The sequence below is a fragment of the Chenopodium album genome, chromosome 8 (assembly GCF_948465745.1).
Source record: "Chenopodium album chromosome 8, dcCheAlbu1.1, whole genome shotgun sequence".
Taxonomy (NCBI): Eukaryota; Viridiplantae; Streptophyta; class Magnoliopsida; order Caryophyllales; family Amaranthaceae; genus Chenopodium; species Chenopodium album.
In genome coordinates this window covers 55725392-55869570 of record NC_137841.1, presented here as the reverse complement: position 1 = coordinate 55869570, position 144179 = coordinate 55725392, and the positions used below count along the sequence as shown (strand labels likewise).

Genomic DNA, 144179 nt, shown 5'->3' with positions numbered 1-144179 from the left:
TCCATAAGTATTCTTCACTTCGATCCAACACAAAGATGGTTTTATTTATCGTCATTGCATTTCCTGTCGGCACAGGAGGTCAAAAGTAGATGTCTAAAGTTAGCCCCCACTTTGATCGAACTAGAATAGACGATAATCAAAGTAGTCAAGGAAATAAATCCGAGACTCATTCTGCAAAGTTCTCTAAGGATAGAGAATCTTTCAGTAATGTTTAAGGATGTCGAAACAATCCTTGGTTCGTTAAGTGTTTGAAACAAGTAGCTATTAAGGCTAGAAAACTTTTTCCCTAGTCTTAACGCGCTAAAGAATCTGGATTGATCCTTTGCAATTGTAGAACGCTTTTACAAGTAAAGGTGTTCTGGGTGATGTCAAGTCATGAGAAGAGATCGGCTTTAAAAGGATTAAAGGGGAAGATTTCCTCTCAATCATGTCATCGTTGGTCTAAAGTCCCTCGATATGTCATTGAAACTTTAGCCTGACTTTAACAAAGTAAAAAGATGAAAAAGGGGTTTTGGTATTAGAGCCGAAATGGTCCGGTATTCGAGCCAGAAGTCCACAAGATAGAAATACATGTCTCAGGACTGGAGGCATATATCCAAATTTAGTGAGGGTGAAGAAAGTCAGCAACTCTCTCATCAGTTTTGTCCACAAGAGGAGTACACGTGTCTTAGGACTGGGGGCACGTGACTACATAGGCGCAACATTGTCTCGTCACTTCTTTATACAGGGGATGATTTAGACACCCTAACTGTCTGGTAAGTTAGTAAGCGCACTAACTACCGTATTTTCTTCCATTCAAGAAGTGCCTATTCCTATAGTAATTCTCTACCTTTAAGTCCCGAGAGGTAGATCTCGCAAAGCTTGGGCTGAGTGAAATTTTACGCAACACCTACGCCGTACAATTTTGCGCATACGATACGCCATTTGCATTTTTACGCTGCATGAAAACGCCTTCCTTTTTGCTTCGGACATGAAAAAAGAAGAAAACTCGGACATTTGTAACGTCAGTACAGTAAAATGACAAACCTGTCTATGGGTGCTTTTACGTAAAGCACCACCACAGAACGTCTTAAGGCACTCTTACGAAAAACGTTCAAAATGTATGCTTGGGGAAGGCACAAAGCATGGTGTGCATGCAATATGATGCAAAAAACTAACAAAAAAAGAAAACAAACTACAATATGAAAAGAAATTTTAAAAAAAGATTTTGATAATTTGCGCGCCATTACGTCTAATAACGAGCAAAAACCGTTAAAAAAGATCAAACAAATCAAAATCCCGGTCTTTTAGTGACCATTATCCGCGCGTAACTCAGAGGGTCGCTTGGCTAGACGCGCGCATCGTACTGAGTTGCGCTGGTATGTCACGTGCAATAAATTCTGTTGCGCGCAACATTTATGTCAGTAAAGTGAAAATCGAAAATGCGATTTTTCACTTCACTCTTTCTTTCTCCTTCCTTCGCCATTTTCAACCCTTTCTCTCTTTAGGAAGCTCCGTTTTTTGAGATTTTTAAAGCTAAAGGAAGCAAATTTTGTCCTTAATTCATATTTGCCGTAATCCAATATAAGTTTTTTTTTCTAGAATTTGTTCTTTTCGGCTGAATTTGAACGATTTTCGAATCATTAAACCCCAAATTTCGAATTTGGGGGTTTTCGATTGGGTTCATTTTTCTTGAAATTGTTTGTTCTATGTTGTCATGCTATGTTTAAGGAGTGTTTTGCAACAAATTTCATGAAAAATGGTTAAGTATTAAACCTTGTATGAGCATTTTTTTGTTCAAGTTCGTTCTTTGCAATTCTACTCGAATTTGGCTTGATTTTCTGTTATTTTGTTTGCCCATTTTGGTTATACTTGTAAATTATGCAACAATTGTAGTATTGACACTAGTTTTGCTTCCATAATTAATATTTTGAAAATTTTGAATCCCAAAAATTGGCGCGAAGTGTATACTTAGCCTATTTTTTCCATATTCGAACTTCAAGATTGTTTGGTAGACGATAATTATGTTTATATTACTGTTATTCGTCTAAAAGTAGTTGATTCTTTGAGATTTTGGAATACAATCCCTTGAATACTTAGTTGAAACTGGTATAGGATGGCTTTTGTGGGTGTTAGAAGCCCCCATTTACTGAGTTTAACTGCAGGTATCGTAGCCCCCAAGCATGGGTGGCATTTGATTTTCGTGTTTTGCCCTATCGACAGCCGTTATGCTGCCAAAATGGGTCTAGAATACATATGTTAGTTTAGTTTAGGAAATAAAGTAAACTAATTAAGGAAACTTTATCCCTCATAGCATGGACTCGCCTCCATTTGTCAATGTTAAGGAAGTTCTTGGTGGTCCGGACGAGGCGGTTCGCCCTCGGAAGAGGGTGACCCGTCCTCGGGAGGAGGTTCGAGAGCGACGCGTCGCGGCCGATCGACATCGCCAGGAGGATGTGGTTTGGGAGGCTCCTCCAAACTGGGACCCTAGGGTCCTTAAGTGGGACCCAGACCATCACATTTCGACCAGAGGGTGGCGCGGCATCGTGAGTTTTTTTGCGCTTTCGTTTCTTTCTCTTTTCCTTTGTTTCTCCTTTTAAAACCATAACCGTTTTTTTTTATTCTTTTATTTAGAGTGAGCCTAACATGTGTTTGTACGGATTTAGTGACCTGCAAGCCCGTTTTGAGAGTTTGCTCGAGGTGGCAAAGGAGATTATAGCACTTTCTGGGATTGACCCCCAGCTGGCGGCTCTTCGGGATGTATCTAGTTAGCCTGCATCGTCAGCTTTCCTCCGTGGATTGTTGGAGTTTTGGTGGGATTCCATCAACACTTTCCTTTCGACTTCTCTATGATTACGGGTTTTCCTTTCGGAGGCGAGCCTGTAGTCCGAGAGTTCGTTAAGGGGTCAGACGAGAGATTGCGCGACCTTGTGGGGGACCGTCTTGCGTCGGCCCTTCACGTGTACGCGCAGTCTTGTCCGTACTTGGTTCTTGCCGTCGATTTGTCGGCTGACGAGCTTGACCGGTAGTGTACACCTGAGTAGCTGGCTCGGATATACATTGCTCACGTTCTTTCCGTCACTATTTTGAGTGATCGAGGAGAGCGTTTTGCCATTGGGTTACTTATTTGCCTCAGTGATTTGGGGCAAGTCGGTGACCTGAGTTTGGCGGAGGTGTCGTACACCCGTATGCTTACAGCTATGGGCAAGGCGACCCGGGTGATGGATTCCGCGACATCTACTGAGGTGCCATGAATCTCGCTTACGTGGCATGGTCGTATCCTTGAGGTACGTGTTTTAAGCTTCTTTCGGTTTTTACTTTCGTTTTTTCCTTTAGGCTTATCTTTTCTCAGTTTCAGGCTTGGGGATTCTCGTACCTGCCTTTCTTAGCTCCCACGGTGCTTGGGGCTGCTCGTTTTCCTATCGGCTATCGATTGGTCGCGATTAAGAAGAGACGAGCTACTTTTGCCGGCGACTTTTGCTAGAGGATCCTTTCGGCGACTCGTGCGTCGGTGAGTATTCCAACTACATGTGCTCTTTATTGATTTTATTCATTTTCTAACGATTTTTCATGTGGTTGTGTTTTATAGATCGATCTTCGTCCTTGGAGTTTGATAGTCGGAGTCCCTAAGGCTATCCGGTCTGGCATGGTTCGTTGCCGTTTCCGGGCCCTCTATACGGGACTCTCGGTGTTCCAGAGGACACACGCTTGGTTTTTAGGTGAGCGTGTTCTCTGGCAGCTTTCGTTCGAGGAGCCTTTGGTTCCTGCGGATCCCCCGATCCGGATGCTACGTCCGGACTTGCTGTCTACCAAGGATCGAGCTCATGCAATCCTTGGTTACCCAGCAGAGCAGATGGTGCTGCCGGAGGTTTCTTATCCGGCTTTTATAGCATCCAGACTGACTCCTTTTCCGGCTTTTGTTCCGGTTAGTACTCTAACACTCTTTTTTCTGTGTTTCTATTTATTTTTCGGAACTTTGACCCTTTTATCGTTTTTTGTCGTATATATTTTAGTGAGTTGAGCTAAGTTGTTGGGTGTCTCCTACAGCGGAGATCACGTATATCGATGCTGTCAGATCGGTAATTCGTGAGACCTTTCCAGCAGCAGAGGATGACGAGGGTGTACCGTTTGTACCTGAGACGGTTGAGTCGGTATGTCTTTTATGTATATGTACTTAAATATTTCTATTTATTTTTTGTTTCAAATACATTTGTTTACTAACTGTCCTTGTATTCTTGGAACAGGTTCCACGGGAAACCGTGAACGGCACGGTGAGGACTTTACGTGCTTTCCGAGCTGCTTATCGGAGAGCCCTCATGACTTTATCATGCCGTGATCATCGGATGATCGCGGTTAATTTTATTTCTTTTCTTTTCAACGAAGTTACTACATTTTATGTATTAATCTACGTTTTGGATTTTGCAGGATGTGCAGCAACCGTCTAGTAGTCGCCGAGCACCCTGATTCCTCTTGTACACATTTTTTTATATTTTTTTTAGGAAACCGATGTATATAAATTTTTTTTTTGCATTTTTTTTGTACATATGACACTTTTGTACATATGACACATTTGTATATATGTCAACATTATTTTTTGTTTTCATGTGTACATAATTATTAATGCCAAAAAATTTCGAGGGAGGGAAAGGGTTCTCGACTTACCCCCCTTGAAAAAATAACCAAACTCGTAAAAGAAGGCGAAAAGAAAAAAAAGAGAAAAAAGAAAATAAGAAAATAATAATGATGTGAATTATTGATCCGAAAAATCAACAAAACACAAGGGATATGTTTAAGTCTAATTCTATACAGGAAATCCACCAAGAATTAAACAAAAACTAAGATTAATCAATTAAGAATCCACCTAATTAATCAATCCAAACGAATGTTTTAACTAAAACAAGCAAAACAGCAATTGATCACAATCAACAAAAACTCAAGTATGCAACTTATGAAATAAAATCTGAATATTAATCTCTGTATGTTTATTCGTGTGTTTACAGCCCTATTTATAAGACTTAGTTTACCTAGGAAGATTAGGACAAGTCCCTAATTCAATCCTAATTAAACTAGAATTCTAACTTGCTTGAAGAGTAAGCACCTTGGAGCACAAGTATATGCCAATCTCCTTGGAGAACAAGCACACGCCTAAACTGATTTATTTTGCTAACTAACTGATTTTAAAAGCAACTAAATAAAGATTAAAGATCCTAACGCTTGAACCAAGAAAAACCCTTTCAAGTGAAAGGTAAAAACTTGTAAGCAAAATATAAGTAAAGAAAATTCAAGAAAGTTCAAGAAAGTGAACTAGACTCCAAGAAAAGTCACTAAGCAAACCGTGGCTTTGCTTTGATATCCAAGAAAGTGTCCATGCAATGCTTGGCTTGAATCAATGTTTAGGGACAAGCTATCTTGATGCATGATAAGCAAATCTTCGAAGTTCTCCATGCTTAGACTTGCATCAAATAATAAAAAAAAGAAAATAAGGAAGTAGGATAATTATAAAGAAAAAAAAAAAGAAAAAGAAAGTAGAAAAATAAAAAGAAAAAAGAAAATAAAAAGAAAATAAGAAAGAAGGCAAGAAAAAGGACACAAAATGTTAGAAGGCAAGCGTATGATTCGTCTTAAGATTCCGTGAAGATTCCGTCATTATATGAGCCAAAATACGGAAATAAACCTAACTCACATGCCGCGTCAGGGGAGACGCGCGCAACTGCGTGAGTTGCGCGCAGCTGTCGCGCGCATGTGAATTAGTTGCGTGCAAATGTCGCGCGCAACTCATGAGTTGCGCGCGCCACCTATTAGTGAACTTTCCTTTAAGCCAAATTTGCCGAAAATTTGCCCCTCTTGGGTCAATTTAAACGTGGTTTCGTGTAGGCTTTTGATCATCTCGCATTCATTTGCTTAGTAATATAAGAAACTAAAAAGAATTCATCTCTCTAAATTCTCATTCTCTCTCTCTTTTTTTTGTGAACAATGGTGAAGACCTTTGAAAAACGTTTGAAGCAATGGGTCACTTCCCTTTCAACCAAGGACAAACTAGCTTTCAAAATTTACCACTTAGACCCTTTATTGAATTATATGCAACTAGTGGTTAACTTTGATTTTCTTCATGCCGCAGTCAACCATTGGGACTCTAATCACTATATTTTATTGTTTAAAGGGGACGAAATTGTCCCCCTTCCTGGTGAGTTTGAGGCCTTGCTAGGTTTCCCTACAAATACTCTCCATGTGACTTATTCACCTCCCTTGTCGGATCCCAAACCTATATTCCAACGATTTTTTGGCTTGTCCGACAATGATATGACTAATATTGGAACTGAAGAAGGCGTGAACTTGATTCAATTTATTGAACATTTTGTCGCCCCTCGTGACAACATGACTAAACAACGCTTTAAAATTCGTGCTTTATGTTATTGTCTTGTTGTTAATTGTATACTTAGGACAGGCAAAGAATATGGAGATTATTCCATGGTGTCCATAGTAGAGCAAATAGAGGGATGTCATTCACCTGCTCCTTTGATTTTGGCGGAAACCGTTCTATGCTTGAATCGCCTTAGAAGATATCCTAACGAAAACGGTTTCACGGGAAGTCCACTCCTATTACACGTATGTTGTTGTTTTTTTTTCCCAACGTTTATCAGCGCAAGTCACGAAGTTGCACTGGCATGACTAGCGCAATCTTCTTCGCTGCGCGCAGAGGGTGCGCGCAACTGGTTTGGTTGCGCGCACCACCTGCTTGTGTAAAAAATCGCAAACTGATTTTTTTTTTTCTTTTTTTTCAAATTTGGCTCATGGACCGCTTGCGAATTGTTGATCAGCCAGAAAACCTTGAGGCTAATGGAGTTAAGACATTCCCTGGACGTTAAATCCTTTATAAGCATAAGAACGAAGAGGAATGGACGCCGTTTTTCTGTCATGGGGTTCCTAACATACGTTTTGTGATTCCTTGGTGGAACATAAATAGTATGATTGGGAATAGTCTCAATTGCCCTTACATTAGGCTTTTAGGCTATCTAGTACTAATATTTTCCCTTGTAGGGTAATGAGACAATACGGGATGAGACAATTTATTCCCTCGTAAGATTGTGATGCCCCTAAAGATGTGTTCTTTAAACCCGAAAGAATTCCTCGTTGGATGGAATATTGGTCAATTCTTCCTAAGTGGGTAATACAAAATCCTACCGCGAGTATTACATTATCTTCCTTTTACAAAGCTTGGATGAATGCGGAGGATAAGGGTGAATTAAACAAGACTCGATCTAAACTTCAAGCCGCCACCGCTCGCAATCCACCTGAGCCTTTAATGCATTCAACCACTACTACTCCTCCTAGTGGCCAAAACAAAGGAGTGAGAAGAAAATTAAACTTCTCATCCCCTAAGGCTCGTTCAAAGGAAATAAAAAGGAAAGCTCCCTCCAAACCAGTGCAACAAGGTGTGAAGATCAAGGAACCGTCACCAAATACTCGCAAGAAAGCTCCAATAGTCAAAGGGAAAGGAAAACAGGTTGCAAAGGTCCCAATCCCTAAATTGAAAAACAAAGTTTGGGTGAAGAAGAAGAGTGTAGGGGAAAGCTCCAAGGTTTCTGAAAATACTGCGATGGAAACTACTCCTCCATCATCTGTGACAATCGAGGACATAGTAAAACCTTAGAGTGTTACACAATTTTATCATTAGTTTATTTCGAATAAAGTGTAATCACTACTATTTTTTTTTTCATTTACTATCTAGTTCAATAATATATCTCTTTTGAAATTTTGATGAAATAAAAATGAGCTTTATATTTTTTTTTATTTTGATATGACAGAATCATAAAGATTGCCTACGTATTCACATTACGAAATCAGGTCTTTGCATAGTTCTAATGTTTTTTTTATTATATATTTTTTTTATTTTTTCTTTAATCGCTTAGATAGAAATTAAATGAAAAATTAATCAAACCTTGTTTACAAGAATTAAATCAAAGTTTAATTTTATTTTCCGAGTATATGTTATATTTAAGAAACACCCTCCTTTTGCCGCAAGTAGAAATCGCAACTTCAATCAAACGCAAAAAAATTCGGGTTCGCAGTTCATCATCAGGCGGCGCGCGCGACGTCTGCAGTTGCACGAGCCTGTCGCGCGCAACGAAATAAGTTGCGCATGACATCCGAGCGCAACTCTTTCAATTACGCGCGGCACCTGTGCTACGAATGTCTCGAATTTTTTTTTAATTCTGTATTATTACCCCCCCGCCCAAGTGTGAAGATTTTTTCGTGATGTTCGAAAAAATTTGAACACTTAGAACGGTTTATTATTTCTAAATTACCCCCCCAAGTGTTATGTAATTTACCGTGTTATTCGGTAAAATGCGTAACACTTAGAATCTTTCAATTGAATGCTAATTAAAAATTGGTTGTATGAGTGAACGAGTTTATCCGGATTTCATATGTAGTATTTCTTAAGTCGATCAGTGTTTATTAATTGGCGAATTTCTTCTCCTCCAATATCCATTAATCTAACGACTCCTCCTGATAGGATTTCAATTACGTGGTAGGGACCTATCCAATTAGATTTGAATTTCCCTCTTGGATCGTTTGGTGGACCCCTAACCTCCTTTAGTACAAAGTCACCTTATTTTATATTTCTAGGTTTGACTCTTATTGAAATGACGCGCAATGCGCCTTTGGTAGACTTGTACATGATGCAAAGCTCTTAATCGTCGTTCATCGAGGAATAAAAGCTCTTCATACCTCGCTCTTACCCATTCAGCTTCCGGTAGCTTACTTTCCAGTACGATGCGTAGGGATGGTATTTCCAGTTCGACTGGTTGAACTGCGTCCATTCCAAAAACTAAGGAGTATGGAGTTACTCCTATTGATGTTCGTATATACGTTCTATAACCCCATAATGCAAAGTGTTGTTTATTCGACCAGTCTTTATAATTTTCTGCCATTTTCTTAATGATGACTGTTATATTTTTATTTGCCGACTCTACAGCTCCATTCATTTGAGGTCTGTATGGGGATGAATGATGATGTTTTACTTTATAACGATTTAAGAGGGTCTCGACTTCAGCTTTGAATTAAGATCCCTGATCACTAATTAGTTCATGTGGAAATCCATATCTACAAAATATGTTTCGTTTGAGAAACTTTGTGACATGTTTAGAAGTGATATTCACATAAGAAGCAGCCTCAATCCACTTAGTGAAGTAATCGATGACTACTAATACGTACTCGTGCCCTCCTGTTCCTGTTGGAGAGACTTTTCCAATTATGTCAATTCCCCAAGTCGAAAAAGGCCAAGGGTAAGTGAGATTGTATAGTTCGGATGGTGGAAGGTGTTGTAAATTAGCGAAAATTTGGCACTCTGGACATTTTTTAACATATTGTATGCAATCATGTTCCATAGTGGACCAATAGTACCCTTGTCGTGAAATAATTTTTGAAAGCATTTTACCATTCATGTGAGGTCCACAAACACCTTTGTGAGCATTTTCCATAAGGCGTGTGGCTTCCGGTTGGCCTATACATAATAAACTTTGACCATTAGGTCCTTTTTTGCATAATTGACCATTTACTAGACCATATTGGACCGCAAGTGTTCGTAAGGCTCGTTGGTCTGTCGATAAAGTATTTTCAGGATACGTGCCATGAGTAATATATTGGAGGATATGATCATACCAAGGATTTTCTCTTTCAATGTCATTTATTTCCTCTATTGCGTTGCAATACGCTGGTTCTTCTCTTCTATCAACGCATAATGGCATCATATTTAAGTGATCTGGAATATTGATCATTGAGGCTAATTTTCCTAGCGCATCTGCAAATTGATTGTCATCCCTTGGGAGATATTTAAAATCAATATGTTCAAAATACTCGATGAGTTGCTCTAGGTGTGCTTGGTATAATATCATTGTGGAGTTCTTTATTTTCCATTTTTTTAGTATATGATTTATAATCAAACTGGAGTCTCCATATACCTCTAATTTTTGCGCACCTATGCTAGCTGCTGCTTCTAATCCAATAATGCACACTTCACATTCTACGATATTATTAGTAACCTCAAAATCTAGTTTAACAGAGATTGGAGTATGTGCTCCTTCTGAACTTATGATTAACACTCCTACGCCACATCCTGTTTTATTGGACGCACTGTCGAAGTACATTACCCATTTGTCATCTTGTTTCATGAGAATCTCTTCATCCGGAAGATAAGTAGTTTCTGCACGACTTGTTTGAATTGGATGTTGTGATAGAAAGTCGGAAATTACTTTCCCTTTCATTGATTTTTCAGGAATATATTTTAGCTCAAATTCAGCCAACATCACCAAACCAGTTAGATATCCTTCCTTGTATGGGTGGTTGTTCAAACAAATACTTTATCTGATTTTGTTGAGAAATCACATGAGTAGTGTGTGGTAACATATAATGTCGTAATTTTTTGGTTTCCCACACTAATGCTAGGCTTGTCTTTTCCAAGGTGCTATATTTTGTTTCATATTGGATGAATTTTTTTACTTATGTAGTATATTGCACGCTCGACTTTTTCTACCTCTTGTGCTAACACGGCGCCTGTGGCTGTTTCTGTAACTGTAATGTATAGCCTAAGAGGTAGTTTGGGTACTGGTGGTGCTAAAATTAGTGGACTTTTGAGATAATCTTTGATTTTCTCAAAAGCCTTTTGGCATTGATCGTCTCATTCATGTTTCTCCTCTTTTTTTAATTTTTTAAATATTGGCTAACAAGTCATAGTCAATTTGTTGATAAATCGACTAATGTATTGTAGTTTGCCAAGGAATCCCCTAATTTCTTTTTCTATTTGAGGGGGAGGCATGTCAACAATTGCCTTTATTTTAGAGGGATCGATCTCGAAGCCAAGTGTGCTTACTACGTATCCGAGTAACTTGCCAGAAGTTACTCCGAAGGCGCATTTTTGTGGATTCAATCGCATTTTGTATTCTTTTATGCGAGTGAAAAATTAGCGTAAAGCTTTTATATGTCTCATTCTATATTTGGACTTTATGATCATATCATCCACATACACTTCTATTTCTTTATGCATCATATCATGCAAGAGAGTCGTAGCCATTCTTTGGTACGTAGCTCTTGCATTTTTTAAACCGAATGACATGACTATGTAGCAATACGTACCCCAAGGGGTAATAAAGCATGTATTTTCTTCGTCTTATTTTGCCATTAAAATTTGGTTGTAACCTGCGTATCCATCCATAAAGGATAACATCGCATGTTCAGCCGTGTTATCTACCAATATATCAATATGTGGTAGAGGAAAATCGTCTTTAGGGCTAGCTTTATTAAGATCCCTAAATTCGACACACATGCGAACTCGTCCATCCTTTTTAGGGACTGGGACGATGTTCGCTACCCATTCTGGGTAATTACATACGCGAAAAAACCGGCGTCCAACTGCTTTTGTACTTCTTCTTTTATTTTTAATGCAACATTAGGTTTCATTCGTCGAAGTTTTTGTTTTACTGGTTTAGAGGTAGGGTTCAAGGGAATGGTATGTTTAGTAATTTCCCTATCTATTCCAGGCATGTCCTTGTATGACCAAGAAAACACGTCTTCGAATTCTTTGAGCGTTGATATGTGGGTCGATCGCTCTTCCGGATTTAGAGTTAAGCCAATTTTGACTTCTCTTTTAGTTTCATTAGTTCCTATATTAACTATTTCAGTTTCTTCAACGATAGGGTTCTTTTGTTCTCGTTCATTCATTAGTTCAACCAATTTATTAATGTTATCATCTTCATTAGATTGATTGTTATAGCATTCGAAAGATTCAAGAGAAGGCATATACTCGGAAATAGAGCTCATATTATTAAAATCAAAAGAGAATACATCAAGAGAAGAATCCTTTTTGGGATCTTCGTCCTTAGAACTAGAAAATAAAGACTCAGTAATGGCCAAAAGGCCTAAATTTTCAGCTTCCCTAGAGTCTATAATAGATTCATTGTCTGATTCTTCAAACATCTTCCCTTCGCCTGTGACGATTTCCAATTTATCGCCTTTGTGATTGGTCCATTTGAAAGATTTCCTTCATCCATGCTCGAAAGTTTCATTTGAAAGGGTGATCAACGAGGTTGGGTCAAAAGCTTCATCTTGAATGGCGTTTTGATTGGTGATTGTAGCGACATGATTTTGCTCTAGTCTAAATAGCAAGTTAAATGCTTGCCCATCATAGCACCCTGGAGTTGGGTGTTTTGATTTAACGATACTAAGATCGTCATCCAAGAAGTAGCAATCATGAAATATTTCAAATCCAGGCTTCTTGATTCCTTCCAAAACTAAGGGTTCCGGAAAGTCGTAGCATAGGTAATCTTCTCCCTCCCTAATGAATTTCCCATTAAGGGTTTGTTGATAGGGTGGGAGTAAGGTAATTATCCCCTTTCTTATTATTGTCTCTACGTGCTTTGTTTTTTGCATCGTGAGACTCCAATTCTTCTCTGGTTGGTTTATATCCCAATCCAAAGGAGAAGCTTTTCTTTGGGATAGGAAGTAAGAGAGATTTCTTCATTCCTATTCCCAAAGGCATCCTAGGAAAGTAACTACTCTTGAGTAAGATGTTGTTTACTATCCGAGTGGAATATGGATCAAGCTTGAATGGTTCTTCAAAGTCTTCTTCCATTTCAATTGTGAAGATTGGCTCCTCAGCGAATCCCCACATGTCCTCTTCATCATTATCATGGTTTATTTCTAAGAGTGATTGATAATTTATTGCTATTTTGAGTGGAGAAGCATGTATAGTCATAGGAAGCCCTTGATAGTTCAACCTAATCATTTGATGAAGTGAGGATGGTATTGCACCAAGCTCATGTATCCAAGGACGTCCAAGTAAAAGGTTGAATGTAGGTTTTATGTCTATAACATGGAATTTAACCATCTTTTGAATTGGGCCTGTGGTAATTGGTAGCTTAACAGTTCCACACACCGATCTTCTCGAATTATCATAGGCCCTAATGCTTTGTTTTGTTGATTGAAAATCATTTTTTGGATATAGGCCTAAGTATTTTTCCGTTCGTAATGGGCATACGTTTACAGCTGACCCATTGTCTACCAAAGTTAGAGGGATATTGTATCCCTTGTATCCCACAGTTAAGTATAATGCATTGTTGTGGGTAGTGTCTTTTGAAGGCAAATCATCATTGGTGAAAATGATTGATTTGTCGGATTTCTTGCTAGTAAGCAAGCTAACGAGATCCTGAGGAGTTGTGTCTGTGCTTACAGACAAAGCCGTTAGAGCGTTCATGAGAGAATTCCTATGTTCTTTAGAAGTACTTAGGAGTTCCCAAATGCTAACATTCGGCTTGGATTGACGAAGTTGTTTGACCAATGGATCTTCCACCTCAAGTGGAGGAGGTATTGGATTTTGTACTTGACCTTGAGTTTGATTTTGTGTGGTCGAAGATCCGTTTGGTGGTGGTGCTTGGTAGACTCGCCCAGAATGAGTTAAATGATCTATCTCATTTGGGTTAGTCGTAGGACTCATAAACCAAATTTCTTCTAGAGGCTTTGGATGTGCCTCCATTTCAAGATGTTCCATGAGTTGTGCTTGATGCCATTGTTCTTCCAAAGGAGAGATTCGATAAATCTTGTGATTTCCCTAAGAAATGATTCCAATCAAGCGCTCCATTTGTTTCATTTTGTAAACAAGATGGAGGTGGGACGGCGGCATACTTAGAGACATATAAGTCTTGAAAGTCGTCGTCCCATAGTCCACATACTTCATTAGTTGCCCCTATGAGTATTGTGGATAGAGGTTCTCCTATAGGTGTGATATAGTCCAAAGGATTGAACATATCACTTCCCATATAGTCGTCATCGATGTAAAACACCCCTAAGGGGGATACATTATTGTTAGGTTTAGGCGTGGGAATTCTCCCATCGTTTACTAAATCTTGTATTTTATGCTTTAAAACATAGCAACGTTCAATATCATGTCCAACGCCTCTATGATAAGCACAATAAGCACTACCATTCCATTGAGGAAATCTTCTTTCTGGTGGAGTGGTGTTGGCCCTGTTGGCGCAAGTAAGCCTTTTTCATTTAATTTTTCTAACAATTCTTTATAGCTTACAGGAAATGGAGTAAATTTTCTTTCTTTTGTCCATATTTTTCTAGGATCATCATATCGAGTTGTGTCATTGTATTGCGTGGAAGTCGCAAATACGTCAATAAAGGATGATGCATTATCATTCCCCTTCTTGTAGTTATTCTTAGGTTAATGATGATGATGAGGTTTGTTTGTTTTTTCTTTGGCAATATCATCTTCAATCCTAGTAGCCACAGAATAGACCTTTTGAAAAGTGTCTAGACCAAGGTTACGTAGATGTTTGTTGTACTTTTCATGACAGTTGTCAATGAATTTTTGTACTATCTCGAGTTCAGGAGGTCTTTGGGCAAGGTGGGCCGCCTTTTCTCGCCATTTTCCATAGAAAGCAAGGAAACCTTCATCGTCGCCTTGCTTAAGCATCTCGAGTTCACGTAAAGTTGACTTGAACTCTACGTTACTCTCATATTGGGTAATGAAAGCCGAAACTACATCTTCCCATGTTGCTTTGAATTTTGGATCTAGCCCATAATACAACTCTCTCACGGTTGGGTCTAGGGATAAAGGAAAAGTCAAAGCATAAAGCTTAGGATCAACTCCCTTTAGTGCCATAGTGCCAGTAAAACACATTAAATGATTTTGTGGATTATTGGTCACCTTAAATATTGGCAAGTCCGTAGCTACGAACTTTTCCGGTAAAACAAGTCCTGGAGGAGGAGCAAACTTTTCTGCGTCAAAGTACTTGTTCCCCATCGTAGAACGAAGAACTAGCTTCTCCAATGACTTTTCTATAATGGATAATTGTTCCATCTTTTCTTGCAAGGCTAAAGCTTCAGCATTTTTCTTTTCAATTTTTTCCATTTTCTTAATTCTTCTCTCCTCGGCCTCTTGAGCCTTTTCTTCCCTCAAACGAAGAATATCCTGTAGAAGTTCTTCGATGGTTGGCATTGTTGTTGGAATAGGATTAGTTGTCGAAGAAAAGTGGCTTGAAAGGGGTTGATCTTTGGGTGGTAAACGTAGAATGCTAGTGCCCGGGGGTCCTCTTTCCCAAGCTTGAAAACCGGCCCTAAAGGAGTACGAGAGGATAAGTAAATCGATATGCTTGTTTAAAAAGGAAAAAAAAGACGCAAAATATATTCAAACGAATAACATCGCCCTTAACAATTCTTCAATGAAGATATTTTTCGGACGAGTCAATTTGTTTTTTAAGAAATCAAAATTGACTCGTCCAGTGGGCGCGCGCAAGTGACTCAGTTGCGCGCGGCTGTCGCACGCAACGAAATCACTTGCGCTGGGAAGGGTCGCGCAACTAATTGAGTTGCGCGCGCCACCTGCTCGTAGATTTTTTTAAATTCGAGCGTTTTTTTTATCTGATTTTTTTTTACTTTTTTTTAATACGCTATCTTTTGAATATGACGCTAAATCACGAAGAGACAACTTCGTAATTGGGAACCTAGACCAAACTAAAAAGAGAAAAAAGAAGACTATCCTAACACGTTGCACATAGTCACATAATCACATAAGCATGCCATAAGTCAAGATTCACGCAATGCCGTTCTAAGGTAAAAAAGGCTTGGGTGTCTGATGGGCGTTAGAACGGTCGCACATTCCACACTCGATCAAACACATTTATTAACAAACACCTTACAAACCAAGCATAATGACAAGTAAGAGTTCGGTCCACAAGGAACGGGATATGGTTGCCAAAGATCTTAACACTTAAGCTAATTCGAAGTCAATGGTGAATTGGGGTTTGTCAAGTAGACAAACAAACTATGGTTCTAAATCAATGAGTTAAAGATAATAGGGAATGGGATCCACTCAACCAAGGAAATTAGGCAAACGGGGAGTAAAATAGACAAGATATAGCAAGGACTATATGTAAAATCAACATCAATGCTTCTCCCACATTTGCATAGTTAACCCAAAAGGTCGAGCTTCACCTAACCCCTAGCAAGAAGACTACTCACAACTCATGTTTATCAACATGCAATCAAGAATTAGGGTTCTAACTACTTCAATAATTTGGGAAAAGTGGTTAACAATTGAAATAACTATCATCCAATAACAAATTACCAAGAACTAAGAAGATTTAAATAACATGCAAATACCAAATAAAATCTGAAATTAAGTAGAAAAAGGTTGGAGAAATTACTAATTGAAGCTTCAAATGTTGAATACAAATTGCCAAACTTTGAGAGTAATTCTTGAATTTCACTAATACAATGATTTGATTTGATGAAAACTAAGCTAAATTAATTTAAAGGAATGTTTCAAACTAAGAGAGGTTTCTGAAAACTAGGCTACTGTACTCTCTCTCTAAATGAGCTAAAAGGGGAAGTATTTATACTCCCCGAAACACATAGGGAAAACCGTCAAAAGAAAACGGATTCCCAGCGAGGAGCGCCCGCTCCTAAGCTAGGAGCGCCCGCTCCTTTCGGCTGCACGCCCTCTCCAGATGCTTCAATGAAAAGTCAGATTTGAAAGTGTCAGGGAGGAGCGCCCGCTCCACACATGGTGCACGCCCGCTCCCCTGCTCCACAGCATAGGCAGAATTCAACTTCAAAGGGAGGAGCGCCCGCTCCTGGTCAGGAGCACACCTGCTCCTAAAAGACTCTGAATTTGGGCAGATTGTTGCTAAAGTCGAGGAGCGCCCGCTCCAGGAGAGGTGCACGCCCACTCCCCTGGAGCGCCCTCTCCATTCTTTAATTCTCTTGCCTTAAACACAAACCATGCACCGAAAGCTTGCCAAATTGAGTCCATAAACCTGCAAAACATGGACAAACACAAACCAAGAGGGGGAAAGCCGAGACAAAACATTTTCATTCAAAATTGGGTTAGAAAGAGGGGAAATGATCGCAAAATCGGGTTTAAATTAACACAATAAGTGGTCAAATAAAACCACTTATCAAATCCCCCCAAGCTAGCCAAATGCTTGTCCTCAAGCAATTCACATTGCCCAAAAACAAACCCAAAGATCAATTTGCTCAAAGAAAATCACATGCATAGATATGAGAATCCTTAAGCAATAAAACTCGAGCATGAGGTATATGCCTAAGATCAACCACGGTCATGACTAGCCAAAGCCTAGCTAACCTTCCCGAAAATACTCAACTCAAGCCTATTCAACATATCTTACCGCGTCCCTATCAAAAAGTTCAAATCCCCCCTAATGGTAGTGTCTCGTGACTCCACGAAGGAGCCGGAAAAACATAGATAAAGCGGGTTTCGAACGCTCGACACCTCAATGAAAGAGTACCCTCTCCATATGCTTGCGAATCAACTCCCTCCACCGACAAAGGCATCCGCTACTCTCCTAATCATTACAAGACTCAAGGACTACGACACAAAGTTAAGGCATATATATAAAACTAGAAGTGTTTTGCAATATGAACCAACTAAATTGTATCATTTATAGCAAACCCAAAAAGGCTTCTAACCTTGACCCAAGTTGCAACTATGAATGAACTTTTTAGAGTACACCCCCAAGCTTATTTGGTTGCTAGGGCGGTGACAATACATTCCTTCTTCGCATTATTTCCCTTTTCTTTATATTCTTCATTCATTCCCCTTTTTTTTTTTTTTTTTTTTTTTTTTAGAGAATACATCACTAACTACTAATTATAGAGAACTAAAAATTAAACTATGGAAATGGTAATAATAGAAATAAGGAAAATAATATGCCTTGACCCTTTGTGAATAAACATTACATGACACCTTTTATCAATACTAAGAGTAGTTTAGGCCACGGCCTTGGGAGTTGAGACTCAAGTTCTCGATCTAGGTACCAAATCAAAGAGGATCCTTGCCACTCATGCAAAATGTAGTAGGCTTGAAAAATAATAAAACCTCACCTTTTTGGAACAATGTGGGATCAAATACTACCATCCGGGGATCAAATTCCTTTGAGATAGGCGACTCCATCTTACCACAAACCTAGACTTTAAGTCTCGTACATTCGGGAAAGTTATTCTCACACTAGCCTAAACTAACCAATTCTATGTTCAACCAAGGGCATCTAAACCATGCTCGAAATTTTATTACGAAAAGAAAACAAACATCCACCACATACAATTCAATATCATCATTGCAAACCGATCAAAGGCAAACAAAATCTCTTCTCTGTTTTTTTTTTTTTTTTAAAGTAGAAAACTGAAAATGGGGGAAAGGAAAACTAATTAAAGAATTTGGATATTAGGGTTTTGGATATTAGAGGGGTTAGAGGATAAGAAAAAGAAATTTGGATATTAGGGGAAACCATCATCATAAATCCACACAAATCATCATCAAAATTCATCATCAAGCGAGACCAAGGACAATGCCAATTAACCCATGATACCGACCAACAAGCAAACCAACCAAAGCATAATCATATCAAAGCCATAGATAAGATGCTCCAAATAGCACACACATAAAGAGAAGTGAGACAAAAACATCAATATGCAATTGTTCTAGCCTAGGCATGCCATAAAAACGTGAAAAGGGCAACAACCAACCTAAAATAGGCATGCAAACTATTACATAATACCTTATGAATCCTACCACAAGTCTCAAAGGCTAGACTAAGCCTTTCATGCCAAACATTCCACATACAATCTCAAACTTCTCCATACATAGCACAAAAAGCATCACAAGAAAGCACATTTCCTATCAAAACCGAAAGCTACCCTAGACACAAAGACCCCAAGACTTCCCCCAAGCTAGACATTTGATTACCGTTCCCACGATAGATGGACACAATGAGAAACATCTCCCCCCCCCAAGCTAGAACTCGACACCGGCCTCGGTGTTACACATGATGGGAAAAGAAGAGAAGGGAACGGTAAAAACAAATGTCTAAAGGCTACTCCCGATCATCCTCCCTAGGCGGTGATGGCATGTAGTTATAGTTGAGGTCTACATCGCCGGAAAAGGAAGGTTGATCCACGTATGGAGGAAGATCATAGTTGGGGCTACTACGATAGTGACCGTAGTCCGGTGCATTACTAGTGCCCCACCCACCATCATACCCGGGTGGAAACCCGAAGTATCCCCTTAAGGGGTGGTTATCGATTTCCTCGGGAGTCATATTACCACATGTCTCGGGGACGTGGTAATAAGAAGGGTCCCCCCTAAAATCACAACCCCTGGGTTGTGTATAATCGTAGGGAGGGAAGGATCGTAGCTCCGAAACGGAGCTACGAGGTCCTTGCCAATAAGAGTAGGTGGGTTGGTTGTTGTTCCAACCCGCAACCGGCCCCTCTTGGACGGGGCGGTTAAGATAGTTGACATAGGGGAGAAAGTCTCCCCTCTCAACTTGGTTTTGATAGGACATTTGAGACACATAACTTTGATATTCATTTTCTTGAAGAATTCTTTGGTTGGAAAGATTTAGGTGGTGAGAGGCCGATTCAAGGTCGAAGGAGGAAGAAGAAGAAGAGGAGCCGCCCAAAAACCTAGGAACGGTAGAAATACTATGGCGGCGAGGTTGAGATGGTTGGTCAAGGTTGGGAACATTCGCGGGGAGTGGCTCAATAGGCACTTGCCAAGTGTTCCCCACAGTGTTCATTACCGTCGCATTAGGGAGAATGCAACGGTGCTTACCCTTGACCAACCAAGAGTATGTGGTGACATTACCACGGAGTTCCACAAGCATTTGCATTGAGGCAAGTCCGGGAATGCCAAGGGCATTGGACCCGTTCACCGGGGTTAATTGCTCAACCCAATTAGTGAAACCCAAAGCCTTGGCAATTATTGTGATCATGCCACCACATTTTATCTCCCCTCTCAACTCCGTACTCCTCTTAATCTCAAGGCACCTTTGGATAAACAAGTATCCCATATTCACATTACCCTCAAGGTCTCCCTCAAATCGGGAAGCTATAAAGAGGCATTTGATCTCCTCTTTTGTTAACTTCCCGAGATCTTGTTTCAAGAAACAAGCGTACCCCATAATTCTCATGAATATACGGAGTACTGGGTGGACAATGTGGCTAGCATTCCTAGACCGGGTGGTGAAATTAGGATACCCCGCAATAGTATTCCACCAATTTTGCTCTTCGTAGCTAGAAAGGTAGAAACTATCGGGGTTGTCTATTTGATTATATACGGGCCACTCAAATATTTCATTGAGGCGAGTTAAGGTTAAAGTTTTTTCTTGATTGAAAAGTTTAAACTTAATTTCACACTCAAGAGGCTCTCCCTCACCATTGATTCGGCGCATGGTTAGGGTTGAAAGGAACTCGAGAGTGATCGATTCGTAGGTTAGCTCCCTCTTCTTGAGGAAGTTTAACCATCCGAAATTATCGGCCACTCGCCAAATTCCTTCATCTATACCTAAGAGATGGCAAGCTGTTTGGTCATAAAATCTCGTAGGAAGGATTTTTCGTTTTGAAAGCTCGGAGTGATACTTTTTGAATTTTTCGGGAATTCTAATGGGAGGAGGACCATTGTCTTGGTTTTGTGTTTGGCTTTGGTTTAGGTTTTCGGGTATTTGGATGTCGGAAGTCTTTCTCTTCTTTCCTCCCACACCTCTAAATAATCTTAGTACCATTTTGACAAATGCAGAATAAGGAATAAAAAGGGGGTCACTCAATACACCTCACACAAACACCAAAATGCACCAAACACAACCTCCTTAACTTCAAACCCCCAAATTAATCCAAGTACCTGTTTCAAGAACTCAATATATATACCAACACAACCAACAAGGATTTTCCAACACACAATTTCACAATCAACAATGAACTTCAAGTTCACACCAATCACATGCAAAAATTCACCACAATTTCACTACTCCAACAATCAATCACAATTTTCCATCAACCATTTTCAATTAGCAACCATCTTTGTTTGAAATCATCTAATCATGCAACTAATTACACAATGTTTATGAAATAAACAAATTTGAAAAACTTGAAGAGGGAAAGTGAAGTAGGGAAGTAGAATTTACCAACTAGAGTATGAAAATACTCTAGAACTTCCAAGTTTTGCTCGATTCTTGCTTCCTTTGCTCCAATTCCTTGAAAAGATCCAAATTTTCCTTCGATTTTCAATGGTGGTGCTATAGGGTTTGAAATTTTCGTGCTCAAATTTGTGTAAATTTTGTGTTGTTGGATAGAGAATTTAGTGGAGAAAAGGATTTTGTGAATTTTTAGTGAAAAATATTGAGATTTGATGATGAAATTGAAGAGAGAAGTTGGAGAATATGAGGTTTTTAGAGAGAGAAGTAGATGGGAAGGAGGAGAGAGAGTATGAATGTTTGAATGAGTGGTGAAGAATGAGGGGAAAAGTGAGGTTTTTTTTTTTTTTACCCGGACAGATAGGAGCGGGCGTGAAGAGAGGATGGAGCACCCGCTCCTAACCGAAGTTAAGATTCTGCCCTTTTCTGACCCAGCTAGGAGCGGGCGTGCAGAGATCATGGAGCGCCCGCTCCAAACCAAAGTAGTGAATCTGCCTTTTCTGACCCAGCTAGGAGCGGGCGTGCAGGTGTCATGGAGCGCCCGCTCCTTTAAACAATTTTGGCTACGGCATTGGCCAGGAGCGGGCGTGTAATGATTGTGGAACGCCCGCTCCAATGTTGATGATTGAAATCTGTTTGCTAACCCAGACAGGAACGGGCGTGTAGTAGTGTTGGAGCGCCCGCTCCTCATGCAGTTCTTTGATTCTGATTTCTAATCCAGCGTGGAGCGGGCGTGCAGTTTCCCAGGAGCGCCCACTCCTACCAGTATTGAAGCTCACTGTTTCTTTCAATAAGCTTGGAGCGGGCGTGCTTAGTGATAGGAGCGCCCGCTCCTACCTGATAACAGCTTCCTGTTTTGTTTTCTTCGGCTCTTTTTGCTTCAAGTTCCTATATCAAAACCACAAGAACATAAATTCAACAATATTGGCCAAAATCAGATATTCCCAACACTCTTATTCTTTTCTTCTCTCATTCATTGTTTTATTTTTCACTCCTTTTATTTTCTTGACTCTCTCTTCTCTCTCCTTCTTTCTCCCCCTTTTTTTTTTTTTACTCGGGTTGCCTCCCGGAAGCGCTTCTTTAACGTCAATAGCTTGACGACCTCCACACTCAGGAGGTAAGATTACATTGAGTTGATTCTAAAACACCTACATGAGCACCCTCGTAGTAAAGCTTGAGGCGATGCCCATTCCCCTTGAAAGATCTCTTGCCGTCCATATCCCATACTTCCACGGCTCCATGAGGAAACACTTCCTTGACAACAAAAGGTCCACTCCACCTTGATAAAAGTTTCCCGGGAAACAATTTCATCCTAGAGTTGTAGAGGAGTACCTTATCGCCTTTTAGAAATGCTTTCTTTTCAATGTTCCGGTCGTGGCAATCCTTAGTGCGATTCTTATAGTTTCTAGCACACTCATAGGCTTCCAACCTTAGCTCTTCAAGCTCATGCAAATCAAGCCATCTTTGCTCTCCCGCGCTAGCCAAGTCAAAATTAATCTTCTTGATCGCCCATTGGGTTCGGTGCTCAAGCTCCACCGGTAGATGACAAGATTTTCTATACACTAGACGGTATGGAGTTGTGCCTATTGGGGTCTTGTACGCCGTTCTATATGCCCATAGAGCGTCATCAAGCTTCTCCGACCAATCCTTCCTATTCTTAGCAACCGTCTTCTCGAGGATTAGCTTTATTTGACGGTTAGACACTTCCGCTTGTCCACTTGTTTGTGGATGATAGGTAAGGCCGAATATTTGGTGGACCTCGCGCTTTCTTAGCATCTTTTGAAAAGCACTATGAACAAAATGTGAACCTTTGTCACTCACCACCGCCCTTGGAATACCGAATCTTGGAAATATGACTTTTTTGAACATCTTCATGACAACCTTGTGGTCATTAGTTGGGGAGGCAATGGCTTCCACCCATTTTGATACATAGTCGACCGCCACAAGTATGTATTGATTTCCATGAGAATTTGGGAATGGCCCCATGAAATCCATACCCCATACATCAAATACCTCAAGCTCAAGAATCGGTTGTTGAGGCATCTCATTGCGCTTGGATATGTTGCCGGTTCGTTGACACCGGTCACAAGTCTTCACAAATCCCCAAGCGTCCTTGAAGATGTGAGGCCACCACAAACCGCTATGCAAGATTTTCAATGCTGTTTTGTTGGCTCCCATATGCCCTCCACATGGATCGGAATGGCACATCTTGAGCACTCCTTGCACTTGTTCATCCGGGACACACCTACGGAGCAAACCATCTACTCCTCGTTTGTAGAGAATGGGATCATCCCATACAAAATGTCTTGCTTCTCTTTTTAGCTTCTTCCTTTGATTCTTGGAGAAATCGGGTGGTGTAGGGAATAATTTCAAGCCTTTAAAATCCCACTAGCTTGAACCCCACTGTGATCATACACTAAAGTACGGTGGCGTCCAAAAGGGAAGAAGATAGAGCAAAAGAGTCGCCAACAAGTTTTTAAGGAACTTGTAAACCGTTCACGAGGTGAAGGTTACACCCCTTAACGATCCAAGAGATTGTCAACTCCATAAGGTCATGAACCAAATAAGGGTTCGGGGATGAAGGTACAAATCCAACCTAAAAGAGATTGAACCTGCCCTAATAATAGGCCTCTACTTTATTCTGATCGTATTCATGTGCGCTTTCTGATTAACATGCAATCAATAGGATTAACCCTAAACCTGTTTAATCTATGTTGGTTGAACATTAATGCACAAACAAACTATTATTGGCGATCACTTGAATTTATAATCAAAGTTAACCTAACAAGATTATTAATTATCTTATTAAGCGTGATTGCAAATACCAAATTCCCTTTAACATGCATCAAAGGTGATCAAGCGATAACAATAAATAATAAGCATCAAGCAACATAATAAATAATCATCATGAATAATAATAATAATCATCATAATAATAATAATAATAATAATAATAATAATAATATTCACAATCATCATAAATTATAACAATTATAATCATAATCATGTTCATGTTAATATTAGAGCATAATAATAGCAAGATCCTAGGCATGATACTAACAAGATTAATAAAAAACCCTAGCATGTCACTAAGCAATAAAAATAAAATCTTTAACCCTAACATGATACTAACATGAATTAATATTAGGAAGAGAATAAAAGGCATCATAGCAATCATATTTAATATTAAAATTACCCTAGACATGATACTAGGAATATCATAATAACAATAAACATGATATCTACATCATAAATCAATTAAACCATTAAAGTACTTACTTGGATGCCTCGTACCTCTTTCTAATAACAAAATACACACGTTAGAAACTTCAAGGAAAAATAATAATCAAAACAATTAAATTAAATAATTGAAAGAGAGATTTGGGACCAAACCCTCAGAAATTAAACCTTTCACGTCTAGGGCGAAGGCAACTTCGAATATGGCTAAGTGTTTCTAGATCTTGTGAATGCGGAATTTTGTATTAAAAAGCAAGAAAGAATTAAGAAAGAATGCCAATGAATTAATATTATTGAAAATTGATGAATGAATGAAAAGAATTGAAAAGAATTGATGAATGATTTATGAATAAAGAGAATTGATGAATGAATTGTAGATTAAAGTTGGTGAATAAAGAGAGTTGATGAGAATTGATGAGAGTTGATGAATGAAAACGGAGTTTTTGATACGATATTTATAGAGAAAATCATCCAAAAAAGATAATTTAACAAAACAGAGTCTGAAGATCGAAAATCAACATTGGCGTCAGCCCTGGCTAGTTGGCGCCAGCACCAGTGGCTAGCGCCAGGCGCCAATGGCTAGCGCCTGGCGCCAATCCTGGTTCCAAGCGCCAAGGCCTGGGGTTGGACGCCAAAGTGGTTTTCAACGCGTTTTCGAAAATCTGATAAATTTCCTGTACTGGAAGATAAAATAATATAATTCCAATCGAAAATGCTATTTGATCTTGATTAAAACTCTGAAGAGTCCTAATTGAATTAAGAATGATAAGAACCCTCTAGAATGTTCTAGAAGACTAAAACCATTCCTAATTGCATTAGGAATGATAAATTATATTAGGCCCTCCCCTAGATCATTAGGCCGTACTTAAAGCTCAAACCGGGCCCAGTTTAGTAAATTGGCCATAATCTCCTCAATATTCATCGGAATTGGGCTTATAATATATCGTTGGAAAGGTCTTTGCAAGCCCCATCCAAATACACCACTATTGGACCCATATCATGGACCAACCAAACTGGATTGGCTATTTTCTTAAAATAAAGTTTTCAAAATTAGGGAGAAGAGAAAAGAAATAAAACTTTCCGCAACACTAGACCTTTCCACACTTTCGTTTCATTCTATTATGATTCGACGTGAAAGGCACTCATCACTGGGTTTGGTTTTGGGGAGACACAAATGGGTGTCTACAGGTTGGCATTCTCCACAAGCCAAGTAGTTCACCAAGTCGGCGAACCAAGGAAGCTCCTTTTCATTCAAGATGTAAAGCACATCATCTCTCAATTCATCACATATAGGGATTTCATCATCGTTAGCTTGCACATTCTCTAGTCGGGAAAGATGGTCCGCAACCACATTCTCGGCCCCCTTTTTATCACGGATTTCAACATCAAATTGTTGGAGGGATAGGACCCACCGAAGAAGACGTGGCTTGGATTCTTTCTTTGCAATAAGGTACCTAATGGCTGTGTGATCGGTATAAACAATAGTTTTGGAACTAATGAGGTAGTTCCAAAACTTCTCAAAAGCATGAACCACGGCAAGAAACTCTTTCTCCGTTGTGGTGTAATTCCGTTGAGCTTCATTCAAGGTCTTAGACATGTAGTAAATCACGTGAAGCTTCTTCTCTACCCTTTTCCCCAATACTCCTCCAATCGCAACATCACTTGCATCGCACATAAGTTCAAATGGCAAATCCCATCTTGGCCCTTGCACAATTGGAGTTGAGATTAAAGCCTCCTTTAATTTTTTGAAATCTTGGAGACACTTTTCATCAAAAATAAAGATGGCATCCTTTTGAAGAAGAGCATTTAGGGGTCTAGCAATTTGTGAGAAATCCTTGATGAATCTCCTATAGAACCCGGCATGCCCCAAAAATGACCTTACTCCTCTCACATTGATTGGTGGCGGAAGCTTTTCTATCACTTCAACTTTGGCCTTGTCGACGTCAATCCCTTTGCTTGAAATCTTGTGACCAATGACAATTCCCTCTTCCACCATAAAGTGGCATTTCTCCCAATTCAAAACCAAATTGACCTTCTCACATCTTGTCAAGCACTTGCCCAAGTTGGACAAACAATCCTCGAATGAAAGGCCCCCTACCGAGAAATCATCCATGAAAACTTCCATTTCGGCTTCAAGCATGTCCCCAAAAATACTCATCATGCATCTTTGGAAGGTTGTCGGTGCGTTGCAAAGCCCGAAGGGCATCCTCCTATATGCAAAAGTTCCATAAGGACAAGTAAAAGTTGTTTTCTCTTGGTCATCCGGGTTTATAGGGATTTGAAAGAAACCCGAATAACCATCAAGAAAGTAATAATACTTGTGCTTGGTTAGTCTTTCAAGCATTTGGTCGATAAAAGGGAGAGGAAAATGATCCTTGTTGGTGGATGCATTTAGACGTCTATAGTCTATGCACATCCTCCAACCGGTCACCGTTCTAGTTGAAATGAGATCACCATTCTCATTTTCAACTACGGTCATTCCTCCCTTTTTAGGGACCACATGAACGGGGGAAACCCATCTAGAACTCGAAATGGGGAAGATGATGCCGGCATCAAGGAGTTTGGTGATTTCTTTCTTCACCACCTCCCCCATTTGAGGATTGAGTTTCCTTTGCCTCTCAATGGAAGGCTTAGCACCCTCCTCAAGTGTTATGTGGTGCATACATAAATTGGGACTAATACCTTTGAGGTTATCTATGGTATAGCCTAAAGCACCTTGGTGGTCTCTCAAAATACCACATAACATTTGAGTTTGGCACTCGTTCAAAGAAGAATTCACAATAACTGGAAAAGTTGAATTGGGGCCCAAAAACTCATACCTTAGGTGTGATGGTAGAGGTTTCAACTCTACCATTGGAACACCCTTACCTTCTCTTGAGGTAGCTACTTCTAATGCATCATGTGTTGTGATTCCCATGCACACTTGCTCATCGCTTGATTCCGTACTTCCTTCAAGCATCTCTTCATACAATGCCATCTCTTTGCTTTGGTCACCTATCTTTTCCTTGTTCAAAAGGACATTCTCAAGGGCATCGTTAGTAGTGAGCAAGTGCTCATGCATAGAAGTTACAATAGAATCAATAGTATCAATCATCATGCAATTATCAAGACTAGAGCTTGGATATTTCATGCTCTCATTCAAATCAAATTCTATCACCTCATCTCCTACTTTTAGTGAAATTTTATCACTTTTAACATCTATTAAAGCACCCGAAGTAGCAAGAAAAGGTCTTCCAAGAATTATTGGAATGTTAACATCTTCATCCATTTCTAACACAACAAAATCCACCAGGATTACAAAATTCCCCACCCTTAGAGGAACATCCTCTACCTTACCCTTTGTGAATTTAATAGAGCGATCGGCCAATTGTAGGGTGATGTTGGTGGGTAGAAGTTCCCCCATCCCAAGTCTTTGGTATACCGAGTATGGCATTAGGCTAACACTAGCCCCTAGGTCACACAAAGCATTATCAATTTGCATCTTGTATATTGCACATGGGATAGAAAAGTTACCGGGGTCTTTCAATTTGGGTGGCATCTTGTTCATGATAATTGCACTACAATTCTCGGTGAGACTTACCGTTTCAACCAATTCACACTTTCTCCTTCCACTCAAAATATCTTTCAAAAACCTAGCATAGTTAGGCATTTGCTTGATAGCATCGGTAAAAGGAATTGAAAGGTGAATTTGTTTCAATGTTTCAAGAAATTTTTAAAATTGCACATCTAATTTGTTTCTAACAAATTTGTGAGGATATGGTAGCTTTTGCAATTGTTTTGTTTCTCTCTCTTTTTCTCTTCTCTCTTCACTCTCTTTTTCAAAATCTTTCTCTTTCTCAAATTCTTTTTCTTTCTCACATTCTTTCTCCTTTTCATTCTCATGGTTTTGCTCTCTCTCTTGTTCAAAATCACTTTTAAGGGGAGGCTCACTCATGTTCATTCTCTCATTGCCTTTTTTAGGAACACTTTCTTCTAACACTTTACCACTCCTTGTTGATATAACATTTACGGGACTCTTAGGATCTAGTCCTTGGGGTGGTAGTTTTGAAGTGCTAGTCCCTTCCTTCAAATCATTGGCCAATTGAGAAATTTGTGTCTCTAGCATTTTATTATAGGTCATCACTTCACTAAATTTCTTTTCACTAGAGGCCATGAAAGTATTGAACATTTTGGTTTGATTTTCCATCATTTCCTCCAAGCTAGACCTACTATGTGGTGCTTGTGCATAGTAGTTGTCTTGGGAAGCCCTATTACCTCTAACATTCAAATTGGACGCATTTTGATTAGAAGAACCTCTATTATTATTGTTGTTCCAATTGTTCCGATTACTAGAGTTTCCCCCTTGGTGAAATTGCCCTTGATTCCCATAGTTTCCTTGATTATTATGATTATGGTTACCATAACCACCTTGTTGGTTATAGTTACCTTGGGGATTTTGGTCCCTTTGGTTCCTATTTCCCCATTGATTTTGGTTATGGTAATTGTAATCATTTCCTCTTTGGTTATAGGAATTCCCCCCTTGTTCTCTTCTATTTGGTGGTAAGTATCTTTGATTGTCATTCCTATGTCTATTATCATAAGACAAGGAATTGACTTGTTCATTTTCATTACCATCTTCGTATTGGGGTTGGGGTTGGGAATCATAATTACAAGAAGAGGTATCATGGTCATATGACCCACAATTTTCACAAAACAAACATCCATGAGGCATGTTATTAGAAGTAGAGGGAGAAGAGTTAGAATTCATACCTCTCCCCTTAGATTGGGAGGGATGCTCTTGTGTTGAACTAGAGGTCTCTAGTTTTGCCTTAATGGACGTCATCTCCTTTCCAAGGTTGGCGATTTGGGAAGTCAAATTGTTAATGGCATTAAGGTGATCAACGGAGTAAACCGCATTTCCTCCCTTGTTTAGAGAATCTCTCTCTCCTTCTTGCCAATCCATGTGGTGCCTCACCTCATCCTCAATTATCTCTATGACTTGCTCCTCCGTCTTGTTCATAATTGGGCCACCCGCTCCCGCATCCAAGCTAGTCTTTCCTTGTGGGCTCAAGCCCCCATAGAAAATTTGAAGCACTTGATATGACGGAATTCCGTGATGAGGGCACTCCCTTTGATATTCCTTGTATCGTTCCCATGCCTCATATATGGTTTCACTAGCCTTTTGACGGAAGCCTTGGATCAAAGCCCTTGCCTCAGCCGTCTTATTTTGAGAATAGAATCTCCCTAAGAAAGTCGTGGTGACCTCGTCCCAAGTTCTCAAGGAGTTAGGCCTCACCTCCTTCTCAAGCCATTCAAGAGCCCTTCCTATCAAATAAAAAGGAAATAGCTTTAGTCTCACAAACTCTTGAGTTACCCCATTTACCTTGATTGTGTTGCAATATTTTTCGAACTCGTTCAAGTGTGAAAGAGGGCTCTCATGTTTTGCTCCACTATATTGCCTTCTTTCAATCAAATTTATCATCGCGGGCTGAATCTCGAAGTCATTGGCTTGAGTGACGGGTGGAGCAATGCCACTTGAAGCTCTATAAGCTCCCGGGGTTCCCAACTCCTTTAAAGGTCTTTGAGGTGGTGGTTCCGCGTCACCCATTTGATCTCGATCCTCCTCGAAATTGGTCTCTCTAGTTGGGGGAGTAGTAAACGGCCTAGAACCGGCTCTTTTTCTCCTTCTATAAGTTTGCTCAATCTCGGGATCGTAAGGTACCAAGATCCTATTATGAGTTCTGCGCATACACTCTCAACAAACGCAATTAGTACCAAGGCTACAAGTGTAGCCAAAAAGAAACAATCTTTTTGAAATTTTTTTTTTGTTGTTTTATGGTGAACTAGACTCAAGTAATCAATTAGCAATCAACAACACCGTTCCCCGGCAACGGCGCCATTTTGATGGGCGTTATAACGGTCTCACATTCCACACTCGATCAAACACATTTATTAACAAACACCTTACAAACCAAGCATAATGACAAGTAAGAGTTCGGTCCACAAGGAACGGGATATGGTTGCCAAAGATCTTAACACTTAAGCTAATTCGAAGTCAATGGTGAATTGGGGTTTGTCAAGTAGACAAACAAACTATGGTTCTAAATCAATGAGTTAAAGATACTAGGGAATGGGATCCACTCAACCAAGGAAATTAGGCAAACGGGTAAAATAGACAAGATATAGCAAGGACTATATGTAAAATCAACCTCATGCAATTAGAAATGAACTCACACTACTAAACTTAGATTCCTCATTAGTTTAGCAATAGATGCTACATAATCAAATTACAATAAGAAATGACATACTCAATTTACACTTCCATGTCAAATTAGGCATATCATACTATCAAGCTCCTAAGTCAAGGGTAGCTAATCCTATCATGAGGAACTAACAAGCAATCTCATATAATCAAATTAATTGCAATACAAACATCAATGCTTCTCCCACATTTGCATAGTTAACCCAAAAGGTCGAGCTTCACCTAACCCCTAGCAAGAAGACTACTCACAACTCATGTTTATCAACATGCAATCAAGAATTAGGGTTCTAACTACTTCAATAATTTGGGAAAAGTGGTTAACAATTGAAATAACTATCATCCAATAACAAATTACCAAGAACTAAGAAGATTTAAATAACATGCAAATACCAAATAAAATCTGAAATTAAGTAGAAAAAGGTTGGAGAAATTACTAATTGAAGCTTCAAATGTTGAATACAAATTGCCAAACTTTGAGAGTAATTCTTGAATTTCACTAATACAATGATTTGATTTGATGAAAACTAAGCTAAATTAATTTAAAGGAATGTTTCAAACTAAGAGAGGTTTCTGAAAACTAGGCTACTGTACTCTCTCTCTCTAAATGAGCTAAAAGGGGAAGTATTTATACTCCCCGAAACACATAGGGAAAACCGTCAAAAGAAAATGGATTCCCAGCGAGGAGCGCCCGCTCCTTTCGGCTGCACGCCCTCTCCAGATGCTTCAATGAAAAGTCAGATTTGAAAGTGTCGGGGAGGAGCGCCCGCTCCACACATGGTGCACGCCCGCTCCCCTGCTCCACAGCATAGGCAGAATTCAACTTCAAAGGGAGGAGCGCCCGCTCCTAAAAGACTCTGAATTTGGGCAGATTGTTGCTAAAGTCGAGGAGTGCCCGCTCCAGGAGAGGTGCACGCCCGCTCCCCTGGAGCGCCCTCTCCATTCTTTAATTATCTTGCCTTAAACACAAACCATGCACCGAAAGCTTGCCAAATTGAGTTCATAGACCTGCAAAACATGGACAAACACAAACCAAGATGGGGAAAGCCGAGACAAAACATTTTCATTCAAAATTGGGTTAGAAAGAGGGGAAATGATCGCAAAATCGGGTTTAAATTAACACAATAAGTGGTCAAATAAAACCACTTATCATTGTCCAAAGGTACCATATCTTAAGAAACGACGCACAAATCAATCACTTAACGTGTTGACTCATGACATCGCCCTCCCAACATTTTGTTGGTGATATGGGTGGGATAATTGTTATTTATTTCGGGATAGAAGCCTAGTATTGGCGACCCCTAGTCAATGAGCCAATCCCCAATGGTTTAAGTGTGCTATGCTTATGCATGATGCAATGTTTCTTGTTTGGTTTTTACTCTTGTGCAAAAGGCAGATATTATGCGTTCAAGTCTCGCTCTCTAACTACATATTATTCAAGATAATTCTCATTACGACCCATAGGCAACCTAGTGTTGGAGACCTTGGACCATAACTACGAATTAATCATGTAACCTCTAAGTCCCAAGTGGAGTCGCCACTGTAAGGAGGGTGATCCCATCGTAAGGGGTACTCTCCTTAAATGCCCTTGGCCACTTAAAAGCCTAAGACTTTACACTTGTTAGGGTGTAGTAGGATTTGAATTCCTAACTGTTTGGGGGACCTTGAATTAGAATTGATTTTATCGTTACGCTTTTTTGTAAGAAACAAGTAGGAGTCGCCAATAAGTTTTAGAAAAAACTCATAAACCTCGTTCATGCCTTTCTTCCATGTGGAGTTCATGGAATAATTAGCATGAATCAAAGTTTACCCATGCCCAAATTGGTCTATAAACCAGAAGTGAGTTCGGGAGCAAGGTACTAAAATAACGTTCCTTTTAGAGGGGAATCATTATCCTAGCCCTAGTGCGGCCTCTACTAGCTCTTCCATTTTTACAATTTCATCACCAAACAATATATGCAACGCGATACCTAAAACTATATAGTTGATTTTAATTACAAGCATTAATTCACGTAGGAATTACATCGTAATGTCGTTATTCTTATTTAATCTAATTCGTGAAAAGGACAAGAAAATAAACAAGATTCGCCTTGGCTTAAGTGATCAACCAACAATTATTTAATTTAATTCTAATCTTTATTTAACGCAAAATACTATGTGGAATTGATTAATTAATTATTTTAAAGGTGATCAAACAACACTAATTAATTAGTTAAAGTCCTTTTAAACAAGAAAATAAATGTGATTTAAATAAGTGCTCGGGAATTTACCACTTCTCTTTGCTAGATCTCCGTTTAGAACACTTATGGACTCCTTCTTGTTGGGGAACCTCCACCGTAGTAACAAAGTATTGAAAGGGTGAGTGTTTAGGACAAGAAGGGCTAGGTTTCACAAGTTCACAAGTATTTCGCCAGAGTTTTGGTTAATTTCTGTCAGTTTAAGCCTCGGTCTAAGCTCGTATTTATAGGGAATGATTAGGTTTAGGGTTTCAAGCATTTTGCCGCAGCAGGTGTCGCGCGCAACAGAATGAGTTGCACGCTGCATCCCAGCGCAAGTGATTAAGTTGCGCTGCTAGGGGCATCGCAACTAATTGTCTTGCTCGCGGCTTTATGGTAAGATTTGATTTTATATTTTCCATATAATTCTGAATCTTCCGCATCGCAACTCTGCGCGCAACTGAATTAGTTGCGCGCGGCAGCCCAGCGCGACTCTTTAAGATGTGCGCGGCTTTTTCTACGGCAGCACTAAGATTTAACCTAAGAGCTCCTAAATCCATCATCATTAGGGTTTAAGCATGGGCTTAAGCCTAATTATGATCGGGTTTAGTTAATTGGACCTTTGTTTTGGCTTTTTCTTTAATTTGGGCTAGTCTTTTGTGTTTTGAGGCTTAACCAGTTATCCATAAGTATTCTTCACTTCGATCCAACACGAAGATGGTTTTATTTATCGTCATTGCACTTCCTCTCAGAATAGGAGGCCAAAAGTAGATGTCTACACACGCGTCAATCACGTAGGAATTACATTGCAAAAGTCGTTATTCTTATTTAATCAATATTCGTTAAAAGAACAAAAATATACAAGATTCGACTTGGCTTAAGTGATCAACAATTAATTATTCAATTCTATTCTTTATATAACGTAATATACTATGTGAAATTAATTAATTAATTAATTAAAAGTTCGTTTAAAGGGATCAAACAACACTAATTAATTAAAGTTTATTTTAAACAAGAAAATAAGGTGATTGATCTAAGTGCTCGGGAATTTACCACTTCTTTTTGCTAAATCTTCATTTAGAAAAATTATGGATTCCTTCTTGTTCGGGAACCTCAACCGTAGTAACAAATATTGAGGGGGGTAAGTGTTTAGGACAAGAGGGTTTGATAGTTCATAAGTTCACAAAATTTTTGCTAGAGTTTTAGGTTAATTTTTGTCTGTTTGAGCCTCGTATTAAGCCCCTATTTATAGGGAATGGGTACATTTAGGGTTTTGAATATACTCATGCAACAGGTGTCGCGCGCATCTAGATGGGTTGAGCGTGACATCCCAGCGCAAGTAATTTTGTTGCGCTGCTATTGGCAGCGCAACTGAACGTCTTGCGCGTAGTATTATGGTAAGATTCGATATATTTTTATGAAATTCAGAATCTTCCGCAAGCGCATCACTAACAGTAGCATTGGGTGTTGCGCGTAACTGAATAAGTTGCGCGTGCCAGACCAACGCGACTCATTTAGAAGCGCGCAGATTTCTCTACAGCAGCATTATTTTTAACCTGGGCGCCTCTAAATCCGTCATTTTTAGGTTTTAAGCTCGGGCTTAGTTGGTCGGACCTTATTGCATTTGTTTTTGGGTTACGCTAGTCATTTTTGTGTTCTTGTTATTCAATCAGTTATCCATAAGTATTCTCCACGTCGATCCAACACGAAGATGGTTTTATTTATCGTCATAGCACTTCCTGTCGGGACAAGAGGCCAAAAGTAGATGGCTACATCATGCTTCAACGTTGTGTTAAGATTTCATGACAAAGGGTTCCTATGTGAAGGATTATTTGGTCATGTATCTGTGATGTGTATGAAAGTGACACTACAGTTAGGCCGCAAGAGCTAAGTGTGTGGAAAAGTATTTCGAAAAGAGTCAAATAATGGTGACTCTTAGGCTGGGTAGGCTAATGAAGTAAGGATCAAGCCCCAAAGTCTAGCTTTAAATGGATAGGGATGAACATTGGAGATCCCTTGATATGATCATGCATGAATGTAAATATGAATGTGAATGCTTTTTTATTACGGTCGCACCTCGATGTGAGGTTGCCTCATATCCGTTAGGAATCAGGCCGAACCTAGCTCTAGCCTAACCTCGCACAAGTGTTTCTATACCTCAAATAGGTCTTTTAAGGGTTGTAACGTGGTTAGGCTAAAGGTCAAAGAAAAAAGGGATAAAGGATCAAGAACCTAGATAAGCCCCCAAGGTGTGCAACCCTGCTTTTCAATCTTTGTATTTGTATACATGAGATTTCTCTCTTTTGAAATCTTTTTTGTTTATATTTTACTTTCTCTTTTTTGCTTTTGCATTTTTTATTTTGATAAGTATGGGCGACCCCGATCATGCGATCTATCACTCACTTGGCATTCATGTTTCTGAGCACGGTACTGAGCACTCGATAAGAGACGCAATTTGAGACGTGTTCATATCAAAGATATGTTCATATCAAAGATATATATGTTCATATCAAAGACATTAGAACATTTTCCCTTTTGCACACTCAAGCTTTTGTCTTTTTGAAAATTACATAAATTGCACACCATCCCATCCTAAGGTTACGTGTCTATCGTTAGACTAGGCTCAAAGTGTTTTATCAAAAAAGGAATTATATTTTTTAAGGGTGAAAGGTGATACAATATGGCTACAAGGGGTTACAAGAGGCGCCTCAAATCATTGGTATACCTTGTGCTTAGTTCAGCATGGATTTTTTTTTATTATTATTATTTTTTTTAATGATGCAATGCAATGATCATATGCAAGAAAAGAAATGTTCATTTTATAAAAAATGAAAAGGATAAACAACAAACTCTTAATAAATCTAATGAGGGTGATGAGGAATGCCTATGCTAGACTTATTGGGGAAAAAAGGAATAAAAAAAAAAGGTCATGAAGTCTTGTCGTTGAAGCCCGCCTTGTGTCTTGTGCTCTATCACCATTCGGCCTTCTTGCCAGCTAGAGGTATGGGAAGCTTGTTATTATTGATCAAATATTGGATGGCCTCTTTTAGCTTCCAACAACTCTCAGTAGTATGCCCTCTACCTAAATGGTACTTGCAATGAGCGTTAGAATCGCAATTGGATGACCTGTTTTCGGGTGCCGGATCTTAAAGAGGTTTAATAGGAGTGAAGAGTCCTTTGGCATGGAGTCAATCAAAAGCGGTATCGTAGTTCATCCCAATAGGGGGGAACTCTTTCCTTAGTTTCTTTTTAGGTCTTTGGTTATCCATGGCTAAGACTTTGTTAAGGTCAAAGGTACTAACATTGTTACTAGAGTGGGTGTTTGCGGAAGAAGAATGGATTGTTGTTCTTCTTTCCTTTCCATCCACTATTGTTACTATGGTTAGTAGCTTTTTGTTTTGCAATATTGTCTTCAATATCAATACCTATGTCATAGACAGCTTTGAAAGTGTTTAAATTGCATTGATATTTCAGGTGCCTTTGGTCCTTGTCCTGAAGGTTCTTGATGAACATCCTCATAGATTCCTTTTCAGTAGGAACTTCTACCATTTTAGCAGAAGTTTCCCTTCACTTTTTTGAAGAAAGAGGTGAACCATTCATTTTCTTTTTGCTTTAGCATCTCAAGTTCTCTATGAAAGGAATGGTGTCCTTCGAACAAGTGTATTATTCCGATAAGGTGTTCGGAATTATTAGAAAGCTAATAATTCATTAAAGTCAAGTGATCAGAATGCCTGGGTGGAGGCCGTTTCCGATCAGTAATATTAATGTATAATTAATATTACAGCTTAATCTTGACTGAACCCTTCGGGTCACACCCAAACAACTAACGAACCGAAGCAACAAATTAATTCGGAAGGAATTAATGAGTCACCTGAGTAATTAATATTTAGACGTCGGGAATTCGAGCTTGGAGCGTCGAAACCGAGCTTCGGAAGTTGAGTCCAAAAAGATAAAAATATGAAACGAGAAAACTAATAGATTAACGTAATGACCAAAATACCCCTAGCATCGGAAAGCCGAGTGCTAGGGGCATGGAAAAGCTAGCAGCCCGCACCAAGTGCGAGGCTTGCTAGCAAGCTGCGTCTAGTAGCCCGCACTTGGTGCGAGGGCTTGCTAGCAGCAGCCCACGGATACAGCAGCCCGCACGCAAGTGCTAGGCCTGCTGGCCGTGGGTCGCAGCAGCCATGGAAGCCCACTTGGGGTGCCTTGGTGCCCAAGTGGGGCTGCCATAGGCGTAATCCAAGAGGGGAATAAGATGGTGTGTTGGCCGATTTTTAGAAGAGGAGTGGGGAGCAAGTTTGGTCCCCCCCCCCCCTCTCCAAATGGTCATCACCTAACATCTCATGTGAGCTTGACACTTATTGATTTATTAGTAGCTTGATTATTTATTTTATTTTAGATTTAAAATATAATGGAAAAATCAAATCTCCCACATGGAAAGATGATGGGAATTTTTGTAAGCCTTTGTCTATAAATACCAACCTTGGGTGTTGGGATTCTTCACTTAAGTAAGTGTTGAAAAAGGCATCACAGTGTGAAAACCTTTGAACACAAATTAATCGGGTTTAGGTCGGGCCTTGCTAACTCCAAGGTAATAGACCGAGTTCGGTGATCGCGTTGTGGGTGGACTTCGTAGGAGGTCCCCGTGTGAGTGGGGCCAAGGGGCTTTCGAAGTAAGAGCTCAATTAAGTGAGCGAAGCATGCGATAAAGGTAATAATCTCTTACTTAGTCTTGTGTTTATTTTAATTATGCATTATGGTTATAATTATTATGAGTTTGGTTTTGGTTTTACCCTTTTAGGATTGTGTTTTTAGCCAAAAAAAAAATGACCATAAATGCACTTTTAGAGGGATATTTCGTTTTGACAAAAAGTTTTAAGTCTTTTAACCTTGAAAATTCATTGCATATTTATGGTGGTTATGTATTTGGTTCATTCCTTAAATTATATGCAATTTTAAACCTCTTTAAGCATGGTCATGGGCGGACCCACGTGAGGACAAGGGGAGACCATTGTCCCCTACTTTTTAAAAAAAAAACAATCAGAGAAATTTTTTTTAAAAAAAAATAAAGAAGAAAAAGAAAAAAGAAAAGAAATAAATCAACAAGACAGTAGACATCACGTGGGTTAAGAAAGAAGGAAAGAAAAAAATTTCAGAAAAAAAGGGAGGAAAAAGAAAAGTTTGAAAATTGAAAAACCTAAGAGAGAGAAAGTAGATCTTGCACCACCGAGGCACCGACCACCGCATCACCGAGGCAGTGACTGCCAGACTTCTCGCCGTCACCGCGCCACTACAACCCGGCCCAACCCCGCCACTCCAACAGCCCACACAGCCACAGGTCATTTTTTTTTATTTCCTAATTTTTATCTTAGATTATAAAAAAAATTAAAGAATTAGTTTATGAGTAATTGTGTTTATGTAATCATGTTTTTGAATTAATTTGTGATTTAGTTTATCTGTTATTAGTTTGTGAATTGAATTGTGAATTTTTTATTTAGTGAATTATTTGGTGAATATGGTGAATGGAAGATTGAAACTTTGAAAGTAGACAAGTAGTTTGTGAATTTAATTAATATGTATATTAGTTTGTAACTTTGTGTATTGAATTAGTTTGTGATTTGGTTTTTTAGATTTTGGATGCTTATTGTTAAAAAAATGATTATTGAATATTGAAGCTTAATTTTTAAATGAATTAGGATATGTCAAGTTCTTCAAGCAAGTCTAGGACAATGGGAAAACAAGCGAATATTCGTCAAATGTTGTTTAAAAAATTGAAATCACAGATAATTCTTGTTCTTCACCCACACAAAGTGAGACATCTCCTAATCATAATATGAAAAATGAAACTATTAGTACTGAACCAATTGATGTGGATGAACCAATTGATGTGAATGATGTGGATGAACCAATTGATGTGGATGATGTGGATGAAGAATTTGATGTGGATATAGAAATGGGAGATTCAAGTACTAGTAATGAATCGTTTGAGGTAGAGGAAGAGGAGGAAGAAGAGGAATTAGCTTATGATGTTGAACTTCTTCCTCATGATCCGGGACTAAGAATGGACATAATGGACTATCCCCCTAATCGAAGAAATCCGGTGAGGAGAGCCTACATTCTTAAAAAAAAAAACCTTGTCAACCAAAAACTCATAATTTCCCGTAAAGATAATGCTCCGAAAAACGTCGTTTTAGTGTGAAGTGGTTTAATAAAAGAGATAGGCTTGAATATAGTATTTCAAAAGATGCCGCATTTTGTTTTTTTATGTTACTTATTCAAGCATGAAGTTGAAAATAATTGTGGCAGTGACGAATTTGTTAATGGAGGATTTAGGGCATGGAATAAACCGGATAGGTTTGATAAGCATGTTGGTGGAGTGAATAGTGTTCATAATGTTGCTTATGAGAAGTATGTGAATCTAAGAGATGGAAAAAAAATCAATTGTCAAAATATTTGACAATGCAAGTGAGGCACAAATTCAAAAATATCATATTCATTTGAAAGCATCATTAACATGTTTGAGATTTTTTTGGGGGCAAGGTTTGGCACTTCGTGGGCATCTTGAAAGTCAAGAGTCATACAATCGGGGTAATTTCCTAGAACTTTTGAAATGGCTAAGGGGAAAAGTGGAGGAAGTTAAAAATCATACTCTAGAAAATGATCCTAAAAATTGTGTATTGACTTCTCCTAAGATTCAAAAGGACATTATAACTTGTTGTGCAAAAGAAACAACTAGGCGTGTAGTAGAAGAGGTTGGTGATGATTACTTTGCAATTTTGGCAGATGAGTCAAGTGATGTGTCCCAAAAAGAACAATTAGCTCTTGTTTTGCGTTTTGTTGATAGAAAGAGTGGAGCGGTAATGGAAAGATTTTTAGGCATTGTTTATGTTGGTGATACTACCACTTTATCTTTAAAAAATGCAATAATCTCTTTGCTTATGGAGCACAACTTGAGTCCATCAATGATTAGAGGGCAATGATATGATGGGGCTAGTAACATGAAAGGTGAAATAAATGGGCTTAAGACTTTGATTATGAATGACACTCCTAGAGCTTATTACATTCATTGTTTTGCACATCAATTTCAATTGACTCTTGTTGTCATTGCTAAAAAAATTATAATTGTGGTTGGGGGTTTGAAATTACTACAAACTTGTTGAATGTAATTGGGGCTTCTTGTAAAAGAAGAGAAATGATTCGAAAAAGTTAAGCTTAAAAGGTTGCTCAAGCATTAGAAATGGGGGAAATTGATAGTGGTTTGGGATTGAATCAAGAAGTTGGTTTGAAAAGACCCGAAGATACACGTTGGGATCATATTACAAATGTGTTCTAAACATTATCTCCTTGTTTCCTACAATTGTTGAGGTACTTGTGCACACTGGCAAACATGGTTCATCGGAGGATAAGTTTAAAACTCAAATTGTTGGTTTCGTTAGAATCATTTGATTTTATTTTCATGTCTCACTTGAGGTTGACTATTTTTTGATACACTAATGATTTGTGTATTTCTTTGCAAAGAAAAGAACAAGATATTGTTAATGTCATGATACTTGTTTCTTCTACAACGAAAGTGTTACAAAAAATGAGGGAACAAGGTTAGGATATTCTCTTGAAAAAAGTAACTTCATTTTCCAATAAACACAAAATTGATGTTCCCAATATGGAGGCTAATTATGTTCCACATGGAACATCAAGGCGTTTTGTTGAGAAAGCTACAAATGAACATCATTTTTGTGTTGGAACTTTCTTGGAAGTGATTGATTTGCATCTTCAAGAACTTGATAATCGGTTTAATGAGAAGAACATGGAGCTACTTACTTGCATAGTTAGCTTAAGTCCTAAGGATAATTTTTCATCCTTTGACAAAGAAATGGTACAAAAGCTAACCTCATATATAAAAGAAGCTTGTCTTATTGTTATTCTATATTTATACTTGTCTTATTGTTATTATATATTAATACTTGTTCATTTTTTTATAAGGTGCTTAAACTTGCTTCTTTGTACCCTGAAGACTTTTCATATAATGTGTTGTTGAGTCTTAATGATCAACTTGAAGTGTTCAAGCAAATCATGTTAGATGATGAAAATTTTTGAGATTTGCATGACATTAATTCTCTTTCAAAGATTCTTGTCAAAATCAAGTTGCATGAGACTTATCCTCTTATCCATTTGCTTATCAAGTTAATGTTGATTCTTCTCGTTGCTACGGAAAGTGTTGAAAGATTCTTTTCGGCAATGACAAATATCAACAATAAATTGAGAAATAGTATGGGTGATCAACTTATGAATGATTGTTTTGTTACTTTCATTAAGAAAGAAGTGTTTTACAAGTCCCCGATGAAGATATCATGATCGATTTCAACGAATGAAGACTCGGAGGATATTTTAGTAGTATGTAACCAAATTGTATTATTCAATGGATTCTGGGGCTGTAACTTTTTAGTATTAAACAAGTATGTACCCGAATTATTTGTATTATGTACCTTTTTAAAAAAAAAAAAACATGTTAATGTTAGTTGAATTATCAAAATTGTCCCCCCATTGTCAAATTTCTAGGTCCGCCACTGAGCATGGTTACTTGATAGTAATTGGTGCTTGAAAGTTTGGTTTTATTTTTCACATAATTGCAAATTAGTTGCATTAAGTATGAAAAGTTTGTTCTTTGTTTCTTCCAAGTACTAAAGATTCAGTCTTTAATTGTTTTAAGTGATTGAAACTTTGAGTTACTAAATTCCATGAATATTTGGTTAAACTTTTGATTAAATCATGTATTAAGTTGATTATTGGAATTATAAAGTTTGAATCTTGTGATAGAAATTTCATTTATCTTCATATTGGAATATATAATTTTTCAAGGATTCACAAGTGTTAAAGTTGGAATTTTTATTGAACTAGTGTTCATGTTTCCAACTCCCTTTTAATTTGTCAAAATCTCACGATTAATTTTAATCAATTACATTAATAGTGAGTTATTGCCCTTATTATTTTATTGCACCAAGTTAAACCAACTTTATTAAAGAATGGTTCTTGGAAATAATTTTGGTTATATGTACCTTTTATGAATTTTAATTAAAGTTGAACTTTTAAAAAATTTCATTTTGGCTAAATTATATTAATTCCAAAATTAATTTGAAAACTAATTAATAGTCACGCAAAAATGGGGTTAAAAACATGTGGTTTTGCACGCAAATCAAGGGCAACATGCCCCTTGGCGAGCCGGGCTGCATAGCAGCCCGCATGTGGCTACTAAGGGCAGGCCTCGGCGTTGGTGCAGCCATGCGTGGCTTCTGCCACAGCCAGCAAGCACGGCTTCCAAGCCATGGCAGCAGCAGCACCATGGTGCGGCAGGAAGCCGACCATGTGTGGGTTGTTGTGCTATGGCTCAGCTGCCCGTGGTTGCTTTCCTGTGGTCGAACCTTGTGGTGCGGGGCGTACTACGTATGTGTATGTACGTTGGTGCTTAATAGGGGTTAGTAAGCGTAGGCATTACTTGCGAAGTAATGCGGTAAGCACTCCAAGTCTTGGTGCTAGACATTTTTACTATGCTTTTTTTTTTTTTTTGCTTAATTTGTCGTTTTAATTATTTTATTAATTTAATTTGGTTTTAATTATTTTAATAAATGTTGGAGGCTAGGCCTCGGTTTTTTTAGCGGCATTTGCAAAATTTAATTTTGGCAAAGAATTGGGTTTATCGGCTTAATTGATTGGATTAATTAAGATAGATGCGGAATTGTGGTTCGACCCTTCTTCCATATCTACATAGTTAGAGGACTTAGGAATTATTTTTAACTAGATGATACGACTTTATCCTGTCAAAATTTGGCGTTGCTGGGGAAAGGGTTTTATTTTTATTTCTGATTGTTTTTGTAGTCTAGATTATTCTCTCTAGTCATAGAGAACGCAAATTTTTTTAGACAAATTTCTCATATTTGTTTGTTTAGTTCTGTGTTTATGCCATGGGGTTCTAGGTCAGGTTACATTCCATTCGATCCTGAAATCGCGACTTCTCTCTCATGGATAATTCATCCATCTTCTGTTGCAAAGCCAAAGCTTCAGCATTTTTCTTTTCAGTTTTTCGAGTTTCTTAATTCTTCTCTCTTCGGCCTCTTAGGCCTTTTCTTATCTTAAGCGAACAATCTCTTCTTGGATTTGCTCTATTGGTGACATCGTTATTGGACTAGAGTGAGTTGTCAAAGCAAGATGGTTTAAAAGAGGTGAATTGTTTGATGGTAAACGTAGAATGGGAGCGCCCGGGAGTCTTGCGCTGGGTGTGGTCGTACAACTTAATAAGTTTCGCGCGCCACCTGTTCGTGCGAATTTTATTTGAACATTGTTTTTTTAATTTTTCTTTGTGCCTCTTTTTTTTTTACGACTTTTGATTTTTTTTTTTTTTTTTATGATACCCTTCGAATGTGACTCAAAATTACGAAGGGACAACATTGTAATTGGGAGCCTAAACCAAAACCAAAAAAGGCTATCCTAAAACAAGTCGCAAATAGTCATGTAATCACGTAAGCATACCATAAGCCAAGATTCACATAATGCCTTTCTAATGGTCAAAAACTTGGGTGTCCAAAGGTACCATATTTTATGAAACGATGCACAAATCAATCACTCAATGTGTTGACTCATGACATAGTCCTCCCAACATTTTGTTGGCGATATGGGTGGGACGATTGTTATTGATTTCGGGATGGCCTAGTGTTGGCTACCCCTAATCAATGAGCCAATCCCAATGGGTTATAGTGTGTTATGATTATGCATGATGCAATACTGCTTGTTTGGCTTTTACTTTTGCGAAAAAGGAAGATATCATGCGTTTAAGTCTCGCTTTCTAACTAGAGGTTATCCAAGTTAATTATTCTCCTTACAATCCATAGTTAACCTAGTGTTGGAAACCTTGGACTATAACTAAAAACTAATCTTGTAAGCTCTAAGTCCCCAGTTGAGTCGCCACTGTAAGGAGGGTGTGCCTATAAGCGTCGTTTAAAAAGCGTCTACGTTAAACATGTGTGAATATGCTTGGCACTCATAGGAAGTGGGAATTGACGTATGTATACGATTAGGGACAAATAAAGTAGGGAGCCGCCAACAAGTTTTTAAGGAACTTGTAAACCGTTCACGGATCATAAAAGACAACCACGATTAAGGGGCAATGAAAGGCAACAACAATTGACCCGTATAGGTTACACCCCATTCATAATCCATGAGATTACTAACTCTATATGGTTCGGAACCACGAAAGGAGGATCGGGGATGATGGTACGAAGTGAGTCATGGAGTCACATTCGCCCGTATTGGCCTCTACTCGATTCTTATAGTGAAAAGTGATTCCTGCGATCTCAAAAGCATACAAACAAAGATTCAATTTGCTCCAAACTATTATTATGCTAAATTGGTTGAATATTAATGCAACATATAATTCTAAAATTTGTGATCACTTTAATTTATCAACAAGAATAAAAAGGAACCTAAATCGGTCGTCCAAATTATCTTATTAAGCGTGGTATTCAATTACATATTCCCTTTAACATGCAATATCGTGATTATAATAACAATAGAATAAACATTAATATTGAAAGAAATTTAACCATAATAGTCAGTCAAATCAAATAATAATAATAACTCTAATCATGATACTAGCAATAATAAAGAATAAAATAAGAGTAATTAAATGATTAATTACTCACTTTCCGTGTTTCCTTGAATTACTACATCATGAATAAACTGTTAATTATTTCAATAAAAATATAAAAAAAAATTAAATTAATAAAAACTAGAGTTAATTTGGTCCAAACCCTCATTTAATTATACTTCCCTTAACCACTCCAAGGAGTCCATACAATACCCGAAGTTCTATACTTAAACCAAGGCATGAAAGGTATACTCATTTTTTTTTTTTGTGCTGGTTCACTGTGCACCTTAATAGATCCGCCCCTGGATCTGCCTAAGACAGTTTAGGGAAAGGAAAAACAAAGAATTTGATTTGCCTAAGACAATTTAGTAGGAATTTGATCTCAACATGTTGCCCAGGGCATTGAGTTAAAGTTGACAAAAAAAATACTAGTATTATGAAATGTACGAGTGGTGATATAAATTTTTATTAGGGGCCCACTATATTGACAAAAAAAAAATTAGGGGCCCACTAAATATACGAGTAGTATAATAGTGTAGTTACAAAAAATATACGAGTAGTATTATGAAATAAAGTAAGATGTCCTAAATTCCTATTTTGGTCATTTTTTTTAACTGAGGGGCCCACTTTTTTTTTTTTTAATTTCCCTCTTCTTTTCTTGTATTACACAAATTTCCTCTTACTATTCTATCTCTACTCTATTCTACTTTCATTTAATTCCTTCATCTTCCAACATTAAATCATTGTCAATCCTTTAACCTCCCCCTATTACAGATAGGCGGTCTCTTTGTTGCTTCTATTTGAGATTAGCCCACTGTTAGTTTTTTAAATATCAAAGAGACCGCCTATTAAAATATCAAATAGGTGGTCTCTTTGTTGCTGCTATTGCCACCACGTCATTAGAGACCTATTATCTAGATAACAGGTCTCTTTTTGTCAGCCATTGAATTAGAAGAATTTTTTGCGCTGCTTTCATATTTCATTAACGAGACCTGTTATATTTGATAACCGATCTCTTAAGTTATTTAACTTTTTTTTTTTTAATAATTCTTGTTTTTTATGTAAAAAAATCATAAAGTTAGTTTAATGTAATAATTTTATAGTATGTATTTTTATATCCTGTTTTTGGCTTGAAATCATATTTGTGAAATATAATTTTTTTATATAATTTTTGGATTGAAACAAGTGATCAATTATTGATGGTGACTCATAAGTTCGAAAATCCTGGATCCGCCACTGGCAGATCCTGGGCAACAATGTGCTACCCTGCCAGGCATAAACTGCTTGATAAGAACCACAAACGCTGGCCTTTACAAAAGAATATGTTACCACTAAAAAAATGAGTACATGAAACGAGTACCAACACCAACACCCTAAAATATAATCCACAAAAAATAAACTACATCATTTACATACGATCAGTGCAGTGCTTTGGAACACACACACTGACACACACAAAATCCATGTAATTACAGTCAACTAGGTATTCTATATACAAGCTGCAGCTACACAGAACAACTTTTAAGCCACACCCCACCCTCGCCCTCACCAGCTCGCCTGCTTTAGCTAGTATGATAAGGGTATCTGCATCATCAGCTAAATTTCAGGCAAGCTTGGAACATTAAAACTTGTGAAGGGAAGTTGGCATGTTGCGCAACTTCTACCTTTGACAGGCAGTACACAGAACAAAATTGTTCTGATACAAATGGGAAATAAAAAAATGTGGGGATTCCAATCACCCAGGTCTGCTTGGAAAGGCCTTTCCCGTCTTCACTGATTCAGATCCAGGGGCTGTCATCATATTTCCATTATCAGACATGTAGTAGTAGTTGTAATTTATTCTAGTCACCAAATCTGCCAAATGTGGAAAGTGTCCAACATTGATCTTGAAGGACAATACCTGTAAAGCCACACATTGAGAAAAATAACACTATCATTACATCCTTCTTAACCTGCAAGACAGAAAATGCTATATGTAGCTAAAAAGAAAAGCTGAGAAAACCAAGCAGTAATTACACTGATTTATGAGTATTTTTGTCATAATTTCCCAAATTTATACCATTTTAGGACAAGTAATTAAAAATATTAATGCAACCCTTAGGGCTGCTTATACCCTATCACTATTTAGGACATCTTACTTTACCCTCATTAATTAATATCTTTCTAACTACTCCCGCCCTCACCCACCTCACCACACCCCCCCCCCCCCCCCAAAAAAAAAAAAAAAAAAAAAAAAAAACAACCAATACTGTCTACCTAGCATTGTATGGTAGCCAAATGTGGTGAAATTAAGAACATTAACCTGCCCAAAACCACCATTTCTTACTTCCAACATTTTACTTCATTTATCTTAGTTTCTTTTCACTATGTACCCTCCCAGTTTCCACTAATACTTTCTCACTGCAGAATAAAAATCCCTTCACTTCCTTGTGACTTTAGACAGATTTATCTAAGATGTGGAGAGAAAGAATACTCTGAGAAGAAAGGCAATGCAATCATCGAACTGCTTCTCAATACGTTCCACTTCCATTTCACATCTCGTTTTAATAGCAGAAATAGCTCCACCACTATTAAGTGTCTGCTGTATCGAGTAGAAGTCCAGAGCCAATCCAAGGATAGTGTTTATCCTGCTGGCTATTAGTGCCCCCTGTAGTTAAAACAATTTCACCGTAGTATGAACTAAGAATGGGTGGACACTATAAAATCATAACATATATAAATGAGAAGATACATACCAGCTTATCAGGAACAACAAAGCATTGTCTTTGTATTGATAGCAAGTAGGCTTCATGTACTTCAATTACTTCGTCTAAAGAACATGCTGCTGCAATACCTTGGCACATCTCACGCCAGGCACTATGATAGACCTGCATCACCAAACGGATATGAAATTGACATTTTGTGAAACTCGTGTAAACACTGACTAGATGATTACATTGTTTGCTACTATTAAACATCAAGAGCCAGTCTTTTCCTCTAGATATTATAAGTTGAGGCACTTAGAAGAATTAGGTATAAGGTGGGACGTTTGCATGCTAATGTCAGCAAAGAACATCACTCAACCCCACACCAAACTAGACGAGTATCCAGACCTAACTAACTAACCACCCATAATTTTAGTCTTCACACTTCTCGCCAAGTAACCAAGCTTTTATGAACAAGACACCAGCTGATAGTACAGCTCCTGAACTACCCTGAAAACTATTTCAATAATGCTATTTTGAGGTTTATATATTGCTTACCAATTACCCCAAACAAAATTTAGCTTCTACCAAGGCTAGCACAATAGATCATGTATCTTCTAGCCCTTTGTATGGATTTAAGGAAATGGAGGGAAATGAACGGAAGGGAAATCGAGATATGGTATCTTTCATTTGAATAACAAATGAGGAAGGAAGGGAACCGGAGGGGAGAGAAATGGAGGAAAATATTATAAGATAATGATCTCTCCAAAAATGGAGAGATTTGGAAGAGCTCATCATTTTTCCCTCCCCTCCCTTTCCCTTCCCTCCCCTTCACCTCCCTCCCCTTCTTTTCCTTCCCCTTTCTTTATCCAAACACATTGTAAAATCTAAACGGTCTATTCATGTCATCAAAAAAAATCTGGAGCAATGAGATAAAAGTGTTTTAATATTGGAGGCAAGGTATACATCAAACTACACCTTAATCTTCAATCATGGAACATGCATATCACACATGTACAAAAGAACTTGACAAAATCTTGTCAAGCCAAAATTCCAATGGGCTTTAATTGTGTGGGTGAGGTGTGTACCTAAAGAAGGAAGTGCTTTCCATTGCCAACGACAACTATTGACGGGAAAAATCAGAAGAAACGGAGACTTCTAATGACAGTTCCCTTTTTTCCCAAATTCACCTCTTCTCTTTGTTTTCTTTTAGTTTTCAATTTATAAAAAGTTGGAAAAGTTGTTTGTGGAGATTTTCAGCTTAAAAAAATTGAAATCAATGCCACAAGCCAAACTTTACTTAATTGTCCGGAAATAGTAAGGCCGAATATATATCCATTACGATTTCCCCTGAAAATGGAAAGAGGGACAGTGCTAAGGAACATATAAGTAGCATAGAAAAATTAACAAGTCTGCTTGAAGCAGGCTTTTATAAGGAGAAATATCTTACTCTATCCATCACATATTGGTGAAAAGCATCCACAAAATGCAATAGTTTCTGTTCTACTAACCAATGGTGCTTGAAGTTGACTGTCACCAAACCTTTTTTCTGTAAATAATTGCCAATGAGAATGGAGCAGTGACGCTGATAAGTACTGTGATAAAAAAAATTTCTCATAAAAAAAAAAGAAAGAAGATTAAAGTTGATTTTTCTAAACTAGGTAAAACAACAAGATGAAGGAAAAGTGTAACCTTCCATATCCATCTCCGAACTTTGTCAAGTACAAACTTTGCACGCTTAACTTTCAATAGGAAATGCATCACCTACGTGTAATGTTTTTCAGAATTTAGCAATTACTGATGTCAATTTGAATAAAGAAATAAAACTATATGAGCAAAGTTTTACCTGGTTATACTTTCTAATTGCCTCAGTGTTAGCAATAAGTTCAAGTGGCCAAGAAACCTATGACATTAAAATATGCACACTTTGTAAATTCACTGAAAACAAATGAGCACCCTGCAAATTTTGGATGGGACAAAAAAAGGAGCTAAATTGCCTACTTGCGCGCAACTTAAGAAGCAATTCAAACAAACAATAAGACAAATTGACTTAAGGACAAAGGTAATTTTATGTTTTAGGGAATCTTTTTTATGGAGCTCTAGGAATGTCTATTAGTTGAAGGGTGCCTGGCAACAATGTTTAGAGTAAAAGCGACAAGTCAGACGCCTACTCTTTCCAACTTCATGTAGGCTATCCGTTTTTGTAGAGGTTAGTTGTAGAGGAAGGGATTGAGCCGAGTTTTCCAAACATCAATAAATTATAGGCCTCATGTGTAACAAATATAAAAGCTAATTTAGTTAACCTTTAATCTGATCCATTATATAACAAAGTTGATAATTTTTCATAATAGATTAAAGTTTTTGTGAAGATGGTCACTTCATTCTCAGTATTTAAAAAATAAATAAATAAATAAATAAAAAAACAAATTGTGAAACCGACCTTGTAGGTGAAGTTGAGTACATCAAGACCATTAACGCCCGAGATATTATCATGACCTCTACGAGGAGTAGATGGAATAGCATTTGCATTCTGATGATCACTACCATCAAGACCATGAGGTTTTATGATAGAGACAACCAATGAGTCAGGCGCAGTCAATAGCATGGCATCTGCAGAATTTCTGATGGACTCCTAAAATAGACAACAAAAAAATGCTAAGAAAGCAAGCAAGTTCAGTCATCAAAGAAAACAAGTTTAATTAATTTGCCAGAAACCAAGACCAAGTTCCAATAAAGCTGATGGAAATAAATCACAGCCTTGTTTGGTGATTTCCGCAGGGAATAACATGTTAAAAAAGCTCCATTAATATAGAATTCTGATAAAATTTCCATGGAAATGAATTTCATATCATATAAGGTTTAATGAATGCATGTAAAACACAATAATTTGAACCAACAATTATATACTCATTTAAAAAACAAAATATGTACTTTGGGTGACGGATGAAAGATGGAAGTGCAACATACCCAAACCCCCCGCTTCCAAACTATCATAGGAGCCAAGTGATAAAAGGAACTTCAAGTTTCATGATAGGTGGTCAATCAAACAAAGTAACGTTTTCCATGGAACTTGAAGTTACCATAACAAACTATGTCTAACCAAATAAAGCCCGAGAAACATATTAATAAGCACACAAAAAAGGGGACAAATAAATAATATTAATCATACACATCTCCACATTTTCAACTTCTCTCAAAATTTCCTTGCCTTAGGTTCAACAGATAGTAGATTAAAAAAGATTGAATCAGTTGATATTCAAACACTCCCTCCGTTTCTAAATACCCGTAACAGTTTGATCTAGACACTATTCATATACTTCCTCTATTTTATCAAATTGCACCTTTTTGGGCACAAGAGTCAAGAAAGGGAGTAAAAGGTGAAGATACCAAAAATGCCCATGTGACTACAAACAAAGGAAAGAGAAAAAAGGTGGGGATAATTTTGGTTTTAATCAAATGTAGATAAAGGTATAATGGCTATTTGGTATGTGAACACATGATAGAAATTTATGAAAGCATACCATACAGGGAATGGTGCAAAGAAAAAAATGGAGGAAATATTATTTTACCTACTCGTACATGTTTTACTAAGATGTAAAACTCACATGTTAATATGTTATTGTGTAATGCTGTTCGATTAGTCTCAATATATATTTTCAAACATTTTTTCCATGACGTTTTATTAATACACATTATTACAAATATCTAAGTCAACCTTGTATGATCAACGTATCCAAATCCAAAGGAGATCTACATCAGGGAGTTTTCAATATTGCAGAAAAACCAGGAAGCCAAAGCCATGAAGGGGAGCAATCAATATAAAGAGACATCCTTATATATTTAAGAGGAAATGTGGGAATATTTTTCTATTGCTTATTTTACTTGAAGCAAGTTGATTATATATTAAAGGCCAACATAGTGTCTCAAGATATCATATTTAGATAAAAAGATGTGATTCAAAGTTGGAGGGGAAATTAAGAGCATTTTACAATTCTTATTTCTACTATCATATTAACCTTCCACCCAATCTTTTGTGGATTCCTAGAAGCCATAGCCTCATAAACTAGAGTAAAAATATGTATAACTTCAGAATCAAATTTGTCAAGGAAAGTTCTCTCTAGGATTCTCAAAACCCTCACCTGCAGTATTAGATTCAGCTCAAAATCATCATCCCATGATTCTCCTTTATCCATTTTATTGAAAATCACTAACAAGAAGTGCTGGAGAAGATCCCCTGAGATCAGCATCCACATCAACCATAAATCAAATTCTAATCAGCATGGTCATAATACTCAAATAAATGATTGGAAATGGTAAAAAGTACCTGAACCTAACAAGTATATAGCACGCAACACTTCAAGCTCATCCATCAGTCTCCAGTCCTGGAGTAACTTTGACAGCATGTGACTTCCAATAATATCCACCTAAAGTATGCAAGGAAAAAAATTGAATAAGAACCTGTTCAGTTGCTACTGATATTTATTTCTCTAAATAAATAGGAAGCAAGAACCTGCTTATTAATGTACACTTTCAGACATTCATGCAATATAACCGTAGGAAGGGGTGAACCCTTTGGTTCAGCAATTTGAATCCAGCGAAGAATTCTGGAGGGCAAAGTACTATTTTTCTGGAGAGGTAACAATTCTGACATCTGAAGGTCCACCTGACAACAAATAACAAATCATTTATGGAGAGGTGATCCGAAAAAATAGCACATATAATATCATTAAACAAGTATTTGAATAACACACCTGGTATGAAGGGAGAATTGTAGGAAAGGGAAACATAGCTTCTAAAACTTTTGTCTCTTCTATTGAACGAAGCAATTGAGACTCACTATGTTGAAAACCAAAAGTGAAATTGGTTTGCTTGGTCAATAAAGACCCTTCGTTCTCAATATTGAAAACAGCCTCCCATAAATCCTCATCATTTAATGGGGGAAGATTTGCATTTTTTGACAGGGTCGAAGTTCCTAAGGCATCTTTATTCTTGTTCAGTAATTTTTTACAAACAGTAATAACTGGGTTTTCAGGACAGAAAGATTTCAGAAGTAGGAATTCATTTACCAAACCAGTCTCAACATCGCTTTTACAATGAGGCAACGTAATTTCAACTTGACGAGAAGCTTCTCTTTCCTGTAATGTACTATCCAAAAACTCAACCCAAGCCTTTCTTGGGCATTTCATATTAGAACTCTCACTCTCTATTCCTCTAAGATTTTGCTTCTCCACTTCACATTGAAATAAACAAGGAATCATAGAGGCTAAATCATTTTGCATAAAGTACTTGTACACATGATCACCATGACCTATCATACCAGCCACAGACACAAAAAATAGCTCTACCAATGTCAACCCTGCTGTACTGTACCCTCTATGGGATTCACTAAGATCATTAACACCGCAAGTACTTCTAAAACCCCCCAAGTCCTGATATCTCCCTCCTGAAGGTGATGTCATACTTGAAGACATTGGAACATGCCTGATCAACTGCAGAGACTTTCCAGCAGAAATAATTTCCTTAGCTATGTCCTTAATAAACAATGGGCATGCTTGGTGCTTAAGAGCCATGCTTGAGATCTCAGAGTCAACTTTTTGATGTGTTAGGGATCTCCAAAGATATCTTTTCTCCCAAAATTCAGTGTCATTAATTGACACAGATTTATTTTCATAGAAGAACAACTGTTAGAAAAAACAAAGAAATGAATATCAAAAGTGAAAAACAACAACAAATAAAGGATTAAAGAAAGAGAAATTGTTAGACAAATTATTCATCCTCGTTGAGCAGGGACAAGTGCTAACAAAATGGGGAAAAATAAACTCCATGTGTGAAGGTATCTAGATGTCTGATAAAAAAAATTAAAAAAGGGCAAATTGGAAATTTCATAATGTTCTTATACACCTATAAACATCTAAATATATAACACCGCAATAGCAAGAAAACATAGCAATAAGCCAATAACCAATCCATAAATTTTTTTTGCAGCCACTAAATGTAGCATAAAATTTTCTTCACTGGGAGCATTTGCAACAAAATGAACCACTCTGGATCTGACAGTTACCACAAACATCTTACAACAAATAAAGGCTTAACCCAAAAGGATTTGGGATCAGCCAACATGAAATGTCATTCAACCCATCAGTGAAAACACTGAAAAGCGGAGCAGGACAAATCAATTAAGAAAGTAAAATAAGGCAAGTGAAACTAGAGAAAACATGGGTAGTAAAAAGAAACCCAGGGTGACAAACTAACACTCAAAATTTAGGCAAAAAATTAAAATTTGAATAATTATTATAAATTGAAAATAATTATAATACACTTTACAAGTTTACACAGATTATGGTTGAAATATACTTTACAGTTTTACATAACCTTGTCTTTCTATTTTGTGCAGAAGTTAGAGGTCCTAAGAATTTACTAATGTGTGTAATATTATTGTATACTCTAATATGTTACTTCAGTTGCATTAAACTATCAATATGCTAAATTAAAGACAGATAAGCTGCTATTTACAAGCTACTTTGGGATATCTCTTGCAAGAAAGATAAGCTGTGGGTTAGATGGATTGATAATTATTATATGAAACGTAGGTCCCTGAGTGAGTTTCAATGCCCTATTGATATGTCTTGGCCTTTGGGGAAAATTTTAGCTTACCAGCAGATAATTGACAATATTGGAGGGTGGTCTGCTATTGTGAAGAATGGGAAGTTCTCAATCAAAAGTGCTTATCAGAAACTTAGTGGAATTTTCCCTGAGTTCCAGTGGAGAAGGGTCATCTGCAACAACAGTGCTACTCTTAGAAGCATATTTATTGTTTGGTTACCTATTTGGAGAAGATTATCAACTCTGGACAGGCTTGTGTCTTGAAATGTCATAACAGATGCAACGTGTAAACTTTGTGGTCAGGGCTTGGAGTCCACTGAACATTTGTTCTTTAACTGTTCTTTTTCTGCTCAAGTTTGGCAGAAACTGTTACATATCTTCAGTTTTTCCAGGAAGTCAGAGGGGTTTGCTAAAGATTTGGAGTGGGCTATTAAGTGCAGTAAGCGAGTTACAGTCAAGCATAAACTTTTTTTGATGCTTTTTGTGGAAAGCATTAATGCTATTTGGTTGTGTAGGAATAATTTCATTTTAAGTAAGCTGAGTAAATCGACAGCTACTATTTTTCGTGATATTAGTTTCAAGGTTGCTTGTAGGTGTTCGCATGAGCAACACAATTTTTTGTTAGACTTGTATTAGGTTAATTGGGTGGGGTTCTGGCGGTTTGTGCCAGCCTCTGTGGTGTTGTGGTCTTTGTTCTATCCTTGGTGATTAATAAAATCTTTAATTAATTGCCAAAAAAAACAGACAGATCAAAATGATAAGGTAATATAACGATCTATAACAGATGTCTCAGCATGATATTATTAGAAAAGTAACGTAATGATATTACGGAAGATGAATATCCATACAGAATAGCCTTTATTTCAAACAACAGAATAGATTCTGAGAAATCTCATCATCCCACAACACGTATACCATATCTCCACCTTAAACTCAGACATGATTTAAAAGGCAGCATCAAAGAACGTACAAGATACAACCCCTGGGTATATCCATTCACCCATCCCGAGCTAAATCCTAAGAGCAACAATTCCCCAAGAATCATTCTTTAGTGCCTACAAAATCCTGAGATTACATTTGATAAAAAAAAAAAAAATCTAAAATCATTTTCTCAAGAGATTACCTCATTATAAGGATCATCGAGGATTCCTTCGAAAATCCAGGAATCAAGGATCTCAATATATGGCAATAGACTTCCAAGAAATAAATATAGAAGCATCTTGTACGCGTCCTCCTAAAAATTGCATGGTTTGTCATTAAAAACGAAAAAATAAATTAAAACACAAGCATTAAAATAAGAAAAAAAAAAAAACTATGGTACTTTAATACAACCTCACCACCCTGCACAAGACAAGTTTTATTTAGCTTCTTGTAAAGCTGATCAAGGATATGGACGGCCACTTCAGCAGCAGGGGCAGAATGCTGAGAATCAAGCCAGAATTTTGGGACAGCTTCACGAACCATTTGTAACAAAAATTCAGCCCCTGAACAAAGGCTAAGATAAATTAAGCATAGTCAGATAATCCCTATGCAAAAGCAAAGATATAATTGTACCCAACTCCAAACTAAAAACCATATACACATCAGCTCATACAAGGATAAAATAAGATCTCTACTGCCAATAAAGGGTATAGGAGATCCAGATTCTGGAATTTTTACAACAATGAAGCATATAAACCCACTCCTACAGGCATGAACACCATCAAAACGAGACTGGAGGCAAAAGATGAGCAACAAAACAAAGCCGAACATAACACAATATCTGCAATTCCTAGAACAAACAAAATGAATTCTTGGGGTACATTGCAATGTTTCTCTGCCATGATATATATATATATATATATATATATATATATATATATATATAATGTTTTACTTTTATTTAAATATCATAGAATAATTTTTTTTTTTACTTTTTTTACAAAATTTAGTGTTGGAAGTATATATTGAGCAGCCATTAGGCAATAACACGTCAATCGCTACAGATGCCTCTTGTTAAGTATCCATTAATCTAAGTAGTACATTAGTACATTTACAATACCAACAACAAACAACAAATGCACACAGCTAGGAACATAACAAAGTTTACCATGAAACTAGAATTGCATTTAAGATAGTATAGGGGCAATATACATAGATAGAATGCCAACCTGGACAAAGAGTTGGCCATCCCCAAAAGTGTTGGAACAGTCCTTGGATCAGAGTCATTTATCTTTACATCTTCCTTCAAAGCAATGTCTCGCAGCCTCTGTTCCAAACACAAGCTAACTAAGCCAATATAGTAAGCACCAAACAAGAACTCTATACTAGTTACATCTTACGGAGTACTAAGTTAATTGGTTTGTCCCAAAAAATTGGTTTATACACAGATAGTATAATGCATTTCCCAATATAAACATTAATTTGTACAATTACAAGTTTAGAACTACCAATTTGAGTTGTGTTGCCACTAACTATTCAAAACAAGGGTAGATGGGAATCCAATATTATTATTTATTCATATAAGTTCACAATGTGACAATTTAGTTTACAAAAATCAGAGCATTTTAAACTTTAACAATAACAATGCAACTGAGAAAATACAAGCAGATAAACAAAACAACAAATGAACCTTGAGCCAAGATGAAACTGAGCTCCCGAATGCCCTCAACGTAGGAAAGTATTTCCCCTCTTTCTCAATTCGTTCTACAACAAGCTCTACTAGCCTCAAACAAGTTGCAGCGTACAAAAACTGATGGAGAACATCATGTAAACTCGTCTGAGAGAGGTGAGTAACATACATCCTAGTTTTGACATAAAATCGACATTGATTATCGTCCCAAGCAAACAAGGGGCTAGAATTACCCTGCAAAATATGCAATACACCTTGAACCTACAAAATGAAAAACAACATAAATAAACGAGCTTTCAAATGGGCAAAAAAATTTACTCCGTATATCATAAAGAGAAAATTAATAAACCTAGAACTAAGTTTTATCATTTTTATGGATGCTGATAGATTGAAACCGTACCAATTCAAATTCACTGGTCTTGTGGGAAGTAATTGATGTTGCAAAGTATACGCAGGCCCGTCCCTGATCCGGGGCAGAAGGAGCGGCTGCAGGCCCGTCCTTGAGGCAGGGCAGGAGGGGCGGCAGGGAAAAGAGCTCTGATTTCATATTTATATCCTAACATTAAAATGTTGTGCAATACATTAGCAACCAAATTTGATTCATAATTATAGGGATATTTGATTCAATTATCGATCTCAAAATTTTAGGGATATTTGATATGATGATAACAATTACAAACAACTTACCTCAGAATTTGCTTCAATGGGGGATACATGAACTAGATTCACGCCAACTGCGCTTCAATGGATATCTCACTAATCTTTTTTTTTTTTTTTTTTTTTGAAAGGTATCTCACTAATATGAAGAGAGAGCAATTCTATAAATCCCTATGACCCGTCACAATTATTAAAGGAATAGTTCCGTCTAATCTATATACTATATACTAAAGTAATCACCAGAGTTATCCCTTAAGTACACATGTCACATTCACAACAAAAATTTTCCCGCCCAAATATTTTTTAGCTTTTTTTTTAAATTTCTTTTTTTCCCTTAAAAAATAACATGATAAAAAAAATTTAATGAAAAAAAACTTACAATAATTTATAAAATATTTTAAATAATGTATCTAACAAGAGAATTTTAAGGATAGACATGATATGAATTCAAATTCAAAAATAAAAAATGTTACATATAAGCCATTTCATTTAAACTAACTCCATTTTAATTGAATTTTATTCATTTATTTATTTATTTTTATTTTCAAGTCTTATTATTATAAATCCGTGCATTTGCACGGGGATAAAACTAGTAAAGTAATAAAATACTCCTCCGTTTTTAAGTCCTTGCTCCATTTTTTTTTCCGGTCGTTTTTAAATATTTGCTCCATTTCCTTTTATTGAAAGCTTTTACAATATTTAATTCATTTCTCTAGTGAACCCAACATAATACTCTCTCTCCTCCTATTCTTCCACTACTTTTGTTTTTTACAATTTTTTATTTTCTCAACTACCTCACTACCTCCATATTTTATTACTTTCTCTAATTTCTCCTAAAACTCCGCGCATGAAGAAATTGAACAAGTATTTAAAAATGAAGGGAGTAAATGGGCTGATTCTTTATACGATCATTCCATTATAAGGCAGCGCGGACCTTTTAAAGGTTTAGAGTAAACCTGTTTTAAAAAGTACGGAATAATAGTTTTTTTAAAAAAAAAAAATACTCCGTAGTATAGTATTACTGTATTAGTTTAAATTTACACTTTCTTTCCCCACATATTATTTTCACACACCAAACCTTGTATTATTTGTCTCGTATATGAAAAAAAAAAAAAAAAAAAAAAAAAAAAAAAAAAAACCTTGTATAAATTGTTTGTAAGTTTTTTTGTTTTTTTTTTGTTTTTATTTTGAAAACGATTAAAATTACATTAATTAAACTGAGCTTACAACAAACGAAAGGAAAGTAGGGTAACATAAGCCAATGACAATCTATCATGTGTTTAGCATGAGTTTTCCTAAAAAAAATTTCTCAAAAAAAATGTGGTTAGATGACTCTTTTGTCATGGCCATTATGGCAAACTAATAGTGTCGTGTGAAGTGTGAATTATGCAGTTGTATAGGTAGTGTTACCTTTGCGATTTTAATATCAGGTGACGGTCACCTACATTTTATTATAAATGCAGTTGCAGACTACAAGTGTAAAATTCACTTAGTTAATTGTATGAGTTGGTTAGTGTTCTGTGTAAAACGGAAATTGTTAGTGAATAACTTTGGAAGTGACAGCTTTAATACTTATTAAAAAAAAAATTTTAAAAAAAAAATCATCTAAATCATAAAATTAACCGAAGAAATTTCCAAAATGCAAGAAGAGATTACATCACTCCACACCCGTTGGTCAAAGTACCATGGTTGAAAGTGAATCAATTTGTGTACTACATTATTACCCCCTCGCTTTACAACAGACCATGAAACACTAGTAAAATTAGAAGAAAAAAATCTAGAATATCCTTTTATAATCAAATGAAAGGAACTAAGGTCATACAAACGCTTCCTCATTGCCTCAATCACCACCAGATTATCACTCTCGATCTCAATACAATTATACCCTATGGAAGAGGACTCTATGGAAGGGTATTTGTGTCATTGCCCATTTAATTGAAGAGAAAGAGACAAAGGCCTACTCCTGAATATTGTCGGCTATAATTCAACGGTAAAAAAAAAAAAAAAAAAAAAAAAAAAAAAAGTCATTCAAAAGTTAAAAAAAAAAAAAAAAAAACTTGCGAGAGGAGAGAGAAAAAGAAAAGATAAGGTTTGAAGAGAGTTTCTCAGTGGAAGCTGCGAGAGGAGTGAGAAAAAGAAATAGTTCAAAGAAGAATGTGTTTTGGATCTTGGTAGTTGAAGGTTTGCGATTTGAAGCTTGTGAATCCATTTGACTTAATAGAAGAAGAAGAGAGAGAAAGCGAGAAGACAACCATAAATCCCTCAAAAGCGATAGTCGAAGGCAAATTACTTGAGTTATAGGTTTGCATTAGTAATTTAGGTCTCATTTCGAAGGAAGTCAACGCCAATAATTACTCTACTTGTCATGAATGACACTAACAAGTGTTTGTTGGTACATTTACACCCCATGTTGGTATAGAATTTGTACCAACATAAAGTCTAAAAATACCAACAATCTTGTTGCTATTTTAAGATCTCATGTTAGTATAATTACTATACCAATATGAGATGTAATTATACCAACGAGACCTTGTTATTGTCATTTTTTTTTTTTTTTTTTGACAAGAGCAAAGGAACAAGCAAAATTACAAATAACTAATAGTATTCAAGCGGCAATCCCTAGCAATGTCATTTGCCCTCTTGACTTGGTCTCTGGTAACTTTCAGAATTGTGCATCTTTTGAAAGAAGCACTCATTTCCTTTCTCTCGTTTACCGTCCACAGGATCTCAATATCCTTACCTCTTTGGTCTTGAAGGTTGTTAAGGTGCGTGGTTGAATCCGATAGGACCAGGAGTCCTTGCAGGCCCTTTGCATGAGCCCATTTCATGGGTTTCAGGCATGCCCAAGCTTCACACTGTAGAGCAGAGTTTGCTGCCCCATGTCTTCCACCTTCAGTTGTGTTCATCTCCTCTTCATTACCCCTGAAAGACCATCCGATCCCTGCCCTCTTGGTCTTTTTATCCCAAGAGCCATCCACTTCTACCAAGGCGTTTTCAAACCCCTCTTTTTCCTGTCCCTATTGGACGTGATTAAATCCCGGCGGTAGATAGGGGTCATCCCTTTCCTCGCCCGCATTATTATGATGCCGCTCCTCATTGTGTGTGAAGGTCTCAGGGTCGTGTATAGCTTTGTTGATGAATTCCTCAACCAAGCTTACTCCTCCATTCGTAGCATTGAAACTTCTCGCATTCCTCGTTTTCCATAGTCCCCATAAGGTCGCAATAAAAAAGACAATATGGGTACTATGCTTACCATCCTCGCTATTGAACAGTAGGATAAAAGATTGGATCCAATTCCTCAATGAATCGAACCCAGTAGAGTCAGAGCAAATTGCCAGGGGACTGTTTCCCCAAGCCTCTTTTGCTAGAATACAGAATCTGAACAAGTGTTGGCTATCTTCAGGATCCACCCCACATTAACCACATAAATTATCTATATGGATACCCCATATGGTTAGATTCTCCTTGACTGCAATTCCATCATGGTAAAGCTTCCACAAGAAGATCTTCCATTTTAGTTTGATGATCATTCTCCAAATAAGCTTTACAAACTCTTGATCCTATTCATTATGGATCTCCCTTTGGCTTGAAACCTCTTCTTTCATAAGGAAATAATACCCCGTTTTTACTGTATATTTCCCCGAGGGGTGGAACTTCCAATAGATGACGTCATCCTTGCTCGTGGAGGTTAGTTCCATTGATAATATGGCCCTTCCACTTTCCCAATCAAAGCAGTCTCTCACCTTTTCGACCTTCCAGGTGCAAGCTCCCCTGTTAATAAAATCACTAACCTTCCAGTTCCTTGCAGCCCCTAAAGTTTTCCTGGAGTTAACAATGGGGGTCTCTCTGTTAACCCATGGCATGTTTATAGCCTTGATCTTATCTCCATTACCAGTTTTCCAAGCAAACCCCTTCTCAAACACATCTATGACCTTTTAATTTGTATGCTAGATCTTCCCATTGAAGGATTCCCTCTCCGGACAGAAGGCATAGCGAAGGAACAAATCCCACAGGGTTGCATTCCTCTATGCACCCTTGACAAAAGCAGCTGCGGATTTAGGTGCATCCTTGTTTCTTGTTTGAACAGGAGGGCATCATTTAGAGTAGAAGCCCCTCTAATCCCTAGCCCTCCCATACTCTTAGGGGATTGGATGACAATCTTACTTACCCAGTGCATACCTCTTTTCCCATTATTGGACCACCATAACCTAGTGATTAGGGAGTCAAGCTTGTTAGCGATGCTTTGTGGGAGTTTAAGACATTTCATAACATGCGCTGAGATACTCACCAAAACCGTATTAATGAGGACTAGTTTAGCAGCTTGTGACAGACGCATAGGGGCCCAAGACATAATTTTCTCAGAAACTGGAAATAGTGACGTTTCCTTCCCTGGATATCTATTGGCGCTCCCAGATGAATCCCCATGTTGTCTGTTTCAGCCATAGCTAGGATCCTTCTCAATTCTAGCTTTATGTCGTTATCCACCCTTGGCGAGAGCTTTACAAATGATTTTTGTAGATTTAATTGTTGGCCTGAGACAATGCCTAACCTATGAAGGATGTCCCTGATACACCTACAAGCCCCTTCATGAGCTTTGAAAACAACATAGCGTCATCGGCGAAGAATAGGTGAGAGATGGAGGGGGATCTCCTGGAGACCCTCAAACCTTTGAACTGGTTGATATCCTCAGCTAGAGATAACATTCTGGAAAGCATGTCCATAGAGAAAATGAAGAGGTAAGGGGATAGAGGGTCCCCTTGCCTCAGACCACACTTAGGAGAAAAGTGATTAGAAACCTTCCTGTTGATGATTGTTTTGTAACTCACTGTCGAGATGCACTGTGAGATCATCCTAATCCAGTGCCCTGAAAACCCATAAGCTTGCAGTACCTTAAGTAAAAAGAGCCAATCCACCCTGTCATATGCTTTTGACATGTCAATCTTGATAGTAGTGAAATTCGAACCCTTTTTTGAATTGATAAGGTGCATTAACTCATGGATCAGAAGGATGTTATCCTCCATGTATCTCCTTGGGGTAAAGGCATGTTGATTCTTCGAGATCAATTTCGGAAGTATTCCCTTTAGCCTATTCAGCGGGCACTTAGAGATGCATTTGTAGACTGTGTTACAGAGGCTAATCAGCCTGAATTGATTAGCAAGCTCTAGGACTTTGACTTTTGGAATCAATACCCAGGGATTGGTTCCACTCTTTGAGCATGTTTCCGGATCTCGGGAATTGGTGGACACTATCCAATACTAATTGACCTAACTCTTCCCAGTAGACATGAAAGAAATCAGCAGTAAAGCCATGGCAACTTCGAGCAGTGGATGTCGAACATGGTCTTCTTTATTTCTTTGTCTGTGAACGACTAGTCAAGCCCTTCCCGATCTGCGTCAGAAACTTTAGGGATATCCAACTCCCTAAGCAGCAGATCAATATTTTCCCCTTGATTGGCTTGAACCTCCGGCTTGTATATACCTCGAATGGATGTTAAAATCACCTTGTCCACCTCCTCTTGCCCTTCTACCCAGGTATCATTCTCATTCCTTAAAGTGACGATCTCATTGTGTAACTGTCTTTGTTTTAATCTTCTGCACATTGTAGGAGTGGGGCAGTCACCATATTTGATCCAGTTTGATTTCATTCTTTGTTTCAAGAAATCAAAGCTAAGCTGGTTCTCCGGGATTAGTTGATTTATGAGTTTGATGTACCCCCTCCCTCTTGAACCGAGTTGATATTCATTCCTGTGTCATGAAGCTCCTTTGAGACCTTCCTCCAGTTAACCCCCCAAAGTTTCTTATTTTCCACGCACCAATATTGCATCCTTGTTCTCATCCCCGACAATTTCCTTGCTAATTGGAACATAGGAGAGCCACCAACCTCCATGTTCCATTATTTTTCCACTATTTCCTTAATCTCTGAGAATCGAAGGCACCAGTTTTCAATTTGGTATGGCCTATTAGAAGCATGGGTGCTTCTTTTCGAGAAATAGGTGATAGCCGCATGATCAGAACAAATAATGGGTTCATGCACTACTATTCCATCCGGCGAGTGTTGAAATCATTCCTCCGTTATATAAGCACGATCTAACCTTTCCAAAATAAGATCATCTTCCTTCCCTTTTGGTGCTCCAAGTAAACCTTGGCCCTGAGAAAGGGACTTCTGTGACATTACTACTAAACCTCCAATCTAAGAAGGAATTGATACCTCGAATTTGATTCGATCCCCCAACTTTGTCGGTTCCACTTTCTACTTGGTTGAAATCCCCTATTACAAGCACATTTTTGAACTCCTCCAATATCCATTGGAGTTGTTCCCAAACGATTTTCCTATTCTCTACTTGAGGCTCTCCATAAAGAAACAAACATGCTTAAAACTTCCATTAGCTTCAAGAATTTTACAAAGGATAAAGTTTTTTGTAGCATACAAGCATTCCACTACATCATTAGACCAACCTAACACTAGGATCCCTCCACTACTTCCATCCGAATTGCAGCCAAAAATTGAAGTAGGGTGCAACATACATAAATTACTAGCCGCATTAACAAAATTCATTTTTGTTTCTGAGATAAACATAAATAAAGGTAACTTCGAACGATAGAGCCACACTAGATAGGGAATTGCAAGAGAGTGTGGGTCATTTAATCCCCTGCAATTTTACGCCACAACTTTCGTAGGCCACCTGTAGGCTGATTTGGTCCAGCCGCCTTACCATTTGAAGAGATCTTCACTGATTCAAAGATAGATATTTGCAAGTCAATGTCCATGTCATCCACTATCACCCTTAGAGCCGAGGTCACTTCTTCGCTCTTTTGTCTCTTAAACGACTCTGAAGACAAAGATGAGAATTCTTAAAGCCTTTTGTTCTTTGTCCTTTTCTAAATATCCTCATCTACCTCAACCTCTAGCTCACGAGCCATGTCCAGATCCGAGAGAGCCTTTGAAGCAAATTTCATGTTGCCTTTTCTACTCTTTCTCCATATGTTGAAACCCCCTTTTTCGGACCACCTGTGAAGCCACTTGATTTTTTTGCGTTCAACCCAAGTTGAGTCTGAATCACTAAATCGGACTGAGTCATCATCACAAGAGTGCGGGAGATGCCCTATAACTTCCCTTATCCTTTCCCTGCTGTTAGCACTATCATCATAGTTGAACAACTCAGTGAAATTGAAATAGCTTAGATGAGATACCGGAGAACTTGGTGGATCAAATTCCGTGAGGGGAAGGTTAGGCAAACCTCCTAGATCCTCCGGTGAAAGTAGCAAGAAGGGGTGAGTGGTGCCTCTTATTGCAATGCGTTGCAACCCCCTTATTTCTTCCCTTCTCGTATTTCGAATGCCCAAAGCAAGGACCGTGCTTGCTTCCATGATGTTAGCATATTCCTCATCCGGCAGATTTTCTTCCTCGTTCCTTCTTGTCGACACTATGGTCGAATCAGAAACACCATTAAACGCGCCACGGTTAGCTTCGGGCGCATCATTTATTCAAATGCCACCCATATACCTAACTGCACCAATCTGCTGCCGATCAACCCAAGTTGGTGTTGCTGCCCATTCAGAAATTCCGAGTGTATGGAAAATTGTTCCCGGCCCACCACCTTGGACCCGTTGCTGTTGCTGTGCTGAAGAAGACTCCCCCAGCTCATATGTTGAGCCTTGGTGGGGGAGGTGGGCCGTGGACTGGGGACGGTGGCAGCCAACCACCTATAGCCCGAGAAGGTTTACTCGGCCCCAAGTTCAACCTTTGAGCACTCTCACTGTCTTCATTAAAGAGCTGCCTTCGAACATCATTTGAAGAAGTCCCCTTACTAGGGTTTTGTTGCCTTGAAACAATAAATTCCGCATAAGGATCGTTACCTAACCCTAATCTTTTCCCAGGAGATAGCGCAAGATCCAGTTGCACTAGTTCAATTTCATCGAGCTCGATTAGCTCCGATTCGTCAGGTGAGAAGTCCTCGTTCCCTGAGTGAAATTGTTCACTCTCATTACTTTCCGGCGTGGACGAGTGACCATTAAAGGGGTGGTCAGTTTCGAAAGCTCCCTCTTCTCTTGGCACCCTTCGAAATATTGGATTGTCTTCAGGGTGGTTGTGGTACCTCAAATCCACCCCCGTGTTGCGGAACCTATACCAATCCGGTAAACCCCTTATGAAGTTAGAGTAGTACGGGTACTCTCTTGGTCCATAGAGCACCCTAATGTCGTCGGCTTCCACCTCATCAAGCCTACGCCTAGCTCGTCTTCGTGCTATGACGGGATGAAGGAGGCACTTCGAGGTAGCATGTCCAGCACATCCGCACGACTTGCAAAACCTAAAGATTCCTCGTACCTTAGATAAACCCAAATGACCCTATTTCCCTCCAAGGGTATGAAACACCCCGGAATAAGAGGGATCGACAAATCCATAAGAACTCGTGCCCTGAGTTCGGCTTGGATGGGTAAGCCTTCACCCTCAAGATCTAATTCTTCAATGTAGCCAACATGCCTAAAAATTTGTCTAGCCCACCCTTGAGTAAGATAGGCTAATGGTAGCCCATAAACCCTATCCCATAACCTAGTTAGGGTGAAGCTCATTTGGTGTGGAACATAATCAATTTGATATTGCTTGAAATTGATGATTCTCCCATCAATGATTGATGTGCTTACACGAACAAGAGCTCGTTGATCTTCAACTCTGCTGCATTCGAACAAGAAATAAGGGCCTGACCTATAAACCCTTATTTCACCACTTCTTATCCATCTCGAACTCACTATGTGTTGTACCAACGAGACAGGAGGAGGGTGAGGTCCAACAAACAGACCTATCACACTCAAATTGAAATTAATATTGATGTTTTCAACATCAAAATCTGGAGGGTTAGGAATCAGAGGCCCCCCTCTTAGATCTAAATCGTCTTGCTCATTATGAGCGTTATGTGATTGGTTATTATAATCACTCATGGCAGGGCAATAAGAATGAAGAAGAAGGAGTTAAGAGGAGGGAAAGAGACTAAGTAGAAGAGAGGAAAAAGACAAAAGAAAAGAATGAAGAGTTGAGTTAAACTTGCTGCATCTTCATTCACATTTATATCCAAACAGAAAGTTCTTGGGGGAAGAAGAGTATGAAGCGTGGGGAACAGGTATATTGGCTAATTAAACACTAAATAATAGCTAGCCGCCTCTAGCTATTCATAACTGCACCAATATAAGGTTAGAGCAATAAATGCCTTGAGGGGATTGGTTGTATGAATCAACAAGGTGGCGCACATTTATTGTCATTGTAGACAAGAGTATTTATTATTTCAGACAACCTTCTCAATCCATCCCTTGTTGTTTTGAGGAATTGTCGTCAATTAAATAAATTTATATAGTTGGTAAAACAATTGACACTATGAAAATATCAAATTCTCCTTCGTTGGTATGTAAATACATATAATTGGAATTTCCTCATACCACGAACATCTTACTAGTGTAGAATGATGTTGGTATATCACTGTGCTTGTTGAGATACCATCAAGTAACCTAAATGTGCCATTAGGTTCAAAACTTGTCACATGCCAATAGCGGTTTCAAGTAACATATTACTAAGAGGGGAAATAATAACTGAACAACATAATGCTCACAACGGAAAAAATTCAATAGGAAACCAAATATTTTGCTGATTTTTATTGTTTGTAAAAGATAAAATTTTTTGGGAATTATAAATTTTGTGAATTTGGGGGGGAGAATGAGAAAATTCCCACTATCAATTAATTTTGGCGGAAACAACAATACATTTGGGACAAATTATGACACACAGGACCATAATACTGTCTACCATTTTGACTTTAACATTTCATCTTTTTTCAAAAAAGCTTTTTAATTGTCGACTGCTGCACACAAGTGAGGTCCACACTTTCCTAGAGTCCTCTTAGACCAAAGTTCCCAAAGCCCGAGAATTTCTCATAAGAACATCCAAAAAATGGCAAATAGGGCAATAAAAAAAGAACAGAAGGAATAATAATTAATGTTCAAGGCTTTAAAATTCTTCAAGCTATAAACCTATATATATTTGGATATACCAAATAAAAAAAATAAAAATAAAAAATAAAAATAAAAGGTGTATTACGCTACTTGGAAATACACTCTAGAAATCGACCAAGTAAAACAACATGAATTGAACATTTGAACATTTATTGTACTCATAATGTCCACGCCTCCACGGTTAAGCTTAGCAAAAATCACTCATAGTTTTGGCTGGTGAAAGTTGCACACATTTGCTTCACAAAATGCAGAGAATATCCTATTGCCAAAATTATATAACTCGTAAATTTACTGGTGAAATTGCACACATTTGCTTCACAAAAAGCAGAGAATACTAGAATTTGGCTGCTAGTCCAATAAATCTCCAAAAATCTTGAAATCAGACAAATAATCTGACCTCCCAGAGATGGTAACCAATAGCTTGGCATAAACAACATAAGAGCCACAGGTTGGAATACCAGGCCTTTAAGCACTTTGAGCTTTAGCAGCCTTCTTTCCCTTATTTTTCGAGGTCTTCTTAGCTGGTTGTACCCCAACATCATCTGAGTAAGTAATGAGCTCAATCCTAGCAAAGACAGGTTTTGCTTCAGGCAAGAGATGCCCAGCCTTTAGACCGCCCCATTTAGTATCATTCTGCATATGCAAAATCCAAACCAATTCAGTACGTTCAGTAGCCATTAGCATGGAGAAGAAAGGGGAAGCAAAAGACATACAGACCCAAGTCAGAGCATTGTAATCATCTTCTGTGTAGCCAAGCTGAGAGTATATCCTCCAACATAGGCTTGGAGCAACTGGCAATAATGCAATGGCAATGATTCGCATAGTTTCCAATATGATTACAAGATCCTGCATTTGTATAGACGGATTTACAATCACTCGTACAGAGGAGTTAATTTTACAAAATTGAATGCAAGCAAAAAAGTCACAAGTCACGTCATACAGATTTGTACTGTTTTGTGGTTCGATACAATCAGTTTTAAGTAAACAATATCTACCCTTTAGAAGCAGATTTAAGAAATTTTTTTTGGGGAAGCTTTGAATTTTCAGCCACATAGTTTCAAACGTGCTTCAAGTAATTTCTGAAAGGCATATATTGGTATATTAAACATATCCTGTCCAAGAGGACAAGCTGAGTGATCCGGAGGCTCCAATTTTTTAGCCATAGCCCAAGAATTTTATGTTGCTGCAAAAATTATGTATTTGGTTTAAGAACGAACCTTTTATTATGGCTGAATAATGAGGTATTTATTAGTGCTTTTGATTTTCTATGGTTGATCCTCATAACCATTTGATTATGAATTACCATAAATCATATCTATGTGAAAATTAGTTAGGTGGAAACTAAGTTCCATGTACTGGTTAGAGGTGAGCAAAAAATCAGGGTACCCTGAATCGGAACCGGAACCTGTTAGAAACCGCAGGTTCCGGAACCGGAACCTCTAGTTCCGGGTAGCAAACTGGAGAACCTGTTGGAACAGGTTCCGGTTCCGGTTCTCAATTTTTTAGAACCGGAACCTTTGGGGTACCCTGTACCTGATAAAAGTATCACTTAATTTCAAATTATACACTAATTCTTACTCAATTTTTAAATAATAAATATCAAAATTACAATTATAAAAATATATATATTAAATTTGTTAGACAACTACTATTAGTTTGTCTTATTTGCAAGTTGCAAACATTATAAATTAGTGACCAACCAGTTTTTTATTAAAAATCCGCGAAAAAGTTAGTGAGTATATTATAATACAGGGTACCCAGAATCGGAACCGGAACTTGTAGGTTCCGGTTCTGGTTCTGGTTCCGTTTCCCAATTTCCAGGAACCTGTTCAACAATTCCGGTTCCGGTTTCCATTTTAAGGAACCTGTTGCAACAGGTTCCGGTTCCTGAAATTTATACAGGGTACCCTGTTATGCTCACCCCTAGTATTGGTGCAGCGTTTTGGTGAAAAAATGAATTCAGCAAGTTATCTAAATGAATAATAAGCTTTGGGTTTACATTCGTTTTGTAAGGTATAGAAGCAACATAGTTAAGATTCAGTGACATGCAGTAATCTTATAAGTTTAGCCGCAGCTACAATTACAGATTGACGAAGCAGAGGACTTAGATATTTAGAATTAATTTTTACGCTGGAGGTAGCTACAATTACGATCTTAGAGATCATTCTAGCAAGGGGATTTTAATCACTATTTTTTTTCTTTATATATGTATACAATTTATGCTTTGCTTTATCAATAACAATGAGCTGATAGCCTGTTTGCATAATCAATATGCCAAAGGACAAACCTTCACAATCATAGCAACCAGTCTCACAAAATGGTTTATTTAGATTTAATTCATATACATTTATCAATCGAATATCTACTACCAATTGTAAATTCTTCAATGAATCTGTCTTATTTGTGTATAGTATTCCTAGGGTTAAGCCACTACCTTTTCAGGTTCATAGGCGGCCATCACACAGCACAACCCAGCACTCTTAATATGGAAGGCACAGTAAATCCTAATCCTGCTAATCACATATGGATACAAGATGAACTCATTTTTGGTGTACTTGTTGGCAGTCTTGGCACACTGAGTACTTGTTCCTCTCATCCTTGAAGCCTCAAGGTCCTTGTGAGGCATGGAAAAATCTTGCTTATGTAATCTTAAGCAAAGATAACCTTGAAAGATCTCGAAAAACACACAAACAATCTTTGAATGTACTCACTCTTCAATCCTCCATGGAATTTCCCACAAGGACTTCATTGCTAGAGTATAGATTCTTATAAACCTACCATTGACATCATGGGATTGTCTTGACATTAAAAATATCAATGACATGTTTATAGCAGTTGTAATTGAACACTTTAGCTATGATGTCCTCATGGGAAATAGGTTTTCTCGTGAAGGAAAGACCGAGTACAGAATACACACCTTGCAGAATTACATACACTTGAAGATTGTTTTTATGTTTATCGAGATGTTTCAAAGTTATTCTTTTCCTTGTATAAATTGTCACAATCTAGTAAATACACTTATTTTTATTTCTAGGAGAATGTTAAGTCTTGAGACTTAGTAGTGATGATAAGGGCAAACAATAATATGTCAACAAGAGCGCCAAAAATGATCTTATCTTGTCGTAGCAATGTGAAATGGGTAGGATTAGTATTGGTCATGACTTCACATGACGAGCGGCAGGTTGTAAAATGTGAATGACATCCAAGAGCCAGATTAGATTGTCACCATATAGCCGTTTGATATAGGATGGCCTCGGTTTGGGTTCTCTTTGAGATGAGTTTTGATTAAGTTATGAAAATGGATGTTAATGAATAGTGAAAGACTAGGTTGGTTTAGGAGAGTTGGAAATGGTGTTAGATTTGCTATTAGTAGCCATATGGTAGGAAAACAGAATGAGGATGGGAGGATTAAAAAAAGAGCAAGGTAAGGAGGGGAAATAATGAAGGCTTGATACCATATAAGAGGAGAAACTAATATACAAATTTTAAGCAGGTATAAATAGTGTACAAGATAGTAATACAAAACTAGGAAATCTACTATAAAAAAATAAAAGTTATGTATACAGATGAGACAAATGAAACAGCATATAAAAGGAAGGAGATAATCTCTTGCAACATACACAATAAGCAATAATGATTTGGTGTGACTGCCTTAGTTATTCTGGGTTTTTTCTTTTCTTTTTTTTTTTTTTTTCTAATTCACTGCAGAGTAAGCCTTGCAAGTTGTGACAAATTAATAATATTTATATTTGGTATTGAGAAGTAATACACAGGTTTGCCTAGACATTTGTCTGTTTTCCGTTGAGAAGCAGTCAGTGGAGCTGAAACCCTCAAAAACACTGTGTTGGTTGGTCAAGCCAATATGTCTTATAGATTAAATCTAGAATAAGTGAAGCAATAGAACCTCACAAGCTCACACTAAACCCTTGAACCTATTTCTACTAAATGAAGGCCAATTGGAATTCTAACTTATTGCATTCCATACACATTACTTCTATTTCTCAACACTGAGAAGCTTGACCAAATGGGTTAATGGGGTCTTCTGCCCTCTTCATTGCTTCAACTCCACCATCCCACTAGATACACAATTATGTATCTCATCTAAACCACAAACATAGCTAATTTTATTGCAGTATGTTTCTTTAATCACACATAAGATAATCTAATTCAATGGCTATAGATCTAGAACAAACCTACCTTAGCAGCAGCTTCTGCAGCAGTTCCCCCTTGCTTGAAAAGAGACCATGGCGCACCCTCATCCAGATAAACATTTCCAGCATTCCCAATTTCTAGTACAGCTTCACAAGCAGAAGACAATGAGAGATTTTGATAGTGACTACAAGCCTTCTCAACCTGGCCCAAAAAATAAAAAATGAGTTCAGACCATCAGAAAAAGCTCAGACAGGAGTTGACACACAATATCTGAAATAAACCCAAGAAAATAGGTTCCTCTCAGCTTCTCTAGTCCATAAGCTAAGAAGTACTGCTACTACAGCCGCTCAATAAAATGAAGTAAAAAAAATATAAGAACATTTAATACAGTACATAGTTAGCACAAATCTCAGTCATGCATTGACTCAACAGTCTGAATTACAATACTGAGAATGATGGCCAGTTCGTAACCAAAAACAGGCTCTGCAGATGCATCTCCTACAACCTTAGATACTCTTTGCACTACAATCAGTCAGTCATATTGACGAACATAAATGTATGGACCACGTCAATGAGCCGAAATAGGGATGCTTAAGATGTATATATACAAAACCAAGTTATTTCTGAGAAGAGGTTGCTACTCTGAAAGTATGTGACCCATCTACTACAGAAAAGGAACAATTCAATCAATGTATTAACCTTATATGTACATGGCAAGTCCATTGATCAGTGATTCAAAGTTATTCTCGTATCAGTTTCAGAATCAAAATAGAGAGAAATTTCTAGAACTTATAATAAGAAATGACATTGCTGGGAGGAAAAATAACATTTATAAATAAAATGCCATATTTATATGACTGACTAGTATCACATTGATAGTTGATCATGGAGTTTCAATATGCCACTTCATCCATTCATATATGGATTGGCATGTTCTGGTTTTAGCTTCCCATTCCAATAAAAATTACAAATTGAAATTGAAAAGCACTTAGTTTAAAACTTTAAATTACTTTAATTTCATCAGCCTCACCAAATTTTCTACTTTGAGCTTGATTGAGTTCCCTTCACCAGCAATAGCAGAATCAAAAGCTAAAGTTGATTGGCAATTCTTTTTGAGAAGCCCAAGTGTACGATTGAGAAGGTTCCCTGTATAGAAATAATGTCAACCTAATAACCACAACTATACAACCTTCAACTACAGGTTTTAGAAAGTATAACTAGAAGCAGTTGAATCACCAATAGTGTTGGCAAGATGTGCATTAACAATATTGATGAAACGATCCTCTGAGTAATCCCCATCACTTCCAAATTCAACTTCCCTCAGGAAAAAGTATCGAACTGCATCAGCTCCAAACCTCTGCACCAACTCATTTGGCTCTATAGTATTGCCTAAAGACTTCCCCATCTTCATGCCATCCTATAATTTAAAATAAAAAGCATCGCTGCATACCATGAAAATTTATACATAAGAAAAACTATTGACACATGCAACTAGCCAACTTTTGCAATATAGCATCCATCATATATATTCATATGAAATCCATATTAGATATAGCCTGCAATGCATAGGAGCAAATAACATTGTGTTTGGAATTTAATACTCTCTTCATCTACCTGTTGGGATAGCAACAGCATGTTATTTGTATAGGACCCAACTTTAACAGCTAAATTGTAAGTTCACATTAAATGAGCTTCAGATAATCATTTTGTTTCGAATTGTTCCTTCTTTGAATAATCTAGTCACATAGTCTGACAAGATAAAGGCCAAAAATCAATGTATATATCACCATAGTAAACTGCAGAAGAAAGGCTCAACAATGTGTAAGTAAAAATAAGACGAGTACAAAGATCCTACAAACATTACAAAGTCTATTGGATTTGCTTGTTACATGCTCTAAGACCAGCTTCTTGTTCACTATTTGCTAGCAACACAACATTGCACCCCTTAACCTACAGCTTAAATTCACATCACTATGCTTTTAAGTGTTTGAAAGTTGTAAGTTTGACACCTATCACAACCATTTTTTGAAATAAATACCTAGAATCCTAGATTAATTATACGTTAGCAATAAGGCAAGAAATAATACCTTTGTCAAAAAACCATGGCCAAAAACCATATTTGGAAGACGGAATCCAGCAGACATCAGCATGGCTGGCCAATACACTGCATGAAACCGTAATATATCCTGTGAAATAGAAAAATGATTATTGTAGCTTTCAGCATTATAGAATGCATACCATCGAACAATATTCAGCACTATTCTCTGGAAAACATGCTACCCCCTTAATTGTCACACTATTCTTTTATGTCATTCCCAAGCTACCAATATTGATTGATCTAATTGCAATACGAAGATAAGATACAGAAAGGTGCTTTTGCATAAACCATAACTGAACAATTCCTGGTCTCGAATCAGCCATTTTAATCTCAAAGAAGGAAAAGAAATGGAAAATCAAATTTGCATGAACCCTACGCAATAACCAACAAATAAGCTATAGAAAGGCTTATATGAGTGCAACAGGGGGAAAGAAACAATAGGCAAGACCGGCTGGGTTGTTCTAGTAAAAAAAAAAAAAAAAAAAAAAAAAAAAAAAAAAAAGATGTTGAACAGATCACATCGCATTGTGTTTTGGATATGTAAAAAGGAGAGCTGCCCTGTCAAACCAATGATTATGCACTTGGAAACAGCCTTACCTTGCCTATTAAGTGAAGTGAAGCAGGCCAGCCGGAAGCAACTGCATCTTGTAAACTAGATTGCTCCTCATTCTCCAATAATGCTGATATATAGCTGGTGACCATAATAACAGATATATAAAAACATTGCTTAGATTTTGTTGAGAAAAGTGAGAAGGTAAAAAAAAAAAACACACAATTCATTAGCAAAAACAATGACAGCTTAAATAACATGGAAATAAGCATGTTCCGCCTCAAATGAATGAGCTGTGTCTGAACCTAAAGGAAATTTATTGAGTCCATTCTCCCATTTGCCAGATCCATTATCAAGTCCTAAACCTTCCAAAGGTACAAGAGCTCAAAACTTTTCTCAAGGAAGAACCAAAAAGGATAACCTGGGCCTTCTAGACTAAACAAACTATATAATCACCCCAAGGCGCCCAAGAGGGTCCTTCCCTAGGCAGAGTAAGGAGGGAGGTCAGACATAGATACCCTGATCCTATATTAGTTGCTACCACTGCTACCACATTGCACAACAAATTACATTAGAAAAATATCAGAAAACAATCCTAAATATAATTTCTCTCTTCCCAACCACAAGTAGTGGGAGACTGGGATTGTTATCCTGAATGAATAATCATCTAAAAGTAAGGGCAAACAATGACAAGATGGGAGAAAAAAGATCAGTAGATAAATATTAATTAGATGAAAGCTCAAACTCAGAACTGAACTGAGAAAAATGATAGACCCTTCATCACATGAAACAGCAATTTAATCAAGGAGAAGCAAAGCAAAGTTCATCCAGATCAATTAATTTACTCCTACCAACTTTCATCATGAAATAAGAATTTCTCAGATATAAAGTTACCCTCCAAGGCTTTAAATAATAGATCAAATAAGAGATAGGCAACAAGGCATTAAGAGAATCCAATAACTGTTAAAACAGATAACACCTAATAGCTATGCAAGATCATCCTTATTTATCCTCCCACAATAGAGCAACACAAGTTAAGCATTTCTGTTCGCAAAGCAAGAAGGTGATTGATCTAATCCACGGGCCTATTTTTCAAAAAAAGATATCTAAGATATTAGACCTCGAAAGTGAGAAATATGTAAATAATATTTTTATGGGTATAAATGTCCGCACACTATTCTTAAGAGTTCATAAAAAGAGCTTATTAACATTGATAAGGGAAAATACGTAAACAAACATATTAAGGGGTATGAATGTCCGCACACTATTCATAAGAGTTTGCTTGAACTTTTTAGAAAGTAGGGAAACGAGAGAGAGAGAGAGAGAGAGAGAAGCACATAGATCAAAGATATTAGAAAACAATCATTTTAAGTACTCATTTTACCCTCCAAGGCTACAAGAAATACATCAAATAAACATTTTAAGCAAGGATCATGTAGACAACTAGTTAAAATCATCAAACCAGAGAATATAAGAGATCAGGAAAACAAATAAAAAGTTTTGGAACATTAGAGAGAACCTTACCCAAGTAATGCATCAAACCAAACATATATGGTTTGATTAGGGTCTCCAGGAACACGGATACCCCAGTCAACTGCTGCTCGAGAAATTGAGAAATCTTTCAAGCCAGTCTTTACCCAACCTTGGACCTAAGATACATATATCGAGTTGTGAGTGCATGATTTTTTGTGACAAACTAAATTGAAAGAAGAAAATCCCAAAGTAATCAACAATTTTATTGGGAGGTTTGATCAACCGCCCATTGACCACTAACCAGTAATGCATCAAACAAACATATATGGTAGGTTATTTAATCTGTGATAACTAAATTGAAAGAAGAAAATCCCAAAATAAAAACAATTTTAAAAGCATGAAAACAAAAGGTCTAAAACCATAATCCTGGATTCCTAGTGATAATTATAAGAAAAAACAAAAAAAAAAAAAAAAAAAAAAAAAAAAAACAAAAATTCCCATACTGGATATATTTAAGAATAATAAAGAACTTATAACGAAAAGCTTTTTCTCTAGCACATTCTTCATGCTATAGCTTAGGATTAGACCTGGTTAATGGGCGGTTGGATCAAAGGTGCTGCAGGTCAATAACATGTCAGGTCAAAAGAGGGTCACCTTTGTTGGGCCAAAGTGGATCAGGCCAACTGCATAATTTACAGACTCCAAAACTCTACTCTTCTATACTCATTACTAGGAAAGAGAGCTTACCATATAGAAGCAAGACAGCTAGTTAACAAAAGGTAACAAATTACAGGCAGAAGAGATTAAAAATAAATAATCTTACCTCATTCAGACGAGCAGAAGGCTGGACAAAGTCAGGATACTGCTCTAAGAGATCTTCCAGTTTTTTTTGGTATTTCGATAAAGCAAAGAAGTAATTATCTTCTTTCCTAGATATACAAGGCTTAAGATGAATAGGGCAACAATTATCCTCATTCAACTCGTTTTTGTCCTGTAGATTCAAGATGTAGGAGTAGTTAGTTCAAAAATATACTACGAATACAATGCAACCCAAAGAGTGTGATTTTTTTTTTTTTTTTTTTTTTTTTTTTTTTTTTTTTGAGTTAACCAATACAATGGTTTTAGCTATCTATGAAAACATGAATAAGGTCTAACACGAGAGTATGTGAGATGTATTATAGCTTTCAATGACAATGACAATGGTGGTGACTTAATTTTAAAGATGGACTCTCAGGCTGCTGTATGAGATAATGGAGACTGATACCAAAATGATGGTATGCGATGCAGAATTGCAGAATTTCACTATGCTTCAGTTAATATATGGTTCAGTCACAATAATACTACATTAAAAGCTGAAGCATAAAATAACAAGCAGAAAGTAAGCATAAATAATACACCAGCCAATACACCAGAGGGGGAAAGGTTCTTTATGTCTGCTATGAACGACTTTTATATGGAATGAAAAACAAGGAAGCAAAAATTAAATATCATTTGCTAACTAAACTTTTTCCTTCAACATAATAAACAAAGAGCAGTCGTTCCAAAGCTAACGACCCATCACAATGACATATTATCACATAAAAACAAACCTTATACTCTTCGCAATTGACACAATATAAACCCTCATAATCAGCCTGGTAAATGTCACCATTGGCAAGAACTCTGGAGTAGAACTCGTTAACTATTGCTTCATGCTTGGGGTTGGTTGTGCGAATGAACTTGTCATAAGAAATATCAAGCTGCAGAGGGATAGAATGGGATAACAATCTTAAGGGAAAATAACTTTTAATGTAGCAATACTAGCAAAGAGCAAAAAATACAAATAGAAATACATCTTACACCTCTTTCCAGAGCAATCTATACGCTTGAGATATGGTATCACAGTGTTCACCGGGGCTAGAGCCAATTGCAGCTGCTGCAGTTGCAATTTTCTCTCCGTGCTCATCCGTACCAGTCACAAATATGACTTTCTTTTCCATCAACCTCTTACATAATCAACCAATCAAATCAACACAAAGTCAAATTTCACACCATGGCATGCCAATTTCACATTTAAACAGTAAGAACAATACCAACCTTATTCATAATCCCATATAAGACCAAATAGTGAAACGACACATTACTCACACTCTTCATTTCACCCAAAGTACTCGTATTGGATACATGACTAAGACACATCATTTTGGACCAAAATCACAAAATACTTTCACAAGCTTGCATTGTCCAACACTTGAACTCATATTCATGCCTAACACTTCTAGTTAAGTTTAAGTAAGATGGTGAACTCAAGCATCACTTATGAATCCAATCATTATAGCAATGTGATTTTCCCCCATACTCCCTCTATAATTCTCCGTTACCGAATCTCTCTCCTAATTATTAGCACCACACATCCTACTTTCACTCCCTCCCAAACTTGGCTAGGCCTCCATTTCCTTTAAATCCTATATCCTACTATTCCAATTCCATAATTGAGAAATGTACGTAGTGTTGTGCCTAAATTTTTACTACAAGTTTAGATTTCTGGCAGGTTGGTTGCTAGGTTACAGGTTACAGATTGCTACGTGATCAGCTACCTGGTTCCATGTATTAAACGAAATCAAACAAAGATATTTCCAAGGAATATTCTAAGTGAATCCAAGTTTGAACGAAGTCAAAGTTGTTATAAGCTTTCCTACAATCAAGGAGGAGATATTTCCCACTAGGAATCAGTCAATTGGAAATGTTAAATGTATCTGCACCACAAATCAGTCCACATTCGTTGAAGACCAAATCAAGGAGTCAAACTACTTCTCCTATTTACATGGAGGACACTCCCATTATTCTCCAACTAACCAGTTGCAAAGAACAAGTTAAAAGGCAATGGATAAGCACAAAGAGAACATGGCATGAATCTCGGAGCTAAACCTGGCAGCTAACTCCTACTTTCAAGGAATCATCAAAGAAGCTGTTACAAGGCTTCAAAAGACTCCCCTATTATAAATAGGATGGAAGACCATTGTAAAAACACAAGATACGAGCCCTAGGCATCATATTTCATAGTCATTAGCAATTAGTATTAAATTACAGATTCATTTTTAGTCACAAAACAACCTGTATTGTACCTGTAATTCATTCTCAAACTAGTAGATTGGTGGACTCACCGCCACCCGCAGTTTTTACCCTTATTCCTGGGTTTTCTGCGTCATCATCTTGTGTCTCTTCTTCCCTTTCCCCTTTGTTCATCTTTCGTAGGTTATTTATCCTTATTCATTGAACCTACACTATCATTTGCATACTTTCTAATCTAGCTGTTGACCAATAGAACCTGGTCGAATCTAGCGAGCAGATTTTGGCCAAAACACGTAGTATAATTAATTCTACTCCCATAATATTAACATCCCTTAATAATTATCCATTTACTACTTAAATTTATCAATCAATCGATCAAAGTCTTAATCTCATAAATGGGGTCGGCTACCTTGACCAAAGTGATTATTCTGTATAGTCATCCATTTCCTACATAACACTAATGAATTTAACACATAATTCAACCTATAAATCTACGAATTCTAATACAACTACAATGCATCAAAATAAGTTCAATTATAACCATAAATTCATCACAAAAAAAAAAAAAAAAAAAAAAAAAAAAAAAGTCGATCATAAAACCCCATTACTCAAGTACTTCCAAATAATAACAATAACAAACAAATAAATAGGTAATAACAATTCAGAATTGAGAATCCCATTAATTTCCGAAAATTAAGTACAAGAAAATGCCCCCAAATTTCAGTAAATTAACAGATAAACATGGAAACTGGAGAAACCTGAAATCGAGCAATGGCATCAGCAGCAATAGTGGTGTAAGCACTACCCATATGAGGAGGGGCATTGACGTAATAAAGAGGGGTAGTGAGGACAAAAGTGTCATTCTGAGAATTGGAGGAAGAACAGGTGCAAAACATAGCTGATTTTGATGAAGAAGAAAGTGGGTTTGCGCGAAACAAGGCAGTTTTCTTAAGGAAATTGAGTTTGGGGTTGATGGAAGAGAGAGGAGAGAGATTCCACAGATTGTTTTGCAGAGTATGGACTCTTGCTGCCATTTTTGGTGTCTGTTTTGCTCTGTTTTTGTGTTTTGGTATTGCAAATCTCTTGCAACTGGATAGTGTCGATAAAATAGAGGACGGGAGTAAGGTTTTGCCGTTTTGGTCGTTTTGAGTAGCCTCTTGAGTCTTGACAATTGGGGTGAGCATAAAAATAAGATACCCGGTTGTGGATCCAAAATCGGTTTGGATTCGCTAGGTTCAGACTCGGAATCACTAATGTTTCGGGCATTTTTTGGATAACCCGAAAGGGGGGTATGGATTCCCGCGGGAGACAGATCTGGGATGCAACACTCGTACGGCCTGAACACCTGCAAAACAACGGATCTCCGGTGTACCGGAGATCCGCCTCCGACGATCAAGTTAGTGACCGGAAAACGGATTTTTAGAGAGAGAAAGTAGAGAGAAGTGAGAGCATATTTTGGGCATTGTGCCTTTTTGGAATTGTCTGTTTTTTTCCATCATGAAATGATGGGGTATTTATAGGGAAGTGGGAGATCATGCTCCTAGGGTTTCATAACCTAGGAAGATTGGCTGCCCTATACGTGGTTGACACGTGTATTAGGGTTTCCTTCATGCTAGGCATGTTTCCTTAATGGGCTTTGAGCCCCTCTTTTTCTGATATCTCTCTTAAGGCCACGTGTCATGCTCTTATTAGCCTTTATTTAGTTGAGCAGGATGCCACGTGTCGGCTTACTATTGAGCCATTTGTTAGCCTCTCATTTGTCTATAAAAAGGGGGTAAAAATACCCCGCAACATAGCCCCTCGAGAGGGGTGATTTCTCTTCCCAAGAGGGATTATACCTCTCGAAAATGAATTTATAACTTCTTTGAATTCGACATCTTGTCTAGTTCAATTAAAAAAAGGTTTGATTAACTTGGAAAATTTTTATACCTTGACCGGTATGATATTTTCTAAGTTAATCAATCATAATAATGATTGCCCTTGAACTAGACAGATGTCGATCATTATGCTTTTAAGCCCCACTTTGATTGTCTTGCGACTAATGGGTTACTTAAAGTACCTTTCTTACAAGGTTTGATTAGCTATTAAGCTTTTTCAATTCCTCCCATTCATGAGGTTTGCCCTATTCGGTCTATCCTTTTTAAGGATTATTTTGGACCTAGGCTTAGACATTTTTTCTTTAATGGCCAATTAGGCTTAGATGCTTCTTTTGCATTCATTCGACATATAGTCTAGAAGCTTTCAATTAACTTAGACTAGGAAATGTCGAGAAACTTTTAACACTTGCCGAGGGGCTTTGCCTCGTGTCTGTGCCGAATTAGATATAACATTTTGCCGAGATTCTTAGTCTCGTCTTTATGGTGGGATGGATTTTCCTTTATCTCTTCTCGGCGTCCAACGATTTTTTAGTTGTTTGGACTAACCTTTGAGAGGGCCAATTCTCAATAACTTCCAAGTCATATTAACAAGAAGTTTCGTCCCATGCCCTTGTCACTTATGACTCAATTGGGCTCGGACTTAGTTGGGGCGAAAGTTGACCATCTGTCACTTGCTTTCAGAATTCTTTTTGGCGCATAGGCTTAGAATTCCTATATTTTGGAGTTTAAGCTATACAATGTGTTTTGCCGAGCAAATCTTCGGAATTATACTCGGTGTTATACCATTGTATTGGAAATTATACTTGGCAATGTTGCCATGTGTATCTTCCATCTTGGATTTCTCCTTGCAGTGGAGCTTGGCATTTGTGCCATTTTACTTTTTTATATGGTAAGTCTTACTCAGACTTGGAAGGGTGTTGTGTGAACAGCTCAACCTCTTCTAGAGTTTTCTGTAGTTCGGATGAAGGAGCCATTCAATGTACACTCGGACCATATAAAGATCTGTACATTGCCCTATTAAGGGAGGCTTATCAAAAGGTAGTAATACGCTTATTAGGCCAAAGCCTTATACTAAGGGACCTTTGTCCTTAATTTCAGGGAGTGGCTACTCAATAAGGAGGAATGTTTGGACTTTAGTCTTTCCTTATTGCCCCAATGGGGTGGCTTGTCTTTGAATAAAATGTGACGGCTTAGCATTTGGTATAGTGATTAGGCCGTTCAAAGACTAGAAGGAGCTGCCCTATCTTATTTTGATAGGCTTTCTTCTTTTTTCAATTATGAACTTGATTATATTGTAACGATACCCGACCTTGAAGCTATCTTGTGAGCAATGAATGCTTACATAGAGGGTCGAACACTAAGTATGCATCTTGAATTCATGGAGGGCCTAATCGGCCTAATTGCATTAGGCTTTAGAAATTTGTTGCCGCTTGCGGTCTTTAGTAATAAGTCGAGGCGTCATGGTGCTCGTTCAATTGGCTTTTAACACTGGCCACTTATCCTTTTAAAGGAAGGTTGTTTTCTCATTAGTTAGGCCTTTCGGCTCATGCATCGGCCGGCTCGACCATTTTCTTTGCTATCTTTTGCATACTAGCCCCTATCCATTAGGACTTTACACTATGTTAGCCTCATGTCCGTTTGATTATTTTCGGACAGGCCTAATCTTGGTACTCGGTTTCACTTTTTTTTGCTGGACGACTCTCTAAAGGTCCAACTTCAGATATTGCATGCCATCATGCGGTAGGCTGCATGATTTGGCTAGGACCACATGCCTTGCCCTTGCTAAAGGCTCTCTTGCTTATCATTGGTTGTCATTCGACCATCTTCATAAATTCGACTTGGAGAAAGGTTAGCTTGAATGCTTTGATTCTGTATTCAACTCTTGAATGTCAAGCCAATTATCATAATCGACACTTCACCAAGCTCAGATGTGAATGTTGCTTCTATCTTGGTACTAAACTGTTTGTGTTGATTAACTTCCTTTGCAAAGGCCGCCTAGAAATGAGAAGGAAGTTCCTTTGCTTAATAGCAGCTCAGCCACGATTTAACTTCATTTGGCACATTGGCCAATTCATTCCATGTTTGGCACATAGCCGACTCAATGCTTGGTCGTTTGAAATCGGTTAGGAGATCCCTTGCTCAATAGCAGCTCGGACACCTAGCTCGGACACCTAGCTCGGACTTTGTACTTGTCCGCCTGAAATTGGTTAGGAGGTCCTTTGCTCAATAGCAACTCGGACACCTATCCATGGCTGACTTAGAACCTGTCCGCCTGAAATAGGAAAGGAAGTCCCTTGCTCAATAGCAACTCGGACACTTATCCATGCCAGACTATTCGTTCACTCGGCCAGGAAGCTCGGACACTAATTTATTTATTTTTTTTTTTTTTTTTGAAATCAATATTGTAAATCATAATAGTGATTTTATTGCTGACAATAATACCACCATTCGGCCCATAGATTTCTCATAGCTTAGGCGGCCTACTCTTCTTCTTTTCTCTGAAAGTTGTAGCTTTTGGCATATGGGCTTAACAAGGTGGAGGCCCAACTTGTAATTTATTTGATCACAATTCAAGGAACAATTGTTTGCCAGGTGTTTGCTTTGGGTGTGACTTTTGAGAATGCACTCCACTAGGCCACATTTAACTCATTGCACTTTCTATCATCATCACCATCTAATACACCATCAAGACACGTAAGATCTTGATAATAATAATAACAACAAACATGCATTATATATTTCCTATATATAATGATGATAACAAATTTTTGCTTTCTATACTCTATACACAATCATACGACCATGATCAAGATGGCTTTGGTGCGTTCATATGGTTGCCCAACTAAGTTCACAAGGAGGGTCATTGCAATTACTTCCTGCAAGATGGCCGTCTAGAAGTAGGGAGGTGGGCCTTTGCTCACATGCAACTCGGCCACCAAGCTCGGCCCTCTAACGACCGCTTGAATTTAGGAAGGAGTGTTGACACGCATAGGGAGCTCGGACTTAGCTGCTTTGATGCATTCTTGCTGAGCTTCTATGCTCACTCGGACGGCTAAATTGATGGGCTACTCGGACATGTTGTTGGCCGCATTAAATCGCAAGGAGGTTGCTTGCTACAAGGCAAGTCGGACACTTAGCAAAGGGCCGACCTGCTATGCTTGGGAGGGCATACTTTCCCTTTTCACGCGGACGGACAACTCGGCAAGGTTGTTGGCCGCCTGAATTGAAGAACATGGTGCGTTGCCTCGACTGCTCTAGTTGGCCGACCATCTATGCTTTCAAGAGCATACATTCTAATTTTACTTGGACGAGCTTCTCAATTTTGGCTCGGCCAAGTTGCTCTTGGCCGAGCACCTATGCTCTATTTATTTTTGCTCGACCAGGTTGATGACCGTGTGGAAATGAGAATATACGATGCTTTGCTCGACATTCTGTTCATGCCGACCTGCTGAGCTTTGCTATTTAGCTCGGCATATACTCAACTTGGCCAATTAAGCTTCTGTTCGCATAGAAGTAAAGAGATGATATGATGGTCCTTTGATGTGCAACTTGGCCTGGCTTGGCAGCTATTCCAAGGAGCTGGCTGGCTGTATGAAACTAGGCACATAGGGGGCAGCTTGAGGGCAACACGGTCCAGCTGCAGCTCGGCTAGGTTGCTGGCCGTATGAAAGCAAAAACTTGGTGCTTTGCGTGATGGCAACATGGACAGCTTTGCACGGACATTAGCTTGGCTGTCCTGGGGGGTTCTTGTGCGGACATTCTGCTCGGACAGGCTAGTGGCTGTCCTGGGGGGTTCTTGTGCTGGTTGCTTATCCTTACATGCCGTATAAAGGCAAGATTCGACCGATACAATTTTACTCAGCCATATGTGGCTTGACTAGGCTGCTCATATAGGTAATGAATAGTAATGATGTCTCATAACATAATATCACTATCCAGCCCCTTAATATGGTCGTTACATCGATTTTTTCATCTCTTTTTATCTTGAAAAAATGTTTGAAGGCCAATTTCGGGCCCTAAACGAACTCGTATGGCTAAAAAAGCCTGTCAATCACAGCATAGTTGTGTGTTTGACTTATTGGCCCATTTCCATTTCCGAAAAGGTATTTTATTAAGCATTCTGACACCGTGAGCCCGACTAGTTCTTACTTCTTGTTACTGTACGCTGCTAATGCTGCTAGATCACCGACTGCTGCTCGTCCAGACAGGCAGCTGCTTGGTCAGGCTGCCTTGGACGAGTTGCTACGTTTGGAAGGGTGAGGCTCCCGATTTCACTCGGACATATTGTTGGCCGCCTAACAACAAGGTCGTGATGCGTCTTTGTGATGCAACTTGGTCAATTTGCTGCCTACTTTGCTCGGTCAGGATGATTGCAGTCGGCTGCTTATTAGCATGGCAAGGTAACTCGGTCAGGTTGCTCTTTAGCTTGGCCGAGTTCCTATGCTTGCAAGAGTGAGGTATCCGATTTCACTCGGACAGACTGTCAGCTATGCTCGGCCAGCTCTTGGCCGAATTAAACTCAAAGCACGGGGCTTTGCGTAAGAGCTGCTCGGCCACCATGGGGCTATGTTGCTTGTAAAGGAGGAATCCTCTACCTGTTGACCGAAAGTAATGGCACCTTAGGCCTTAGCTTTGTTAGCTAGTGAAATGCAAGTGGGTGGGAATGTGCTCCTTTATGTATATATAAATTAATATATACTTGTAGCAAGCGGCAACAGTTAACTTATGTACTCCACTTGCAATATTTTATTTTATCTTATTTCATAATTGGCCATTCAGCTTATATACTTTTGTATATATATTTATTTATTTATTTTTTTATTATTTGTGTGGTATTGAGTCGTCCTTTGACGCTATCTCTCGGACGTACTCATGAAATTTCAAGTATTTTCTCAACTTGCAAATTTCTAAGGGATTGTACGCCTAGGAGTGTCCTTGCCTTATTTAGGTAAAAAATACCTTAGGCGATTTTTAGGACTTCCTAATGTTCATCCGTCCATTATAAGGTCGGATGGACTTATCTAAGCTAATGTTCATCCGTCCATTATGCGGCATACACTGATGGCCACTTGCATTATTGCTAACTCCATCATAATAATGATGTTTGATTTTGCTGCCCAAATCTTACATTTAGACAGGAGTTCGTCTTATTGTCTAAAGGACGACGATCTAAGACTTTTACGACTTTGCCCCCACATTGGGTTACGTTTGTAACGAAGAGTTCTATTTCTTGAGAAGGTGTTCGATTATGGCTAAGTGACATTCCAGATGTGCCTCCCCACAGACGGCGCCAAATGTTTTGGGCATTTTTTGGATAACCCGAAAGGGGGGTATGGATTCCCGCGGGAGACAGATCTGGGATGCAACACTCGTACGGCCTGAACACCTGCAAAACAACGGATCTCCGGTGTACCGGAGATCCGCCTCCGACGATCAAGTTAGTGACCGGAAAACGGATTTTTAGAGAGAGAAAGTAGAGAGAAGTGAGAGCATATTTTGGGCATTGTGCCTTTTTGGAATTGTCTGTTTTTTTCCATCATGAAATGATGGGGTATTTATAGGGAAGTGGGAGATCATGCTCCTAGGGTTTCATAACCTAGGAAGATTGGCTGCCCTATACGTGGTTGACACGTGTATTAGGGTTTCCTTCATGCTAGGCATGTTTCCTTAATGGGCTTTGAGCCCCTCTTTTTCTGATATCTCTCTTAAGGCCACGTGTCATGCTCTTATTAGCCTTTATTTAGCTGAGCAGGATGCCACGTGTCGGCTTACTATTAGGCCATTTGTTAGCCTCTCATTTGTCTATAAAAAGGGGGTAAAAATACCCCGCAACAAGTAATGTCCAGACTAAATCCGGTTCTAATTTCTTGGAACCATTTCCGGTCAGTTCCTGTTTGATTGTTTTGGTTCTTGATTTCAGGACTCGGTACCTGGCGGGTTTTGGATTTCATTTTTCCAATGGTAAATACTCGTAGTAATATACACTAACGGTTGAATTTATGTATTGTAAGTGGACTTGTTAATTGAGTCGGTCGGATCAGGTTTGACCCGAATCACATGTTGAGAAATATTAAACCCTAACCCAAAGTTTGTCAATTACCGCCCTACATAAGTCTAATAACACTACATAAGCTCTAAGTCAAACTAAGGTGTCTTTTATTTGGTCAGCCGGCCAATTTATAGTCAACAAGGTGGTCAATCGTCGGCATAGCCATGGGAGGAAATATTGGTGGTTGTGGAGGAAGAAGATTGTACTTTACTTGTATTTTGGAGTAAAAATTGGTTTAACATAGTTTGTTAATATAGGATATAAATTGTGTTCGACTCATAGTTTTGGGTTCGAATAGGTTAAATATAGCTTAGAAGGAATGATTTTGTCATATCGGATTGATTTTTGACACCACTAATTTTTTTTTTTTTTTTTGACAATAGCAAACTGACACCACTAATCGAGACAAGCTAAGTTTATAACTCGTTAAGGAACAACTTCAATTCTAACCATCAACATCGTAATAACAAATACATTATCTATATATATTTTACAATACATAAAAATAAGAATGTCGATTCACTATTCAATATGAATTAGTAGGTTATTTTACTTATTTTTACCCCTTCATTTTTATCACTCCTCCAATTTTGCCCTTCCTTCTTATAAATTTCATTTTTTTTAAAAGTAGTGTTTATTTATATATAAGAAAAGTAAGGAAAATTTGTCAATTGCAACCATTTAAAGTTTGTATTTCGTGAATTGCAGCCATTTAAAAAAAATTGCAAATTGCAACCCAAAAGTTTTTATAAATTGTAAAATTGCAACCCAATACAACTTTTTCATCAGTTTGCATATCGAAATATATTCGCTTCAGGATTGAGAGAGAATTAATTTGTTCATGTTATTCCATATGATAGGAGTATATATTCATAGAATATTATAAGTAGGGTTTGTTTAGATAAGAATAAACCCTAGATCTAGAATATTCTGGAAACATACAAAGAGGATAATGGATATCCACACAATATTTTCATAACACTCCCCCTTGGATGTCCATTATCGAAGATTGTGCCTCGTTAAAACCTTAATAGGAAAAAACCCTATGGGATAAAAGCCTAATTAAGGAAAAAGAGTACAACATTCTTCGTAATACATACGCTCGAGATGTTGCCTCATTAAAAACCTTACCAGGAAAACCTAATGTGGGACAAAACCATGGTCAAGGGAAAAAGAGTGCAGCGCGTATTTTCTCCCCCGATGAATACATAACTTGAGATCTTCTAGTGCCGCAACAATGAATCCAATATGTTTGGATATCTTCTCATATGTAGTAAGTAAAATATCATTAGTTGATCTTCGATTCTCTTAAACTGAAGTTGCATCTTCAATTCTTCAAGTCTTCACGTGAACATGTGAAATGTCTTCATTTCACCATACATGTGTTTATTTCTAATATCATTATTTCAAATATCGATCTGTTTAGTAGTTGATTTAAAAATTAAACTAATACGATTATGACTTCTTCTTGAAGTCGTTAATGATAGAAATTGATGATCATTATTTGATCAAACTTCATTGATAATAATTTGATGACAAAACTTGATATCATTAAGGTCATTCTTCAATTTCATATGAATTAATATAACACATGTAATTATATACATTTATCATGGTTCTTCTGGACCATAATAAAATAGTTTCACGCATAAGTATCCCGTTGATATTCTTTAGAATATTCATAATTGACATGATAGTTCTCTTGCAAATACAAATAGTAATTCTCGCTAACTTTCATATGCTCAATCTTCAGGTTGAGATGTCAGTAGTCACATTGACTTATCAAGAGTTTGATAATAATTGAATTGCAATATTCAAGCTATAAACTTTGTAGGGATGAATATTTTAATACGTCGTACATAAGTTATTCAGGAACTCTTCTTACATGATTTGTAACATGCTATTCAATCGACGGCATCAATAATTTTATCACAAGTATAAGCCCATTGGAACATAAGTATTTCTTTCTAATTTTCCATCAAAGTTGTAAATATATATGTCTTACTATACTTTGAATGAATATTGACATACACCACGATTATTATATAGAAATTAAATCATGCAAAATGAGATATAAAAATATGATAACATAATAAACAAATTATACAACGAGTAATGCATTTACAACTTCAAACATATGCAATGAATAATCCAATAACCTATGACTCACACATGTATATGAACATACATAAGACTCGAAAAAATGCTAGACACTGTACAGTGTGGATTTTAAAAATCCATATTTCTTTGAACTTTTGGTCCATGATAAACTTTTATTATTATCATTATGTCAACATTAAAATGGACATATATTCAAGATCCCTTATTCACTAGTTCATTATATCATGCATTTGCATTATTTATCGGTTCCATCATATACCGGTATCATCATATAATTCCTCAAGGTACAATTTTAATTTGCATGCTATTTTGACATTGATATCTGAATACACTTTTCATTTGGTACCATCATAATAGGTCATCTATTGTAATAAAAATTCAGATATCTATACCACTTTTCAGGTATTTATACACCATGATATTTATATAATATTACACTATTAGAGTTAACTGCACTATCTTGTCGTATATCATATCCATTAGACATATCTTTATTTTGGAACCGATCATACAACCTACACTTCAGGTGTAACACCCCATTAATTCTCCCTTTTTTAAACCACTTAATTTAAATAAAAAAGTGGAGAACCATTAGCATGTTACCGCCACGTGTTAAAACGTTAAGGCTTTATCAAAGTATCGCAGCGGAAAACCAAACATAAGTCTTTAAAATAACATAGTTTAGAAAACCAATAAGTCAAAGCTTACAAATTGGGACCATATAAGGCCCTTATTTATAACCAAACCAATAATCAAAACCAAAACATAAATGAATAGCAAAGCATAAATGAGTTCAATACAAGAATCGAATACTCTCAATCACACCAATCCCTTGACAATGCGTATGTCAAATCCCAAACTTCACATCATCAAGCTAACCTGTGCAATACTGCTCCCCAATAATACAAGTGTAATAATTGGATCATCGCAGGGTCATTGAAAGGCGAAGGCCATGACCAAAAGAAAACACACAAAAGCACGGAATCAGCAAAGCTGAGTACATACAAGCTACAACGCACAAAACCTAACATGATCAACTAATTAAAGTAATAAACATATAACTCGAATTCATTAATCAAGACTCCACACTTTAACAATTTAATTGACTCAACATACTTACTAACAAATTCCAAACACTTGACTCTTTATATTTAATTTAATTAATTTAGTTTGGAGTAAGCAATAGACGAGGTTGTCCAATCCACCAAATGTAATCTCCCATATTTTTCTAATATAATTATTTATTATTTTTACAATATTTTAATTTTAATTTTATAGTATGAATTATTTTGATGTAAAAGTAATAAGATTTTCATTATTAGTAAGCTAAAACTATTAAGTTTTAATTTAAATCATAAGTCTTTTTAAGTTAGTAGTCCAATGCTTAAATTCTACTCAAGCTCAAAACACACAATTCCTACTCCTAGTAAAATTAGGAAACTAAAGCCCAAATAAAAATACAAAAACCCTCACCTCTCTTCCTCTCTTTCACGTGAAACAGAAAGAAAAAAAAAACCCTCACCTCTCTTTCTCCTCTCTTTTACGTGAAACCAAGAGGGAAAAAAAACCCTCAAGGCCACCGACGCCCCTGCACCGCCGCTGCACCACCGCTGCCCCCACCGACGCACCACTGCCGCACCTCCGACCACCAGCAGCAGCCCCCTTTGTAGTAGCCGCACTTCTTCCTCCCTTTCTCTCACTTCTTTTATTTTGTTATTTTGATTTAAAGCTTCAATTTTTATTTGATTTCAATTCTAAATTATTGTTATTAGGCTTTGATAGTATGTCTAATTTATAAAAGATTATAAATTTATGAGTTTTAGCATGTTTAAATTATTATATAAATTTTCAGATAAAATATGTTGTATAATTTAGTGTTTAAACATTGATTTTTCATGTTTTAGGGCTTGAAAACGTGCTAATCAAGTTATCTAATTATACTATGTTTAAATTTTGTTAAAGTATAATTATTTTGATCATATATTAATTTTCAGATTATTAAAGTTTTGATTTTTATGAGCTAGTTATAATTTCATGTTTTTATGCTTCTAAGCCTACAAAATAATTATTGTGGATATTTTATGATTAAAAAAGCTTTGAACTTTAAATTCTAACCTTAAAAATAATTTTCAGATTTCATACTTTTTATTTTGAAGCCTCTAATTGCATTGAATTGATATATTTTTGGGTTTTTAACACACTAACTTGCTATATAATGATTATTTCAAGTAATTATGCTTACGGGGTTATTTTATATACTTAAACCAAATTTTCAGATTTATTTACTTACTTTAAAGTTGCTGTAATTTGATATTAAACACTATATTTTCATAATTTTAACATATAAACTTATAGTTGGGATGTTATATTATTAACTTCGACTATTGGGGACAATTTAAAGGCTTTATTTTGATGATTTAAGAGGTTTTAAAGTAGTTTAGTATTGCTGTAAATTTATTTGCTTGGGTATTGATTTATTTCTCATTGTTTGGTTTAGGAGAGGACTTTGTAGAAGGCGACTTCTAGTTTTAAAGTGGCCAACCGGATTGTTTACACAAGGTACGTACAAGTTACGAAACCTTGCTTGTAGGTGCATGTTTAAGGACGGATCGAGAACTTAGTATCATGTATAGGATTGGCTGAGTTAAATTGTTTGGTTATACATTGTGAATTTCAAATGATGTGCACTATTTTATATTGCAAGTATTATTTGTGCTCTAATTATGCAAGGTGCGTTTAGAGGCAAAGGTATGTGATTGGTGTAAAGATTAATTTATTACTCATTCATGATTATGCAAACAGGATGAGTAAAGGAAGAATTCAAGTCTTATAAGACGAGGTTAAGGTTTTGGGGTGCCTTATGCACTCAAGGTGTTTACACACCGAGGTAGTAAAGGAATAAATAATAAATGTTGTTTGTCACTAATAAATTAAGAATTTTAAATTGAAAATTTGCCTTGTTTGATTGAATTGTGTTTGGAATGTTTGTATTGTAATGCATATGAGTCATCACCAAGTCTAAACCTGTAAATCACGTAAAGTGCAAGATGGATGAGCAATAAAACTCTGGATTGGTGCACATCTAGAGTAATGACAATCAGGGGTTGGGGTACATGGGGTATTAGCCGTGTACTTTTATCGAGGCCGTCTGATCTACTAGTCTCCTATTTTAAATATTATTTTTTTTAAACTAGGAGTTAGGTGAGATCTCATACTAACTACGGTCACGGAGTCGCGCCTGTGGCCGTTGGATGTTTATTGATGTTTCCAAATGGAGGCATGGGGTTTTTCTTTTATTGATTTTCCAAATGGGACATGGGTTGGACAACCTTGTCTATTGCTAAATCCAATGAAATAAATAAATGAGTTAGTTAATATCAACTAGTGAGGTCTTAATAAATTTGATAATTGAGTCATGTGTTGAGTCTGTATATAATGATGCTTATGCTTGATTATTAGTAGCATGTTAGGTATTTTCTTAATTTATTTTGCAGCTTGTATGTACTCAGCTTTGCTGATTGCGTGCTTCTGTGTGTGTCGTTCTTTGGTCATGGCCTTCGCCTTTCAATGACCCTATGACGATCCAAATTTTACACTTGTAATATTGGGGAGCAGATTAACCATAGGTTCTTACACATGCATCATCTATTTCTAGATGGTGGGATCTTGAGTGGAGTGTTGGTTACTTTCTTATTTTATTTACTATTTACATTTAAAGTTATTTAAACTCAACTTTGCTTTTATACTATTTCTATTGGTTTCAGTTTTGAATAAGGGCCTTAAGGGTTCCAAGTTATAAGATTTAATTTGGTTTTGGTTATTGGTTTTGAAACTTATATATATTTATTTTAGTTTTTCCGCTGCTATTTTCTGAAAAAGCCTTAGCGTTTGAACACGTGGCGGTAGCACGCTAGTAATTCTCTTGGAATTGTTCAAGTTATTCACAGGTTTTAAAGAGAGAATTATTGGGGTGTTACACCAAATCATTTTGGTCCCAAATGACCATTTAAAATAAAATTTTAGCGGAATGCAAGAATGGGCGCGACTCCATTCTCACAAAGTTAGTCTAGGATCCCATCTAACTTTCATTATAAAATAAAAATGTAAATACCAAAGAAAAGAGGACATGTTGATCAAACAAACCTCGAAAAGCCACGGGCTACCACCGTGTACCCCAACCCATAATTGTCAATACTCTAGAAGTGCACGTTTTCCAGAGTTTTATTGCTCATCCATGTTTCACTTTACGTGATTACAATTTTAATTAATAGCCGACTCATTCAAGAAGACCACACATAACAATCATACATCAATTCACTTTTAATCTTATTTAAGACAATGGTGATCACATCACAAGTTGACCTTTAATTCCATTAAAATTCCAAATTATCCAAATTGTTGAACATAGTCAACCCACCTAGCCATTTCGGCTTAACCCACTTTTACTCAGCATACTAACAAGTCATGTGATGTGTCTATTTTATATAGTATTTTACCCCCGTCCCTTGGTCATAATTAGTAGTGTTTTTGGATCTTTAGAGCCACTTTTATTACTAATTGGTGTTTTCTAGTGTTTTCGTAGATTTGGTTGACTTTTGCAGGGATTTATGCTTTTGGAGTATTTTCCCGAGTTATTTTGGAGCAATCACGAGCATTAGAGAAGCACGACCAGAGTTTATAGCCCAGGGCCGGTTAGAGCCATCGAACCGGTGATTAAGGGCTCGGTATAGGTGATACCGGGGCATTTGGATCGAGTATTCAAGACCGGAAGAGGAAACCCAGATTGGCCCGAAGAGTTGGAGCCCAATCGAAGTCCAAATAGTGGCCCAAATGAGCCACCCGGCCAAAAAGGCTGGCGCCCGGTGACGCGCCTGGCCGGGCGCGAGTTTAGTATTAGAGAGCAAAAAAAGATTTGGCCTGGCCGGGCCCAAATAGTGTTATTGTTAGGAGACGCTTAACGTCGTTTTAATTTGTTTTAGTTTAGGATTTTTGTACGGAGTATAAATACTCCTCCGTAATACGATTTTAGGATCTCTTCTTCTCCTTTTTACTCTTTCTTTACTCTCTTAATTATCCTCTTAGAATTCTCTCTCTCAACTCTTGTTCTTGATTATTTCCATTAATTCCAGATTTATTTTGGTAACGATTCCTCTTCTCTTAATCTTAGTTATTTATTTTATTCCTTTAATCATGTCTTATTTTATTGCTTTGATTAGTTTAGTTTTTACCATGTGTGAGTAGTTTTATTTCTAGGGTTTATGGGGATCCATAAATAATATGAAGGGGTAATTTATTGTTGTTAATTATCAATGCTAGATTAATTTCCTATTGATTGGTTTAATGCTCTGTGACTAGATTTGCGCAGATCTTTTATGCATGAGTTTAACAATATTGATTCGAGATTCGACAGATGAGAATTGATGTTTAGGTCTAGTTTCAATAGGCAGGTTAATTTATAAAATGGTTAGGTCGAGATTCGAAAGATGAGATTTAATACCGGTAAATTAATTGTGTGATTATAATACGTAGCGAAAGCCCTTTATAATCTGATTAATATATGCATTGATGAATGATTATTATATTCTACCCTGGAATATTATTTATTGGTGAACCTATGCCCTAGATCCTTTTATATATTATTTTCTCCTTATTCTTAATCTCCGTAGTTTAGTTTATTATTCAAATATTGGTTACTTCATAATCTAGATTATATTAATTAATTAGGAATAGAAAGACTCGTTTCTCTGTGGATTCGACCCTACTTCCCTATCTACATTAGTTAGAGGATTTAGGAATTACTTTTGATTATGGGATACGACTTTACCCTGTCATCATGATTGAGTAATAAATAAAATAATAATAACCTTGTGGAATAATTAATAAATTCATTCCACTTAAAATCATTTAATTCCAATCCTCCAATAATCAAAATATGGTTAATAAACCAATCCAACAAAAACATGCTTGTATCAACATTCCGTACAAACAATTAATCCAATATAATTCAACATGCTTGCATCCATAATTCCATACAAACATAATCAATTCACCAAAACATGTCTCATAAACATAAGCACATGAATTAATTAAATGTGTAACCAAACAATTTTCATCCAAGTGTTCTCTAAACATGAAACTAACTTCTTTTCTTTTAGTACCTAAACATGATACTACTTACAACGAAATAGACATGTACGTACCTCGTGTAAACAATCCTTTGTGTCACTTTTAATCACTTAAAAGTCTCCTAAGGAATAATCACTTCCTAGAAAACAACCAACAACAATAAAAAACCAAATTTCCAGCAATATAATTTAGATTAAAAGTCCTTAAAACTTCCTTTAAAACATGTTTTTATGCTTAATTAATCAGTAGAAATTGACTAGGAACAAAAGCCCCAAATTAATTATTCATTAGAACCCTAAAATCCCAACTTAAACAAATTTAAACCCTAGGTTTATAATTCATAAAATGTGAAAATTAAAACAACAATTATAATCAGAAATTATAAGTTTAAACTATCAAAAACATGATTTTGATACTAAAAATATAATCTTCACGCTACAAAATCAAAACCCCAAACAAATTGAAATTAACATTAAGCAAGGTAATGAAACAAAGGAGGAAGAAGGAGGAGCCGCGGCTGGGCTGCCTGGTGGTCGCCGGCGGTCAGATAGGTGTCGGTAGGATGGCGCGCCGGTGGTGGCTAGTGGCAGCAGCCATGAACAAGGGCAGCAGTGAGGGTTTCTCACATTAAGGAGGACGAAAGGGAAAGAATGAAAAAGAAAAGAAAAAAAGAAAAAGAAAAGAAAAATAAAGGAAAAGAAAAATAAGGGAAAAAAAATAAAGAGAAGAGAATTTACTAACCTTTTAGTGTGGGGAAAATTTTGGGGATTAATGGAGTATTTATAAGAGAGAGGATTGTGTAGGGTAAGTATTAAGATTGGGCCTCATAAAATTAATGGGTCAATCAAGTAAGTAAAGTGAATTTGGTTTTGTTTGTTTGGACATGAATTATAGAATGAAGGTACATATAATAACTTGTACTAAAATAATTTTTGACCCAAATTAAAAATTTGAAACTTTTGAAATTAAATTCCGGAAAAAATACCAATAAACATTATAAATGAAATAAAATTTCATTTATAAATTATTTAAATATACGGGAGATTGCATCAGGTGTAGTGATTCAAGTATAATCGACAAGATTTATCTCAATGTATACACATTATTTATATGACCAAAATGTATCTTCAACGCTATGCAACATGAGTCATAACTGAATACAAATCAAATCATAAATGTGCAAAATATATAGACAAAAGTTGACATATAACTTTTTAAAGTACCATTATAGGGATCATAGTTATTATTTATTTAATTTTTAATTTTTCCAACTTTTGCTAATTCGTTCTTATCCCCCTAAGTTGATAAAATATTTCATTTATAGGGGCGTTTAATTCTATACCAACTTAGTAGACAAATTTGCACTAATAAAATTCACTTCATTAGGAGGATCACAATCAAAATTTATTTCTCAAAAGATTTGTATTAAAGAAGTTCTATCTCTTCTGGAGAACAATTTCAATGAAGAATCATTTCTTCATTAACTTTACATAGCATGTGTATCTATTATTACTCTTTTCATTATATCTTCTGGAAAAATAATGTCAATGGCGAGACATGTGTTGTGCAGTACGTTTTTCCTTCTTTTCCAATTTCTTATGTGCTGACATATAACAGCCCCAATCAAAAGAATTGTTATACAAGCATAAATCACTTGTTTGTAATTCTACTAGTTTGTGATCTTCTGGATCTTTAAAGACTGAAATAGTGTATTTGGCGAGCTTCTGGTCACCTAATAGTTGACAATAATATATAAGTTCTTTTGGTGAACTTCTGGTCACCCATTACTCTTTTATATAAGAAATTAAAATCTAATAACTCTTGAAATTTTCATCAATACAAGTTATTATGAATCACAATTCAACTATAGCTCAATCTCAATGTTATGTCTTGCCATTCAATTCATTTCATAATATTTAACATTGAGAGAGCGTCAGCACATTATCAAATGAAACTTCAGGTTTCCATAACGGATAATTATTAAACCTGGATGACCTAATTTAATTATCACATCCAATCACTTCTCTAAATTTTAAGTCTGGTCAGTTTTCCAACACTAGTGATCACTTTTTTAAGCTTACTTTATGCATGGCCGTGGATATGATGTGATATTAGAACACCAACATGTGTATCTTTATATAATTGGCAAGACAATCAACTAATACTTTATCAAGTAATTACTCATACTCTGCTAGAGCTTTGACTATAATCTTGATATATACATGCATGTTAATCTTGTTGGACATTTCATACTTTTCTGGAGTCTTTCATATAATCATGGAATATATAAATTTTACTAAAAGTGATTTTTTTCTAGTAATGGGATTTATCACTTCCTCAAACTTGTCATTATCAATAGTTGCTCCATTCCTTTTTTCGAAGGTTATTATATTTTAAATCTATTGGACTACTACGCTTCAGGCTTGCTTTAAGTTCATTAGTAACCGATAATGTTGCCCTTCTGGGACATTAATTTTAATTGGAGCATTTACAGGTGACATATAGTCAATGACACTTATTCATATCCATCTTCAGGATGCTGTCATTGTAAATATGTGATATTATGTGGTAGCTTATGTTAAATAAATTATTGACATTGATATTAAAGCTAATATATACATGACTGACCATCATTGATATCATATAATTTATGTGCAAGGATTACATATAATAATGAAATAAATATTATCTCCCCTTAATCCTTGCATACGGGGGTTTGAAATTTATTCAACAACCTTTAAAATCCCTTTATGCATTTTAAACCATGAATCCTAACATATCTTTTTTTTTTTTTTTTTGGCAAGATAGTGCAGTTAACCATTTTCTTTAATTAGCAATGCATGTTTTTTTTTTTTTTTTAATTCTCTCTCAATCCTGATATTTTTCCTTATTTTTATAACACGTTATCAGCACCAAAGCTCTCTATGTATAAATTAAATTTTGAGCTCTGCGATAAACGAATCATCGAGAAAGTTTTGTGTGAGCAAGCCAGCACAACAATTGAAGGGATAGATTTAAATTCCTTAATGTCTATAGCCAACATTAATCTTTCTTGGGTTTTGGTTTTCGTAACATTATGCTCAATTTTTTTATCTAAGAGTTGGGCTCCAACCTTTCATGCCACTTTTGGTTATAATGCTATTAAATTGAATTGTGAGTTAATTACTTGTACTACCTCCGGTCCACTTTACTCGCAACTATTTCCTTTTTGGGATGGTCCAATTTACTTGCAACTTTCTCATTTCTTTCCTTTTTTAGTAAAATTTTTTATGTAAAATTACCATTGTACCCTTATTTTTTTTTTATAATTCAACTTAGTTATATTACTAACCTTATCTGATTAATAAACAAGACTGATTAATTAAATTAATCATTCCCACCAAAATTATACCCCAACCCTTCAAATTCATCAACTCTCCAACTGCCTGAATTGAATGCTCCTCATTCAATTCATCTGATGAATTGGTTGGAGTTCATTTATTCTGGAGAATTCTCCGGAATAAATCCCTCCCACCTAAACCCTACTTGTTACTTTCTCTCTCTTCTCCCGCCGAATCGATTCCCCTCTCTCTCTCTCTCTCTTTGCCTTCCTTGGTTTGTTTTCTCTCAATTCCTCTATCAATGGCTTCCCCTAGTGACAAAAAACTAGATCTAACTTGCCATGAAACCCTTGAAACAAGTGCTTCCAGCCGCCGATCTGGTAGCGTTACCTACAAACCCCGCCGTGGAACGGGTGTCATGAAACCCATTCGCCGTGCTTCTGTGATTGCGAGGAGGCGGATCCGTGGTGCGAAACTCGCTGACTATGATAGCGATGAGGAGCCGCCTAAGCTGGTGTTCTCTGAGGCTGGTGCCCGTGATGAACCACTGCCTGAGGTGGTTCCTGCTGGTGAGGGTTCCGTGGTTGCTGCGGTTGTTTCTGCTGGGGGTTCTGGGTCTCCAGTGACTGAGGTGGAGGTTTCAGCCACCGGATCTGCTACAAGGGAGTCTACCCCAGTAGATCTGGAGGTTTATGAGGTGGTTAAGCCACCGGAGTCCCATGAGCGTGACGATGGCCCTTCCTCTGGCGCAAAACGCATCAAATCTGGTCCTCTAGATGGCATGTCGAGGGAGGAAGTGATTGAGGCTTATCTGCAGATCTACTACCCTCAGTTCAACCCCCTTCGTAATTGAATGCGCAGCGTATACTCTATAAACCCTAATTTATTTTTTTATGATTCTCTGTGTTTGTGCTTGTGATGTGCAATTAGTTGTTTACAAGATGATGTTGTGGGTTGTTGTTGATGATTGTGTGAGTTGTTAATTATGGATAATGACTGTGATTTGACTGACATGATTAGTTGATGCATGAATGTTGGAGTAACTGTGTAGTAATTGTGTTAGCAGCTCTGTTTTGGGATGATGGTGGTTGATAGATGTTTGTATCTGTTTGTTAAAATACTGGTGTTTTGGGACAAGTTTGTTGTTTGAACCCATTTGATTTATGTTATGGGATGGTGTTGTTTGGTAGCACTTGATTTGATGGTGTTTGCAGTAGTTGGAGTAGTTCATTTGCCAAAATGTGTTTGTTGCATTGGTGGAATTCACAGTTGTTTGGTTGATTTTAGTTGTTGAGAATGAGTCCCCTGCTGCTTTTGTCAACCATCACCTACTTGCCATGGGAAATTTCATTTGTGACCCTTGTCTTGTGCCTTTACTGCATTGAGTCCTTTTTTTGATCATGCACACCCCTTTTGGTTTTCCATATGATGATGGGACTCATCTGATAGCTACTTGGGTGGTTTGGATAGATGCTCCATAAACCTTGTCAAAAAGGTTTATGTTGAGGTACCAACACTCACTAAAGCTTTGACTGAAATCACAACCCTTCTGATGGAAATAATAGGCTCTAAAAATGAAACACAAACAAAATAAAACATGTAACTTTTTGTTAATCAAAATATTTGTACTTGCCTGATTACATGACTGCCTAAAAAATAAACAAGTTGTATCTACCAAAATTACACATAACCTACACATAATCTAACACAAAAAGTTGTTTGAATAGGAAAAGGTTATATGTGGCAGTCAATTATGAGTCCCCTAATAGTTGCCTTCCAAAACTAAGGCACAGTTATCAATCTGCATCTACTTCCATGTGCCCTTTATCATCTCCTGTAATTGTGACTGTGTCCAAAAAATGGACAACTTGACCTATTAGCTCCCTGTCTACTTTAAGTAGTTGAGGTAGTAGTCCTTGGCTGTCCAAGCTTCTCTTCTTCATGTGTGTCATGGTCTGAATCAGATGACCCTTCATACTCTTCTTGGTTGATTTGTTGTTCGATGAATTCATCTTCCATGAGTTGGTCCTGTTGAATTAACTCATCCATAAGTTCGTGTATGAACTCTCCCATGAGTCCCTTCTCTTTTGAAAAAATTTCAGGAATGCTTTTTGGTGATGAAGTGGCGGCTGGTGGTTTTTGGACGGTAGTCAACGGAGCCTATTATTGAAGCTGCATCTACTAACGTTGCTCTAGGATTTAGGATTAAACTAATCAAAGTTTAGATGGCTTGTAATTTTTTAGGGCTGCCTGTATTTTGTACTTAATTAACTAATTTATGTGATGATGATACTTCAATTATTCCTCCCCCCTCCCCAATTCTCCTAAAACTTGGCTTTTGAAAATGGAGAATTGGAAGGGAAGCCCTGGTTTTATATAGGGCCTTTTGTTTGAAATTAATGGAAAATTTTGAAATTTGGGGGAATTTGGCTAAACATTTGAATTTTGGGGAAAATTTGGGAGGGAAAAAAGCTTCCCAAAAAATTTCGCCCCTTATTCCTTAAGCTGCCAGGAAAAAAAAGGTGGGAATTTCCCACTTATTCCACAAAAGTACAACCCCTTACAAAAGTCAACAAAATGGGACCACAAGTATTCCCTCTAATTTTAACTCCTAATTACATACCCTTACTTTTTCTAATTCCCCCCTTAAAAGTTTTGCCTCGGCCTCCGCAAACCCCCTCAAAGTTGCTGGTAAAGTGGACTGGAGGTAGTATTAAAGTTTTAATGGCATTACAACTGATTTATTTATGTAGATTTTATACTTTAAAGCTAGTATTATATTTATCGAAATAGTGCGACAAGGTTTCATGTCCCCTTCTCCAACAAGATGAATAAAGACCTTTCATTTTTAATTTGCTACATTGTTTTATTGTAGGCCCGGAGATTACACGATGATTGAGAGAGAATTAATCTGTTCATGTTATTCCATATGATAGGGGTATATATACATAAAATATTATAAGTAGGGTTTGCTTAGATAAGAATAAACTCTAGGTCAAGAATATTCTGGAAACATACAAAGAGGATAATGGACCACACAGTATTTTCATAACACGCTTAAGATTTTAAGGGGGGCATTTTATTTCTTAAGGAGGCGAATTAAGCTCGAAATTAGCAAAAAAAAAAAAAAAAAAACCGTAAGTGTCTCGTTTTGTGTAATTAAAATGTATCGATTTGTGGGCAACTATATTTTGATGTAAAAACGAGGCATTTTCATTATTTTTTTTGCCAATTTCGAGCTCAATTTGGGTTCTTAAGGGATAAAATGACTTATAAAACCTTAACCAAATATTTTTCAACACGCAAATCGATGAAAAAATTAATTAGGTTACAATTTACAATTTATAACAAGTTTTGAGCTGCAATTTGCAAATTTTTTTAAATGGCTGCAATTTGCAAAATACTAACTTTAAATGGCTACAATTTGTAAATTTTCTGAAAAATAATAATTTTTTTTTACCCCTTACTTTTTAAGAGCATCTCCAATGGTTCAATTATAAGGACTTGCTTGCAATTTAAATAAAGTTCCTAGCTATATGCTTATCATTGGAGAACAAAAAATTGAGCAACATGCAAGCAACTGTAGCCCAACCAAGCTACATTCTTAATTGAAAAAGAGACAAATAAACTCCACTCATATTGTAACATGTGTATAATTATTTATTTATTTTTTAAAATTTTATTTTTTGCAAACTACAATATATTGTGGCTTACCATTGGAACAATTTATTGCTTAAAAAGTGTTGTAGATTAGAAATTGATGTGGAAAAGCAAGCTACAAAGCATTGTAGCTTGCCATTGGAGATGCTCTAATAGTCTGTCATTTTTGCCCTTCCCTCATATTTAATCCATTTTTTTTTCATGGATTAAAATTAGTAGTATTAGTTTTTTTATGTTATTGAAAATACAGTAATTTCAAGTATTATGAGACTTGTTAAATATTTTCTATTCTAATTGTAATGTTTAAGATAATAACGAATAATTTTGCAAATTGGATTATTGCTCACTGCGATAACCCAACTAATATACATAAATACCATTTTTTCTATCTAAGGTTAACAAACATCACATAATTCCCCCGCAACAACAATCGGGAGGGGACTGGAACCTAACCACCCAGAACTGATCCCCAAATCCGGATTAGCCGAAAGGGTGAACCGGATGGAACACCAAAAAAAAAAAAAAAAAAAAAAAAAAAACAAACATCACATAATTTAAATCAATCACTTGACAATCATATCTACATATAATGGTAAAACAACATCCATATCTTTCTCACTCAATATTTTGACACAAAAACACAACAAAGAACAATAAACCAAGCTCAAAGACGAGGCTTTGATAAACAATAAATCGACCTCACATAGAAATTTACAAGTTTATTTACAATTTGTCACCTAATCTCCTTGGTCAAGTGACGAAATTATAAGTAAATCAACAACATTATTAAACACAGTCTCACAAATGTTGATATAGTTACAACAACGTCATGCTAACAGGAGATAAACTGAGACTTCCTCTTTAAAGACGAGGCTTAACCTTAATCACATGATCATCAAAATCAAGTTCCAAACCTTCCTTATTACCAATCAAATCCAAAACATCTTTCAACAAAACCTTCCTATTCTCACCATAAACAACCCCATCCCAACCCCTCTTAACCAACTCCTCCCCCAACTTAACCGCCCCTTCCACCGTCGCCGCCGCTCCTTCGAACACTTCATTCACAACCCCAATCTCTCTCTTCCCTCTCTCCGCCGTCACTTTCTCCGCCATTAACGCCACCTTCCTCATACCTTCCCACCCTCCTCCAATCTTACACTTCATCACAGCCACAAACCATGGCGGAATCACCAACCCAATATCCACCTCACTCATATACAAATACCCTCTTTCTTTCCTCATCATTACGTAATCATGCGCCATTGCTAGGATAAACCCAGCTGCTGAAGCGTGCCCATTAATGGCGGCGATTGTCGGCATTGGAAATGAGATTAATTCAGCAATTAAGGCTTGTAATTGGGAATCCATGATTTTTTTGGAGAGTTCAGGGTTTGAAGAGGAGTTTACCCAGTTGATGTCGTAGCCATTGGAGAAGAATTTGCCGTGTGCAGTGGTGATTAGGGCAGAAGGGGTTTTGGATTTTAGGGATTGGGATTTGATTTGGGAAAGAGATGATCGGATTGAGCTGATTAAAGTCGGGTTTAGACGATGTTCATTGTCGCCTGTTAAGGTTAAGATGTAGAGATTGCCTCGTTTTTCAACTGTGCACATCTTCTCTTCTTTCTAATGTTCTCTCTCCTCTTTATGATTTCACTGCTTGTGTGGTATGGAGGAATGGAAGAAATGAAGAATTAGGATTAGTTAGTATTTATGGTCAATTGTTAAAAATAGCCCTGATAGTTTGAGCGATAATAGTCGTAAATGATGTATACGAGATTTGATCTTAATACCCAGTAATCAAGCACGTTCTCGCCTTTGATTACTTAAATCAACTTAGTTGACTTTTGTTTGATAAACATGATTGTGGATTTGTGGCTGGGTATTGTCTTTTTTTAAAAGAGTTTGATTGACTAATTACTATATTTGCTACATTTTCATTGGTTTAATGTTTTAATTAAGAGTGGCAGGAAAGATAAAATGAATGGAGCCAAGTTTTTGGTGATTGAATATTTGACAACTACTCCATATGATGACAGAGTTTGTGATATTACACAAAGATGGCTGGTAAATCCATGTTAAAAAAAATTGAGATTTAAAGCTTTTGTTATTTCTACTCCTCTATTTTATAAGTGTTACACTTGATTAAACACGTTTAGTGAGGCATAACTGAATAACTTTGACCAATCTATCTAATTATGCGTTAGTACGTCCAAATTACTCACAACTTTGGGGTATTATTTGTGACATATAAAATATTCCAAAGTTGCGAGTAATTTGGACTGGAGGTAGTATTATGAAATTATACATCATGCCGAATCCAATAATTATACTATATCTGTTTTATATTAATTAACAAACGGGTATTTGGTGTTATTTGTGAGAAAAAAAAAAAAACTTGTATTACAATTAATATGAAAAGTACTTCCTCCGTTCTTTATTACTTGACCCGCTTTGACTTTTACACTATTCACCACCCTCCTTTGACCGTCTTTTGTGAATAATATATAAGGAAAAATATATTCATGTATGATATTTTTGGATTCGTCTCAATAAGTACTATCATAATATATAACTTTTATAATTTTTACTTATGGAGAATTTAAGTTATTGATCGTTAAAGTTTTGCATTGGCAAGCGTGATAAAAGAAACAGGTCAAGTAAAAAAGAACAGAGGAAGTATATATATATATATATATATATATATATATATATATATATATATATATATATATATATATATATATATATATATATATATATATATAATCAAAGTGTAAATAGTGAAAAAAAAAAAACAAAGTGTACCACTTACAAAAACACAAAATGACTAGGGCTTGTGTAAAACTTTTTTTTTTTTTTTTCCATTTTTGAATAACGGTTAATTCTTAGGTTCTAGAAGTCTACTCTTTCAGTCCGTTTTCTTGGCACCATGGGCACACTTGGAGAATTAATTTTGGTTGACACACCGCTATGTGAGAAGAGCATAAAAAATTGTGCTCTCACATAGGATGTGCCAAAATAGACTTATGATGTGCCAAAATCATTTCCCACACACTTGTTGCAAGTGTTTCTTCACTTTTTGGGTCAATGGTGCTAAATAAAGGGAATAACTCTTTCAGTTTTCTAGGCACCATGGGCACACTTGTCGCAAGTGTTTTTTGGGTCAAACGGTGCTAAAAAAAGGGGATAAAGAGAGTTATATCACTTATATGCAAAAAAGATGATCAATTTTGGCATGTAAAAATAATGTTAAAATGAATTTCAGAAAAAACAATTGTAAATAAAAAGGATAAATTCAGAATTTGGCTTGGGTCAATGTTGAAGGATGCGTGTCTTGTAAGAACAGATAACCTATATTCATGGCTAATTGACTATTAGACCGTTCTTCTGGCTGCCGTAAATGAAAATGGCAGTGTTGAAATATGGCTTGCACATGAATGGACAATAGTTTGTGCAATGTACTTGCTGAGTTGCTGATGGATCAGTATAAACCGGAAAGGCGATGTGTTTTCATAACCTGATATCAAGCTTTGCCTCGAAACATTTCACTATACAAGATGTCAAAAATTACAACATACTTGGTGAATAATTTCCCAATGTACGTCAAAATTGGATATGATACATAGGAGAGAAAATAAATTAAAGTAAATTACTGGATTGCCTATTACAAAACTGCATCAGGAAGAAAGGCAAAACTACAAATTTACAGCGCAAATCAAATGAATAAATTACATGGGTGTTAAAGAAAATATGTGTCAGGCGTATCATATTGACGCCCTTTTTCTGGTGGAAGCAGCCCCTTAAAAGCGGAGATGTGCACCCTTCCCATCTATCTCTAGCTTCAAAGTTGATCATTATGCTACAAGAAGTCATTGTTACAAGCTGTCACCGAGTTCCACTAAACTTTCATTAAAAATTTTCAGCCAGGGAGGCTTCACCAGGCTAATAAAAATCGCCGTAAGGAATCTGGAAATATGCAAGGGTGGGTCTCTTTTTTCCAAGATTCTCTTCTTCCAGTGTACAATTAACAGAGGGTATTACTCAGGCAATCACTCTCCAAAAATGAACCAAACATCATATCCAGATCTGGGAATCCAGAGAATAATTAGAAACAATGTTGAAAACACCAAGTACAGATTTTTACAAGCAAGATTGTATAAGTTAACAGATATATAAGATCTAAAACACAACAATCAACATATTCAATCTACGGGAGCAGTTGACTCAACAATTCATGAACATAAACATATAAATAAACAAAATGTCTGGTTGACCTCTTTGGATTGCCAACCACCAAGAGGGAGAGATGTGTTTCAAGGTATGGGTGAGGCTCAAGATCATTTCCCAAAAATGACAATCTACAAGTTTTGTCTATGGAAAAATAGATCTCACTAGAAAATTTTTTTACAAGAATCCACCTGCGCACAAGGCCACAATAAAGTGTAAATTAAACCAAACAAAGATAATAAAACAAAAATCTAGCATTCTCATTTGTTGAATGTCTAAAAAATCATGTAAGAGTCAATAGTCAAATATCAAATATTTAGCTAGCTCATAAACAATTGCCCTCTTTATTCCAACCAAGTACCGGGTTCTCTTTGGGTTGACCTAGAATGAGTAAAAAAGAGTATGGAACATGTGTTTGTTATCGTAATCCTTTTTTATTTATTTACAATGGTAAAGATAAAAAAATAATAAATAATAAAAAATTAAAAAAAAAAAAAAAAAACATTAGGAAACCCTCCTCACGAGGGGAATTCCTAATGCGTTATCATAATTCAGTATGATAGTGGCTTTATCTATTATTAAAAGTATGTATGGATGTAGTTCAAGTCTTCACATTAAGTCACGACCTAATGTCAGCCTTTTAACACCAAGCTAAGCTTGGTCTAGTGGTAAGATTGTCACCTTTCAACCTTGAGGTTGGGGGTTCAATCCCCACTAGGGACACTTTTGAGGGTGGGGATCCCTTACCCTCTCCCTTCACTCTCAAAGTGACTGACCTGCAAATACCGGAGCAAAAAAACCGTGAGGGTTGAGGTACGGTCAGGTCAGGGTCTTTCTCCTTACTTAAAAAAAAAAAAAAAAATGTCAGCCTTTTAACTCCTTTTCCTAACAGCACATATACAATAGCCTTTCTCTAGCCTGGAGCCTGGAAAAGCAAACTCTGATATAAGAGACGGTAAGGCCCCTGTCCCGAGCCTTGTTTTCTAAGCGGACTAATAGTCCAAGCCTCTTGGTTCAAGGAAGGGAAAGCCTTACGAGGACCAATCAGGTCTATTTGCTGGCTGGCTAGACATGTTGTAAGAAGAGAATAAACAAAATCTATTTGATTGACTTTTAGAACTCACTTTTGGTTTGCTCCAATAGGTACTTCGAATCCTAGTAATTTCTAAATCAACTACCCCTGATTAAGGATTATTTGATTTAAGAAACAATTCAGGAGTTAAAACAAAAAATGACTAACAATTAAAATTAAATTAATAAAAAAAGCACTTTTTGAAGAGTAAACCGTGGAAATATCATCTCTACCTAAAATGACCAACAATTATCCAACAGAAACAACTACATAGGAAGCAGAGATACCTGTGCAGACGAAGTCGTATGTGAGTGAAGCAACCAAAGGAATGAGGAACATAAACTGATGTCAGCCTCTGATAAAACTTTACAGCAATTCTGCTCACAATTTCAATTCATAAATGTATCCTTAATCCTGAACTTCACCCCAATGTTGAACTTCATTTTGTTTAGCTACTGAAGAGTAATCAGACCTTATATCATCTTCATTGATACCTCTCACCCGAAATGTGGGAGCCAAAGTAGGGTATCATAACCTAAACAGCAAATGGTCAAAACCAAGACACAATTTTGCTCCTAACCCCACATCTCAGTCACATTCTCTGCTTCTTTCAACAACAGAAAACAAGACCAAGAGCATCGAGAGACAAGCAACGTCTCAAAATCTCTTTCATTACAATCCACTACCAAAATCATTTGACAACTGAAGTATCCCACGCATCTGAAGATATGGGTTCTCCAACAGTTTTTCATTGTTGCTCTGCAGTATAGAGTTAAAAAGAAAAGATAAGGACAGTCAAGCTAGGTGATAGATCCATCATAATACCAAAACAGGAGATAAAACAGAGTTGCATATAGTCACATCATGCATGCAACCACAGGTACTTATTTTCTTTATCCTTGGTAATACAACAGTCATTCTCGCTTGCCAATGCACATATTATATCATTAATATCTTTTATTATACATTCGTAAAAATTATAAAATAATTAATATTGTGAAAGTATAAATCAAGCCAAACCTAACAAGATCCCACATGACTGATTTTCTAACGTATAGATCACAAAAGGTGGCTAAAGGAGCTTGTGTGAATAGTGCAAAATCTCAAACGTTGCAATTAAAAAAAAATTGGAGGAAGTAGTTAGACTATACCTGCTGAGCCCTAAAAACAAGTTGCTGAAGTCTACGTTGGTAATTTTCAAAATCTGCTGTCATCATCCTCTGCAATTACGTATACAGAACTATTTGTAAATATTTATAATAGCTATTTCGAAGAGACTAAAGTCACACATATAAAAGAACAATTAGACACAAAATAAAATTTCTTGCCTTCAAAAGGAAGGCAGAAGAGTAATAAGCCACCCTCGAATCCGTATCATCCAAAAGTTGTCTGCAAAAGAGAAAGTGCTCATTTCTTTGACTTACTCATGGACAATATAAATCTCTTACAGAAAAACGAGGTATTACCTGAAAAAATCTTCACCATCAACTTCTTGAAAAGCATCAGAATCTGCTGTGCATTTTGCAATTAGAAGTAAAAGAAGGGCAGCACGAATATCAGATGTTGCGCCCGGGAGGTTTCCTCTTCCTTTGCTGCCAACAGAAACTCCAAGAGCAACGTTATCTGTGGCAGCACCAGCAAGTTGAATCAAGGGCCAATAAAATAAAACAGCTGGAACACGTGCAACCAACTGCAGTGGAACAACAACACTTCCTTGAAGAAGCAAAGCGGCCATCGATGATGTCTCACAAACTAATGATCTACAGGAGTTATCAACATCCTCAAGTCCTCTACGATGAATAGTCTCTTGCAAGGGAACGCATTCGCCTAAATTGGCCTTATTGTTAATATCCATGGTATTAGGACCTCCACCAAGATGACCAGCATCTGTAGATGCTGGAGGGACTTTCAGGCAGAGCTGGGAGAATAGAATGTCACACATCTGCACAGAGATGGCAAATAATCATATTTCATTTTAAAGAAACATCTTCAAAATCGTTTCCCATTCATGCCATACTAATAGTAGCTTAGACTACACAAACATAGAATACAGCTACACACAAGAATTAACTATTGTAATTACTGCTTAAACAACAAAGAACACATCCCATGAATTCAAAAGGTTCCTTCTGCCTAAATACAGGCACATCATTTCAAATATGTATAGCTGTGGGCTCAAAAAGCTCAGTGCAGCAACAATCAATATGTAATGCAAAATTTCAAAAGTTCTGAAGCTTTCTTGGGTTTTTGGTGAAAGATGATCAAATTAATTCAATGAGTAATAAAAGTTCAGTGGGGGGAGGGGGCTATAGCCAGGTCTATGGAAAACAAAAGCTACTCTAAAGTCTATGACTTGCTCTTTGCTGATGAAACGGAATTTTTAAGTTAAAAATTAAAAAATTAAAAATAAATTAAAAATAAAAAAAAAAAGCTTGGATCACAGAAAAAAGGAACTTGTCTAGAAAATTTTGGGTCAGATATTCAAGAAAAAACTGATTTTATTCCCTCAGATATACAACAGATATTAATGTAGATTATATAAGATCAGTTATGAAAAAGCCTAGAAAGAAAAAGCAACCTAGTAGTGGTAGAGATATAGATAGCACTTTATACTTGAAAGATATTCGTTTTTTCAATAAAAATGAGCTGATTCTTTGAATCAAAAACTGATCATTAATATCCAAGTATAGTCGATATGATGCAAGCTACAGAGAAACTTGAGGTGTTGCCCTCAAGTATTTGAGAAGATCAAATTCAATCAGTTCTAGTTTGCTTGGAAAGTAACATTTGGCTTTTTTTTTAATTAATTAATTAATTTATTTTATAGGTTCTATGGGCATAAAATGCAGCATCTTCAGCAGTTCCATCTTCTATACAGTTTTTTATATTTGGGGATCCTTCTCAGAGAAATAAATTTTGAGACCCAATTGCTCAGAAGATCCATAAAAGACTCAAAGTTGGAAATCTTACTTTCAATCCAAAAAGGAAAGATTGACCATGGCGAAAAGCACATTGTCCAGCTGGTCTTTGCATTTAGAGGAATACAAAAAGAGAAACCAGTGGACCTTGAGGTATTTCTTTATAAGTTGAGCCAAGCTCTTGATCAAAGTAAAACACTAACACCTCGATTTCTTTATTTTATATAGGACATTGATAGCCATAGGTCATTATCAGGGACGGCGTTTCGCATCAATTAGCATGACTAATCCCAAGACTAATCATGATATATACTGAAAATAAAATGGGAATGATGATCTCAGAGCCTAGGATCTTTCACTTTAACTCTAGCAGATAGAATGAGAGAAAGAGAGATAATATATTGAATAGAAATCTATTCCTTTTTGTCATTCCAATCAATGTATCTACTTCTACTATGCATTAGAAACCATTCTCTCATAATTCAGTTCACTAACAAACCAATGTTCTTACTGAGAATTTTCCTTAATAGTTGATATGAGACTCTTATAACACAGGACAGAAGAAAGCTATTTGTAATGGAAATATACAATTCCCAAATCCTATCCATCTAAATCTCTATACTAATCAGGGGGCCCTTCGGTTTCCATGAATTAAAAAATTAAAAAGGAATAAATTCCCTTATTTCCCATAGTCGATGTTAATCAAGGTGAATCAATTCAAGATCTATTTTCCCTATTTAAACCATATAAATAAGATTCAAAATCCTTTTCTCGATGTCTTAAATCATTTCCCTTCATGTTCTCTTATTTTTTTTCCTTTCCATGTATGAGAGCCAGGCGGCTCTTGACTGGAGAAGATCCCAAAAATATCCCTACTTTAACACACTGCTTCTCCCAACCCAGAAGAGAAAAAGGCTTTACTCATTTGTTGACCACAGGATATTTGTTGAACTATAGAATTACCAGAATTATTATCCACCACTGATCCTTTCTAAACAAGTTATGGGCCAATGTGCATAAATGGGTGGAATTTTGATCTTCAAATGCTGAGTCCCCAACTTAAACTTATTAGTTCCTAAATTAAACTTCATTTCCTATGGCCTACATTGATGCATTACCAACCCTCACTTGATCTAACCCACTTCAAACATGCCACAAGAAATAGTGATTTGCACATATATAGCAATATTATTCTTTACCCCCCAAGATAGTATTTCTTGACACAAGAAATAGTAATAAATCATGTTTCTGAGTCTAACCAAGATAGTTTTTCTTGACACAAGATATAGTAATATTATTCTATGGACTACTAAGATTGACATCACAAAAATTTGCTTAGTATTTTATATAACAGAACTAGAGAATTTTTAGCGTCCATGAAACCAGCCCCCAATTTTTTTTTTTTATTATTATTATTATTATTATTATTTTTTTGAAACGGTACCATGTAAGAAATAATAAGAATCCACGACAACTATAATGGTGGCAGAAAATGTATCTCTTTTTGCACAAATGAGAGCAAATAGTTTACTGTCCCATGTACACGCTTCTTTGAAAACACCCAAAAAAGGGGAAAAAAAAAAAGGAAACATACAATTTTTGTTTTATCTAAAATCTCTACTACTCACATAAAACACTAGAAGCCTATCGTATCCAAAGTGTTATTGTATCAAGAACACCATGGTCAGGTAAACAGGTTAGTGGGCAATGGTTCACAAATTTATAACTGACATATCAATGCAGCCAGGATTGAGTATAAAAGTAGGAGCAGGATTGAGGAGTATACCTTCAAGATGTTGAAGTGATCAGTCTCATTTATCTGAGCCACTAAAGACAAGCAACTACTCATGATGTCTATCACTGAATTTGCCTTTTGAAGGCAATGATCTGGAAGACTATCGCCACCGTTTCTGGTTGAACCCTCAAGCTCATTCTCATCCAAAAGACACTTGCATCGCATAAGAAGTACTTCCAAAACAAACAGGAACCCTGCTCTGATTGTGCTGTCCTTTGACTTCAGCAAGCCACACATAAGCCAGATAGACATTGGAATATCAGAGAGAGCAGAAGAATCTTTCAGGTCAACTAAGGCAATTTGCTGCTGCAAGCTACTGATGCTCAAAAACAAATTTCCATCACTCCCCTCACTAATTTCAGAAACAAGCAGATCGCCCAACCAAATATATCCATTCTGACGGCAAGCTATTCTATCAGAATGAAGAAGAGAGTGCAATGTAGCCCACGATAATTTAGCGTCGTTGCTAACATTTCTTCCTATGACTCCATCGTCAATGCTTTTCAAAAGTTTATATGATTTGGTGTGCTGTCTCATATCAGAAAACTCTTTCTGTAGGTGAGTAAATGAGCTTATAATTGAATCAAACTCACTCATAACCTTCTCGAGGATCTGGATATAAGAAGGCAATACCAAAATAGATTAAAATGCGAACATCTTGAAGCTTAGATTGGTAACATTTGACAAACAACCTATAAAGGCCAAAACCATTAACAAACCAGCAACAAAGTAACAGCTTCAGGATTTCTTCAAGAAAACGCATGGCTAATAAGTCTCAATTAATATTTGTATAATATCACAGAACAAATTCTTTAATTCATATGAACATTTGCAGATAATAAATCATACAAGATGAAATAAAGAGGGAACCAAAATGAAGAAGATTACGGTGTTCAGTTGTTCACTGTCTGAGTATCTGGACAATGCAGAAGAAACTGATCTTCTCAAGAGTTCTCCAATTCTATCAACTCCTAGATTAACAGAAATATGGAAAGCTTCAGGAGCATTGGCAAGAGACAGCAAAGTCGCAAGGGGTTGAATCTCATCAACTAAATACTCAGGGCCTCCAGTAGCAATATTTGCTACGTTAATGTGATGCAAAACATAGTCAAAAAGCAATGAATAAAGATTTCTCTTCTCCTCCCTTGTTCTAGCAAGTGAATACTGCATTGAAAAGTGACAAGACAAAATTAGAAGGGAAAAGTGCACTTGGAACTCAGAAGTACAGAATATTGAAATATTAGAGCGTACATGAACATCCTTGACAGAAAATGTTAAACTGACAGTGAACTATATTCTTTTGCAGTTTTGCTTATATCAGTTAAATTTGGAATGAGAATTTAATTTTAGTTAAAAGACTAATTGGCTATCATTTTTTTTTTTATCTCAAATATCCTATCAATGGCTATGCAATGCCCCAATTACACTTAAAGGATAATGTCAACAAATAAATTAATAATTTGTCTATTCCATCTAAATACAGTACACAACTACACATTACATCTAACATATCTATCCCCAGCAATTAATAGGGATACCTTTATATGTAGAATTGGAAGGAAATTAACATATAAAAAATAAAAATAATTAAAAGGGTGTTTAATCTGCAGTCCGAGTGTCTGAATCATCAAAAGAGTGAGATCAAATTTTTGGCAAAATATTGAACCGATTATAATGGTCTATCAACAATAGAATTTCAAGCAATTCTACAACTAACAAACCATTTAATCAGATCCTTTCCTGATTTAGAAAAAAAAAGGGGGTATAGAGGAGCTGAGACAAGCACACATGGGGAGTTAAGATCCTGTACAAATGACAGCATACCTCCAGGAAGATAAAATCAATCCCTCCAATCATATCAACTTGCTCTGCAAGGAATTTGGGGGTACTTGTAGTAATTGTACCCTGTTCATCAGGAAGATCATAGAACATCCTTGCTAATATTGATATGAGCTTCGAATGGACAACTTCGGCCCATGAGCTCATTCTACTAACTTCTAACAATGCCTTTACAACCTGAAAATGGATAAAAACAAGAGATACCAGTCAACGGATTAAACCATTGAGAAGAGCATAGGGTAAATTAATCCATTCTCTCGATTTTCGATTATGTAGGTAGGTAATATTTGAAAGTATATATATCCTCCATGTCAAATGATTTACTTTTGTACTATTACTATACTAACTTCAACTGCATATTTTTACTAATTACAGAGAAGCAAATGTTATAAAGTACTATAATAGCTTTGACAGCATATGTTTACTAATTGAGAAGCAACTTTCATCAAGTATTAGTACAAAACTAATTGCAGCAATTATAGTTTCGTACCACTCTGCATCAAAAACTTTATTAATTAAAGAAGCAAATGATATCAAGCAAAATGTTGTCTAATTAATTTCACTGTATAATTCAAAATATCAACTTTTTAAATCTTCCACTTTCAATTAATTAGGGATATTTATGGTCATAGTTCTGCATCAGCATGTGTGCTAGTCAAAGTAAATAAACGCTTGCCATACAGATTAAACAACTAAATCTACAAACATCAACATTTCGTGATAGTAAACACAAACACCCCCCCCCCCCCCCCACAAAGAGACAAAGACAGACAGAGAAAGGAGAGAGAGAGAGAGAGAGAGAGAGAGAGAGAATAAAAGAGGAAAGCTGCCATCAGATCGTTTCTTTCAGCTAATAATTTCAAAAGAGCACGCAGCTAAAAAATTAAAAGCAAAATATAGACCCTATTTACGAAAGGAAATGACTCACCCTTATATCAAGGCCTTTCAGTCGAATCCTTCTTATTTTGCCTCCATCACAAACAAAATAAAGCAAACAACTTAAAGCAGATGCCCAGACAGATTCTTGTTTCTCTTCGATCTGCGAATTTCAAACACATAAGATCACAGAAGTTATAAACCAGAAATTCAATGAGGTAGTTTAACAATCTAAAACAAGTAGGATACATCATTATTTCTCTATCTAACTAACTACAAGCATATATGACAACTATACTTCAGCTGCTTGCGTTACTAGCACATATTTATCAAGTGTCTTTAGAGAACAGAAGACAGCTACAAAGGTATATCCAGGAAAAATATAGCTTTTTCATAATATTATGAGAACCCTCGGCTAAGACAAAGATGGCTAAAAACTTAGGGCTAACTTAGTATACTGAAGTGGTAACCAAGCATACAACCCAGTGATAGGGGTGTAAATGCACTAGAAAATGTCCTATGTCCAAAGTCCAATCCAACCTAATCAAATAACCCAAACAAACGCTTTCACCTGATTAACCTTAGCTTTTCAAATGGAAGTAAAAAGATGAAAAAGATGACAATAATGCATTTTCAATAGGTGTTCTAACAAAAGGAGTCTCCAAAAAACTTGTTGAGGTAAATAGTCTTCTTTACCAACAAGTCAAATACCCTATCTTGTTCTAGAGTATTAAGGGGTTGCCCCTATTGTTACTGGTTTCAAATGATTGATAACCTCGCTAACGTAACTCAACAAAACAATAAAGAAGTTATCCTCAAATAAATTAAACAAGTTAAATTGCTAAAGAAACAAATAGGTAAACATATGACAAAAGATGCAAATGCTTTTCATTAATTGAGAGATAAAGTCAAGGCTACAATTGTAAAGTCGAAGGAAAGATCACCTCCATGTTCATACAATTGGAAGGAACGGCCTAATCTTCAGCACATATTAAGGTTTTACTTTAAAAAAATGAAATGCTTTTGTTGATTGATTTGCTAATACTTCTTTCCTAGACATCTTCCTCTATTTATAGACACATATAGTGCGGTTTATCCCACTAACTCTAATAAACGCCGGACGGTTATGTCTCTTGGCGCCGGTCTTCATAAAATTCGAAATGTTCTAGTTGCTTCTAAACCAGCTCCATTCCATCTTTAGGGATTTCTTTTTGGGCCTTGTTGTTAAGTCACATTTTCCATCGTTGGACTATATCATTTTATGAGTCAACCCTTTATTAGTCAAGTGCCAAAGTAGAAAATAAGTTGAGAAATTTAATTTGGGTGTAACAAATGCCCCCATAATTTTAGTGGTTGATGGCGTTTGAAACCAGACAATGAGACAAATCATGACTTAACTTAGCAAAATTATATAAGTATTGAGTGTTTAAACACTAAAATTAAGAAATATAGAAAGCATTCAATTTAACTTCATATAATATATATTTAAATAAGAAGGAAAAAAAAATCTTAACACGTTGGTGATGATGAAGAAATTGAAGGAGTTGAAGTTCATCACATGAACCCAGATCAACCCAGACCAAGTTGCAATTTTCAAGTCTGGTCTAGGGCTGAAAAATCTGGTTATGTGTTACAAGAATTTGGTACTTGAATGTGCAAATCACCACCTGGGTGCCGACAGATGCTCTAAGTGGAGACGAAACTACAGGAACATGAAGAGAAACAGATTAAACAAAACAGTTAACAAGCGATGGGTCCAATGCTGCCTTGGTTTGCAAAGGTTGGGCAAGGAAGTTAGGCTGTTTATCTACCTTCTTTGGATATGAAATTGCTGGATAGAACGATTTCATTTTCCAGCAAGTATTATAAGAGATACACACCATGTTGTACAAGTGCACATGCCAGGAAGATGAAATCATCTATCACAACAGAGTTAATCGGGAATTGCTAGAACCTAGCGATGATGAATTTGAAGGATATTTTGAAAATTCTAATCTACAACAGGTGCTGGCTAAAATCAAAGATGATGCTGGTTACTAGGAGGCCTCTCAATAAATATATTTCTGTATATATTTAGGCCTTATTCAAAAGCATTCATGATTCAAGACTCTTACGTTTTGAAATGATCTTTCTTTTGAACATGTTTAATTATATATTACATGAAGTTATGTTGAATGCTTTCTGTATTTCTTAATGTTAGCGTTTAAACAGACTCAATACTTCTATAATTTAGCTAAGCTAAGTCATGATTTGTCTGGTTTCAAACGTCATCAACCACACAAATCAAGGGGGCATTTGTTACACCCAAAATTAAATTTCTCGACTTATCTTGACATTGGCATTTTACTAACAAAGGGTTGACTCATAAAATGATATAGTCCAACGAAGGAAAATATAATTGAACAAGGCCCAATGGAAAGCCCAAAGGATTGAATCGAGCCGGTTTAAAAGCAAATTCGGTGGATATAATTATTACCCATAAGGTGTGTATCAAACTTTCCTCAAAGAAGAAGATCCAACAAAATACTCCTGGGAATTACAAAAGGAGAATAATACCCAGCAAGTTTTTAAGGTCCCCCCAAGTTCCTATCAAAAGTGATGCTCCAAAAATGAAGACTCCAAGAAAAACTTTTACCATTCCTAGCCTTAAAGAAGGAAATAGGAGTAAAAATGAGCAGATGATTGTAAATAGAAAGCAGAAAATTATACTAAATCCACGAAGTACTGTACACCTGCCCAAGAATTCTTCCAAAAAGAATTGCTCTCTCCATTACCACCTTACAATCAGCCAAGAGAGAACAAAAAAAAAAAATGAAACTTGTGAGCTAACTGCCAAGGACTAGTGAAAGGAACTGTAACCCTGCTCAAGAATTCTTCCACAAAACACTCCTCTCTCCATTACCACCTTACAATTAGCCAAGGGGAAAAAATTAAAAATAAAAAAGAGAAAAGAAACTGGTGAACTAACTGCCGAGGACTAGTGAAATGAACCAGAAAAACTGATAGTGCATCCATCGATTCCATCCATTACATTGAATTCCATCCATTACATTGAATTCCATATTTGCTCCACATCTCTTGCTTCCAAAACAGAAAGCAATGCAACCACTTTCCACAAAAACAATATTTTTCAACACCAAATTACCTAAACCCTTGCCATCCTTTTACTTACATCTACAATCAAACCATTTCACATGATCATCCCTCCTCATTCATCTACCCCAGCAGAACACACAAAATCCTCTCATAAGCCTTTTTAGTCTTTTAGCAATACCCAGAATGTTAAAAAGGAAAAGGAAGTGTATAGGTAGATTAGAAGTAAATTTGACTGAGATTAATACAAACCCTAAGGCCTAAAGAAAAGCAAGCACCTCTTGTCTACCAATATGAAAACCTAACCAAACTCTACTCCCCTATGATGCATCCCGCTCAAGACATCAACTAGACAACTACCAAAGAGACAAATAAGTTGAACAAAAATCACCATGCCTCAACCTAAGAGAAGTACAACCACCACCTAGGAAACTCATTAGATAAAACTCAAAAATACACAAAAGAAACACATCCCTGAATCCATCTCCTCCACTAGAATCATTAGATTCGGCTTCCAATAAGCTCAGATGAAGCGTGTCATTTGGTGAACATACCCCAAGAGAAGGTATGTTCTTTAGATTCAAGCTAGGGGTCATTTGGTGATTTAGTAACTATTCCAATAATGTAAAAAAAAATAAATAAAAAAGAAAACGAAAAATAGCAAAGCACGACAGAACATACCTGAACTAGAAGCAAAAGAATCTCATAGAGGATGTTTAATATCCAGGATTCAAAATCATCAATTGCTGAGGAATCCCCGGCGTTTTTGTTAGAATCTGTTCTCTTTCTCTGACTCCCCACTTGAGCCTCGCTGTCCAAGGATAAGTCTTGAGGATAATCTTCGTCAATAGTTGTAACATCATCCAGCACAACAGGCTCCAATAGGTGAGCATGAACAGCAAGATTTAATATCAAGTCAAAGGCACGAGTCCTAGAAGACAGTCTGGGAGAGCAAACCATATCCTGAAAACAAGTTCCTAGGGTTATAAGAGGCACAAATACCAATTTACAAGAATACTATAAGAAAGGTGTATCCAGTCAGTAGTGTACCTCAAGCATAGATAAAGTGAGAGGAGCAGCAGATCCAGGATCCAAAATGTACCTGCAAACAAAAAAGCAAAGAAATAATTTTAGTCCAACAAAATAAGTTAGAAGCAGCAAACAATCACATATAACTCACAAATGTTATAGGTGGTTACTAGGAATACAATAATCACAAGCCGCGAATCTTAAAAAAAATTGACAAATGTTAAATGTCTATTTTACTTGTATGTTATATGACAATTGACGAGCAGTGGATAGTAACCTATTAGTGATAATACCCTATAATTCATGATAATGTGAAATAATAATTTACACAAGGGAAAACATTTTTATATATTGTACAAAAAGATAAAACAGGATCTCCCTTTTTATGTGGAAAAAAATGATGAAATGAAAAGCAAAATTATAAATGAAAACCAAGTATAATTTTCTTTTAATCTAGAATATATTTGATGATGATCACTCCATAGGTGATAAATAAAATAAGCATTACTAATATGTATTTTGTATTTGCAGAGGAAACATTAAAATCTAGAATGAGAATCTCATTAAACCAAAGACCATGTACACCAATAATAGTAACATAGGCACTGTCCAAAAGATAAAGAGTGAGAGAACTTACATGTCAATAACAAGTTTAATAAGGACACTGACAGCCACATCAATGGATGGCTTTGTGCGATGGTTACTCAATCCTGTTGAAATTGTCATTAGATTTGCAGTTGGCATGGAGGTCTCTGAGCAAACAGCTGTTATGACCTCACCCACTTCGGTAGGATTCAGCTTTAGGGGCTGCTGTTCACTGAATCATGCAAAAATTACAAACATTCAGTGAAAACTCTAAATAAGCATGGAAGTTCATATAACCTTTCTAGTTTTATGGCTTTTGCCTATTAATTTTTAAGTACCATTAATTTATATGTAAAGCATGCTATATATTATCAGCAGATAACAAGGCTAACAATCTCACAGCCTCACACGCACTCAAAAAGACCAAAGTAGAAACATAATTCCAGAGTGACAAAGTGGTACATTATTGGGACATGTTATGTGACAGTTTTAATCTACTAAAGTTTGGTTAAAATTGACCACAACAGGAAAGACCCTATTGTAAACAGTTTCAGCAACACATTTGTCATTCAGATATGGACAATATGTATTTTCTAAAAGAGGAAATAGCAATTAGCATAAAAGATTCCAAGCTGATCCTAAAGTCTGAAGTTAGAACCCAATAATTATACCACATTAGCAAGCAACTCAGGAGAGAGCAGCCAAGAAAATTTATCACCTATATGATGATAATCTAAAATCAAAGCATGACAATGATAGCTCTTGCACTTATATAGGTGATAAGAAAATATAAATAAAATAAGGGTGAATTTATCATTCTATCTTGAGCGTTTTGTATGTTTCGTAAGTATTTCTTATTTCTTCAACCCCCCCCCCCCCCCCCCCGTCCCAACAACCCAGATAATAAATATATATAAATAAACAGAATTGAACATAGAGTGTTGAGAACAATAAAGAGCTAAGGATCATTAGATGCATTTCATTTTGGCACTAATATGGAATAACAAGGAAGCAAAGGATATGTAAAATATTAAAATGCCCTCTACTTTACTCCCTCACATTACCCAACCTACTATACTCTTCGAACAGCCTCCAGTTTCAAAATTAGTCTCCGTCTTTATTTAATTATTTGTTTCTTAATCTCTCTCCTCTTGTAAGAAGACCCACTGCACTAAATCCACATTGGATAGATAAATAAATAAATAAAATAAAATAAAATATTAAATCAATAAAATTAACCTATAAACTTCTAGAGGAGAGAGAAAAGAAGATTATAAAGAAGCTCGAGACTCAACAATGGCAGGAACTATTATGCAAGCAACTACTTTGATTTTTTTTTTTTTTCACGATTGCTTTTTGGCTTTATTAAAACTTCAAGCTCGGTGGCTTCAATTGGGATGGAGAACTGAAAAAAAAAACTTCCATAAATTTGCGGTTAATGAAAGGGATGATGCTTTTAACGGAGAAAACTATATTCATTGTTCTTGTTTGATGATTTTGGAGGGTAAAAAAACATACAGAGTAATGAATTCATAAAAGAAACATAGAGGAGAAAGAGTGGATATAGAGGAGAAAGAGTGATATAGCGGAGAGAGAGAAGGGGTTTATTATGTGGAAGAGAGAAAGGGGGAGAGTATAATTGTCATGTAACAATACAAAACTTTAACAAGAACCGTGACAACTAAAAACATAACTTCCCTAAAGGGAATACGTGTCAACCAAAAAAAGACAGAAGAACTTCTTTTCATTTTTTCCCCCCCGACAATGTTTCCCAAGAAGTCTTCTGGAAAGAGCTAAGGCATAACACAGCAGGATCTGTAAAAGGAGTAGTTGTTGATAGCATATGCAAAGTATCCCCAATGTAACAATACAGACCAACAGTATCATCATCCTCAACAGTTCAAAATAAATGCAGCACAATACAACCACATGCATCTGTTCATGTGATCAAGAAAGCATAGAGATTAGAAACATTAAATAATGACCAAGAAAAGACAGCAATGCACCAAATGAGAACCACCATCATTACAATAGGAATTAGGAAGAGACATTTTGCTTCTACGCTAGAGAATAAAGAACAGATAAAATGAATTACAGTCATTATAGAGCCAAATAAGACTCAGATGCATCTCTGTATGGTAAGGAGAAATGAAGCAACTAAACAGGCAAAATCATTCCACGAGTGAAGGGCAACTGTAAGATTTCTGATAGCACTATTAAGCAAAGATGAAGTGGAAATAGTTCAGCAGAATTGAAATTTTCAGCACTCATGCCCTACCTGTAATGACGATATTGAAACAATGGTCGTGCCCGTGGCCGAAATGTGCTCACTGAACAATCCTCCCTGATTAAAAAGAAGAGAACCAGCTATGAGATTCAACATGAGTTACCAAAATTAATACTTCAAACACTTGCACAATGAATATGCATTTCAAGGTATTTGCGTTGTTTTAAACCACCAGCATTACTTGAGCAGATCATTTAGTTATTCAAAGATCCATATTTACTGTTTTAATTAGATAGATAGAAAATTCATCCTAGACTTCTGTGCTCATAAATTTCCCAGTTAACGTCATACCAATTACAAATAAATTTGACTCTAGCATCATTAATATATTCCAGGAAATAAACTTTATTCAGCCAAACAATAGTAAAATTCAAATGCATTCATCTTAAAACCACAGCAGCTAGTTTCACACTACCCTGAAGGACCATAACCCCCCCCCCCCCCCCAAAAAAAAAAAAAAAACCACCACCCCCTTCAACCAATGTACAACACATTCTAGTATTCTACTCCAATGTTGGTAAAAGGCAGTAGAAGCAGTCACCATAGTGTAACAAAAGGTAGAAAGTACCTCATCCACCTCATAGAATTTTGGACCATATGTAGGTTGCTATGTAATAAAATGTTTGATTAACCATTAAAACCTTTTTCATTATGAAACCTCAATTCTTGATACAAACCATTATAATACCTTGTCCATCTTCTTATAAGATTTGAACTAAATAAAACAATCTTCATTACCTGACCACAATCTAAGTACAGGCCACATGACTTATGTTCAGGAGTTACAGTTCATTATTGAAATATAAAACCTTTAGAAACTTCAATTTTTTCACGTTACTTCACTCATCTGTCATCTCCATATATAAGTCACCTTAACTCTTACAATACCAACTATATCTTACAAAAGTTGAAATAATTTGTCTAGCCACAAATATATTAGGAAATAAAGATAATGTGATTAAAGTGCTAACTTAAGGTTCATATGGTGTTTCTACCCTCTGAAAGTGGCCTGTTAATTTAGGTCATTTCAGCACTTGGTAGCTTTCGACTGTCCACCATGTTTGGCAAGATTTCTAGCAATTCAACTATGTTCAACCCATGGTTCCCTAGCTGCAATATATTGTAGTTTAAATAAAATTATAATCGAAGGGATTTGTTCTGACAGGGAGACCTTTAAAACCTTCCATCATGCTTTATCCAATATCACTTCCAGGACAGAACTAACATCTCAGACATACTTCAAAGCCAAAGCCTCAAAGTGCAATTAACGAAGAAAAAGGATAAGTATACAAGAGATGTCTCTCACTGCATATAGTAGTTGTCGAGCTTGGAAAAGGATTAAACACTTAAATCATCCTCAAATGAAAAGCATTTCTTACAAGAAGCTTATAGTAACAAAAAAATGTCCAAGCAATATGCAAAAAACAACATTCCCTACATCGCAAACCTTAGACACAAGAGGGCATAGATAAAATAAGGCATGACACTCGACACCTATGTTTCTCTGCAAACAATACAACCATCTCTAAAGGAAAGCTCATAACTAACAATGCAAAAAACAATACAACCTGTTGTCACCAACTTAACAAGGACATAAAGTCATAAACAAATGTGTGCAATTGTAGTTTATTACCTATCCTAAGCCTATTCAAACAAGTCATCCATGTAAAGCCTCTTTTTTTTTCCAATTTTAAATAAATTCCATAAAGTTTTTAATTCAGTTTCAGCAACAAGAGCCTCTTTTTTTCCAATGGGTGAGCCAACTAGAATCATGTCACCTATTCTCACTCCTCTAGTTCTTCTTCCTTCATGAAGTTCAACTCATTAAAAAAAGGAAGAGGTTAACATTTAGGTGACGATAACACTTATAGCAGGCTATTTTTCTCTCACTACTACCAAGGTTCTTTCTCACACATCCAAGTTTAAACCAAACAACTCTTGGGGAATTCTTAGATCCCTCTTGAAGTTTTCATCGCTTTCAAATCCATGGGTTATGTGCTTCTGTAAGTAAAACAATGAGAGCACACCATATATATATCTTCCTTCCTGATCAAGAGACAAAAAGGGTGGCCACAACACTAATTCTAACTTGGTAAAATAAAGGAAGAAGTGTGTATAAATGCAGATAAAAAATGCCTTTACTTCTGTATAAAAGATTAAAAGAAACCAGATTAAGGGGAGAAGGGGGGGGGGGGGGGGGGGGGGGGGAGCACTTCCAAAAATAACTTGCCATATCTGCTGAGACCCAGATTTGGTCCGTTTAGATGCTGTTATAATTCTCAAGTGATGACGAGCAGAGGCACTGTTGGTGACTGAAGACATTGAGGAGGGCTGCAACAGTTGATCAAGATAAGGCATGTCAGCAGTACCAAAGTGCCTCCACGGTTGGCCTTTTTTTGTATCCAAGTCGGAAACTAGTAGGGCAGCTGCGCCTACGTCAAGCAAATTAGATCTCGTCAAGTCTTGGGTGTTAAAATATTTATCACTGCACCAAAACAAATATTATGATTAGGTCTACAGTTATACAAATACCCTATAATGATCTCAAACTCTTAATTAGAGACCTACAACATGCAATAATACCAGCTATGACTAGATATATACAACATTAGTAATTACCCAACAATTAACTTAGCAGCAGAGTCTTGATCACTTCTCCAGCGCCATTTCAGAACATCAGCAGTAATATATTCTAGATCTTCAACTCCATCAGAATTTTCAATCTTTCTTTGGCTAGGAACAGATAAAGTAGTATCTATCCTTCCTGATGATTCTCCATCACTTGCAGGACTTAACTGAGAATTGAAAGATCTACTCAATAAAGATGACAGCGAAGGAAGAGTCTGCCTTGGCGCTGAAGGGGCTCCTGCAAAAGCTGCTGGTTGAAATGACCGTCTTGGAATATGTTGTGCCACCAAGGAGCGAACATAATTTAGTGACTTCATAAGTGATGCAGAAGCAAAGCTAGAAACAGGCACAGGCGCACCATTGACCGGAGCCTTTGCAGCACTAGATTGCTGGTTCAACGAGTGTGACCATGGCAACAATTTCCGACTCAAACCAATATCACATTCAGCAATTATCTGTACACAAAATTTGTCAATCTGCAGCAACGTCTCTTCACTAGGCTTATATCTGAACATAAGACAGGGGGAAAAAAGAACACAAGGTTTTAAGTCAAAAGCTGTATCAAGGAACAACACTCATCCAACACCTAAGACAAACATAAGAAAAAAGATAGGGCAGCGGATGACAACAGTACCTAGCTCTGGAACAATCAATCAGGTAAATAGTTTATAGCCTTTGTTGCAATTATTAAAATTTTAAACTATTTTTATATAATGGCAGACTTGTCAGTAATCTAACTCCTTAAGCACTAAAGGTATGTTCTGGCAGACAACCGATTTCATGAATGTCATACATTGCTGTGACACACTGACACCCCCCCCCCCCCACAGCGAATCGAACTACAATTTGAAACCACACGTATAGCTTGAGGTTTGTGAGCATTCCAGACATCTGGGATATGTGAACTGGATCTCTCAAATTGGCATACCAACATTGAAAATCTCCAACATGGTATTCTATATATGCTTGATAGATCTTTTACCATGCTTGATAGATCTTTTACTATGTGAAGGACGGACCAAAAGAGTTTAAGACAAAAAGAGGGTGCTACCCACATTCAAAAGGCAAGCAAGAAGCAGAGTACATTCAAGTGCAGAACTAGAAGCAAAAAAATCACTCTTTGGTTAATAGATCCACAAAAGCAAAAGATACAATTCAAGGGAACAAGAAAATTTTGGCTCAAAACATGGAGACGTAAATACATAAGGCCACTAAAAAGCTCCAGGATACAACAATCACATCAAAGATGCCAGCAACTAACAATAACTTGTGTAGTTCAGAGAGCAAATTTAACTCCATAGTGGAATTAAGCGTGCAAAAAAAAGCTTAAAGCATAGGAACAGAGAAGTGGACAGCTCTCTTCTTATTCTTCAACCATGAGATATTCTAACCAACACTTCCTTCTTTTCACCTAAACACTCCTTACCTAGACTTCAAACTAAATTTGCCACTATCTGAACTTCTAAATTAATATGAAACTGCTGGCCCTAATTTAAGTTTATCTAAGCTAACATACAGTTTTAGTCGCAAATTATTTTGTTAGCTTTTATCCAACCTTTTACTCCTATATTCGACCTAAATTTGCCAGTAACATAAGATTTAAAGGTGAAAAGGACTAGGAGTACATATTTTGGAAACTTTTAAAAATTAAAATGGAAAAAAATGTCTGAGTAGTGCAGCAATTAGAGGTGTCAATTCGGGTGTGTAGGTAGGGTTCGGTGAGGTTGGATCAGGTCTATTTTAAATTTGAGTCATGTTGTGCACCTCCCCAGAGCGGGCTCTCCTTCATGATCACCTACATTCTGCCCAAATCCGAGCCTGTGAGGAGCGTGCGTGCACCTTAGGAGGAGCGGGCGCTCCTCCTCTACATTTGGATTCTGCATTTGATAAGGAACAGGGGAGCGGGCGGGCAACCTTTCAAGAGCGGGCGCTCCTACCTGCAACTTTCGAATCTGCCTCTATTTGATGTAAGCACGAGCGGGCGTGCAAGTCAAGCGCTCCTAGCAATTATATCTCTTGTCTTTGCTATCTCTTGTCTATTTTACTCCCAATTTGCTTAATTTCCAAGGTTAAGTGGATCTCATTCCCTATTGTCTTTTATCACTTGATTTAGAACTATAGTTTGTATGTCTACTTGACGAACCCCCAATCACCAAAAGACTTCAAATTAGCTTAAGTGTTAAGATCTTTAGCAATTATATCTCGTTCCTTGTGGACCAAACCCTTACTTATCATTGTGCTTGGTTTGTGAGGTGTTTGTTTATAAATTTGTTTGATTGAGTGTGGACTGTTGAATGTGCGACCGTTCTAACGCCCATCAATATTAAATCGGGTTTGTAGCTGCAATTCTATCATATAGTGGGTAGAAACACACACGAGTATATTATCATATAAAACAAACAAGAGAAGATAAACAAACCTTAAGAGATGACGTTTTAAGAGTGCCACACACCTTGCAACAACTGCAGGGCTACACAAATAAATAAGAATCAGTGGCTAAACCTGTCATTGTTCTCATCAAACCATAGATGCCTGATGTCTCAAAAAAGACAATTACATATCACAGGGTGTAACAACTCATAAACTTATAGCCCTTACATACTGCTTTTTCTGACATATAGATCAATAGAGCCAAAAATAAGCTAAGACATATTCTTGCAGAGAATGCACTGACTATATATATAAAATAATTTATTAGTTTAACAGTTTTTTTTTTAAGTACTTGTTTTATTAATGCAATAGAATAACTAATATTTAGACATGTAAAAATTGACTTAGCATACACCTATGCAAAAATATAGACACAACCTACAACAAAGACATTGAGGTTAATTAGGCATTGTAAAATATATTAAATATTTAGAGATTATAACTTTATTTTGATTAATTTTATTTAAATGATGTAACATTCTACATCAATTTGTCATTGTACAAAAAATGTCTGATATTGTGTTCATATTCTATAAATACAAATGTGTACTTATAATCAATACATGGAAGTTGTTTTGGATATGATGAGATGGTGAGCAAAAGTAGCTACCTGCGATCTCTCTCGGCAAGAGTATGTTCTAATATAATACAATAGGCAAGGTCTGTCGTTGATGGAGCAGCCAAATAATCCTGATATTCACCATGAACATCAGTTATTTGATCATTTAACATGTTTCATCTCGTCAACAAAATTATTTAACATGTAAGCATAGGTATAACTCATATGTAAAAGCCACAAAAAAAAAGATATATAAATGAGATTTAACAGAATCCGCAATTCACCACTAATATAATAAGCCTATAAGTACAAAATATCAAATCACATAGAAGAAGATAATCTCAACAATTGACCAGGAGTAAAAAGATAGAGAACAAGCTATACTACTGTCCTCCAACAATAGCAACTATAGCACCATCACCCCTTTTTTTTAATATTTGAATATGAGTAGCTCCTAAAAACCATAACAGATATAGTCTACAAGAAAGATAAATTTCACATTCCCAGAACATAAAATAGTCAGCAAAGCATTACTTCCAAACTGCTTTATTCCTAGCTCTTCTAAACCTCACCAGACGCATCTGCATTCCAAAACTGAAAGGAGCAAAACTTTCCCCCAAAGATTGCACACTACATGAAAATGAAGAAAATGCGGGTAGAATCCACAACTGGTTCCACAGTGCAGACAAAGATCCAGTGAGATATAAGGGGCCTGTTAGTATTAATCCTGGCCAATGCTACAGTCCCAAAAAAATAACTGTCTTTCGTATTCTAGAAATTACACACACCATCTATTTTCCCTAGAAGAATAATTGAAACATTAGGGCAGAGTTAAATTATAGTTACACAGGTTCATTGCAGTTCTTTCCCCTTCCCTTATAACGCAACCCTACTTAAATAAAAGGAAAAAATGGGTACTAGTAGAAGTAAAAAGTCCTTTGGTTGTGAGGCACACCAGATATTGCTAAGCTCATAACCTGATTAAAACAACCTTGAACAGGTATTCCCTTGTCAGATTCTCTCTAACTACTACTCAATCTTCAAGAACTTAAAGGATATGTGGATTTAGGACTAGGAAGAAATGAAGATATGCCAGAATACTAATAAGTAATAATACAATTTCTTGCTGCATAAGGAAAATAAGTTCATCAAGAATAGAGTTTTCTGAGATATTATTAATCAGGACAAATTAAATTCTTGTTTTTCTCCAGACTGATACAACTGTTTGGGGGGTAGTGCAAGAGCTGGTCATGAGAGTGGTGAGGAGGGCTCTGGCAATGAATTTGTTTGAGGAAGGAATGAAGGTGGTGATTTTCTTTTGGTATAATTTAGACATCTTTGTTCCCTGATTCCCTAATAAGGGGCAACTCGAATACTCAATCAGCCATTCCCCTAAAATGGGGTGGGGAACTAGGATTCATGGGTTTGGGGGTTTTGAACAATTGAAAGTGTTATGTCAAAAAACAATTGAAAGTGAAGAGAATATCACAAAAATAAAACATAAAACAGCAATACAGATATATAAAGGTGTTCACTTTGTTTTTTCCTTGATTCCTTAAAACCATACAGCCTCAAAAACTATATCTTTGCCCTCAATAAAACCTACTGTCTAGGAATTGATTACAATCCTTGATGACCACCTATAAATTAATAACTCCTTTGCAAGGTAATTCTTCCAATGGCAAAACTCATGCTCATTGCTCATACTCAAAACCATCGATTTATTCAACAATACCATTCTGCATGCTTAAAGCCAAGATAAAACTTGGTTGGAGAAACATATAAATATACTGGTTCCTTGGTTCCATTTAACAAATTCTTTGCCTAAAAGGTAATCATATTTATCATACCAATCAGTTTCTTTATCGACCATGCTTCATGACTACACCAACAGGCCTCCAAAACAAGATGCGCATAACATGCACAACAGGTTGAAGTCGTAGACTACGGAGTAATTTTAAAAAGCGAATATAAAAGTCCTACTCTAACAGCTCCTACGAAAGAATAGTACCCTCTGAAAAAGCTCCAGTGGCACTAAGACAAACACGGTCCATGAACCTAGGCACAAAGCATTCTCGAATAATCAAAGGTTTTGTCACTCTATGAGTAAAACTGAAGAATTAATGATCAGTCTTCATGTCGCAATACTAGAGTCCCACATTGCATTCCCCTACTTCACAACCACCCTGACAAATTACGAAAACTCGGCTCGTGCAAATTAAAGAAGCTCAAAGCACTCAGATTCATATCAAATCAATCCCCAATTGCCACAATTTCAATTAAGCACACAATAAATCCTCCCAAAGCACTCACTTTTAACTTCCAAACCAAAATTCTCAACAAATATAATCAAGCAATCCAATTCATTACATAACAAATAACAAAATACATCCACCACAACAGAAAAACTACAATCAAAACAACAATTAACCTAAAAAGCAGAATTCTAAACAAGCAATTCAAAATCAAAATGCAGACAAAACAAACCCTAGAAAAAACCACGAAAACAAACCCGAAGAGTTCGCGAAGCTTCGGATGCATGAATAGAAGGACTACTAGAAGGATGATGAGACGAAAGAGCAGAAATTGAAGAAAACGAAGACGAAGAAGACGAAGAAGAGAGAGAATCAGCAACAGCACGACGAAGAGGTTCAGGAGGTTTCTTAATCGACGAAGATCTCAGCCTTGAGACAGCACCAAGCTGCAACCTCGCCGACGCCGAAGCCGCCGTTGTTGTAGTGCCTCTTCCAGGGCTACGAGAAGGGCTATTGTAGCGACTCGACATTGAAATTGAAGGTCCTTCAATGGCGGAAATTCAGCGATCAAAGGAATTTCAAGTATGGTAAATCAGTCTGCATTTGAGGAAGAAAGAACAAGTGTTTATGGTTTTTTTATTATAAAAAAATTATAATGTTATTGTGTTTAAGGAAGGATGAATGAATGAGATGTAGAAATTCTTAAATTTCGGTGTGTGAGCACGTATTAGCTGGCAGGCGCTTTGGGGGAGGGGCCAAGGGGATTTCTTGTCAGTGGGAAAGAGAGTGTGATTATGTGAGGTTTACGAGGGTAGTTTTGTCTTTCTACGTGTGGGTCTCCATGATAATGGGTGTTAAACGTCGCTCCCATTTTACAAGGAAACGTTCGTTTTTTTTAAGGAAATTCCATTTTTACCCCTAGCATATAAATACGGAATTTTCACTCAACGACTCACTCATTTTCACTCTATAACCTCATTCACTCTCATTTAATCTCTCTAACTCTCTTACTCTCTAAAATTTTTTTTTAAAAAAAAATCAAACAAAACAAAACCACCTTCATCAACTACCACCTACAACCGCCTACACAAAGGGATGGCTAATCCGCGGCGCATAAGGGTGACTTACGAAAGAAGGAACTTAGTCGGCAGGGGAGGTGTTAGTTGCAGCGGCGAGCAAGTAATTTCTTTTAAAAAAAAAATCGGAACCCAAAACATCCGCCCAGATTTTCCGGACAAACCTGGGAGGGTCCGCCAGAAATTTCCAGATCCTCCTTGGTTTTTCCATAAATTTTAGGCGGAAGTTGGGATCCGCCTAATATTTCCGGAAAAACCAAGGAGGATCTGGAAATTTCAAGCGGATTCTCCCTGGTTTGTCCGGAAAATCTGGGCGGAAGCCTGGGTTTTCTAATTATTTTTTTTCCGTGAATAATATTATTTTAAATTATGATTATGGTTAAAAATATATGATTAGTATTATTTTTATTATTAGTTTATTTTAGTGTTTAGGGTAAAATTACCCTTTACACGTGGTCCAATCCCGTGGTGACGCGTGGCCCAATGAGAGGGCGTCACGTCAAGCTCTTGAAGAGCACCTGAAATAAGAGAAAAGGGGCTTCTTACATCAGAAGGCCCAAATCCCGAGAAAGCCGCAAAACGGCGCTGACCCCTAGACACGTAGCCCTACTTGATTGCGGCGACAATTAAATCGCGTCATTCTAGGGCAATAACCCTAAAAGGCACAGTTTCCCACCCCTATAAATACCACAATCATTTATGATGGGAGGGGTGGATTATAACATAACATTAAATAGAGCACTAAATAGCTCTAGTTTCTCTCTACTTTCTCTATCTAGCTTTTCCGATTTCCGATTACTAACTTAATCGTCGGAGGCGAATATTCCGACACCGTAATATTCGTGTTTTGCAGGTGTTCGAGTCTTGCTGCCAGTTGAAGCGTGATCAGTGTCCCGAGGGATTCCAAAAAAACCCTGAAACATTTGACGTCGTCTGTGGGGATACTCGTTCGCAATGGCAATAGACGGTCAGACACCTAATGCCGGCTCAAGCCCTGGTCAGGACGGTCATGTAGAGGATATAGCTACAACAATCAATTCTAGTGATCCTCTGATCGCCTCATTCCACGAGGTCGAGGATTCTCCAGTTACTGCTGCCTCCCTGAAGGCTGCTCTGAACAAACTTCGAAAGTAGTTGGAAGAAAAGAGGTCATCTACCTCTAGACAGCCGTCTAGAAGGATGGAGGATGGTGCTTAGATAAGGAATCAGAGCAACGCAACTAATGATGAAGATGCTGGGAATACCCCTTTCCGCTGACCGCATGGAAGGTCTGTAATACCCGTAAAATTTATGTATAGTTATTATTTTCTTAAAGGGGGAATTTTCTGATTTAAAATATTATTTTGATTTTTAAGTTTGGAAAAGAAATTTTTGGTACGATGCAAATATTTCTAATAGTATGACAAACAGTTTTGATAATGATGAAATGATTTTAGTATCTTAATTAAACTGGTTTTATTAATATTATATCTTTTATTATTTTATTAATCTTTAAAAAAAAAAAAAGAATAATGGAGACGAGAAACTGGGTATGTTCACCAGTTCATGTATACCATGGGTTAATCAAAACTCCTCATCTTCCCCATCAATGAAATTTCAATACATATTTCAGTTGTTCATCCTAATTGAATGTCTAATTGTCCTTTTATCATCTCCAACCTTTCATTCTCCCTCCTTGCAAGTATATAAACTCACTGTTTAGGGTATTTTTACCCTAGACACGTGGACCAATGAGAGCTCTCCATGTGTCGAGCTCAGGATGGCCCATGTGGCCCAACATCCTCTTGACATGTGGACCAATGAGAGGTCGCCACGTGTCGAGCTTAGGATGGCCCATGTGGCCCAACATCCTCTTGACACTTGGCGCCCTCAGATATGTTTCCGAAATGGCGGCCTTCAAAGGCCCAGATTCCTAGGAGCGCCGTAAAACGGCGCAGCCCACTAAAATCTAGGTCAAGTGACCTAGGTAGGGGCGCTTTTCCCAACGACTCTATAAATAAGGAGATATTTCCCCATTTTGGGGACACATTTAATCATTTATTACACCCTTATTCTCTCACATCAGAGAAAGACCTGAGCTTGGAATCCGAGCAGATCCCTACCTAAATTTCCGTTCTCTTTATTCCGTTTCAAGTTACTAACTTGACCGTCGGAGGCGGAGCTCCAACCACCCGGAGTCTCCGTTATTTTGCAGGTGCAACTCAGCCGGAATCAGACTTCGTGACGTAACTCTCCCAAGGGACAAAATCACCCAAAACATTTGGCGCCGTCTGTGGGGAGAGTACCTCGAAGATGATTCAAGAGTCTGTACCGCCCCCTAACCGTCTTGGTGAAGACCCAGAAGTTTTTACAGACCATGAGGAGGATGAAGATCCTCAGGTCGAAGCTTTTACAGCCGAAGACGGCTCTCTCAGAACTAAACGCATCCGGCCCAGAGACACTCTGGAGCAGGGTGCCTCCCAGGCGGGTCCAAGTCGACCCTCTGGGCAGCCGGAAGGGGAAACCCAAACGGCCGCTGGATCAGCCCCTGTCACTCGAGACGAACTCATGAGATTCATGACAAGTTTCAAGGGTGAAATTACAGAGCTGATCACCAAGAGCCGGGCTGGTCCAAGTAAAGGCCAGTCGGGGAAGAAGACTCCTCCAGAGAAGGGGAAGTCAGTCAGAAACCGGCAGCCCACTCCCCATCCAAAGGAGAAGGCAGCCGGGACCATTGATTGGTCAAAAATTCTCCTCCCTGGGAGGAACACCAACAACACTTGCCGGCCTCAGCAGCCGGTGAGAAGCAAAAAATCAACTATTGATGCCCGGGAGATCATCAACCGGAAGAGAAATCAATCGCTGTCTGAGTCGGGTTCAACGTCGAATTTTCCAGACAGCTTCAACAACATTTCTGCAGGGAGTGCACCTTCCTTGCATGAGAGTCAGACAGGCGGTAATACTGTCCATTCTGGCCCTCATATGATTGGAGTTGTCCCGTATGTGCCTACTCAGGCTTACGGACAGTATCCTCCTCACTTCATGCAGCCGGCCTTCTTTGGGGGTCAGGCGACATATCCAAATTTTCAACCATTGGACTGGCAGCTTCGTCTGCTGCGCCTGGGTGAACAACCTTCTGCGTTCACTCGGGAGATAACCGAGACGGCTCAGCCGGCCAAGGTTAAGAATGTGTTGGTTGGTACCTATGATGGTACCTCCAATCCAGAAGATCATCTCATGGCTTACACCAACCTCATGTATCTGCAGGGGTTGGATGATGCCACTTGGTGTCGATGCTTCCCGGCTACATTGAAGGGCATGCCCAACAATGGTTTGGCAATCTGCCAGCCGGGTCCATAGATAGCTTCAGGAAGCTTGCCTTCCTGTTTGCTTCCAACTTCTCAATGAACATCCCTGCTAAGAAAACAAGCCTTGATTTGAGCACTGTTAAGCAGGGAGAGAGAGAAGGGCTGCGCTCATATGTCAGGCGGTTCAACCTGATCAGAATTCAGATTCAGGGACCGTCTGATGAGGTAGCTTTTACAGACTTTTTTAAAGGTCTGAGAGACGGGTCGACCTTTAAGTTCGACCTAGTCAGAAAAGGAGCTTTCACCCTACAGGCGGCCCTGAGGGAGGCGGAAAGCTATATTCAAGCTACCGATCTCTGCTCGCCTGGTAGCCAGTCGGACTCTAAGAAGTCTGACAAGCAGAAAGACAACCGGCCTGCTCAGCCGGCTAAAAAGAAAGAAGAGAGCAAGAAGAGAAAGGAGGTCTGGGCGGTTAGTGATTCTGACCAGCCGTCCCAGAAGAAGAAGAAAGAATTTAAACCGTACGTCCCAAAGTACGAGTTTAACAAGGACTGCAACTCCATCCTCATGGAGATAAAGGACCGACTGTCCCTTGAGAAGCCGAATCTAATGAAAAGTTCCGTTCAATCCAGGAACAAAAATAAATTTTGTCAATACCATGAGGAAGTTGGTCATGACACCAACGACTGCTTCAGCCTACAACGGACGTTGGACCGTCTGGCTGACAAGGGGATGCTGAAGTCCTATATTTCTAAGTCCCCAGCCGGGGCAAAAAAGAAAAACAAGGGTCAGTCTTCCAAGACTACCCCCCAGCCTGCTAGTAGTTCGGATACCGACAAGGAGTCGGTCTACACTATAGCAGGCGGGTTCTCCTGTGGTGGCCCTACCATCAGGGGCACCAAGAGCCATCTTCGAAAGATGGACAAAAATGATGATGAGCAGGCGGAAGCCAGCTCCTCCTTCCCAGACGTCTTGATCACTGAGAAGGACAGGGGCAGCGTCCACCGCCCGCATGATGACCCGATGGTCATTGAATGTAAGGTTGCCAACCAGCTGGTTAGACGAATCCTTATTGACACCGACAGCTCATCAGACATCATCAGCCTCCGGTGCCTGCAGAAGCTGAAATACAATATCAGCAGCATGCATCCGGTCACCCACCCCTTGGTTGGTTTTGGGGGGTGGGATGGTCTACCCAGCCGGAAGAATCGACTTACCCATCCGGCTGGGAGAGAAGGGCCAAGGGCGACATATTGTCATCAGGTTCTTGGTCGTTGAGGAGTTGACCGCCTATAACATTATCCTTGGCAGGCCAACCCTCAACGTAGCCAAGGCGGTAATCATCCCATCTCTCATGCTCATCAAGTATGAGAAGGATGATGACACTGTTGGTTCCCTGAATGGGAATCAGAAGACGGCTCGGGAGTGCTACCTCTCAGCCGTCAGGGACACTGTAACCCCAGGCGTCCAGGAACCAATAGACCTTGACAATGTCAAGGATGCCGATCCAGCACCTGCCCCACCAGCAGCCGGTAAGAAAAGAAAGGCACCCCTGCTGGTGAAGGTGAAGAAGGAGAAAAAATAGCAATCACTGACCGGTGAGCGGTCAGATGAGCTCCGTCCCCAACTGGCTGGCGAAAGCATTGATCTCGTTCTGGATGGCAGCCGTCCAGAACGTACTGTTAAGGTTGGGACGGTTACTCATGCTACTTTGGGTGCAAGCTTGCACCTTCTGCTGAAGGAATTCAAAGACATTTTTGCCTTTGAAGTGGAAGAGATGCCAGGCGTCAGCCCGGATCTTGCTGTCCACAAACCCGCCGTGGACCCCAAAAAGAAGCCCATCCGGCAAAAGAAAAGAAACCACGGCGAGGAAAGAAGTCAGGCGGCAGCTGCCGAAGTCAAAAAGCTGCTAGACGCCAGGTTCATTCGGCCTTGTAATTTTCCAGACTGGGTGGCCAATGTGGTCCTTGTTAAGAAACCGAATGGGACCTGGCGCATGTGTGTTGATTACACAGACCTCAACAAGGCGTGTCCAAATGACAGTTATCCGCTTCTAAAGATCGACAGCCTGGTCGACTCTACAGCCGGTCACGCCTTGATGAGTTTTATGGATGCCTACTCCGGCTTCCATCAGATACCCCTGTGGAAGAAAGATCAAGAGAAGACGGCCTTCGTCACTGATCAAGGGCTATTCTGTTACACGGTGATGCCGTTTGGCTTGAAAAATGCGCCGGCTACATTCCAACGGATGATTAACACTGTCTTTGTTAATCAAATTGGGAGGAACGTAGAGGCGTACATTGATGACATGATAGTCAAATCCAAACAGCAGACGGATCACCTTGCTGATCTCCGAGAAACCTTCACCACACACAGGCGGCATAAGGTCATGTTAAATCCTAAGAAATGCGTCTTTGGTGTTGAGTCTGGGAAGTTTCTCGGATTCCTGATTGATCAAAGGGGGATAGAGGCTAACCCTGAGAAGATACAGGCGGTGATTGACATGAAGTCACCCCGCACTATCAAGGAAGCACAGAGACTAACCGGTTGCCTGGCTGCTCTGGGGAGATTCCTCAGCCGGTCAGGTGACAAATGCCTTTACTTCTTCCAAGCAATCAGGAAGAAGACTAGATTTGAATGGGGGTATGAGGCTGAGGCGGCCTTTCAACGGCTGAAAGAACACCTCCACTCTTTGCCAAGACTTGTTAGTCCATTGCCTAGGGAGGTGTTATACATGTACTTAGCTGTCTCAGATCATGCCCTCAGTGCCGTTCTCCTTGCTGAGAGAGACGGTGTTCAGCTTCCGGTCTATTTCATTAGCCATGTCTTAAAAAATGCTGAGCTCCGATACCCCATGGTAGAAAAATTTGGCCTTACTCTGTATATGGCTTTCAAGAAATTGAAGCCATATTTTCTGGCTCATCCGGTGGTAATCTACACCGACCAGCCCCTCAAGCGGCCAATGTCTACCCTGGAGTCATCCGGAAGAATGTTGAAATGGGCTATTGAAATGCAAAGTCTTGAAATCACTTTTGAACCTAGAAAAGCAGTGAAAGGTCAGGCGTTTGCCGACTTCATTGTTGAAATGACCCGACCGGTGCAACCGGAAAATCTTGACCAGGTTTGGAAAGTGTATGTAGACGGAAGCTCAACAAAGAATGGCTGTGGTGCAGGAATTATATATGAGTCCCCAGAGGGGGACAAATTTGAATATGCACTATGGTTTAAGTTTCAAGCCTCAAATAATGAGGCGGAATATGAAGCCCTGCTAGCCGGAATCCGCATGTGTAAGGCGGCAGGGGCAACGAAGATTGACGCCTATTCTGATTCACAGTTGGTCGTTAGCCAGTATGAGGGAACATATGAGGCAACTCATCCGGCTATGATCAAATATCTTCAGGCAGTCAAGGAAGAGACTAGGGCACTTGAGGAATTCTGTCTGAATCAAGTGCCCAGGTCAGATAACAACCAGGCGGATGCCTTGTCCAAATTGGCTTCATCCGCCTGCTGTGATACTCCTCGGTCGGTCTTTTGGGAAGTTCTTGAAAAAAGAAGCATACATGAAGAGCCCATTGGAACCTTAGACCGAAGCTCCACTTGGATGGATGCCATCCGGGCTTATCTTTCAGACGGCACGCTCCCTGATTCACCACAGGAAGCATCCGTTCTGAAAAAGCGAGCTGCAAGCTTCGAGTTGAAAAACGGAGAACTCTTCAAAGCAGGATTTCTTAAACCCCTGTTGAAGTGTGTCACCCCAGAAAAGGGGAAGGAAGTTCTCGAAGACTTGCACTCGGGATTCTGCGCCTCTCATATAGGCGGCAGGTCCCTAGCCGTCAGAGCCAGACGACATTACTTTTGGCCCACTCTTGAGGCAGACGCCAAGGAGTTGGTGAAGAAATGTGACAAGTGCCAAAAATTTGGCAAACTTATTCACCGACCGGATACTGATCTGACGGCCATCCACAGCCCAATCCCGTTTGCAAAATGGGGCATGGACATTCTAGGTCCTTACACGCCTGCTCCAGGCGGAAAGCGCTACATCTTGGTGGCTGTGGATTACTTCACCAAGTGGGTGGAGGCTGAGGCCTCAAAAACATCAAGACCTCAGACGTAATTTCCTTCATTTGGAAGAACATTATCACCCGGTATGGGGTACCTATGTCTATGGTGTTTGATAATGGTCCTCAGTTTGAGACGCCTCAGCTAAAAACTTGGTTGGGAGATCAGGGGATCTCAAGCTATTTTGCATCTGTTGGCCGGCCCCAAGCAAACGGCCAAGTTGAAGCCTTCAACAAACTCATCTCAGACGGCATTAAAAAGAAAATAGAAAGAGCCGGTGGCTTATGGGCTGATGAATTAATCCATGTCCTATGGGCCATCCGGACAACAGCGAAAGGGGCAACCGGAGAGACCCCATTTCTTATGGTATACGGTGCTGAAGCCGTTTTGCCCATTGAGCATTATGAGCCGACTCTCAGAGTTATGCTCTATGATGAAGAGGCAAATTGGGAGGCCATGCGGCTGGCATTGGACTCCCTCCCGGAGCGTAGGGGCAATGCTGTCCTGCGCCATAAGATATACCGTCTGAGGATGACCAGAGCCTATAACAAGAGAGTGCACAAGCGTCCTCTTAAAGTGGATGACTTTGTGTTACGGAAAATGGAGGTAACCGGTAGGGCCAATGAGCTGGGAAAGCTAACTCCAAATTGGGAAGGCCCCTACCGGATTTATGAAGAAGTAAGGGATGACACCTACCGCCTGGAAACCCCAAACGGCAGGCGTCTGCCTAGAACTTGGAATGTAGACAATATAAAAAAGTACTACTTCTGAGATTGTAAACTTTTTGTAAATAGTAAGTCAATTAATGAAGATTCAGACTTTGTTTGCAAAATCGAGTTATTACTTAATTATCCATCCGGGTAATACCCAGGCGGATTTTTCTTTGCCTAACTAAGTTTGACACTTAGTAAAGGTTACATCTGTTGGACCGCCTGGGTAATACTCAGATCCCTTGTTCATGTAAATTTAATGCTTTGTTTATTCAACTGCTTGAACATCTGCCTGGGTAATACCCAGATGGGCCCGCTTGTTTAAAAAACTAAAGTTTGATACTTAGTGTAAAACTAATACTGACTAAAAACTAAGCACAAAAACGTTTAGTGGCTATACAACCGGTCTCAAACAAGACCTGAGGCTAAAAAGCCGGATGGTTGCTCATTTTATAAAATCACCTGTCCCAACATGGACAAAGGTGTCCGGCGACACCCCTCCGGGTGCAATCGTCGCAGAGAACAGACTATTTGTCGGTTCTATGTACCAATGCAGACGGCAAAAATTGAACGACCAAATTGACCAACTCATAGCCGTCTGACCAAAATAGCCTATGAAGAGCGAACAAGTTTCCAGATACCGGATGCCCATATGCATCAGCCGGTCATTAGTAGAAATTCTTACTTGGGCTATTTATTCCAAAGTTGCACTCACTTCCCCTATTGGGGCACAGGTTTGTGTAACGGCTACGCGTTAACCCCCGCTTTTATGGCCGGCTGTGCACTTGGTTTGGGGCAATCACCATTATGATTGATTGGCCTAAAAACACTCCATACTTCTCCAAGTATCAAATGTTTTCAAGCCAATCAATCAACCTGGATCTAAACCAACCGCACAGCCGCCCAGGGGCAAGAGCACCCGGATTGCAAATTGCCGCATGCTTTTTTAAGTTAGGCAAAATACTAAAGAATTGCAAACAGATGAATGAAAATTCAAATTGAAAAAGCTCAAGACATATATAAAATCCGACTGAGTCGGAATACTCCATTCATATAAAATGGCACAAAGGCCAGAATAATTGTTAGCCGGACACATCCGGTGAAGTAAGAAAGTGGAAATGTTAATCCAACCCCATGGTTGGTAAAAAGATACAACAAAACACGACATGCAAGCCGGTAAAAAACATGGGTGGCATACTGCCGCAGAAAGGTGGGAGGACCGCCTAAGGCTTAGGCAGAGTCTTCTCCGGCTGAGCTTGGCTGGCTTGGCCCTCTTGCTAATCATCCGCCTGCTCCTCATCATCATCAGAGACTTCATATCCCTGCTTAGAAGCCCAGTCTTTGAAGCGAGGCGGTGGAGCATCACCCAGTTGCTGGGCATCATACACCTCAGTGGCGTAATCATACCTCAGCTTATAGACCTCAAAGTCTATTTCTGGGTAAAGGAGGCCCCAGGTGATCTTCAGCCGGGCCAAGTTGTCCCGCTCATTCTCCTCGGTCAGCCGGGTTTGCTCCTGGGCCAGCTCATCCGCCTGCTTGTTGCGCAGGGTCATGAGCTCGAGCCTCAGGCGGTCATTGTCAGTCCGGAGTTCGGCATTCTCTTTGTCAGCATCCTCTAATGCCTTGAGATCAGACTTGGCATCTTTCAGCTGCTTGTCAAGGTCATCAGCCTGGCTGTTAGCTTCATCGTTTGCAGCCGTTAAACTCCGGATCAGCTCCTCCTGTTTCAACTCTACTGCTTTAATCTTTAAATTACACATATAATCAGAATGTTGAGCAAAGTTGAGGTTTTCTAGGGCCCTCCGTTTGGCGTCATTTACCTCTTCTTGCTTCCACCTGAAGGGGCCCCGGAGATTGTCCACTCTCACCATAGCCTGAATCAATAGCAGCCGGTTAAAGGGTTACTTAGTCAAATTAAAGATGAAAGACATCAAGTTAGAAAAATCAGGTACCTCAGCCAGAGAGCCCATTATCCGGTCAAAGTCCACAACCTGCAGATCAGGTATGGATGCCTTCTCGGACCGGGTAAGGGTCCTCACCATCCGCTTTGCGAAGCTTGGAAGGTCCGGCTGGTCAGAAGTCGGACCTGCATCAAAAGTAGCGCTATTTGAGATAGAAGTAGCGTAGCTGGCATTCATCCGTTGCCGGCTGCTGATGGATCCTTTTGAAGAATCAACCTTGGTCTTGATTCTCATGAAATCAAGTGGCCAAGGTATTTCAGTTCCTTCCTTACCTTGAGCTTCCGGATGGGTCTCCGGCTTGTTCTCCTCCCCAGTGGTTGCCGCACCGTCTGCAACCTCAGGTGGCATGCCACCCTTTGATGCCGTTGAGGCATCCGGCGTCTTCTGTTGTTCTGAGCTTTCACTGAGCTTTTTCAGAACAGTAGGGGATTTGCCCCCAGTCGTTGGACGACCGGATTGGGCAGAGCCTTGTTTTTGGGGGGGGGGGGTCCTTTCTTGCAGCTTTGGCAGCCGGAGCCTTTTCCAGACCATCTCCTTGCCTTTTGAGAAGCTTGGAGAATGATCGAGGGATTCTCTTGGCGGACTCCTGAGAAAGAAGCAAATATGAGTATACTCAACCGGTATATATAAAAAAAAATGCAAACATTAAGTCAGACGGTCTTACCCCGCCTTTCTTGTTATCCTTTGCCTCGACGGCTGCCTTTTTGGCAAGAGCCGCCTCCTTGCGCAATTGCGCAGCCGATTTAGCAGGAGTCTTGTCCTGGTCAACCATCTTTAGGGCTTCTTCTGCAATTACAAGAATTTCAAGTTAGAAAGAATCAAGGCAAGTTTGCAATAAAAAGAAAAATAACAATTGTTCCGGGTGTGAAGTATTCTACCCCTGGGAAACATTGTGCTCAGTCCGCAGGCGGACAAGAAGCACTCGTCCTTGAAGAAGTCCGGATGGGGGATCCAGTTCTTGGGTACAATAATGTGAGTCCCATCCCCCATGGGCTCAGTTGTAGTTTCAAAAAATCCCGGCTCCATGATTTGCTCCCGGGCTTTAGAAGATAGTTCCGGGAGAGGGCATTTGCGTCCAAGAAGAGCCGGCTCGGTGTTGTACCGGCGTAGTGTCCGGTTGTGTCTTAGAGTGGGGGAGGAAATCAGATAAAACTTGTCTTTCCACCCGGAACATTTGGACACTTTGTCCAAAGTCATCAAGTACTGGGGCAAGGTAGTCAGTGTATACCATGCCCCATGGCCGCCTGGAGCCTTGCTCAAATAGTGCATGTGAGCGAAGGCAGAGAAACTAGGGTTCAAGTTTTGAAACTCGCAGGCGGCGATGTAACTTAAAATGTTCACCCGCGAGTTTGGGGTGAGCTGCCAAACCCCCAGATCGTACCCCTTTAGGATTTTCCTAATCCCGGGGTGGAGGGGGAACCGGAGGCTGGCTTCTATTACCGCCTCATAGCAGATGAAGTAGTCATCTGCATGATCAATGTCGTCCCCCCAGGCCATTACAGCATCCGCCGGAGGGACAATAACTTCCCATCCCCTTCCAAAGGGATGTTTCTCTTTAAAAGCCCTAAACCCGCTGTTAAGAAGGGCAATGTTGCCCGGCAGCATCCGGGTTCTCTTAGGGTTTGGATTGTCAGCCACTTTGGGCGGCTGCTGATAGTCAGCCGCAAAATCCCCCTGGTCAGAGCCGGAAGACTCTGCTCTTGATCCCTGGCCGGCCTCAGCGTCGCCGGCTTCATTGGAGGAGGCGGCTCCTTCGCCGTCTACCTCTCTCACTCCCGATCTCCCGGATGTAGAGGGAGCCTCTTCGTCGGATCCACTCTCCTCCAAATCCCTCGGATCCCCATCCGGGAAAACCTCATCGGCTGGCACTCTCATGGTGCGCCGGCTTTTAGACCGCCTGGCCGTTTGTTTCGTTCTGGCCATTGTGTCCTGCACAGACACAGAGAGGAGGAATTCGGAGATGAGCATATTGGTTCCGACAGTCCAGAAGAGGCACCCCCTGTTCTAGACTCAACCATTCCGGGGGATCGGCTGAGTGTCCTAGGCAGTGCCGAGTGGGGGGATAGGGAACTCATTTGTATTTTTTATTTTTTTAAAGCAAGCCGGGCATACAGGCGGAAAAAATGGTATGTAAATCGAAAGGGAGAAAAGCTAAAATGGTACAGGCGGTTACCTTGCTTTGACTCTGGAAAATCTGAAAACCGTTACAGCCGGTGAACCGGGTGATGTACTGCTAGCACTCGGAAGCTTGAAACTCGCTGATTATGCAGGCGGGAGCAGAGAAAAATCTCTCTAGAATCTCTCTTTTTCTCTCTCTAAAAAGTCAATGTGAATGTAAAGTGTGAAAAGGAGGGGGGGTAACTTTCTATTTATAGAAAGTAAAAGTGGGGGGAAAATTTTGATTTGAAATTCAAAATTTTACCCCGTTACTGTTCACCTATGAGAGGTGGACACGTGTCACAGGCCCCACGTGACATGCACGTGCGACCTGTGAGGGGTAAATGTTTAGGGTATTTTTACCCTAGACACGTGGACCAATGAGAGCTCTCCATGTGTCGAGCTCAGGATGGCCCATGTGGCCCAACATCCTCTTGACATGTGGACCAATGAGAGGTCGCCACGTGTCGAGCTTAGGATGGCCCATGTGGCCCAACATCCTCTTGACACTTGGCGCCCTCAGATATGTTTCCGAAATGGCGGCCTTCAAAGGCCCAGATTCCTAGGAGCGTCGTAAAACGGGGCAGCCCACTAAAATCTAGGTCAAGTGACCTAGGTAGGGGCGCTTTTCCCAACGACCCTATAAATAGGGAGATATTTCCCCATTTTGGGGACACATTCAATCATTTATTACACCCTTATTCTCTCACATCAGAGAAAGACCTGAGCTTGGAATCCGAGCAGATCTCTACCTAAATTTCCGTTCTCTTTATTCCGTTTCAAGTTACTAACTTGACCGTCGGAGGCGGAGCTCCAACCACCCGGAGTCTCCGTTATTTTGCAGGTGCAACTCAGCCGGAATCAGACTTCGTGACGTAACTCTCCCAAGGGACAAAATCACCCAAAACACTCACTATCCACCAATATTTCATGAACCACCCTCTTCTTGAAATTATACACTTATTGACGGAGGCTACATAGGAGATCGCTCAGGAAATTAGTAGGACAAAATTACGCGCTATCAAGGTAATTTTCGATGTCCATCAAGAACATAGAATCCCGTTAGGAAACCGTTGTGATGCGATTATGTGCTAGACGTGTTATATGAAATTATGAATATGGATCATATTACTTTTATTACTACTAGTATCTACGTATATGATAATATTGATTTATCTTTAGTATTGATACTTTAGATATGTTGTTTCGAATATGACGTTTTGATACGACGATTTTATACAATGTACTACGATACTTGATTTCTTTTAAAAAGTGACTTGGGTACTGTAGGGAATATTTCAAGCGTTAATCCCCTAGCTTCAACCCCACTGTGATCATATAATAAAAGTACGGTGGCGTCCAAAGGGAAAGAAGATAGAGCAAAAGAGTCGCCAACAAGTTTTTTTAGGAACTTGTAAACCGTTCACGAGGTGAAGGTTACACCCCTTAACGATCCAAGATATCGTCAACTCCATAAGGTCTTGAACCAAATAGGGTTCGGGGATGAAGGTACAAATCCAACCTAAAAGAGATTGAACCTGCCCTAACAATAGGCCTCTACTTTATGTTGATCGTATTCATGTGCGCTTTCTGACTAACATGCAAGCAATATGATAAACCCTAAACCTGTTCATCTATGTTGGTTGAATATTAATGCACAAACAAATCTATTATTGACGATCACTTGAATTATAATCAAATTAACCCTAAACAAGATTATTAATTATCTTATTAAACGTGATTACAAGTACCAATTCCCTTTAAACATGCATAAAAGGTATGATCAAGAAATAACAATAAATATAATATATCAAGCAACATAATAATCATCATAATAATAATTATAATCATAATCAAAATAATAATTAAAATAATCACGTTAAAGCATAATAATAGCAAGATCCTAGGCATGATACCAACAAGATTAATAACAAACCCTAGCATGTCACTAAACAATAAAAATCAAAGCTTTAACCCTAACATGATACTAACGATCATAAATATTAGG

At 37.8% G+C, this 144179-nt stretch overlaps 5 protein-coding genes, 1 non-coding gene and 1 pseudogene across 10 annotated transcripts; 2 read left to right on the top strand and 5 right to left on the bottom strand.

Moving 5' to 3' along the window:
* Nucleotides 1-29293: 29293 nt before the first annotated feature.
* LOC145556858 (small nucleolar RNA R71) lies at nt 29294-29399 on the top strand. The gene has a single exon (XR_014091951.1). It is a non-coding gene; the product is annotated as a small nucleolar RNA R71 (small nucleolar RNA).
* Nucleotides 29400-40320: 10921 nt separating this feature from the next.
* LOC145643069 (uncharacterized) lies at nt 40321-40754 on the top strand. The gene is made up of 2 exons (XM_081694231.1): nt 40321-40533; nt 40641-40754. The coding sequence occupies exons 1-2, from the start codon at nt 40321-40323 to the stop codon at nt 40752-40754; spliced, it is 327 nt and encodes a 108-aa protein (XP_081550357.1).
* A 4889-nt stretch (nt 40755-45643) lies between these two features.
* On the bottom strand, nt 45644-57016 carry LOC145641881 (uncharacterized). 4 transcript variants are annotated; one of them, XM_081692900.1, is made up of 17 exons: nt 56881-57016; nt 56594-56749; nt 56194-56454; nt 55733-55830; nt 54915-55077; nt 54706-54816; nt 51731-52660; nt 51490-51642; nt 51304-51403; nt 51119-51213; nt 49420-49611; nt 48826-48882; nt 48672-48743; nt 48430-48528; nt 47031-47162; nt 46769-46942; nt 45644-46195 (listed from the first exon to the last, which is right to left on the bottom strand). In XM_081692900.1, exons 2-17 carry the CDS (start codon nt 56738-56740, stop codon nt 46031-46033), a joined length of 2949 nt encoding a protein of 982 aa, XP_081549026.1. In that variant the 5' UTR covers nt 56741-56749; nt 56881-57016; the 3' UTR covers nt 45644-46030. The 4 variants fall into 4 exon arrangements, with proteins under 4 accessions (XP_081549026.1, XP_081549027.1, XP_081549030.1 ...); XM_081692901.1 differs by having other exon boundaries at nt 56194-56427; XM_081692904.1 differs by lacking the exons at nt 56594-56749; nt 56881-57016 and having other exon boundaries at nt 54915-55066; nt 56194-56335.
* A 4378-nt stretch (nt 57017-61394) lies between these two features.
* Nucleotides 61395-61871, bottom strand: LOC145643068 (secreted RxLR effector protein 78-like). The gene has a single exon (XM_081694230.1). The coding sequence runs from the start codon at nt 61869-61871 to the stop codon at nt 61395-61397; it is 477 nt and encodes a 158-aa protein (XP_081550356.1).
* Nucleotides 61872-66842: 4971 nt separating this feature from the next.
* Nucleotides 66843-79314, bottom strand: LOC145556147 (methionine--tRNA ligase, chloroplastic/mitochondrial-like). Of its 2 annotated transcripts, XR_014091774.1 has the most exons (13): nt 78931-79314; nt 76963-77106; nt 76711-76860; nt 75945-76112; nt 75173-75297; nt 73696-73789; nt 73088-73186; nt 72237-72417; nt 72031-72146; nt 71046-71201; nt 67566-67694; nt 67246-67481; nt 66843-67107 (listed from the first exon to the last, which is right to left on the bottom strand). XR_014091774.1 is itself a non-coding variant. In XM_081617799.1 (12 exons), the coding sequence occupies exons 1-12, from the start codon at nt 79204-79206 to the stop codon at nt 67314-67316; spliced, it is 1806 nt and encodes a 601-aa protein (XP_081473925.1). In that variant the 5' UTR covers nt 79207-79314; the 3' UTR covers nt 66843-67313. The 2 variants fall into 2 exon arrangements, 1 of the variants encoding a protein (XP_081473925.1); XM_081617799.1 differs by having other exon boundaries at nt 66843-67481.
* Nucleotides 79315-101932: 22618 nt separating this feature from the next.
* Nucleotides 101933-103146, bottom strand: LOC145556146 (enoyl-CoA delta isomerase 1, peroxisomal pseudogene; annotated as a pseudogene).
* A 1705-nt stretch (nt 103147-104851) lies between these two features.
* LOC145556145 (uncharacterized) lies at nt 104852-129566 on the bottom strand. Its single transcript, XM_081617798.1, has 18 exons — nt 129179-129566; nt 126718-126797; nt 126097-126147; nt 123669-124184; nt 123276-123534; nt 121041-121102; nt 118815-118994; nt 118199-118250; nt 117830-118111; nt 114108-114218; nt 113165-113356; nt 112229-112504; nt 111332-111952; nt 108094-108569; nt 107956-108016; nt 107779-107847; nt 106915-107386; nt 104852-105414 (listed from the first exon to the last, which is right to left on the bottom strand). Exons 1-17 carry the CDS (start codon nt 129449-129451, stop codon nt 107300-107302), a joined length of 3648 nt encoding a protein of 1215 aa, XP_081473924.1. The 5' UTR covers nt 129452-129566; the 3' UTR covers nt 104852-105414; nt 106915-107299.
* Nucleotides 129567-144179: the final 14613 nt, after the last annotated feature.

Excerpts from the sequence above, each read along its gene's own strand:
- LOC145643069 (XM_081694231.1), top strand. The coding sequence starts at position 40,321 with ATGGAGGCTAATTATGTTCCACATGGAACATCAAGGCGTTTTGTTGAG. Across the intron at positions 40,534-40,640 it reads CATCCTTTGACAAAGAAATG|GTGCTTAAACTTGCTTCTTT; the intron begins GTACAAAAGCTA and ends TTTTTTTATAAG.
- LOC145641881 (XM_081692900.1), bottom strand. The coding sequence starts at position 56,740 with ATGAAATCAGAGCTCTTTTCCCTGCCGCCCCTCCTGCCCTGCCTCAAG. Across the intron at positions 55,831-56,193 it reads CAGTTTCATCTTGGCTCAAG|AGGCTGCGAGACATTGCTTT; the intron begins GTTCATTTGTTG and ends TGTTTGGAACAG. Across the intron at positions 48,883-49,419 it reads TACTCAACTTCACCTACAAG|GTTTCTTGGCCACTTGAACT; the intron begins GTCGGTTTCACA and ends TTAATGTCATAG.
- LOC145643068 (XM_081694230.1), bottom strand. The coding sequence starts at position 61,871 with ATGGAGGATAACATCCTTCTGATCCATGAGTTAATGCACCTTATCAAT.
- LOC145556147 (XM_081617799.1), bottom strand. The coding sequence starts at position 79,206 with ATGGCAGCAAGAGTCCATACTCTGCAAAACAATCTGTGGAATCTCTCT. Across the intron at positions 73,187-73,695 it reads CACTTCACTTAATAGGCAAG|GATATATTACGGTTTCATGC; the intron begins GTAAGGCTGTTT and ends TCTATTTCACAG. Across the intron at positions 71,202-72,030 it reads AGCTCAAAGTAGAAAATTTG|GTTGAGAAGGCTTGTAGTCA; the intron begins GTGAGGCTGATG and ends TTTTTGGGCCAG.
- LOC145556145 (XM_081617798.1), bottom strand. The coding sequence starts at position 129,451 with ATGTCGAGTCGCTACAATAGCCCTTCTCGTAGCCCTGGAAGAGGCACT. Across the intron at positions 118,995-121,040 it reads TTTCAATATCGTCATTACAG|TGAACAGCAGCCCCTAAAGC; the intron begins GTAGGGCATGAG and ends TGCATGATTCAG. Across the intron at positions 118,251-118,814 it reads ATTAAACTTGTTATTGACAT|GTACATTTTGGATCCTGGAT; the intron begins GTAAGTTCTCTC and ends TTTTGTTTGCAG.